Source organism: Rhinatrema bivittatum, chromosome 7 (genome assembly GCF_901001135.1).
Source record: "Rhinatrema bivittatum chromosome 7, aRhiBiv1.1, whole genome shotgun sequence".
NCBI lineage: Eukaryota > Metazoa > Chordata > Amphibia > Gymnophiona > Rhinatrematidae > Rhinatrema > Rhinatrema bivittatum.
In genome coordinates, this window is record NC_042621.1 from 258411778 (window position 1) to 258537714 (window position 125937).

Here is a 125937-nt window from a genome sequence, read left to right on the forward strand (position 1 = left end):
ACACACATACACATTCCTTCACAATCTCCTCACAAAGACTCCCTCTTTCTGGCACACACACACACACACACCCTAATTCATGCTCTCCCATACACATTCACACCCTCATTTATGCTATCCCATACACACACACACCAGCTTGCAGTCTTAAACACATACCTATGCACACAGTCTCTCAGTCTCTTACACAACCACTACACACAGACTCACCGGAGCCTGCTCTGCTCGTGGCATGCCGGGACTTGCACCTCCGTCTTCACCGCAACACAGCACACTGGGGCCTCCTTCCTCTTCGCCGCAACACAGCATACCGGGGCCTCCTTTTTCTTCGCCACGACTTCCGTGCTATTTGCACACCAGGGCCTTTTTGCTCTTCACCGCAATGTGGCATGCCAGGGCCTCCTTCCTCTTTGCTGCGAGTGGGTTGGGGTCTACTCACAGCACGGCGGTGTCTGCTTCTAATTCTGTGCAGAAACTGGAATTTCTGCGCAGAAGGGAATTCTGCGCTCTGCAGTAGTGCAGAATTCCCCCAGGTCTAAGAGTTTTCCTGAATGAAGGGTGAGGTAGCTGTGGCAGGAAGGTTTTAGAGGGCAATTTTCCCACCTCAAAATCTTGCCGCCTGAAGCAGCCACCTCACTGCCCCTGAGTGGCAGAATGACTGAAAGCACTTTGGGGATCTTGCTGTCCCACTACCTAGCTGCCACACCCCTGATGTACCACCATGGGGGCCTTGTTGCCACTCTACTTTGCTGTCATACACTGTATGCTACCCTTGGAGATCTTGCTGCTTCTCTGCCTTGCTTCCATACCCTTAATGTAGCTGCTTGGTGATCTTACTGTCACCCTGTCTTGCTGCTTTACCTCTTATCCTACATCTTGGGAGTCTTTCTACCACTCAGCATTGTTATCATACCCCAGACTTTATACCTTGAGAGTCTTGTTGCCGCTCTGCCGCGCTGCCTTATCTATACCCTGGCGTGTTCTTCCTGCTCTGGGTGGCTGCTTTGCACCTCTTATGGGTCTTTGGAGTATTCAGGCCACTATATTTGTGTACTTGCCCTTATGCTGCTCTTGGGGGTACATGCAGGGCTGGACTGATGGTGATCTGGACCCCCAAGCAATAAGGGTCATTGGCCTCTAACCACTCATCCGAGTCTAGGAGACAGTGCTGTGGGCACTTGGGAATGGTCAGTCTGCCCCAGGTAGATGCCACTGTTGTTGGTGCCCTCTTTTGAAATCTTGGGCTGTTCCTGCCATTCTCACAACTGCTTTGCTCCTCTCCCACTGTCTTGAAGAATTGCCACTGCTGTATCCTTTTTTCTATTTACAGTGCCTTAGGCTATTCATATCCCTTATGATGCCACTCTGCCACGTGGAGGCCCTTGGAGTTCTCTTCCCTCTTCTGATGATGACAACCCACGAGTTTCATTAGAACCTATTAGAAAACCCCAGGTTTAGAGCTCAAAATAGGCCGCATTGCTTCCCCCATTGATTTAAATGGAAAACAAGAAATAAAAGGAACAAATAAACATAAAACAAATTTTCATCTGAAGCCAAGCTAATGGAGGTGTCCTACAAAAAGAATAAATGAACCAAAATTGAAAATGTTGCCTCTGCAGTTGAAGGAAGAGGCTAGGTTCTCTTCTCTCTGCCGGCAGTGGGAGGCAGGCATTGCACTACAGAATGTTTGCTGTGGGTGCCTTGGAAACATCTTTTGTTTGGTTTCTTTCCTTTTTCTTTGTATTTTTTGAGGGTGAATTCCCCCTTTTTTTTTTTTTTAATTTTTTATTTCTTGAATTTTGCAATAACACAAAGATATCTTTGTTAATAATACAGCAAAAGGTTAACATATAAGCAAAATATTTCTACAATATATCCATTAAAGGGCAATATTCTTCCTTTTACATTTTCCAAAGAAATATTGGGAGAGAGAGAGGGAACAATTGAGGAGAAATTCAAAGAAACATAGCAAATATGTAGAAAAGCTCACTGTTATTTACCCTCTTTCAATCTTTACGCGACTGTATTGGATATAGGAGTGAGCCTCTTAGTGTTTATGAATTCCCTTAAATGAACAGGATTATAAAAAACAAACACATTTCCTGAGTATCTAATTACGCATCTAGCAGGATATCTCAGCAGAAACTATGCTCCCAGTGTACGAACCTCTGGGCGCATTTTTAAGAAATCTCTCCTGCGTAACTGGGTAACTCTGGACAAATCAGGGAATATACGGACAAGCTCTCCCAAATAGGTAATATTTAGAATTCCCCCTTTTTAAGGGCAAATAACTCATCTCTTCTTGAGTTAGCCTCCAGGGGGGAAAAACATATTCTCATATTTTTCTGGAGCTTGAGATTTTCCAGATGTATTCTAGGAATCTGCAGCATTCTGCTGCACCACCTTTTTTGTGGAAAAGGAATTCATGCCAACAGGTCCAGTTGGCATAAAGGTACCTTCCAGGTACTGAAATAAAAAAAGGAGTAAGAAGCAAGCATCCCTCTGGAGGAGGAGGAGTGGTGAGAAGAGGAAACCTAAGGAAAGTTCAACAAGTTTGCTCATTGGAACATCAGGTATTAGGGGAAAAATGAATCCTGGCCGCATATCACCCAGGATAAAAAGGTGCCCCCCTTAGCTTCAGTACCAAAGCTAATGATGATGGTAGTGAAAATGCAGACTCTGCATGTGAAGACAACCCCCTGGTAGAGCTGTAGTCCGTGGCGACCCTGTTCATGGATAGAAGCTAATGAAAAACCTAAGAGGATGAGATACAGTTACATGGATTCCCTGAAGATAGAAAGAGATAATGTACTGCTGTTTTTATGCCACAAACTCTATATTTAAATTAAGAGTTGCCAGAAGTTGTATCTCCTGTGGCATGGTCATTGTCTCTCCCCAAGAGGATTTGATAATAGACTGACCAGGAGAGTGGAGTTTGACACCTTTTTTTCCTAACATTAAGTGGAGGGAGAGAGAGAGAGAGAGCAAGAGAGAAAGAGAGAGAGAGAGAGAATGAACTTACCTATGAGGCCCTCCTAGTAGTCAAGTATTTATATCTCTATAGGAGGGCCATATAATAGCTTGAGGTGAGGTGGTGGTGGTTTAGGGGCCAGTTTTTCATGCAGAGTGAGTCGTACGAACAGCACAGTACACCTCAGTGAAGATTTGATGTTATTTGAGTGAGGAAAGTCTCACAAAGATGACATTTTGTACTATGTTCTCTCCGCCTATCTTGTTGGTACCCTGTTATAGAGTCCATCAAGCTAGGGTGAGAGAACATAGTAGAAATGTCATCTTTGTGAGACTTTCCTCACTCCAAATGACATCAAATCTTCACTGAGGTGTACTGTGCTGTTCTTACGTTTCACTCTGCATGAAAAACTGGCCCCTAAACCCTAAACCACCACCACCTCACCTCGAGCTATTATATGGCCCTCCTATAGAGATATAAATAGTTGAATATGTGACAGCCTCCCCAAAGGTTCTCTCTCTCTCTCATCCTTGTCTTAACGTCAAGAAAAAAAAAAGGTATAGTTATTTCTGGTGTTAAAACTGTGCAATACCATAACATGTGCTATTGTCCCTCTTTTCCATAAATCTCACCCAAACTCCTCCCTAATCCCACCCTTTCCCAAAATTTGCATTCATGCCATGCACTAGCAATATAATCACATGCGTTATGGTGTTAACACATGCATTAACACCATCACACATTTTGATGAATGACACTATTAGTTCTTTGCTACTTAAAAATGCTTGGTACCTTGTATATTGAATCTAGCTGTATAATGGATTATTTGTAATCTTATTTCTACAAATCTTATTTGCAGCCATGTAGGTAGTTTGATTAATGCCCTCTGTATGCATTTAGCATTTCTTTAACAAAAGTAAAGCTATTCTGGAATAAAAGTCATGTTTGTTGGAGTAGAAGCAGTAGTTCTTCATTTTGGGGGTTTTGTGTCAACAAACATCTACTGGATTGAATTCCTGCATGTTTGCTCTTGGGTCTTGTCCTTTGCCTTTGTATTTTGAGTGTTAATGAGTGTTAATGTACAGTTCATGTCTCCCTCTGTTACTACATCTTACTGCCTCATTTACAAAGTGTTACGGGTGATCTCTAGAAAATGTTCCTTTGGTCTATTTTAAATCTTTTTATACTTCTGCAAAAATAGGAAAGGAAGCTGCAACTATTCTATTTCTTTTAATCTTTATTTATTTATTTAAAAAGGGTTTTTTTATACCACTGCTCCATACATCAATAGCAGTTTACAAATATGCCATACATAATAAAAGTATACTTAGATATATATATATATATATATATATATATATACACACAAAATAAAATACAAAACAAAGAATAACAAAGCTTCTAGTCAACAGTACGGTATCATCTGCTGGAGGGCTATTCGTTTGCCATTCGTCATTGAAGAGCTGCCTTTTCTATCGCAAATTCCTCTGTATATAACCAGGTCTTTACACCTTTTTTGGATACCTTCGTATCACTTTGCATTCTAAACTGCTCTGGTAAGGTATTCCACAGAGCCAGACCAGCTACAGAAAAAGCTCTATCTCTTACTTCTCCAATATGGGCCTGCCGAAATGCTGGGGCTTCCAGGAGGCCTTTATTCTGTGATCTTAATATTCTTGAAGGGATATATATGCATAATGTGGTACCCGCCCAAGGAATATTCGTGGTATTAATCAATTTGTGAATTAAAATTAAGGTTTTATACTTAATTCTAGCTCTAACTGGGATCCAGTGGAGGGCAGCAAGTACTGGGGTGATGTGATCATCATTTTTTTTTCCTGAAAGTAATGGGGCTGTAGAATTTTGTAATAGTTGAAGGGAATGCAAAGTAGAGGCAGGAACTCCCAGTAATAGGGAATTGCAATAATCTGTCCCTGCAAAGATCAGTGAGTGTAATACTGCTCTGAAATCTTCTTAAATGTTCTAACATGCAAAGTTTCATATATCCAGAATGAATTACATTTTTTATATGAATTTTCTTGAAAGGTTAGATCAAGAATGACTCCCAGCTCACAAACCTTTTTCATTAAGATTGGTATATTACCCATATTCAAATTTTACATGCTCTGGTGTATTCATGGTCCGAGACAACATTATGATCTCTGTTTTTGAAATGTTTAGTGATAGTCATTTGTGAAGCATCCATTTGCCTATGGCACCTAGAAAAAATTTGACATAGTTCATTGTATTACCTATGGAGTCTTTTATTAGTAAAAAAAACCAAACAAACAAAGTCATCAGCATAAATGAAAAAGTTTAGTCCTAAATTGGCAAGCAATTTGCATAGTGGAATGAGGTAGAGGTTGAACAGTATTGCAGATAATGTTGATCCCTACGGGACGCCAGTCTTAATATCTTTCCAAGCAGAGGTATTTTCTTTTAACACAGATCTTTCATTCAGATATGAGTTAAGCCATTTGAGAACTGCTCCTGATATACCAAATTCTTTTAAACAACCAATCATGGTCTATGGCAGTGGTTCTCAACCTTTTTTTGGCCGGGACACACCTGACAGATGGTTCTCACATGCGTGACACACTGAACATGTGACCGTCACAGGGCTAAATGTAAACATGCACTCTGCATCCACAGGAATCCCCTCAACCCCCAGCAATGAGTGCAGAGCAGATCTAGGGCATTACCCTGTACAACTCGCCATACAAAAAAGATTTTCTGGTTCTGATGACATCCCAGTAAAAGCAAAACAAACCCCTTTTACTACCAGGCAAAATAGCCTTCCTTATGAAAAGACAGAAATTTACCACTAATGCATGTTCTATTGAGAAAATACAACAAATAAGATTGATACAAATGCCTACATGCTAGTAAAATACCTCACTTCGATCACACACCCTTCACCAAGTACAGAAAAACCACAAATTATAAATATGGAGACAGAAACTGGATTGGAAAACCAAAATGCCACTCTGCATGCAGTGCGAACCTGGAGAAATGGAAAGAGAAATATAGCACCTAAAATAATCCCAGGATCTGCAATAATGCACACAAATTAACCCGCACAAAGTTACACCTGTATTATGGAACACATTCAAACAGTAACAACCCTATCTAAGAAATACAACTATTAAACCAGGCCCTAAACCCTAATAAATTTCCTATTGGGAAAACAGAATAAGCCAAGCTGCTATAGAGCCCCACACAGAAATAATTGTAAAGCTATACTAAAAATGTTACAAAACAGCTGCTGAACAGAATAAAATCCAACAATTAAAAACTCATAAAAATTATTTAAACATGTCCAAATATCAATAAAATATTTCAAAACAGCAGACATCGCATAATACCCAATAATTAAAATGGCAATCAAGAAAAATAAATTTAAAAAGCCACCTTTACTTACCCTCTCCAGCAACTCTCCTACTCCTTTCCCTTCCAGGCCAATAGCACTCACCAGAAGCAGCAAGGCTGCTGAAGCTCTGTCCTCACAGTCCTCTTCCTTAGCACCCACAACCAGTCACACACACACACACACACACACACACACCCAATTAGACCCCACGACCGGTCTCGGTCTCTCTCATACCAGTCATCTTCCTGACCAGTCTCTCTCTCACATACACACACTAGTCATCTTCCTGACCAGTCTCTCTCTCTCACATATGCACAGTAGTTATCTTCCTGACCAGTCTCTCTCTCTCAATCACACTCATGCTCTCTTATATACAAGCTCTCAATCACACACAAATGCTCTTGCACCCATTCACACCAGCTCTCACCCACCGATTTACACCCACAAACACTCACCCAGGTTTCCATTCATACCCACACACACAAGCTCTCACCCGAGCACCCATTTACACCAGCTCTCACCCAGGCTTCCATCACACCCACACACTCAAGCTCTCATCCAAGCACCCATTCACACCAGCTCTCACCCTGGCACCCATTCACACCCACAGACACAAGCTCTCACTTAGGCACCTATTCACACACAGACACACAAGCTCTCACCCAGGCACCCATTCACACTCTTAGACACAAGCTCTCACCCAGGCACCCATTCACACCCGCAGACACAATCTCTCACCCAGGCACCCATTCACACACAGACACACAAGCTCTCACCCAGGCACACATTCACACTCTCAGACACAAGCTCTCACTCAGGCACCCATTCACACACAGACACACATGCTCTCACCCAGGCACCCATTCACACCCTCGGAGACAAGCTCTCACCCAGGCACCCATTCACACACAGACACAGAAGCTCTCACCCAGGCACCCATTCACACACAGACACACAAGCTCTCACCCAGGCACTCATTCACACACAGACACACAAGCTCTCACCCAGGCACTCATTCACACACAGACACACAAGCTCTCACCCAGGCACCCATTCACACCCACACATACAAATTCTCACCAAAAACCTCTTCTTCCTTCACTGCAGGGATGGGCTCCAGTTCTGCTGCGTCTTTACTCCGGTGGGCCTTCTTTTTTCACCACCATGGGGATGGGCTCCCGTGGTGGCCTTGCTTGGTCGGGGTCGGGTTTTCCTCACTGCCACAGGAATGGGCTCTCGTGGCGGCCTTGCTTCGTCAGGGTTCAACACCGCCATTCCTCCTACCCCACCCCTGGGCTATGCGATGCCTGCCTCACCGGCCAATCAAAGGCTTCCTCCTCCTTCCTTCTACTGGCTGGTAGAAGGAAGGAGGAGGCTTCCAATTGGCTTGCGCAGGGGCAGGCAGAATGAAGGAGGTTTCCCATTGGGCAGTGAGGGTAGGAAGGAAGGAAGCTTCCAATTGGCCCACGGGGGCTGGAAAAAGGGAGAAGGAAAGTACAACGGGGCAGTGGGACACCGGGAGACTCGGCACACTGGTTGAGAAGCGCTGATCTAGATAGTAGTTAGTTGGGAGAGAACAAAAGATTCAAAGAGTTTTGATAGAAAGTGTTGCAGTTGGGTGCTGCAGGCAGGATAGTGGACCCTTGGGCCGGTCTACCCAGGGTGACAGGGTAGGCCGGGAGGCAGAGCCACAGGCTGGCGGTGTTCACCCGGGAACCAGGAGCCCCCCAGGAGGAGCCCGTAGGGTCCTGGAACCTTGGGACTTGGGATATCAGCTCAGAGTCAAATAGCAGATAAAGCCTGGGCAGTGAGTGTAGTAAGAATAAGTCCAAAGAGTGAAAGATAGTCTTTAGACCGGCAGTGCGGTCGAGGGCCAGCTGATGACAGGACAGCGGGCGGCAGCAATACCTGTAGTAAGCCGGACCGTGAGGCAGGGTTTGTAGAATACTGGACCGGGAACCGGCTGAAGGCTGAGGTAGAATCGATAGCAGGCTGTGGACTGGAACAGGCTATAGACTGGAACAGAGTCTGTAGCTGGCAGTGAACTGGAGCAGGCAGTAGCCTGGAACGGAGTCTGTAGCTGGCTGTGAACTGGAGCAGGCTGTAGCCTGGAAGGGGGTCTGTAGCTGGCTGTGAACTGGAGCAGGCTGTAGACTGGAACAGAGTCTGTAGCTGGCTGCTGAACTGGAGCAGGCTGAGGACTGGAACGGAGTCTGTAGCTGGCTGTGAACTGAAGCAGGCTGAAGCGAAGTCAGGAACGGACCAAGGTCGGAGGCAGGCGGCAAGCTGAAGAGAAGTCAGGAACGGTCCAAGGTCGGAGGCAGGCGGCAGGCTGAAGCGAAGTCAAAGGCAATCCAAAGGTCAAGTCAGGAACGAGGAACAGAAGAAGCGCAACTCAGAACTACTAGGCAGTAGTGAACCTCGTTGCAAGGCCAAGAGAAGGCGTCCGGACGCCGGTTATATCAGGCTTAGGGCATGGCGTCATTAGCACAGGTGGGGCCAGACTTCTGGGACCTGTGCACACATAGTGTGTGTCCTCACGCGCGCGCGAGGCAGCGGGGAGACGGGCAAGCAATGGCGGCCGCCACGTGGAACCGGCAGAGCCGTAGGGGTCCCGGGCATGCGGAACGCGGCGTTTCCAGCAGCGGAGGTGAGCACTGTTCAGAGCTAAAGAAGGGGAAGCGGTGGAGACCGCAACAGAAAGGATAAATTTGAGATTGGATAATAGCTAGTTAGCATTTTAGGATCCAAATTCTGTTTTGTTTTTTTATATTGGTCTTGCATTAGCTTTTTTTGCTTCCTGTGGGAAGATTCCTTCTGACTGATAAATTCACCAAATGGGTAAGAAAAGGGGAGACATCTTTCCTAACTGATTTCAAAGAGCTAATGGAGATAGGATTAAGCTTATAGTAAGTTGGGTTGGACCTCACAAAACAGAAATATTAGCAAAATTTTCCCAACATGTTTCAACAGTATTCATGTTAAATAGAGAATCTGAAATGGGCGAAACTGTTTTGTGAGATTTTCTATTTTGTCAGTGAAGAAATTGGCAAAATCTTCACAATTAAATGGAGGCTAGGGATGTTTTCGTATAGAGGTCTTAGATGTAGTTAAATATGTTACAGTGGAGAATAGGAGTTTATTGTTGAATCCTGTAGCATTAATCTTTCTAGTATAATATTCTTGTTTAGCATCGTTAATCATTCTTCTTTATTTGGTTAGTAGGATTCTATATCTTTCTAAAACAATCTGTGAGTTATTTTAACTTCATGCTCTTTCTTTTCTCCATCATTTGATTTGTCGTTCCAAAAGTTGACTGCAGACACACAGTCATCAGGTTGAAAGCTGTTTAGCTTAATAAGGATTAATTCTTTCAATTTGTCCAAGTCAACCTGTCCGCGTCTCTCGATAACAGTGGTTTCTTCTACATCAGCAGGAGGACTAATAAGATTGTGGTCTGACCATAGAATTGCAGAAGTTATAATAGATGTGCTATCAATCTTTGTCTGTTCTTGATTACTAAAAATTAAATCTAAAATGTGACCCGCCTTATGTGTTGGGCCAATAATAAATTGATGAAATCCTAATACGGCCATAGGTTCAAGAAAAGTATCAGATACTACTGAAAGAGGAATTCTGTTTATTTGCAAATTAAAATTTCCAACTAAGGGGGTCATTTATCAAAATGTTATAAGGCGTTTTCACATGCGTTAAGGGCTTATTGCATACGAAAACACCTTTAAGAGAGAGAGAGCACCTAGCCATAATGCCCTCACCCTAAATAGGTATTTATATCTCTATGGGAGGCCCACCTAGTAACTCGAGGTTAAGTTTAGGTATTAGTGTAGGGGGTTAGGGGCCACTTTGACATTCAATGTGAGATGTACGAACAGAATAGTGCTCTCTTGTGAAGATTTGATGACCCTCGGAGTGAGGAAACTCACCCAAAGATGAGATTTGTGCAATGTTCTCTCAACCTAGCTTGATGGACTCTCTACCTGGGTTGAGAGAACATTGCATAAACCTCATCTTTGGGTGAGTTTCCTCACTCCGAGGGTCATCAAATGTCACCATGTGACATATTATGGGCTAACATATCTGGCGGACTATATACTATGCATAGGTTAAAGGCTATGGGGCGGATTTTAAAAGGTATATTACGCGCGTAACCATGAATACCCGCTCCTGACTGGGAAAAGAAAAAGAGACCACATTACAGAAACTCTAGCAGAATTAAACTGGTTACCCATTGAGCACAGAATACAATACAAAGCACTATGCACTATACATAAATTAATACATAACGAAAAAGCAGAATGGTTGAACACAGCACTATAGGTACATGTCCCACATAGAAACCTGAGAACAGCTAACAAAAGCACTACTAACCATCCCCTCTGTCAAAACAGGAAGACTAACACAAGTTAGAGAACTGGCATTATCATTGGCAGGACCTATACTATGGAACACCATGCCACTTGAGATCAGATTACAAAGAGCTCTCAAAACATTTAGAAAGAGTTTAAAAACCTGGCTTTTTAAACAAGCCTATCACAAAGAGAATGGAGAATAGAGAATAGAGAATAGAAAATAGAAAATAGAAGGGAGCAGGCGGTAGAACACCCGCGCACAACACTTAACTCGATATGTGCGCTTTTATTATTTTATCACACTGTTAAAATAAGAAATAGTCAACTTATAAACTAAACCTGTAATCTAGAATGAAACCTGTACAAAAGGACATGATTTATCACTTCCACAAATAATATTGATCACAAAATTATGTTACCGAATCTTTATGGCACCTATGTAGAATGTATGCTCCAATACATTAACCAACCTTAATTTATGCACCTTCCTGTAAACCATTGTGATGGTATTTAACTTAACGATGGTATAAAAAAGATTTTAAATAAATAAATAAATAAATTAATTTTGCGTAGGCCCAGTGACGCCACAAGCCGTGGGACGTGCGTATGTCCCAGGGTTTGAAAAAAGGGGCAGGGAGTGGGCGGGGGCGGGACTGAAGCCTTCGGCATAGCGGCCGTGCCGGGGGATCATGCGCTGGCACTCTATGCCTGCCCAGAGGCAGGCGCAACTTATTTAACAAAGGTCAGGGGGGTTTAGATAGGGCTGGGGGGCGGGTTAGGTAGGGGAAGGGAGGAGAAGGTGGGGGGGCAGAAGGAAAGTTCCCTCCAAGGCCGTTCCGATTTCGGAGCGGCCTCGGAGGGAATGGGGAAAGCCATCGGGACTCTCCTAGGGCCTGGCGCGCGCAGGGTGCACAAGTGTGCACCCCTTTGTGTGCGCCGACCCCGGATTTTATAACATGCACGTGGCTGCGCGTGCATGTTATAAAATTGGGCAGTACATTTGTGCGTGCCGGGTTGCGCGTACAAATGTTCACCCGCGCGTATATCTTAAAATCCTGCCCTATGGTTTTAATAGCAGTACTTCAAATGGGGGAGCTATATCAATTTTGCATGCAGTCAGATCTAAAGATCCCCCTCTGTTAACTTCACTGGGCTGAGGAATTATATTGTACTCTGAAGAAAAGGAGTGATTAATGAGTAACTGGTCATGGTTCTTCAGCCATGTTTCAGTTAAACAAATACAATAGGTCTATTATCAAGAATTAAATCATCAATAATAGGCATTTTTTTACAAAAGATTGTACATTAAATAGAATAAAAGACAGCAACAGGAAAAAAGGACATTCATGTTACTAGATGTCTTAATCATTTTCAATATTAATTGTCTAGGTTTATAATAACAGCGGTAATTGTTGGAAAGACCACCATATTACCTTGTTCCTGGATAATTGGTATAGGTAGACTCAGAGTCATCCTATATCAGAACTTACACAAGTCGCTAGGAAAGAAGTGAGGACCCTCTACTTTTTTCATTAGCCAATGTATGTGTTGTTCTGTAATATGTATGTTATTTGTTCACATTAAGTCAATGTACATGCCGATCATGTTGTAAACCATTGTGATCTTCATTTGGAACGACGGTATATAAAATGGCTAAATAAATAAAATAAATAAATAAAATAAATTTTTAGGTTCTCGGTTCAGGGGCAATTTACGGGCACTTTGCATGCACAAAGGGGTAGGCTCTTTTGTCATGCTCCTTCGAGCAAGCGACAGAGGCGTGTGCTCCTCCAGCACATGCTACCTGCGGCGTTAGAAGACTCCCAATATACTCATGCCCAGAGATGATGTCAGAAAGTGGGCAGAGCACATAGTTCGGGGAGTAGCTCGGAGGGAGAGTTCGGGGAGTAGCTCAGAGGGAGAGAACTGGCCATATTCATCAGCCAAACACCACTTAAAAGTAGAACAAAACTGAGAAACAAAGGTGTCTGGGTAATTTGCCCTATCAAAACCTGCCCAAAATCAAAGCAGCTTAAGAACAAGTGTAATCCTCACCTCAACTGGGGGACGGAGGGGTCACCTTCCCAAACCCAGAGAGCATTGAGGAAGAGAAAAGAATGTTTCTGTGGATCCCATGGAATATGATAAAAATAGGTTATTTCAAAATATGAATACTTAGACAATTAAAGCCACTTTTAGAGTCTGAGGACTTTTGAACAATATTCCAGACTTTGTTTTCAGGAATTGATTACTGTATTTCCTTTATATTAGGCATAGCAGGTAGCACCTTCAGATCATTACATATTCTTCAGAACTCTACAGCTCATATATTAACTAAAGCAAAGTGTTTGTGATCACCTCACACCAGTATTATCATCTGCTCACTGGTTACTGATCTCCTGGAGAATTAAATATAAAGGGCCTGATTTTCAAAGCATTTACACTCTTAAAACTGGATTTTACACATGTAAATGCACCTTACCCATGTAAGAAGGCTTTTGAAAATTGCTCTAATATATGCCATTAAATTGTCACTTAAGTAATACAGATACACCCCCTTGAACTCTTTTTGAAACTCCTTTGCCAGAACAATCTCTGTGTTAGCAGATAGAACACACGTCCATAGAACCTTTAAACATCTGTGAACCCTCCACTGCTGGAAGATGCTGCATTTTAAGATATAAACCACACTCTAGTGGCTAAACAGGGACCAAAAAAGCAAATATACAAAATATACAGAGTGCAAAGATACATACACACATCTATTTATTTATTTATTTATTTATTTATTTAGAATTATTTGTAGCCTGCACCCTCTGTAAGTTCTGGGTGAGTAACAAAATAACATACATAATAAAACATCAGCAAAACAAAACTAACACAATAAAATCGTATTCAGTCTGAATACATATCGCTGTGGTATGTTTAGCATTTAGCCAGGTAGTGATCTTTATAGTTGAGGGCTGCGCTGTGGGGGACTGTGATTGGGGATAATATTGTAGTAAATTCTAGATCCACAGTAGAACAAAAATACGCCAGTATATTAGAAAATACATGTTCTAGTTTGTACAAAGTTCAAGGTTTAAATATTAGGCAGCTGCCAAACCAGCATATGCCCTAATGTGAATATACATACCATCCAAAAAGTTATTAAACTGTCCTGGAACTAGAAAAGGCAACAAACATGATAAAGAAGGATGGAAAGGCTCCCTTATAAAGAGAGGTTAAATAGATTAAGGCTCTTCAGCTTGGAGAAAAAGCGACTCAAAGGAAATATGATAAAGGTTTATAAAATCACAAGTGAGGTGCAATAGATATAGGAGATAGTTATTTACCCTTTCAAATTGTACTAAGACTATGGGACACTCCATGAAACTAAAAGATAGCAGGCGTAAAAACAAACTGGAGAAAGTTTTTCTTCATTCAACACACAATCAGACTGGAATTTATTGCCATGGAGGACATGATCAAGGCATCCAGCACAGATGGGTATAAAATGTGTTTGGACAATTTCCTGGAGGAAACGTCCATAAACAATTATTAGACAGGTAGATTTGGGAAGCCAGCACTTATCCCTGGGAGTCAGCAACAAGGAATGGATCTACTCTTTCTGCCAGGTAGTTGTGACCAGATAAGGCCACTGTCAGAGACAGGATGCTGGGCTCATTGAACCTTTGATCTGACTCAGCACAGATTATCCTATGTTCTTATATCTCCAAATTGTAACAATTAGTTAAAGTTTCACATGCAAAAGTTGATTTCAAAGGGCGAGTATTGTTTTAGGGTTATGGCATTTGCCTTTTAAGAAACATCATGGCCTGCGATAATGAATAAAAACCCTGTATAACAGTTTCTGTCACATCAATATAAATATAAAATTGTTTTTCCAAACCTACTGTTAAAATTTCAAATTTCTTGTTCTCAGTTGTTTTTCATCCACTGCACTGGGCCACATTAATAGTTTTGAGCATATTTAAATGAGGCTGATCAGGGACTAAAGTTGCAGTGATTGTTGCATCCGTGGACCCTTGGGAAGCCCCCACAGGTCCCCACCATCAGGTGGCGAGGCTGAATGGGAAACAGAGGCCAGCTGGAGCTTTGAAACTACCAGCCCGCATTCCCCGCAGGTTGAGCCCTTGGGTACCGGGGGCGGCTGGTCTTAGGTGGGCTTCTGCGTGGATGGTGCCAGCGAGTAGGTGAGAGAGTATGTTGGCTGCCAGGAGAGAGAGAGGCCGGAGGCCTGAAGCCAAGGGCGGCACTGATCCAGTCCAGTAGACCAGGTTGGGCGGAGAGCGTGGCCGGGCCTGGCCCAGGAGAGCGGAAGGACGAGGCAAGGCCGCGTCCAGGGCAGAGGCCCGAGGCGAGCAGTAGAGAGCATGGTTAGGTCTGGTCCGGAGGTCAGAGGCAGGCAGTGGTAAGCAAGATCAGGTCCGTCCAAAGGTCAGAGGCAGGCAGCGGTAAGCGAAGTTTGGTCCGGTCCAAGGTCAGAAGCAGGTAGCAGGAACAGAAGAACTGGAACAGCAACTACAGGAATTCGAGCAAGCAAGAGTGAGGAGACCTGTTGCCAAAGCAAGCTCTGAGTGTCCGGGCTTGCCTTATATACCCAGGACATGCATTACTAGGGGCCGCGGGAAAGTTTCCCGCTGCGGCCCCTTTAAATCTGGATCAGTGGCGCATGCGCACCTAGGGGCAGGGACCGGACGAGGTGGCCGCGGAGGAGCTGAGGGGCAGGCCAGAGCCAAGCCGGGAAGAGGCAGGACCGCGACGGGATCCAGTGGGTGCCGCCGGGGCGCAAAAAGCTGCGGCCCGGGCCTGGCGCCAAGAGGTGAGGACGGGCCTATTGGCACGGGGAATTGTAACAGTGATTGTGTTCTTGCCCTCAGTTTGAGTTGACATCACAGCTGGAGCATGCTTACAAATGAATTTTCAAAGCAGTTACGCACGTAAATGTAATATACTATCATAGCAATTTTCATAAGCCATTTACCCTGCATGTAACGCTGGTAAAACCTATTTATAATTGTAGCAATTTTCAAAATCCCATTTATAAGAGCAAAGGGGGTAATTTTCAAAAGGAGTTACGTGCGTAAATATAGCTACTATTGTAGCAATTTTCAAAAGCCATTTACTCAAGTAAAGTGCACTTATGTGAGTAAATCCTATAGACAAGTCAATGGCATATATTGTAGCAATTTTCAAAAACCCACTTACTCAAGTAAAGTGAATTTACTCCAGTAAACCTGGTTTTTACTCGAGTAAATGCTTTTTAAAATCAGGCCCAAAGTGCATTTACACATGTAAATCCCAGTCGTAAGCTTTTGAAAATCAGACCCTTAGGGCCTCATTTTCTAAAGTATCGCAGGTCTGCGATACTTTAGGGAATGAGGGGCGGGGGGGGCCAAAACAGGGGGCGGGCCTGCGCTAGCCGGCAGCGATCGCACCGTTGCGGTGCGATCGCTGCCGGTTTCGCACCCAATAGCGCCACCATAGGAGGTGTAGCTATTGGGCGTGAACTCGGACGCGAAAAGGGCCTTACCTTTTCGTCGTCCACGGCGTCTTCGCGGAGTCGGCCCCGGTGACGCCCCGACTCCTCCTCTTCCGGGGCCGACTCCGCCCCCATTTTGGTATCACACGCGATAAGGGACGTTTCGCACGGATCGTTACGCGATCCGTTTAGAAAATAAGGCCCTTAGTGTGCTTTCTGCACCCATTTCAAGACACTGGTGATTTCAGAATAGTGGATTAGTCATTACAGGAATGGGCTGAGAGCAAGTGTTCAAATCCCAGTTCCCTCACCGACAGTTCTTATGACCTTGGGCAAATATCTTTATGTCTTGTTGCCTCAGGTATCCACTCGGGGGCCGATGCTGTACCATGCGCTAGCCACTGCACACAGCCTAACTCGCAATTGAATGCGCGTTTTGGACATTCGTCCATAACCCCAGATCCAATACGGGGATTAGCGCGTCCAAGACATGCATCCAAATCACCGCATAGCTAATAGCGTGAGGTTATGAGCTCATCCCCGCGATCCAATAAATGTTCCGCGTGGCCAATCCACCCTTGCAACGCGGCAAAGGGTTGCCAGCCCAGGGCTGGCGTAAAGGTATTCCACTCTCAAGGGCGCATTAAAAAGAAGAAAAATCCTCCTAATAGTATTGTAGTGATACTAAGTAGTAGGAACCAAATAAAGCAGAGTTTATTTAAAAAAACAAAATTCTTTGAAAAAAAATTTTGGACATCCAATTCACATACAAGATACACGGTCCAGGCCGTGTATCTTGTGCGTGTCTATGCCGATAGCAGGAGAAGACATACACTCATAGATTGAGCGTCCATTTTCCCAACCAGCTTGACACCACCTCTCCTGTGCGCCTGATTCGGAGGATGCAGGTGTCCCTAGCGCCTCCTTTTTAACGAGACCCCTCATTTTAATATTGGATTGCGAGCCCAGGCGAGGAGACTGGGTGTGCATTAGGAAAATGGGTGCCCAACACTGAGGCCCGGATTTTAAAGGATTTACGGGCGTAGGAGGGCTAACGCGCGCTGGGCCTATTTTAAAAGGGCCCGGCCACGCGCATATGTCCTGAGGCTTCGAGAAAGGGGCGGGATCAGAGGCTCCCAGTACAGCGGCCATTTGCTGCTATGCCAAGGGATCACGTGCCGGCAGGCACAAAAGGTAAGATAAACGTCGGGGGGGGGGGGGGGGTTAGGATAGGACTAGTGGGCGGGAAGGTTAGGGGAAGGGGTAGGAAGGTTAGATTAGGGGGTTGAGAATGGGGGAAGGCCGTGGGCGTCGGCACGCACAAGTTGCACTAATGTGCACCCCCTTGCGCGCGCCAACCCCCGATTGTATAACATGCATGCACCGGCGTGCACGTTATAAAATCGGGCATCCACGTGTGCACGCTGGGTAGCACGCTCACATGGACACCCGCGTGTACCTTTTAAAATCTACCCCCGAGTGTCTGTTTTCTGTGCATATTTATTGCATCGGCCCCTTGGTTTGTTAGCTTTGCGGGGAAGGGTCTTATTGTACCTAAAGACGATGCTGAAAATCACTTTCAGCACTACTTGGAAAGGTGGGCTAAAAAACAACTATATATTATATATTCTATATTCTATATTATAATCCGTGCACGTATGTGCGAGCGGCACGCACAAGGAGGGGGACTTTTGCAATTTATGCGCAACAACGCATTCGGGCATTCCCCAGTTTTCTACCCCCTACCTAAATTCCCTCCCTCTTCCCCCCACCCCCTAAACCCTACCTTTTTTTTTCTTTGTTTTAGAATTTACTTCAACTCCTGAGCTGAAGTAAGTTGTGTGCATCGGCCGCCTGCTGGCATGAGTCTTCGGAACAGCGATCAATGATGCTGTCCTGGCCCGCCCCCTGCCCAGAACACGCCCCCGGCCCACCCCTTCGCAGAGGACCGGCACTTTTGCACGTACCGAAGTTTACACGTGTGCCTGGGCCCCTTTGAAAATTCACCCGACGCGCGTAAACCCCAGGATTTACGAGTGCAGGCCTTTTAAAATCTACCCTATATTACACTCTGAATTAAAAAATGGTACCAGAATGATTTATTAATTAATTTTTCTAAATTTTACAAATTCCCCATCTAGCATATTAAGAATATAAGAAATGCCATGCTGGGTAGACAAAGGACCATCAAGCCCAGTAACCCGTCTCTGATGGTGGCCAGTCTGGGTCACAAGCACCCGGCAGATCCCATGAAGTAGGACCTATTTCCCGTTACTCGCTTCCTAGGATAGTAAATGCCTTTTTTTTTTTTTTTACTGTACCTGGCTAATAATCAGGCCGATACAGTAAGGAGCGGTAGGAAGAGCTACGTTAGTGCCGGGCGCACCCGTGGTTTGTCGCACGCACAGTCCGGCTCACCTACAGCTCGATACTGTATGTAAATAGCTTGCAAATGCAAGCTGCATCTAAGAAGCGTCCATAAAGCGTTAGGCCCGCGCAACCCATTTTACTGTATAGAGCGCTATACAGTATCCTGGGTGCGCTGGCCTAATGCTTCACGGACATGCTGGTATCTGTCATTTCAAATGTCATTTCATTTTTTGCCGCCTACCCTTACCCCTGCCTCTAATGCAGGGGTAAGGGTAGGCGGTAAGTTAGCAGGTTAATTGCACAGCAAAACGGCAGGTTATAAAAGCGATAGTCGGGGCGCGCGTTACTGTATGGGAGGGAATAGCTAATTCGATCGTTTACATCTAATATACATGCCACGGGCGGAAGGGGTTACCCAGTGATTTAAGGACGCGGTAAGAGTAGGTTAAAGGGGATAGTGTATCGCAGGAAGGGCTAACGAGGCCGAAAAGTGGGTAGAAAGCAGGTTAGGAGCAGGGTAACCGCGGCCGCACTTTACTGTATTGACCTGAATGTTTTATAGACTCTTCCTCCAGGAGCTTGCCCAAAACTATTTTAAATCCTGCTATACCAGATGCCTTGACCAAATCCTCTGCCAACAGATTTCACAGTTTGATAATGTGCTGAGCTAAAAAGTACTTTTCACGATTTGTTTTAAATCAGTTGGTTGTTAGTTTCATGAGTAACCCCTTGTTTTGAAGGGGTAAATAACGATCCTTTGTTTTCCTGTACCATCCCATTTATGATTTTATAAACTTCAGTAAAGACTAAGGCAAAGAATTATTTCGCTATTTCCTTGTGCTCCCTGAGCACCTTTTTTGCCCCTTGTCATCCAGCGGCCCAACTGACTCCCATACAGGCTGTTTTGCTTCAAATGCAGTTGGAAAAGGTTTCATTATTAGCTTTTGTTTCTCTGGCAAGCTGCTTCTTCTTCTGAAATTCTCTCTTGGCCTGTCTCACTACTGGTCAAATAAATAAATAAACAAATTCTCTGTTTATTTATATTATTTCTTAACAATAACTTGTATTCCACCTATTACCAAAATACGTTTTAGGCAGCTTCCAAAAAAAGAAAAAATACACAAAATACAATTGCACCATATAACAGTTCATCAGCAAAGCAACTGCTCCCTGCCAATAGTCTCTTCTATACATTTAGGGGCGGATTTTAAAAGGAGCGCGAATAGCCTACTTTTGTTTGTGCTCCAGGCGCAAACAAAAGTACGCTGGATTTTAGTAGATACGCGCGGAGCCGCGCGTATCTGCTAAAAACCTGGATCGGCGCGCGCAAGGCTATGGATTTTGTATAGCCGGCGCGCGCCGAGCCGCGCAGCCTACCCCCGTTCCCTCCAAGGCCGCTCCGAAATCGGAGCGGCCTTGGAGGGAACTTTCCTTTGCCCTCCCCTCACCTTCCCCTCCCTAACCCACCCGCGCAGCCCTGTCTAAACCCCCCCCTTACCTTTGTTGGGGGATTTACGCCTCCCAGAGGGAGGCGTAAATCCCCGCGCGTCAGCGGGCCTCCTGCGCGCCGTGACGCGACCTGTGGGCGGGTCTGGAGGGCGCGGCCACGCCCCTGGGCCCGCCCCCGGAACGCTCCTGACACGCCCCGAAAACGCCGCGCGGTTCGGGCCCGCCCCCCGACACGCCCCCTCCGAAAACCCCGGGACTTACGCGAGTCCCGGGGCTCTGCGCGCGCCGGTAGGCCTATGTAAAATAGGCTTACCGGCGCGCAGGGCCCTGCTCGCGTAAATCCGCCCGGTTTTGGGCGGATTTACGCGAGCAGGGCTCTGAAAATCCGCCCCTTAGAATAGGAATTGTTAATCTTTCTTATTCTTCAAAAGCCATGTTTGATCTCCCTGTTTTAATGTAACTTTTTCGCTTCCTATGTTTACTGGTTTCCCCTTGTTTTTTGTAAACCGGTACGATAAGACCTGTCTTGAGCATCGGTATATTAAAAGAACCTAAATAAATAATGAACAGACAAACAAACAACTAAAAAGCTTTAAAAATATTAAAATGCATCTATATGGTCTTCATTCACTCAACCTGAAAGCTTCCAGAAATAGACAGGATTTTTAAAGTTTTTTAAAATTTCTATAATCCTAAACCTGCTGTGTTGATAAAGGAAGGCTTAACCCCTAAACCTGGAACTCCTGAGAAAGCACATTTGCACGTTTCCTGCAAATGAACAGCTCTTGTATTAGGCACCACCAGCTGCTGAGAATTACCGGAACACAGCGCCCAGGGCGGACATTACCATTTAAGCAAACTTTTCAGATAAGTAGGGTGACCTTCATGCATAATCCGAAAAGTTAACACTAGAATCATAAATTGTTTTTGCTGCTCCACAAGGAGCCAATGCAGCGATTGCAATTCCGACGTAATATGGTCCCTTAAAGAGCATCTGGATACTAAGTTGCTGCAGTATTCAATAACATCTGTAAGGTTGTAAAATAACATTTAGATAAACCTACATACAAAGCATTTCGAGTAATCGAGTGTTGATGTAACAACTGCTTATAGATCTGAAATCATTCTGATCTACAATATATTTTAGGTGATGTAATTTCCACAATTAAAAAAAAAAAAAAGACATGTTATACATCCATTCTCAACTGGATCTGAAATGTAAAAGCAATATCAAATTGTATCCCTAAATTGCGTAACAAATCCAAAAGAGGAAGTGGAACCCCTTCTAACATTAAGTGGGGGGACAATACCAGATCCGGTGATGGTGAAATCGGGATAGCATTCATCCATTTTTTGACAATAGATAAAGCCTGATCAATCTGTGATAGTGTATCAGCCAATTCAGCTAGATACTGGAAACAAAAGATGAATATCATCATTATACACCTTTAAAAGTATCCTTAAATCTTGTAACTTAAAACACAAGGAGCACACATATATATTAAATAGTGTTGCTGGTAAACAAGACCACAAAAAGATTAGGAATCCAAGGAGAAGAGTTTTGTTCAGTACAGATGTGTTGAAACTGCTCTGCCCAAAAAAGAATGAAACCAGTCTGGGATAGCTCCCTCAATCCCAATTTCATTCAAGAGCTACAATAGTACCGAGTGCAACACCGAATCAAAAGCTGCCGAAACATCTAAAAAATCTATAATCACCGAATGCCTATGATCCATCTCGTTTAAAATAAAATCAGATACCAATATCAACAAAGTCTCAGTGCTATGGTCTACCTGGAAACCACACTGGTGGTCATTTAAGACATTATCAACATTGACAAGCTGAATCAAAACCATTTTTCAACTATTTTACCCATTGATGGAAGCTGGAGATAGGCCTGTAACTTGAAGACTCATCACCTGGAAATTAAGGATTCTTCAAAATTGGACAAATAGGCGTAGATTTTAAAAAGGAGCGCTGGGGCGTACATGTGCGTGCTCTACCCGGCACATGCACATGTACGCCCGATTTTATAACTTGCGTGCGTAAGCGTGCATAAGCGTGCACAAGTTATAAAATCAAGGGTCGGCGCGCTGCCTTCCCCCGTTCCCTTCCCCCTAGCCTGACCTTCCCACCCCTTCCCCTAACCTTTCCCCCCCTAGCCCTACTCTAACCCCCCTGACCCTTGTCTTTCCTTTTGCATGCGCTGGCAGCCTGCCGACACGCAATCCTCCGACACAGAGGCCATGGCAATGGCCGCTGTGTCAGAGGCCTCTGGCCCCGCCCATTCCCCGCCTCTTTAGTAAAGCCCCAGGACTTAGATGCATCCCGGGGCTTTACACACGTCGCTGGACCTTTCTAAAATACGCCCAGCGCGCGTAGGGCTTTTAAAATCCGCCCCATAATTGCTTTCTTAAAGTTATCTGGAAATACTCCCTTAGATAGAAACATATTAACTAATATCATCAAAACTTCTAAAAGAGAGTCCTTCGGCCCTTGTGGCAATCAGAAGGGACATACACCTAATAGACAGAAAAATGACCTTATTTTAGAAACTACTGCCTCAACATGGTAAGACCAGCACTGGTGTCTATATCAATACCATTCTGAATCCTCTCTAATTTGTCATTATAATACTGAGCACAAATGTCACTATCTACCCCTATGGGATTCTCATGAGTCCCCAGTAGTGTGGTCAGATGGGAAACTAATGGAAACAAATCATGAAGAAGATTTAAAGAAGTTTGCACATGCATTGTAAAATACAAGTTTCTCACATTTTCAAGTTCAGTTTTGTAGGATACTCGAGTACACGCATACCTCTCCTCAGTTAAAATGTTAGGTTCCTTCCTCCAACATCTTTCAGCAGACCTCATAACGCTTTCCTTCTCCATTAAAGCAGAGTTATACCATGGTACCCACAGTCACACCAAGGGGAAGGTCGAGAACTTCAGAGGGCTATCTTATCAATAGTCCTTGGTAAGGTATCACAAAGGGAGTCAGCAAGAGACAAGGCAGAATCAAATAACAAATTATTCTTTACAAGCTCTGCACTCTCTGGTGTACAAATCTACTTTTCTTTCAACTCTCAGCACTCCGAATGACACCCAATTTTCACAGGTGTTTACTGTGCTGTTCGTACTCATGATGGTATATCTTAAGCTGCTCCCCCAAGCCTTCCCCACCCCTGACACCTCACCCCGAATTTAAAGGTCCCCCTGAAACAGTGATATTATAAATAGAAAACTGACTCGTTTGCCACCTCTAAAGATGTTCCATTCTGCTCCAGAGGTTGATATACTAAGCCAAAGGCCCAGTTCTCCAACAGTCCAACCGCAGTTTCACTATCTGAATCAAATTTATGCTGTGTACACTGTATAGATAATGACTTTTAATAAATTTAAAATTACCCCACTACCCTTTCTGCCAAACTCTGAGTGGTGATCACAAACATAGCCCAGGAGATACAACTGATTCAAAAACACAATGTCTGCATCAGAGTGCCAAGACTCCGTTAACAAGAACATATCTGGTTTGAAGTCTACTAGGATAGTAAACAGTAAAGCATTAATATAGATAAATACATGTAAGTGGCTTAGTTGAAATATGCTCCCTCTCAACTATACAGGGTATAAGATTAGACAGTACAGTCCCAGCTAGCCTTCATGCCCTACTATTGCAATATATAAATTTACTATACCTTCCACGGCCCAATATAATTGCAATAGGACACATGGGGTACCCATTATATCAGCAAAATTCATATAAAAAAAACACCCAACGACAGTAAAGACAATTAGAAAAACCAGCTCAAATTTAAGCTCAGATTCAAGCAAAGGGGCAGGCCCTTTGCTGTGGCCCTTCACTAGTGACTCTTTGCCAGCTGGTGCGCCAGCAGCATGGCCTTTTTGGCAAACAGGCTGGCATAACTAGATAACATCATTGTGATGGAGATGGGGCTGGCAGGCACTGGGAAAATCAATGACCTCAGGCAGTCCAGTAGGTAAAGTTCCAAAATGCTTCTGAAGTACATAGTGCATAGGCAGACTCAGCAAGTAATCACCAGCTCTTCACAGCTTCTTGGCAACATGGAATTTTTGGCGAGCAGGTCGGCGCAGCTAGATGATGTTCTCGTCACAGGGATGGGGCTGGCAGGCCCCTGGAACACCAGTGACTTCAGAAAACCAACAAGTAAAGTGCACAGTGCATAAGCAGGTTCAACTTTTAATGCTGATAACGAATTATATGAGTCAGAGTGGAAGCCAATCTATAAACTAAAATATAAGGACTTATGTCTTTTTTTTTCAAGATACACATGACCTCTGAACTGTGTTTTTTTTAATTAGGGGATGTTATTGTTTTCATCCAACAAAATTGCAGAATATTTTTTGGGTATATATTTTTATAAATCCTGATTGTAGATGAATTAAGTCTGTAGTTAAAATATATCTTGAAGTCTAAAAAAGCATGCATTACAAACTCAGCACTGTTTTCATATACCAGGAAGTCCTATTTGCCTAAAGACAAATGTCAGACCTCTGTTCATTTAAGGTAGAGATGTGCAAAGTTTGCAAAAAAAAAGTTTTTAAACTAATTTCAAAGACGTAAACATTTTGCAGGTTTTCCAAATTAGCACAAGTAAATATGTTTTCCTAAACTTCAATGCAAATGTCTACAGATCAGCGAATCTGTATCAGAGTACAAGTGGATTCACAGAAATACACAGCAGGCAGATCCAATAGCTATTTCATAGGGATGTGCATTCGTTGGTCGATTCATTTCATTCGTTTCAATGGTGTGCGTGTATCTCATGAAACAAAGGTAGGCACACAAAACAATTTCAGTGAATTGGCAAATCCCAGTGAATCTAGTTAGATTTTCCCAAGATTCACTGGGGAAAAATGAGTGAATTTCACCAGAAAATCTGAGGAAAATACCAAAATTTCAATTCAGCCTTAAATTTTTCTCAAGTCTCAAGCTTTAATGTTAATTTTGTCCCTATTAAATGAATGAAACACTGAGGGTCCTTAGGAAAGGAGTCTCTGCAGGATCTATTACTGTGAATTAATTAAACAAGGCCGGTGCTAGCATTTTTGCTGCCTTGTGCGAACAATTACTGTTAGGGATGTGAATCGTTTTAGGACGATTAAAATTATCGTCCGATAATTTTAATATCGTCTTAAACCGTTATGGAACACAATACAATAGAGATTCTAACGATTTATCGTTATAAATCGTTAGAATCGTGAGCCGGCACACTAAAACCCCCTAAAACCCACCCCCGACCCTTTAAATTAAATCCCCCACCCTCCCGAACCCCCCCCAAATGAGTTAAATAACCTGCGGGTCCAGCGGCGGTCCGGAACGGCAGCGGTCCGGAACGGGCTCCTGCTCCTGAATCTTGTTGTCTTCAGCCGGCGCCATTTTCCAAAATGGCGCCGAAAAATGGCGGCGGCCATAGACGAACACGATTGGACGGCAGGAGGTCCTTCCGGACCCCCGCTGGACTTTTGGCAAGTCTCGTGGGGGTCAGGAGGCCCCCCACAAGCTGGCCAAAAGTTCCTGGAGGTCCAGCGGGGGTCAGGGAGCGATTTCCCGCCGCGAATCGTTTTCGTACGGAAAATGGCGCCGGCAGGAGATCGACTGCAGGAGGTCGTTCAGCGAGGGTTCCGGCGCCTCGCTGAACGACCTCCTGCAGTCGATCTCCTGCCGGCGCCATTTTCCGTACGAAAACGATTCGCGGCGGGAAATCGCTCCCTGACCCCCGCCGGACCTCCAGGAACTTTTGGCCAGCTTGTGGGGGGCCTCCTGACCCCCACGAGACTTGCCAAAAGTCCAGCGGGGGTCCGGAAGGACCTCCTGCCGTCCAATCGTGTTCGTCTATGGCCGCCGCCATTTTTCGGCGCCATTTTGGAAAATGGCGCCGGCTGAAGACAACAAGATTCAGGAGCAGGAGCCCGTTCCGGACCGCTGCCGTTCCGGACCGCCGCTGGACCCGCAGGTTATTTAACTCATTTGGGGGGGGTTCGGGAGGGTGGGGGATTTAATTTAAAGGGTCGGGGGTGGGTTTTAGGGGGTTTTAATGTGCCGGTTTTGCGATTTTTAGATTTTTAGATTTTTCACGATTTTTCACGATTTTTCACGATATTTTACCCCCCCAAACGGCAACAATACGATTCCCTCCCCCTCCCAGCCGAAATTGATCGTTAAGACGATCGAGGACACGATTCACATCCCTAATTACTGTACTGCCCCCTCCTCATTTTTTTTTAACACAGAATACCTGTTGCATTTGTGCCTGCTCTTGCCCTCGCTCCACCCTCTCTACCTCTAAGGCGACTCCCTTTGGGTCTGATGGACAGTTGCTGCCGCGGCTTCTCCTCAACATTTCTTCCCAGAGTCCCTGGACTGCCTCTTCGAACTTACCAGGGGTACCCACTCCTCGGGGACCCCGCTCTCTCCTCTTGTTTTCAGATTGCTAAGATGGGATCCGGTACTCGCTCCTCGAGGGCCTACGTCCCTGAACGCTCAAAAAACTCCCTATTGCCTGGAAGTAAGTGATCGCAGTCATGAACATTGTGAGTTTTTTATTACAGTTGTATATAGGAACCGGTACTCGCTCCTCGAGGGCCCATGTTTCTAGAACTCTGAAGATTCTCTTCTGTCTAAGACGCTATCGCTGGTACGGAGATCGTGAGTTATTACAAATTGCAGATAGGAACGGGTACTCGCTCCTCAAGGGCCAATGTTCCTAAAACCCTCCAAAGACTCTTCAATTTCAGAAGTTATTTCATTTACAGATATTGTGAGTTCTTATTTCAGTTTGCCTAGAAACCATTACAGAGATAGATAACTGTGAGTTACCATCGCTCTCTCAGAGCTGTCCCTGGAACCAGGTACTCGATCCTCGAGGGCCTAACTCTCTCCAGCTACTGAGCCTTCATATTAATCTATGCGAGTGTATCATCTACTTCTGGTTATGTATCCAGCATACCCTGTCTACTCACTATCTATGAGTCTCTCTCTACAGCTCAGCAAAACCCGGAAACAGCAGTTCCAGGATCTGAGGGACTTCAGCCCTGCCGGGCACATCAGCTCACTACTGCCATTTCTGGTGATTCTACTACCTGTCCAATAAAGAACTATCTGTGTCTGTCTCCATATTCCAGCCTAGTCGATGGTCCCTCTCATGATATCCTCCTGAGGGCGCTATCATCTGCCATCGACCCAAGGATTCACCATTCTACATTAGAGTGCTCATCTCTCACACTTCAAGAGCTGAGTACAACAAACTGCTACCTTGCAGTCTACCCTCAACTGTTGCTAATATCTCCTTCCTCTGGAACTGTATCATAACCAATTGCTACTTCTTAGCAGGAACCATACAGATGGCCAAAACCTCCCTTCAGGGGAACTCTTGTATATCAGGTTGCCACTCTGTGCGGAGATCCATAACAGATACTAACTCCTTCTCTCTAGAAGAACAGATCTTAGATGGTTGCTAACCTCTCTCCTCTGGGGAGCAACTCCATAGCAGCTCCTACAACAGATTGCTACTCAGCAGTCCTAACCTATAATAGATTGCTAACCCTAGCAGAGTCGCTACAGATTGCTAGCTCCTCTCCTCTGGAGGAGCAAGGCTCAGCAGGATTGCTAGCGCCTCCCCGTGGAAGGAGCAAATCCTAACAGACTGCAAACTCCTAGCAGAAACTCTAACAGATTGTTAACTCCACCCTCCTGGCGGGGTGATCGACAGCAGATTGCTAACTCCTCCCTTCTTGAGGAGTAGATCGATAACAGATTGCTAACTCCGCCCTCCTGGTGGGGTGATTGCTAACAATACCCCACCTCAATTATACATGCAGAACACAGACTCACTCTCACCAGATTCAGAATAAAAAGATTATAAACTATAAACAGAAACTGAATTGGAAACTGCAACAAGCCAGACTCTGTATGCAATGCAGCAACAGAGAAACAGAAACATCACCAGTCCTCATAAATCATTTATCAAACAATTAAATCAAGGAATATAAATCAATCCTATTAGTAAAACCATACTTGGAAATATTCTTTTTATAATGATCTAAGGAACAGAATAACATCCAATAATTAAGAGCTCATACAAAATTTTAAAAATTTCCCAAACAACAAAAAAATATTTCAAAATGGCAGACACAGACATCCAATAAGTAAAACTAATAAGGATGGAAAATTCACCGGTCTCCATACTTGAAAACTTTTTCTTTCCAGTCACCCTGAGTAAGACATGGATTACTGAGGCAGCACAAAGTTTCTTCACACACACACCCCCAGACAAGTTCCCATATACACACACACACCCCAACAGGCCTGGATATAAAAAAGGTATGTCTAAGGAGTTTTTCACAAAACAATGGATATTTTCAGAAAATTAATGTAAGATCAGAAACCATTTAAGTCCACAGGTTTGCAAATCAACAAAGAAATGTTTTCTCCAACTTTTTTCATGTTTTATTTGATTTATTCTATCTTTATTTCTCTGAGCATAATTTCCTTGACAATGGTCATGGTAACGCAATGAACACATGCACAAAAAAAACAAAGTTCTGCTCTAATAAAACAGCTCTCTGTGTATAACACAGTCAGTTCTCTTTTATTACTGTCAACCAGGCAGACGTGATATGTTCTTTCACTCGCTCTAGCCTGAAAATGGTATGCTGTGGAGATGAAAGGTCCTAAGACCAACACATTCAATTGAAAAAACTTGCTCCTTAATGGAGCGGACGGAGTTGTGTTGCTCTTTTTCCTGTCAGGATTAATTACCTTGTAGATCATGGCTCATAAACCAGGAACAAGTGCACCGCTGGTACAGGCACTCTGCTTCCCACTGGAAAGCTGAGGACAGGAGAGGGAGGGGGGAGGCAGTGAGTGACGGGCATCTCTCCAGGCTGCAGCATCCATACGCTTCTGATTAGCAGAGATTCAGTGCATCCTGTGGGTGAAACTCTTCTTCGTGAGAAACCTTCATCAGCCCTTTCCATTTCTCAGATGGTGCAAGTGCGTCCACCAGTTAGCAAAAAAAAAAAGAAAGAAAAGAAAAGACAATATGTTTGCCAAGATCCAAAAGGAAAGACTGCTCTGCCCTGGGCAAGGTTTGTGTTCTACGAGCTCCGTGGTGCTTTCTGGGCGGATATGCAAGCCAAATGTGCAGTTATATAATTCCATTTAGGTACTTTTCCGGATTAAGTGGAAAAATTGTTTTTTAGAATTTAGAGAAAAGAACACCACAAACATGATTTCTTATTGGGATAAAGGATTAATTGTCTCTTCTACAGAAGAGGCTACCCCTTGAACAATAATCAATCAGCAGAGAATTATTTCTGGAAACTTGGTGAAAGGAACACATTGCTATCACTTGCTGTACCAATAGTTTACCAACACTTTTAAGTAAACAATACAACTAGCTACAGTTATTAAGTTGATATGAAATTGCTCTAAGTCAGGGATAGGCAACTCCAGTCCTTGAGTGCAGCAAACAGGTCTGTTTTACAGGATATCCACAATGGATGTGCATGAGATAGATTTGCATATAACGGATGCAGTGCGTGCAAATATGTGCCATGCATATTCATAATACATAACCTGAAAACTGGACCTGTTTGTAACACTCAAGAACTGGAGTTTTCTGCCCCTGCTCTAGGCAGAAGTACAGCACTACATGGTAAAAGGTTTTTACAGGGATAAGGAAGAAATTATTTGAGGGCAGCTATGACAGGGAGCTTCAGAAAGACTTCTGCACTCTGCTTTGATGACATTGCCTCTCTAGGCTGAATCAAACAGGCCTTAAATGTTTTTTGTCACTATTTGGAGATGAGCCAAAATTGAAACTGAAGGCTTGACTGTGCGCCTGGTGTTCTCTAAAATATGCTTGCGCTGAAGGATAAATGCAAAAAATATCAACAGACTCCTTTTCATACTTCTTCAGGAATGAGGACTTATGTAGCTAGAAAAACTGATGAACACCAGTGATGTTCTTTAAATTGCCACACCAGTTATTTACATGTATATGGAGATATTAACTGCTAATCTCTTCTTCTAACACATCCATCAGTAAAGCAAGCCTCTCAGACTACAGTATGTAAAATACATCATCTCATGTTGAGACCCTGAGCTCCCACTCTCAGTGAAAGCCATCTTAATCTATATCACAGCTTGCTATCTCATTACAGAGGGTTTAGAAGTGATCCAGGTAATTCTTATCTCTGCTGTTAATCTTCTATTGTTTGGAATCCCAGTACAAACACACAGACATTTCAAGTTTCCAAAGATCACTAAGCATCAAACTCCTCATTCATGGAGTCAGGTGGGACATATTCCAGCTAGGTAACACTACCTAATCCATTTATCACCATCACACTGGTTGCTTGTTCCATCCCTGGAAAAGAAAGCAAGAACAAAGGAAACCACGGGGGTCACAGAACAGGGAATCAGCTATGTTGGATACTCTCATGTCTGTTTCTGCTCCTCTTTACCATTACCTGACATCCCAGCCATGGCCCATGGCCATGTTTCCACCACTATCCCTTTGTGGACCATTCTCAGCCAACATGAAGAATTATATGTAGATAACAACTGCCTTTTATAAAGCTCTCTTGTACCCACTATCTATTAAGCACACTCTATTTACAATCATCACAGGCCTTTCTGAAATGGTAGGGTGGTTAAAGATGATTTCATCATTAGAAAATCTTGGAATGCAACTCCTCCAATAATGAGATCAGATATGTTTATTGTTATATTAGAGTTCTGGCCAGCCTCATATTCTCTGCTCTGACATATGTTATAGAGATTGCATGGGATGAAGTCCTTCTGATCTACATCGCCCATGCAAGGCCAGATCCGCATGGTGAAATATCCATGCATATTTCATCTAGTTGTGTCATGAGGATTGCTGGGACTATGAGCCATTACTCCAAGAGGCTATCTCAAGCAACACAAACGCAATGTCAAAAGGCTTTAAATTACCTGGCCATGAAACGTGATCACCAGTTTCTTTCCTTAAAAGAGAACAGTTGCCCACTCCAGCAGTAAGTGTGCTCATTATGGAAGACGAACTGAACACAGTTATGTTAAGCTAAAAAAACTAATTTTTATTTTCAAAATTTCATACAACACTGTAGTTTACAGACCTGCTGACATGGAAAAAATATTTTTATTCAATAGTGATGTTACTTATAACATACTTTGTGCCTCACTATAGTATAAACTCCATTTATTTATATTTTGCTATTTTGTAAGTCCAATCTATTGCATATTTACAGTTCAAGGAAGAATGAAAAAAGGTAAACATTGCCATTTCAGGGATCTTACACTAAAGTGAGGCATAATGTATGCCATGGATAACCTCACTATTAAACAGACTCCTCATGATTCCAATTGAAGTTGAGGGCAGGTCTCCTTTAAGTAGACAGATGACCCAATACATTTCAGAGAGGTGTGTTGCTTTGGATAGTAATTCCTAAATTCCCTTCAACCTTTTCTTCCTGAGTGAAGCTACGCAGAAAGATTGAACTTGATATCTCCTCAGCCTACACTGTAAGGTCAGCTAAAGTGGATGTAATTCTCAAGGTGTATCCAACTTACTGTTCCCAAAGGGAAGTCTCAGTGTCAAAGGTCATTCTAGGCTGTTCCACCTAGACAAGGTATGATAAAGGAGGCACAGTGCTCATAGTCTGTCCATACAGCAGAGGTCAAGGTATGGGGGGTACAGTGTGGATAGCTGTCTGAGGTTTCAAATTTTCATTGCACCAGGGGGCACTGAAAGTAGATCCTGTTTTTTTTAGCTGTCTACATTCATTTCCAAACAGCATCCAGGACTTTTCTGTCTCTCGTATGATGCATTTTCTGACTCCCCTTGGGGATCTGTCAATCTGAACTTGCATGAAATCGGACCACATGGATTTTGTTAAAGTTGCGCTCTGCGTAGGATCAAAAAAAAAAAAAATCACGTGTTTGATTGAAAATGCATTTCACACAAGAGCGTCCTGCCAGGAATGGAGCTCTGTTAGTTTGTCAGTGATGAAAAACATCATTTAAACAAGTGACAGAGGGAATCGGAGATTCTAAAACGAGTCACAATGCAGTCTTTATATGTATGCAGTTGTTGGCCTCCCAGCAGTGAAGACTCGTATAGGAGTACTAGAACTGAGGCAGCTCATCACAGCTAATCCAGACCCTTGTTCTGCTGGTCTGAATCACCAAAGGAAATGGTGAAGGTCTGGGGATGCCACAGCTTATTCAGCGCTAGTCTAATCTCTTCATGGAATATTCCCAATAGCTATTCTTAATTATTTTATCTATAATATTTATAGCGCTCTAAATCAGGGTGCTGTTCAACAAGCTGCATACATATATCATGAGTTGCTGATCCAAACAGCCTACAATTTAAGTGGGTACCTGAGCCATTGGGAGATAGTGTCAGTGGCAGAAGCCATCTTTGAGCCCTGCTGTCCTGATTCTCAACCTATTAATCCACTGGTGACCAACTCCAGTCCTAAAAAACAAACAGGTCCGGTTTGCAGGATAACGTAATGAATATGCATGAGATAGATTTGCATACTGTGGCGGGGCATGCAAGTCTGTCTCATGCATATTCGTTGTGGATTTCCTGAAAACCAGGCCTGTTTATGGTTCTTGAAGACTAGAGTTGGCTACCCCTGCATTAATCTCTAACTACTAGTCCAGGGCGTCCCAAACCTGTCCTGTTGACCACACAGCAGGTTGGGATTTCAGAATATGCAAAATGAATATGCATGTTGAGATAGATGTGCATATGTTAGGACTCCAGTGCATGTGGATTTATCTCGTGCATATTCATTTTGGATATCCTGAAAACCTGCTTGGATGTGGGGGTTCCCAGGGCAAGTTTGGGAAGCTCTGTACTAGTCATTCCTCTCCATCGAGTTCCACCTTCTAATGTAGCAATAGAAACCGTCAAAAAGCTACAAGTGCTCAACTCTGGAGTTGCACAGGCTAAGCATTTCAACACTGTTGCTGTCTCACATCAAAGTAATAGCTCCCAATTCATTCGTTGTTAAATCTCTCTAGCAAATGTTGTGCTTGTGAAAGGTGTCATACCGCCAACCCCCAAAACCAACGTCCCTCATTTATCCAGCAGACAAGAGACAGTACGGGCAGTGGGAGCAGCTGAAGCTGGGAGGGGCTTGGCAATGCAAGGGCTGATTTTCAAACTGTCCTGACTGAGACAAAGTCTGCAGGGGTTTGCTTCACATTTTAAAGTGAAAGCGCGCCCATACTTTAGCATTGGAAATGACTGCATCACACGTGCACACACTTTCTTGTGCGGGTGATTTTCTTTGAAAAATGGCACCTGTAGATGTGACAATGCAGTCCACATGCATCAATTACCTTCCCCAAGCAAAACCCAGCCCCAGGATTGCCTCCACGCCATTGCACACTGAGAGAAGGCAGTATTTGGATGGTTTATTTACGGAAGTAAAGTGCATTTTATACACTTAAATGGGTTTGAAAATGGCTCTCATTCTGTACTTGGGTGACAGAGATGGGACAGGAAAGATTCGGTATTTTACTTAAAATGGACTGCCTGGCTTAGTACAAATGCTGTGGGTGCTTTTCACCTCTGGGGTTTGTACCAAAAATCAAGGCAAAATTACACTGCAGTTTTGCTTTTATTATTGCAGTGGGCACTCGCTGCGGTATTTGTATTCAACTTCTTGGGGTAGGGGAAAAAATATAAAGTGAGATAACCTGCATAGAACCGAAAATGCAGCCTACACGCGTTACTCTCCTCCCCCAATCTAAATACACCCACATATTGCCACGAGTTGATTTCTTTGCAAAATTCAATGCAATAGGCCAGAGACCCTCCTGGGCTGCAGCTGGGGAGTGCAGATGTTGCATTTTTCAGACGGCGTTCAGAGATGATGCACTGTAGCAGAGGTGTTACTGCCGCCTATGATAAAGCGCAGTCTGGGTTGGACATTGCCCAGACGACGCACAGCTGTCTTTGTCATATTCAGAGCTTTATTATTGCCGCACGATATTTTTCCCCAGCCCCATACAACAAAGCCACGCTCCGTTTCACATCCCCTAACTGCCACGCAGGGGCTAACCCCCTTCATCTGAGACCATTTGCCCACTTCTCGGTGTGCTTACCCTGGAGATCTATCTGCTCCTCTCCTCCCCTTTCTGTTTACCGTCACCGGGTTTTCTCCGTCCTCTCCCAGGCAAAACTGGAGACACCCTTGTTCCACCTCAGGACCTTTTCAGTCTATTTATTTTAAATAGGTCAAACTTTGTTCATACTACTTTGCCCCTGAGCTGGTCCTATGGTTCTTACATTGCTTGACTGTGCTTCTGTCCTCGCCCTTGAGCTGGTCTGGTGTATAAATACCCCATTACAGGGCCTGCTCCATAAAAAAAAAAAAGCAATCTAGATAGGAAAAATCACATTTTCCTTTTTTTTTAATATATTTCAAACTAAGTCACGGGGTCTTAAATTCTTTAGTTATGGCAGGGGTTTCTCTCCCCCTGTGTCTCATGCTTCAGCAGTTTAAAACGTGGCCCGAAGTCTTCCTGTGGCCCATTCCTTTTACATCTGTTAGCATATCTTTTTTTTTTTTCTTGCTGGCTGGACTGCAATTTATTTTTCTGCTTCTCACACAGACAGATGGGGAGGGCAGCAGGGGTTGCATTCCTTGCTTCTTGTGTACATTGAGCTGCTTTCTGGGTTCTGCACAGAGTGTTGGAGCAATGGCAATGCCAGGGTTGGAACTGTGCAACTTTAACAGCAAATCTTCGAGAGAACGAGAAGCCCTTTCATCCTGAAACAAAGTCCTGCCACCCCACCTGCTGGCTAGAAATGGAGGGAAAAAAAAAGAGAGAGCGTGCTGCTCCGTGTCACTGTAATGGGGCAGGGGGTTAATGAAACTCGCACACAGTGGGAATCTGCTGGATACGTCAGGTACAAGTCAGGTTGCAAACTATTGCTAGTGGAACCCACTTAAAGAAACCTTGCTAGAAGCAAACACACTACCCATTTTACACTGAAAATCCTCTCAAAACGTTGTTATTAGGATTTATCTCACTCCGTTTCATTGGTCGCTCATGGCAAGTTATATTCGGTGCAATGGATAATACCCTACCCCCAGCAGGCTTTCCATCTAAGCCTGCATGTATGGAATCAGCTGAAATCAGTCAACTTCTCCACTCCCAACCAACATGCGGCTGCAATCAGCAGGTAGAGTTCACCTTGCATAAAACCAAATCTCTTACTATTGTTATTTGTGCAGTTTTTCACATTGTTTCCCTACTAATCCCACACACCCTGGGAAAAACCACACTGACAAGAATACGCTAAGTGACATAATACAGAATGGAAACGTCTGACCTATCTTTTCAAATATAGCACAAATAACATTGTACATGCCCCAAAGACCTGTTCGATCTAATGGGTGCTGTGTGTGTTTTTCAGTGCCCCTGGTGGCGCACTGCTTAACAAGGAAGTCCTTAATCGTGCCTCTTCTGGTGATGGCCGCTTTCCCTTGCATTCCTGCTAGCCAGAGGCCTGCTGGTCTATGACATTAAGGGGGGTTTTCTTTACAAGTCTTGTATTACTTTCCAAGGAAGCCTCAAGGAGAACAAGCACATTAGCAATACTGCTTAGGGGAGGATTCCCTTACCTGCCAATCATAAATCAAATTATAGTCCACTGAAAGAGCAGCTAATCAAATTTAAGGAAATAAATAACATGCACAGTTCTGTTGGCTGGAGCCGGAGGGAGCTCCCACATATTGAAATAAATGTAAAGATGAAATTTTGTCTTGAAATAGTGCCCTGGTACAGGCCCTTTACTAGAAATCACATGGGATACAGATTGGTCAACGTGTACAATTCTGACGCCCTGCTGCAGTTGCACTAAGGTTGGCCCAATCATGTCCCGAACAAGAAACAGAAGATTCATTTAAGAGAATACCTAACAAAGGAATAAACTTGCTAAAGACATTATAATGCATGTGAAATCTAAACTGAAAATCTGCTATAGCCATCAGCTTTAATGTTTCACTCCTCTCCGGTTTCCATGCTCTTTACTACTCCTTCTGTAGGCCCCAAAAGTAAAATCAGCTCCACAAGAAACAGGAATAAACTTACCCTGAACCTGGAATGAGACCTCTGTGCTGAAACGCCGTCAGCAGCACAGCAGCAGGCAGGAAAAGCACCGGCTAAAGAAGCAACATCGAGTTGGCCAGTAAACGAAAAAAGGGACTTTGAGAGGGCAAGCGGCTCTGCAGGTGCAGGCCAGAAGATAAACGACCAAAGCAGACACCGCCATGACCTCGGGGCCTCATGCATGGGGCCAGGATGGACTACCGGTGCTCCTGCAGTGCGCAGGAAGCCACTGTCCGGACGCCGGAGCAGGCTTAACCGTTTAACTGCTGCACACCTGTCATGTAGCGTTAAGTAGCATCGCTCTGGCTCGTACATCCAATCCCCCTAAGGACGTCCAACCGGTTTTATTCTTCACTGCTTTAATTCTAAGCCTTTTGTTTGTTTCTTGTCTCTATGTCTTGTCTGTCTGACTTGACTAGACTGTAAGCGGTCTCTCTAAAGTGCTGCAGATGCCTGGTGGCCCTGTAAAAACAACAATAATAATGATGATAAAGATACTAGATACAGTTTGAAAAGAGTAGCTACAATTGAGCCAAAATAAGTACCTTGCAAACCATTGTTTATTTATTTATTTAGACTTATATTCTGCTTTTTGCACTTTTTTTTCAGCGCTTCAAAGTGGATTACATCCAGGTACCACAGGTATTTCCCTATCCCCAATCTAAGTTTGCACCTGAGGCAATGGAGGGTAAAAGTGACTTGCCCAAGGTCACAAGGAGTAGCAACCTTTTGGTTATGCTTAAGTTTGTTAAATTCATACCAGGTTTGTCACAAAAAAAGAGGTTAATATTCAAAGCCATTTAGCCGTATAACTCAAATTTTATCCAGCTAAATGGCAACTTTTTAAACACTGGGGCACTTATCTGGCTAAAAGTTAGTAAGTCCTATTTGATCCTGCTTCTTGCTTGCTCCTGTACGTACCTTCCTGTTCTTGTGTTCTCTTCGACTGATACTCTGGCTTGGACCCTAGTGTGGCACTCAGCTAAGTTACTGCCTACCAGATCTTTCTTACACAAGCATTGCCATGCTGGGTCAGACCAAGGTCCGTCAGGCCCGGCACCCTGTCTCTGACCGTGGCCAGTCCAGGTCGCAAGTCCTGGCAGACCCCACAAAGTAAATCTAAATTCCTGGTACTCACTCCCAGAGTTAGCAGTGGCTTTCCTTAGTCTACCTGGCTAATAACGTGTGATGGACTCTTCCTCTAGGAGCCTGTCCAAACCCCTTTTAAACACCGCTGTGCTAGCCGTCTTGACCACATCCCCTGGCAACATCCTTCTTTCATTGGGGGCTGGGCATTCCTTCAATTGCTGCTTTTTTTTTAATTTATCTGGGTGTACAGCACTGCAAGTTAGAAGGTTTTGCAGGTATTTTACGGAAGCCTGGCGAAAGTGGCTTTTTTTTTTTTTTTTTGCTGTTGCGTTTTAGATTTTGCTTTTGGTCTATTATTTGCAGCACCTCTGCAGTCTGGCCTCATGCTTCTCAACATCTTTGCCCCGGACAGGATGTTGTCTCTGCAGACTGCAGTCCCTGGCACATCATCCATTATTTGAAAAGCGCTATATAGAACAGCTCTGGTGCTGAACCTAAACCAGATGGAAGCAATTGCACCCAAAAGATATATTAAATGTACAGAGCAGTTCATTTGTCTCATCCAAAGGTACCTCCCAGAGGCCACTAGAGGCATCTGGAGTTGTAAAGACTTGGGCTCCGGCCATTTATCCTAGCATTTTAATTTGGGATGGCAAAAGGAAAATGCTCTCTTTTAATGTATTTATTCAGGTTCTTTGGGTCTAAGCAGATCTGCAGTCCCCACCCCACCTTTCGTTTGTACTATTTCACTACAGCTTACCCAATCTGCGAGTTCCTCCGTGTGTCATGTGCTCCCTCTGGATGCCATTCTTCCCAGTTCTTTGCATAGTTTACTCTTTATGGCTCCTGGAACATTCCATGTTGCACACCCCACGGGTTGGATGCCTTCAACAAGTTTTATGGTGGCTTCACTGACAAATTCCCAACACCTTAAAAAAAACAAAAAACATCTTTGCGGTCTGTGAGCATCTTTTGCAAGGTGTTTGCTGCGCTCCCACTCTCTTCCCCACGTAAACCAATTGTTGAACAGGGAGGATCTGGAATGACTCACGTCCACAGTGGAAACAGCTGTCCTCTGTACTGGATCGGTACACTATACTGTCCCAATGTTTGAATCAGTTATCCTCCATCTACTCTTAAGCTCATATCCCATTTCTTTCAAACATGGCTTGGCACTGAGCATATTATATGCAGATTCTGACAAAATGTCCACTTCAGCACATGTAGCAACTTGGTAGTGAAAACCTCTCTCATTGGTGGGCAGTGGGACGTGCCACTTGGTTTTGATAGTCTTGTTTGCAGTTACGCTACTCTCCAAAGTTTTCATCCCAGCCCCTGGCTGTAGTTTGCCTGCACCATGTGCACTTTTCTGTTTGACTGACAGTTTCTGGGAATGATTTGGTCCTCCATATTTTGTGAATTTTTGTCCATAAGCAGCACATTGTTTATAGTAGTCCTGTGGGAATTATGTGCTACTGCGGAGCGCAGAATTTGCACACAGTTTCCCTCCTGGGCAGCTGCACAGAAATTCTGCACAGAATTTGGCAGGCCCCGGTGAGGCAAGAGCAAAGACCATCACGCTCACGGCAAAGCAGCAGGCCCCGGCATGCCAAGAGTGGAGGCCATCCCACTTGCAGCGAAGATGGAGCAGACCCCACACTAAGAGTGTGTAAGATTGTGAGCCTGGGGGATGAGAGAGCATGTGTGAGGATTCATGGGAGTGGGTACCAGAGAGAGGGAGCCTATGTGAGGAGATTGTGAAGGAGTATGTAGGCATGTGAGACACTGGGAGCTGGTGTATGTGTGAAAAAGGGATTGTGTGTATGTGAGGGTGCTTGTTTGTTTGAGAGGGCGCCTGTGTGAGTATGTGTATGTATAAGAACGAGAGCCTGTGTGAAGGGATGTGTGTATGTGTGAAAAAGCCTGTGTGAAGGGATGTGTGTGTGAGAGAAAGGGAGCCTGAGTGGTGTGTGCAAGAGAGAGGGACCCTGTATGAGGGGGGGCATATGTGCAAGAGAGAGATAGGAGCCTGTATGAGAGGGTGTATATACACTACAGAGAAGGAGCCTGTGAGTGTTTGTGTGAGAGAGAAAGAGAGAGAGAGAGAGATCCTGTGTAAGAGGCAGTACTGAGAAAGAGGTCAAACTCTGGGAGTGGAGATAGAGTAGAAGGGATTGAGCCTAGAAGGGGAGGGGAGAGATAGTGGCAGGAGGAGGAGTTGGGGCCTGAGAGAGCAAAGTGAAAGGAGACTGGCCATGGGAGTAGGGAAAGAGGGTGGAAGAGTTACTCTTACAGTGAACTTCTAGGGAAATTCTGCTCAAAATATGTAAGACTCTGCATCTTTAAGTAGTAACTTTTTTCTGTATTACATTTTAAATGAATTACATAAAGGCTTATGTACATTATGTTATTTTAACCAATATAAATTATGCAGAATTTTAAGTTTTTGTGAGCAGAATTCCGGCAGTATTCTAGTCATGAGAGTGGCCATGTTTTCTTTTCATTCTGTGCAGCTTGACTCTCTGCTCCAGCCTTCTGAGGGCTGTCTTTGTGCTGTGGCCACAGCCATTTCAGAGTCACTACCTGCCTGGGAAACTTCATCTGAGCCTGTGTAACTGCAGAAGCCTTTCATGCTCTAATGTCAGGACTGCCTCACGCAGCGACTTCTCTTTCACCCTGGCATGGTTTGTGCCCATTACTAACTAATCTTTCGCCAGTCCATCAGTCAAAATTACAAGCCCAACTCCTGAGCTTCAGCTCTGTAACATACACTTCAACAGTTTCACATTCTCTCAGAATCTGGGAAGCAAGAACATGCTTCTCAGCTGGGACATTTTTGCTTGGAATACAGCAGCTCAAACTTTTTTTTATTTTTAGCATCGCCTCAAAATTATTTTCTCTGCTTCTGGCAAGGTGGAATGGGTCATACACATCTATGGCTTCTGGGCGAGCCGCTGTTAGAAGCAGGGCAATCTCTTGCACATCCGCCTCCTCTTTGATAAAGGAGGAGCTTTTGTTTAAACTCGTTCCACGTCTCTTTTAAATTACCTTGCAGTGTTAGTTCTGGTGGCTATTTCAGCAGCCCCATGCTTCTGGCTTACTCTTTTGGAGGCCGTGGTCAGTTTTCTTTTCTTTTTTTGTACCTTTCTCACTGACATCCATAACCAAGCAGTGCCATACTGAAGTTCCTAAATCAGTTTTCTGTGGTCATGGGTTTACAATCTGATTCCACATCCGCCAGAATGCAGATGCAGCACACAACTCTTTTTTATTCAGAAGATTCAAACAATCATACACGCTGATATGTTGTTGCCATTGGCTATTTGCAAATTATGTTTACTGCAATATATTTGCATTATGTTTTACCATCTAATGATTTTAGAACAGCTGTACAGGCTTTTATCTTAACTTTACTGGATTCTCATTGCATTAGCAAAGTATAGGATACGAGCCATATCATTACTGCCAAATGCCTCTGAATGTCAGTGTGGCAGGGTGGGCCCAGAGATCATGTATCTTTTATTTTGATTTATATTCCCCCTTTCAGACAATTCATAGCGTATTACATTCAGGTACTGTAGGTATTAGGACTCACAATCTAAGGCTTTTCTCCTAGCCTGTGTCAATGGGAAAAATGCTTAATAAATGAGGCCCTAAGTTTGTCCCCGAGCCAATGCTTGTAAAATTGTGACTCTCCAATGCTTGTAAAATTGCACTGCTTGACTACAGAACAGAGGATCAAGTTTAAAATCTTTATTCTAGTATTTAAGTCATTCAAAGGGGGTGGTCCATTTTATCTAACTGGCTAACTCTCATTATGTAAATCCTGTCGATCCCTGCATTCACAAGCTGAAATGTTATTAGACATGCCTGCCCCCTAAACACGCTCACCATGTAGAAACTTCTGGAAAATGATCTTCCAGAACTGGTCCAATGCTGTGGAATGCTCCACCCCAGTATTTGTGACTGATTCAGGATATAAAATCTTTCCGGAAACAACTGGAGGTTCATCTATTTTTGGAGACGTTTCTTAATGTTTAACTTAATGTTTAACTTGACCTATTTGGTCTTGATGTTTAACTGTGTTTATTATGTTTTTTTATGTAAATGATTTATATTAATATGGACACTGCTCAATTCAATTTATTTGTGATAAGCGGTCTATAAGCTTTTTAAATAAATTAAGTCTGTTCTTCTCCTGCTGAGGCTAGGGATTAGAGGCACTGACTTGGGGACTCTGGATGAGGGACACACAACAGTAAAATGCCTTCCAGGATCCTCAGCTGGCACAAATTCAAATCGGATTGTCCATACCATTAAGGAGGAAAGTAAGGAATATAAAACTGATGTACTCATCCATCTGGGGACAAATGGCCTTGCTAAAAACAGCGTTCAAGAAGCAGAGAGAGATTTCCAGAGTCTGGGGATGCAGCTCTGGCACAGGGCACAAACCGTTGCCTTTTCAGAAACGTTACCTGTGCATGGAAAGAGAAGAGAAAGATTACTTCATACAGGCAACGTCAATGCCTGGCTTAAAACCTGGTGTAAAGAAGGATTTGGATACATTAGGGGTTGGGGCAGGATATGGAAAAATAAGTCTCTGACAGGAAAAAGGATCCTAGCTGAGAAACTCAAAACACGTGTCATCTGTCACTTAAAGCAGTGGCTGGGGGTGGCAGAAGGACGTCAATGTCGCCATCGCCACACGCAAATGCAGGAAGTAGTTGGAGAAAATAAAAACCCAAAATGAGTCCACTTTTAGGCAAGAGCACGGAAAAAGTGTCTAGGAAGAGGAGTAAGCTGAGGGGGGAAACGCTGGCAAGCCCTGTGCACAAATGCTCACAGCCTCAGCCACTAAACTTCCAGATTCGTAGGCCCTAATGGTGGAGGCAGTCTTGGATATTGTAGCTATCATGGAGACTTGGATGAGCGAGTCTTATGAATGGGATGTGGTCATCCCAGGCTATAATCTCTTGAGGAAAGAGAGAAGCCAAAGGAGGAATAACTCATTATATCAAAATCAGTACCTTAGTAACTGAAATGTAGGGGAGCTGGCATTAGGGAGCACTGTAGGCTGTGTCTTTAAAAAAAAAAAAAAAAATATGATGGTGCCTCCATTTACACTGGCATGGTCTACAGGCCTCCAAGTCACCCAGAAGGACTGGACAGAGATTTGGCTGAAGACATCCAAAAGGTGGAAAAAAGGGAGAGGTGCTGCTCACTGGAGATTTTAATCTGCTGGATGTGGATTGGAGTATTCCTTGCCACTAAGATAGGGGGGAGCCCCCAGATAGCTTCTCCTGCCTGGAGCACCAGATGGCCTCCTTGGCCAGTAACAGAAGGCAGCTGACCAGGGCTATCATCTCACGCAGGGGGCCCATCCTAGTCACGCACCAATCGGTGTCTCTAGTAGGTGGGGGTGTGAAATGAAGCCAAACCCCAAAAATAAACCCTTTAAAAAGGATAGGAATGGGCTTAACCTGGAACATTTCAGCCCCAGGTGGGGAAGTTCCTCCTCCGGTCCACAAAAACCTGCCATGGCCACGGCTCCGTGCACCAGCCTCCCGCCATGGCCCCTGATGCACATGGGAATCAATCCAGAATAGAAAGACACCAGCGGGTACCCTCCTCAAGTCTCCCATGTCCCAACACTTCCCGGCAGGACGTGTCAGGACAGGAGGCAAGGGCGAGGCAATACACCGTGTGGCTCTTCTGAGTCACAGTTCAGAAAACCCCTAGGGGCATCTCCCGCAGCCTAGTAACTCTGGGGGCCTGGGAAGACCGAACCTGAGAGGGTCCTGTCCTCTGGCAACCCAGGCCCTATAAGCAGCGCGTGGAGGGCAGATGGACAGGGACTCTCAGCCCACAGAGCCCTCTCGAGCAGAGCTGTTGTCCTTTTTCTAAGAGCCCTGGGAGCCCAGTCAAGAGAGGTGCTTTACAGTGCCAATTGGTGTCTCTAGTAGGTCATGGACCTTGGTCACCCGGGCCAGAACCAGCTGGCGTCTTCTCAAACTGTCATTCCAACTCCTCTAAACCTAGAGCGACGTCACGCCCACCCATCCATGTGCTTTCATTGGCTTGAGCACCCAAATTGACGGGCGCTCAAGCCAATGAAAATACGCTTTGCTTCGCTCGCGCCGTGACTGGAGAGGGCACAGAACAGTGGGCTCTTACCTGACTTCACAATCTTCAGATGAGGGCTGAGCCAGGAGAACCGGGACCTGCGCGGGGGAGACCACTGCAAGCTGCTTTCGCCGCCGGAGGGGGAGGGAGAGTAGCTACTCCCCCATCACACACGACTCTTTTGGGAGGAGGGGTAGGAATAGAGACAGGGGCTGGTATCACTCACACTTCTGCTGGCTCTCCCCAGAGAGGCGAATTAATGTGCTTAATTTTCCTTTATTTTTTCTTCCCTGAGGAAGGAGGAGGGGGGTTTTGGTGATGGGCTTCACCCCTGTACCGAGAGTGAACACGGGTGGCTCGAGGTTTATCTTTCGCTGTTCTTCCGCCTTACTTGCTGGCACCCAGCGTAGCCGGGATTGGGCTGGAGCGACTGGAGTGCGGGATCTGATGACCGACTCCCCCCCCCCCCCCCCCCCACACTTTCTCACCCTCTTCCCTGCCAGCGGTTATGGGCCTGGGAGTTGCTGGTGTCCCTCCTGTGCTCCCAACTTCAACATTTGGGGGGGGGGGGGTGAAGTAAGAGGAGATGTTATCCTCCATTCCAGTTCCGGCTTGCCAGCTGTTTTATTTTATTTATTTAAAATTCTTACATCCAGCCTATATTGATAACTATCATGCTAAGTAGATTACAAACATCAAAATACAATACATCATACAAAAAAATACAAACAGTATACATCAATTAAAATAAAATGTAAAATACTTCAGAAAATAAAAATGTTTTAACAGCTTTCCTAAATAACTTAAAATCAGATAAACCCAGATCTCATTTGGCAAATTATTCCAAAGTATCATTCCCCAATAGAAAGAGACCTTTGACTAGTATCCTGGAGGTGAAAAACTTTTAATTAAGGCGGTTCCAAAAGTGTTTTATCGCAGGACTGAAGGGCTCTTTTAGGAACATAGGGTTGAAACAAATCAGATAAAAAAGAAGCAATTCTGTGTACAGCTTTAAATTCAAAAGGTTAGGAACTTAAATTTGACTCTGTTTCACCGAAAGCCAATGAAGTTGGTGGAGCAGAGGAGTCACATCACCACACCAGTCTAGTCACCGAGGTTTGAATGAGCTGTAGTGCTTGGACCCTAGAGATTTCGGGATCCCCAAATAAACCACATTTCCATAGTCCGATGCAGTTAAAACAAAGGCCTGCACAATGGTCCTAAAACCAGTTAAACGCAATCAGAGGTCTAAGATGCCTCAACTGCTTCAGTGTGCAATACCCAGCGGAGAGAACAGATTTAATCTGCTGCTTATAGGTCAGATTTGAATCAAAATAAAAACCCAAACTGCACACTTGATCCTGGAATTCAATACTAACCCCTTCAATTATAATCCCAGACAGTCCCTCGGGCCATGGTTTTCTTAAATATCAAAGAAGCTCCATTTTAGAAAGATTAAGCACCAGAGCATTATGAGAGCTAGCCATCCACTCACTGCTGAAAGGCAGAGAGACCTGCAGCAAAGTAGTCTGCACATCCCCAGATACCTCAAAATACAACTGAATATCATCTGCAAAACCTTTTTAAAAAAGATGTCAAATGAGTCCAACAAACAGAATAAAGGTAGTAACAAAACATTAAAAATGGAGGGGGACAAAACTGACCCTTGATGCTTGCCAACTGTAGTCAAAGTCCAATCGGACTCTTGGGACCCAATTCTAACCTGTTTACGCTAGGACAAAAAGAAGGAACAGTGATGTTAGGAATTATTAGAAAGAGAATGATGAATAAAACAGAAAATGTCATAATGCCTCTGTATCACTCCATGCTGAGACCGCACCTTGAATACTGTGTACAATTCAGGTCGAGCATCTAAAAAAAGATGTAGTTGTGATAGAGAAAGTACAGAGAAGAGCAACCAAAATGATAAGGGGATGGAACAGCTCCCATATAAGGAAAGACTAAAGAGGTTAGGACTGTTCAGCTTGGAGAAGAGATGGCTGAGGGGGGATATGATAGAGGTGTTTAAAATCATAAGAGGTCTAGAACGGGTAAATGTGAACCGGTTATTTACTCTTTCGGATAATAGAAGGAATAGGGGGCACTCCATGAAGTTAGCAAGTAACACATTTAAGACTAATCGGAGAAAGTTCTTTTTCACTCAATGCACAATTAAGCTCTGGAATTTGTTACCAGGGGATGTGGTTAGTACAGATAGTGTAGCTGGTTTTAAAAAAGGTTTGGATAAGTTCTTGGAAGAGAAGTCCATTAACTGCTATTAATCAAGTTGACTTAGAAAATAGCCACTGCTATTACTAGCATCAGTAGCATGGAATAGACTTAGTTTTTGGGTACTTGCCAGGTTCTTATGGCCTGGAATGGCCACTGTTGGAAACAGGATGCTGGGCTTGATGGACCCTTGGTCTGACCCAGTATGGCATGTTCTTATGTGATATTTCTGTTTTTCCACTGTCGCACTGTGTACAGTCTGGTTTTTTTGAGGATTCCAGGTCAATCCCTGTCCACACATTCCCACTTAGACTTTATGGTCTTTTTATTCTGTATTTCCTGAGGCTCCGCACATGTGACCAAGGTGAGGCGTTCACCAGCGTGTAGCCTCCATGCAGCGATCTACAGCAGCCCGGCCCGCCCTACTCCCCTAAAGGGAGGTGCCCTGGTGTTCCAGAACCCACCACAACACTTGCAGTGTGGCCCCTAATAGGTAGTATTGCCACAGACTGTTTTAACCGGAGGTGCTATGGCAGCCATGGCTTTTTTAGGGAAAAAGAGACTACAATGGGGTTTAGGAAGTTGGGCTACAACCAAAGAGGGGGTAGGCACTTTGGTTTAAACGGGGCAAAAGAAGAAGCAAATTCCTTCTCTTTCCCTCGCTACGACTTCCATGGAGAGGGGGATCCTCTTCAGAGGACTGGTTAAGGTGTGGGGGGGGGCTCTGCTTTCAGAGTGTAACGCCCCCTTGACCACTTACCTCACGGAGCATTCCTGAGTCAGGAACCGACCTGGCAGGAGCCCCCCCACCCCTCCCCCCCAGGGCAGACTCCGTCAGTCCTCACATTCTTGGCACCTGGTGCCTCCACCTGGGGAAGAAGGTGTTAGTGGGTGGGATTTCCCTCCCTTCATCCCAGGAAAACAAATGGGACTGTGAACAAGGCTGGCAGTATGTACAAATATATATAGCCTAATAAACCTGTATAAGTATATACATTTCTACATGACTATGTACAAGGCTAACAGGATATCAAACAGCACACTCATCTACTCGTGGTTAATAGTCTCAGGACACACAACTCTATACATTTCTACAAGTTAACAAGAACATGTAATATTTGTCAGTTTGGGGTTGTTTGCGCCCACAGTATACCACCACATAGAATAGCAGGGACCTCTTGGAGTTCCCACGTAATCAAGTGTTATTATCCTCCCCCCTTTTTCCCAAGTGTCATCCATGTGAAAAGATGCAATTGGGCTGGTGGGCAGTGTTGACCTGGGGGTGGTCCTTTGTATCTAAACTGCTAGCATTTCTTTGGTGCTGCTTCCGCTGAAAGTTCCATGCCAACACTGGGGTCCATGCCCTCCTGGGAGCCTGACTCCACCTCCCATTCTGTCACTGGGGTTCCATTCCTCCTGGGGGGGGGGGGGGCTACTCCAACTCCAGATCTGCTGCTGTCCTTCCTCTATTCTTCCAGAGCCCTCCACAACACTTGCAGTGTGGCCCCTAATAGGAGCCAAGGGGCCCAAACCTATGTAGGAGGGTGTTTCCTGGTTTGGGCACACCACTTGCTTAGCAATCAGTAATTCAAGCCCTCTCAGCTTTCATTGGACCAGGACCAAGACCTGACCATGAGAAGAAAAGTACACCTGCTTCCATCCTGCCCAGGTGGGTTACCTTCTCTCAGCCAAAAGACCAAGACCCAAGTGGGTCCATGGGAAAAGAATGTGCACACACCCTTCTTTCAGCCAAACCCAGGCTGGACTATTGGAAGAAAATGTGCACACGTCCTTCTATCCTACCTGGATGGATCACCTTCTCTTCATCCAAAAAGCAAAGTCCCAGGTGGGACCAAAGGAAGAGCATGGACACCCTTCTCTCAGTCAAAAGGCTAAGACCCAGGTGGGATCATGGTAAGAGAACTGATTACCCAAGGGTCTGACTCCACTTATTAATCAGGGTGAGAATCTATGTTTGCGTCCTAAGACTGTTTTTTTCAGTACATTTCTCTCATAAATCCCTCACTCCTTCAGAATTTTCCAATGTAGAACTTTTCTAGTCAAAATTCTGTATGATTTAAAGTGATATTTCATTTCAAGGTACCAACAGTAGTCCAGGAGACTGTGACATGCAAATTCCCTACCTGAGTCTCTGATTCATCTAGTCATGTAGATGAAGCTATTAGCTAATCCCCACGATGCAAAATATTTCCCTAGTGGCTATTGAGCCCATTGCAACATGGCACATTTTACGCCACACTCAAAGGCGCACTGCAAAAAAAAAAAAAAAAAAGATTGCTGTGATTACTAATAGTATCGAAGAGATACTAAGCAGGAAGAACCAAATAAAGCGGATTCAGTTGGGGAAAAAAAAATTCTGGACAACCAATATACTCACAAGATACATGCTCCAGGCCGTGTATATGCCAGTAGCGGGAGAAAATGACACACGTAGATTGAGCATCCACTTTCCCAACATGCTTGATAGCCACCTCTCCTGTGCGCCTGATGTCATGGAGGCCCGGGCGCACAAGTTTTCTCTAGTGCCTCCTTATTTAAATATTGCATCGTGCGCCTAGGAGAGGTGGCTGGGCGCGTGTTAGAAAAACAGGCGCTCAACACTGAGCGTCTGTTTTCTGTGCACGAATGTTGCATCGGCCCCTCTGACCTTAGAGTGCGAGGTGACTGAAAACCAAGAAGGGAGGACTGAAACAGGCCAAATGCCAGGATGGGGGAGGGGTGGCTTTTAAACCTTGCTACTAATGTTGTTCTCCCAACGAGATTTTTCAGGAAGACCCAATAACCCAAAACGGGGGGGGGGGGGGGTTCTAGGGGTGGTAGTAGCCTGCTTTAACCTGCCCTGCTAGAAGCTTGGGTGTTTTGCTCCCCAGACAGCACAGCCAGCAGCCAAATGTTGCAGGAAGAGCCGCCCTTCTGCCTGACGGGAAAGCCGAAAGTAATCTCCCTGGCAACGGGACCTTGGCAATTAGTGGATCTGTTCTGCAGCTGGGAGTGTCTGTAGGTAGGGCAGGGTGAATCGGACTGGCAGTGAATGAAAATTTTGAAGCATGCAAAAAAAAAAAACCAACCCCAAACAGATAATCAGCACAACCTTACAAAGGGCAGTGAAGGGCCACTGAAAACCATAACATAATGAACTGAGGAGTGCAGGTGAGTAGGGGGGTGAGAGGTCTAGTTGGATTCAGCCTTTTCACCCCTCCCTAGATTACCTTGGTGTTGGCAAGGCATCCCCCCTTTACTGTGCCTTTTAGACCCGGCAAGGATTGCTGTGAAGAGAGAACAAGCAATGAGGAGAGGAGGGGACGGGAGGAGAATGGAGGCTTTAATCAAGAAGTGTGTGTAAAAAAAAAAAAGCGTGTGAACTGCTGCAGCGAGTGGAGTTGGAGGAGCCCAGGCTTGGAGATGACAGAGCCCGGGTGTGCCTTCTCCCCGGGAAGAGCTTGAGTGTTCGCCTCTTGTTACAGAGAGAGAGGAGAGCTGAGAATCAGAACTACAAAGGAGGGGGAGACAAGACTCTTCTTCCCCCCTCTGATGCCATAGTTTCGCTTTCCACACTGTATAATTTCTCACTTAACTTAGAAGAAAGTTTGGCTTATCTATAACACATAAATAGGAACAAAGTAATGCATTCATTTGAGCAAAAATGTCTCACTTTCTTCACTATTCTGCCTGATTTGCCCCCCGACTATGCAACCAGATCACATCAAACAATTAAGCCTAGTTACAGCCAAGCTTGCCCCGCCTTCTGGGGGGATGTCCCTCTTCTCCTCTCCTCCCGCAGCTGGCGCTACAAGTCACAAGAACCCAGCATCACATGCTGCTATGCAGGAAGCAGAGAAGCGCCTGCAGCTGGACTGGGCGTGGTCTGCAGCTTCCGGGTCTTTCTCGTAGCCGAATTTGCATCCGCCTGGCCTGCCAAGTAAGTTACTGGCCTTCCTCTGGAGTCGGGACAAATAACTTACACAAGACATCGGAGTCAAATGAAAGCGCATCCTACAGGCGATTCCCAGCGTGCAAATTTCACATGGAAGTAAAGCAGGTGACCAGAGAATTAGAACAGCATCACGACAGTAGGCTTAGTGCAAGATTCAAAGTCTGTGGGGCAGGGCAAGCTGAAAGGTGAACTTTCTCTATCATCGGCAACCGCTTCGGGGGCGCGTTAGCAAGGCCTTGAGGGGGTGGGACTGACAGCCCGTGGCCCCGCGCTGCCATGATAGTCCCCGCCCCTGATGTCGCGTCACTCAGGAGCAAGGGCAAGCGAGTTGCTGTCACATGAATTTGCGTTAGGTTCTAAGTGTCTTGAGCATCATTTACACAGGAGGACTAAAATGTGGGAAATAATTGCACCTTTTTTCCTGGCGTTAAGCTGTGCAAAATGCTCAAAATGGCATAACATTGAGCTAAAGATCGCAAACTGCACTTCGGGCATACAGAATGGGGAGTAGAGTGGAATAGAGAGAGAGAGTGCCTCCGAGGAGGCCTTCACAGTATTCAACTATTAATATCCCTATAGGAGGGCCAGCTGTTAACTCGAGGTGAGATTTTGGTGGTGGTTTAGGGGCCAGTTTTACATCAGAGTGAGACCTAGGAACAGCACAGTACACCTCAGTGAAGATTTGACGTCATGTGGAGGGCGAGAGAACATTGTAGCAATATCATCTTTGTGAGACTTTCTTCACTCCAAATACTCATCTTGACTTATTAGCTGGGGGTTTATGAGATATTACCAAATGTATTATTTTTGTTGTCTCCTAACTCCATATATAGTAACACTGATGGGATTTTAGTAGTTCAGGTTTCAAATGTTTGACATGGTAATTTCACTGGAAAACTGCATGTGTAGCCCAGTTTCCCCCTGTGCTGAGGAAACCCAGACCCCTCTACTGGAATCTTATTTTGGAGGTAATCGGGTGTTGGGGTCACCATTGGAACCCCTAACAAGGCTTTCTTGGTCTTTGGGAGGGGGAGGGTAAGGGATACCCTATACACAGATTATTTTTTTTATCATTTGGGGGACTGGATTTTATTGAAAAAGGAGGTAGGGGATACACATTTCTTAAATGTTGACAGAGTTGGAGAGGGGATCATCACACAAACGGCTAATTTCTATTTTTTACTTTGGCATGGCAGCCCCAGGGTGAGGGGTGGTTGAACTTTGACTCCTGCATACCTTTTTACTATTTTGCCACATTTTTAAATGTTTTCTAGCCCCTTTAAATCTAACACATGAGCATTGGCACCCTTGTTAGGGCATCAATACTCCCACGTTTTCTCAAGAGGTGTAGTTAAATTAATGTAGCTGACAACTTTCTAAATTGGCCACATTAATTTATATAGCATTACCTATGCATGTGCTGCTGTGCATGAATTTGTAATATTCATGCATGCAAATCCCATGCAGGTGTTCAGTGGTGCACAGACACCACCAACTGTCTGGCCTAAGAAGTGAGGCCCTGTTATAGGGCCACAGCATGCACATCCAAGGGAGAGGTAACAGAGAAGAGGAGCAGGCCTGGGAGGTACCGGGCGATCTGACCCTGATGGCGGCCAAGAAGAGGAGCAGGCCAGGGAGGCCACCAGTGGACCCAATTCCACCAGTGGCTGAGAAGAGGAGCAGGCATGAGAGGACACTGGTGGCTGAGAAGAGGAAGAAGCCCGTTCTTCTACTCCTCCAAGTGTGCCGGCCCTGTGGAATGCAAAACATGTGCTCTATGCTAATCTTGTGCATTGAGAGATCAGCATAGAGGAAGTCCTAACTCCATGAGTTTGAATAACACAGGGCTGGCTCATGAGGAGCAGCAGTATCAGCAGACCGGGCTCCCTCTTCTGTTCCTGATGGGGAGCCTGCCTGTGTTTTGTCTTTATGTGTATATAATTGGTAGCCTGCCTGGGTGCGCGTGTGTGTGAGTGTGAATGGTAGCCTGCCTGGGTGCGCGCGTGTGTGTGAATGGTAGTCTGCCTGGGTACATGTATGTATGAATAGTTGCCTGTGTGTGTGAGAGAGAGAGAATAGCTTAGTTTGTGTGTGTGTGAGAGAATAGCTTAGTTTGTGTGTGTGAGAGAGAGAGAGAATAGCTTAGTTTGTGTGTGTGTGTGTGTGTGAGAGAGAGAGAATAGCTTAGTTTGTGTGTGTGTGTGTGTGTGTGAGAGAGAGAGAATAGCTTAGTTTGTGTGTGTGTGTGTGAGAGAGAATAGTTGCCTGCCTGTGTGTATCCAATCCATATGGTAGCCTGCCTGTCCCTAGAATCCACCGCTGTCCTTTTTACTCCCTGCTTGCCAGAATTGGAGGGACTCCTGGTGCAATGAGGCCCATCTGTCTCTGCCCTTCACACACTGTCCTACTGCTTGGGGATCTTCCCTGATGGCCTTAACCCCAGCCTGACCAAGTTCTATCCCTTTTTGCAGCAACCCCAGAAGACTCTCATGGGCCATTTATTTATCGATTTTTATATACTGTGTTTGTTTTCACCATCACAATGGTTTAAAAAGTTACAATGTTTAACAGTGTTTCAAAAAATGGTTCATATGGTTGCTAACATAGAAGATATCATTTATGAACTAGGTTTGTAGATTAATCATAACATATTACAGAACTGAGTAATAATCATAAGTTTCTTGGGTCCATCTGTTTTCCTAGGGTTATAGGATGGGAGCTGATTTTTTGAGTCAGTGGGTGAGTTGGTAGGCTTTGGTAAACATCCATGTTTTTAGCTCTTTTTTGAAAGTTTTAAGTTTTCTTGTATTCTTAGTTCTATTGGGGATTCCAAGTGAGATTGCTCTCTTTTGAGTTGAGGTGAGTTGTTTGGCTCGAGAAGGAGGAATCTTTAATAGTCCTTTATTTCCCTCATGTTATTTCCCTCATGTTATTTGTAAACCATGTTATTCATGTTATTCCCTCATGTTATTAATAACATGAAATTCATAATAACATGAAATAACATAATAACATATTATTATTAAATTCATAATAACATGAAATAACATGAAATTCATGTTATTTCCCTCATGTTATTTCCCTCATGTTATTTCCCTCATGTTATTTGTAAACCGATCTGATATGAATTTCTTTCATGAAGGTCGGTATATAAAAATGTTAAATAAATAAATAAAATAAATTTGCTCTGAAGTTTCTGTTTGGAGCATGCAATTTTATGTATGAACTAAGCCAGTTTTGTTTGTTTTTCATAGATTATTTTATGTAGTATGGATAGAATTTTATATTCGATCCTAAATTTTATAGGGAGCCAGTGTAGAGATGTGTGGGAGTGATATGATCATGTTTTTTAGACCCAGTGAGTATTTTTGCAGTTGCGTTTTGTAGGATCTGTAGTGGGCGGATTGTAATAAGAGATAAGTTGAATAATAGGGAATTACAGTAGTCCAGGTTGGAGAATATGAGAAGTTGAAGGACTGATCTGAAGTCACTGGGGGAGAGGAAAGGTTTTAATTGACGTAATGTTAGGAGTTTGTGATAACCGTCTTTGATTTTAGCTGTGATGTGATTTTTGAAGGAGAGTTCTTTGTCAATTATGACTCCAAGGTTGCGTGCATGATTGACTGGAGTGATAGCCACTTTTTGGTTTATTAAGCTGAGTGGAGGTGGTTGAGGAAAGTTATTCTTTCTATCCAGTATGATTATTTCGGTCTTATCAAAGTTTAGTATTAGTTTCAAGTTAGATAGTAGTTGCTTTATTTTGTTTAGGTAGGTGGCTGTTTTTTTGTAGGTTTCTTCCAATGAGTTGATTATTGGGATTAGTATTTGAATGTCATCCACGTATATGAAGTGGGTCAAGTTAAGGTTTGATAGGAGGTGGCAGATCGGCAGGAGATAAATGTTGAAGAGAGTTGCTGATAGCGCGGAACTTTGGGGGACTCCAGTGTCGAGATTTATTTTTTTTAAAAGGGTGTCATTGATCCATACTTGGTATGTTCTTTGTGATAGATATGATGTGAACAATTGTAGGGTTTTTTCTTTTGCACCAATTTCAGATAGTTGTTCAATCATAATAGAGTGGTTTACCGTGTCAAAGGCTGCTGATAGATCGAGTAGTACCAGATGGTAGCTGTGGCCGTTTTCAAAACCTTTGAGTACAGTGTCATTTAAAGATAGTAATAGTGTTTCCATGTTCAGTTGTTTTCTGAAGCCAAATTGTGTGGAAGGTAGGGTGTTGTTTTCTTCAAGGTGGTCGTTGAGATGGGAGTGTATGATTTTCTCAATAATTTTGGCAATGAAGGGTAGGTTTGATATGGGACGGTAGTTCAGTGGATTTTCTGGATCAAGGTTGTTCTTTTTTAGAATGGGTTTAATAATTGCCGATTTTAGGCATTCCCGGTAGTTTCCTTCAGTGAGGGATAGGTTTACGATGTCAGTTAAAATTTTAGTTATTTGAAGGTTCAATATTTTTTTATCATCGTTATGGGAATGGAGTCAATAGGGTGTTTAGCTGGGTTCATTTTTTTGATGATTGTTTGGATTTCGAGTGATGATGCAGTTTCAAAGTTGGGCCAACTTAATGTTTGAAAGTTTTGTATTTTCTGGTCTTGTGAGTTGATGTTGAGGTTGTTATTTATGAGGTTTTTGATTTTTTTTCATTAAAGAATTCAGCGAATTCGTTACTTGTGTTCTTGGATGTTGAAGATAATTGGTCATCATTGAATGATTTGGTTAGGTTTTTTACGATAGTGAAAAACATCTTTGGGTTATGTTGGTATTTGTTTATTTTATTTGAATAGAAGTCTTTTTTTTTTTTTGGTTTTGTGGATGAGTTTTTTTGTATTCTGCTAGTTGTGCTCTGTATGCATTAAGTAGAGTGGATGATTTATTGTTGTTCCTCCAGGTTTTCTTTTTTTTTTCTGAGTTCACGTTTGGCTGATCTGATGTTTTCATTGTACCATTGGTTCTGATGTTTTGGGTTTTTTATTGTATTCTTTATCATGGGGTTTATCTTATCTGCTACTGTTTTAGTGATGGGTGCTTGCCAGGTTCTTATGGCCTGGATTGGCCACTGTTGGAAACAGGATGCTGGGCTTGATGGACCCTTGGTCTGACCCAGTATGGCATTTTCTTATGTTCTTGAAGTTGCGTTTTCTGCATTTAATAGGTCTATGTTTGTTAGTTCTGTTTGTAAGTATTCTTGAAGTGTTTCTATGTGAAAAGGTGGTCTGTATGTGAAGGATTTAGGTGGGTTTATTATTGTAGTAAATTTATGGTTTGAGTATAAATTTGTGTGGATTATAGAGTGGTCCGACCAGGGTATCTTGGTGATCTTTGGTGGTTATTCCATATGTTAGTATTTATGAAGACGAGGTCAAGTGTGTGACCAGTTTTATGCGTTGGGCCATTGATGATTTGGCTAAGGCCTATTGATGAGAGCGTGTCAATGATTGAGGAACACGTGTGGGTGTGGGGGATGGTATCTATGTATATGTTGAAGTCACCTAAGATAATTGTGGGTTTGTTGATGGATATTTTTGTCAAGAAGAATTCAATAAGTGGTGAGTAGTTTCGATCCAGAGTATTTGGGGGGGGGGGCAGTATATCAGACAGATGTAGTTTTGGTGCGTCAAATAGTGCAATTTCCAGTGGGCTGTAGTTGTTAATTGGGAGTAATTTCATTTGTAGGTTGTTTTTTTTTTTTTTGTTTTTTTTTTATGAGTAACATTAGTCCTCCGACTTTCCTTTTTGGTCTGGGGATTGAGAAAGTTCTGTAGAAAGGGTTGTTGATTTGGTTGATTAGTACTGTGCCTGGGTGTTTTTTATCCATGTTTCCGTGATTGCTATGAATTCAGGCTTGTCATCTTGAAGTAGGTCGTTGATGATGGGTATTTTCTTTATTATGGATGGTGCATTAAATAGTATGAATGATAGTGCTATGTAGCTGGTGTATGTTTTTGTGTTGTTGTGAGTTAAGGTAGAGTGTTGGTATTTGTGGTTTTTCTTTGTTTTCTTGTTTGTGTCGTTTTGTTTATTTTATTTATTTATTTGAAGAGTTTTATATACCGTTATTTGGAAAGCCATCATAACGGTTTACAAAGAGAATAAATTTTAACAAAGAGGTTTTTAGATATAAAAAAAAAAAACAAAAAAAACCATGTTGTAATTACAATAATGATAAACATAACCAAGTAAGTCTCTGCAGATATAAGGTTGAATGTGGAGGGAGGTTAGTAATGTTGAGAATTAAGGTTATGAATTCATTTGAGAGTTGGTCTGTGTAGATGATTGTGGATCCAAGAAGAATTTACGAAACAGTAAAGTTTTTAGGTCTTTTTTGAAGGTTTTTAAATTGTGTTGAGATCTTAGGTCTTCAGATAGATTGTTCCAAAGATTAGGGGAGGCGATGGAGAAGGCTCTCTCTCTTGTTGTTGTTAGGTGAGCATCTTTGACGGTGGGGATTGATAAGAGGTTTGAATTGCTGGAACGTAGGTTTCTTGAGGAGTTCTGTAGAGTTTATGTTAAGGGTTTTAAGTCCTTGATGATCATTGTTAATGACTTTATGGATGATAGACATGGATTTGTAGGCGATTCGTGCAGTGATAGGGAGCCAGTGTAGAGATGACAAGATGGGCGTAATATGGTCATTTCTTTTTGTTCCAGTTAGGATTCTAGCGGCAGAGTTTTGAAGTATTTGTAGTGGTTTGAGGGATGAGAAGGGTATACCTATTAGCAGGGAGTTACAATAGTCGAAGGTGGAGAAGATAGGTTTTTATTAATTAAGTTCAGGTTCAGGTCTTTTCTGTGGGTTTTTTTTTTTAAGTCAGGGTGTTGAGGGTTTGTCATTTTTGTAGTTTGGAATAGTTTGGAAGGAAGGTTTGTAGAGTTTTTTGTGGTAGTACTAAGGTTTGCACAAAGGGGAGTGCCCCTTTGTCGCGCGACACCTAGGAATCACGTTTCTTTATGAATCGAAAGATTCACTGGTGAGTCGCGGGCAGTGTTGATGATGTCAGAGGGGCGGGCCTTCCGGTCGGATCTGTTGCTGGGGCTCCTGCCCTGCTTTTTCTTTTCCCCCTTTTTTTTTTTTTTTAAAGTTTAAAGGATGCTGGATGTCTTCTGCTGGTCCCTTGCAGTGGTGGGTTCGCCGTTGGTTGGGGCCTCCTGCTGGTCAGGTCGGCGGCTGTGCTGAGGACGTCGGGGGGGTGGGGGGGGCAGGCCTCCCTTACTTACATACGGCCCTTCCTTGGTTTGGATTCCATCACCAAGCCTGAGTTCCAATAAGAGGCTTTTGGATGAGTCTTTGACCCCACAGAGGCCACTAGGTTGTGCCTGCAGTGATGCTACCAGTTAGGTGTTTACTGGACTGCTAGCTAACTTCTTCCTGGTTTCCGGTGCTCGGGCTGTATTGCAAATGTTGCCTGCCGCATTCACCCTTAGCCCTGAGGATCCTTGTCTCCAATCATCCCTGGGCTATTCCGGCACCCGCTAAGGCCTGGCCTACCTTTTTCTGCCATTCTGAATTTGTGCCATGGGCTGAAGCCTGGGGTCTGTGAGGGCTTGGGGACAAGTCTTGGAAACTCTGGCAGACTGCACCAGGCTCTGGCAGTTTTTTCTGGTGGTTCTCATTCCCTCTCTCCCAGCCCCCCAATAGCACCTCTCCTGGGACCCCCCCCCCCCCCCCCCCGTCTCACCCCCTTCGCTTCATTATCCAGCCTTCAGCACTTTTGGCACATAATGTAAAGTGTGCATGCATTTTGTCTGTATCCCACATCCTTGTGTACGTATTTGTGTCTATGTCTGTACAGAGCTCATTCTAGGCCACAAGATGGTGACAGCCAGACCCCAAGTCCAATAATTTGGTAGGTGTCATCCTGCAGTTACTCCTCTCCATTATGGCGTATCACATGCTTATAGCCCCTCAGGTCACCGCGGAGGAAAATGTCACTGGTGACATGGGCCCCTCCGGCCTCCCCCCCCCCCCCCCCCCCCCCCCCCGAGCCTGGTTTCTTTGGCAGTGGAAGAAAGCAGGGGGTGGGGGGAGGGAATAATTTAGTGTTGCATTTAGCATCCCCAATCATTTTGAAAACTTAGCTCCAAAGTCTTTTAAGACTGAATATTAGAGTGGGTTGAACTGGTTCAAACTGAATTCAAGCACCATTGAAACTAAAGGGAGATGGTCCAGGATAAGCAGAGTGGAACTGGGACAGCTTGCCTGGCAGATCAGATAAATCTGAGTCATTCATGGCTTCACCCAGACTATTTGCAGCTGAGCTTCAGCTTCCACGTTTGCTTGCCCAGTTCGGGTCTTTTGACCCAGTCTGGATTTGTGTCTTTGAGAATTAGCCTATGCATTTCCAGCATTTGAACTGTTTTCAATAAATTTTGAATTTGAACATTTGCTGAACTCATCCAGGTAGATTTCTTTTTCTAAAGTAAACTGTGCTTGGATTCAAAGACTTCAAGTACATAGGAGCAGGATATTCCTAATACTGGCCGTAGCTGTGACCCTGACTAGAGGAGATCGCTGCATCCCTAACGTGACCCTTTTTAAGACTATTGAGTTTACCTCTCTGTCCCAGCTGTATTAAGTCACAGTGTCAGTCCCTGGGTGACCCTTGACAGATCAGCGCGCTCTCTCTCTTTGCTTGATAGCAGCTCGGTGCTTTGGTTCCTGAAGGATTCCCCTCCCCCCTCATTCTATATAATAAGACGGTGTCTTTTGAAAATTAGGAATTTTTTTTTTTTTTCATGTGCCTGCAGAGCTCGGGAAGATGCCTGAGGTTGGGCGAGTAACCCTCATAAACTGAGGCGCTATCCGGAGCTGTGGGACAATCGGGCAGAAGAAATGTACGAAGGCGCCTCTTCACGCTGACTGCTAAACCTGGGTAAAAGGGGTGAGATTTTCCCCCCGACACGCATGAAAGGTGAGCAGTAACCTTTAAATATGAAGCATCCCAGCTTGTGCAGGAAGTGCGTTTGTTATATCAGAGCCAGATAAATGGAAATGAAAATTCAATGGAGCAATTCTTAACATTGGAGAATGCAAGTTAAAAAAAAAAAAAAAACACACCTTCCTGAGTGTGTAAAACTATTGCAGGTTTTTGTATCCATTGCAAAAAGACAAACCTTTCCCGATTAGTCCTTCCACAAAATTGCTTCCAAAAAATGTTGAAATGAACCGGTCCAAGGACCTGTCTCTGTGGTACACCACTAGTAACGTTGCTTTCCTTGGAGTGAAGTTCATTTACCACTACCCTTTGTCGCCTTCCCATTCAACCAGTTTCTCACCCAGCCGGGCATTTTAGGGACTTTACCAAGGGCACTCGGTTTATTTATAAGTCGCCCTTGCAGCGCTGTGTCAAAGGCTCTACTGAAATTGGAGTACATTACGGCTAACAGACTGCTGATCCAACTCTCTGGTCACCTAGTCAAAGAAACTGATCAGATTCACCCGACAAGATTTCCTTTGGTAAGGCCAAACTGCCTCAAATCGTGTAGTCGATTGGGTTCTAGAAGCTGCACTCTCCTCTGTTTTAGTAGGGGTTCCACTGAGGTCAGACTAACCAGCCTCCTCCTTACTTCCACTTTTGTGGATAGGAACCACATCCGCCTGTCTCCAGTCCTGCAGAACCACTCCTAATTCTAAAGAAGCATTGCCAAGGTCAGCCAGAAGAGCTCCCCTAATAGCCTTCGATATATCCCATCCGGTCCCATCACTTTATCTACTTTTAATTCAGTCAGATCCTCACAAACACAGTCTTCTGAAAATTGTTTGAGGTTTACCTTGCTTCCTATCCTTGTCAGTTTTTTGTGGTCCTGCTCCTGGCCTGTGCACAGGGAACACTGAATAGAAATATTTATTAAGCCATTCTGCTTTTTTTTCCTCCTCGCACTCTACATGTTATTTGAATCACACAAATGCAAAAATGTCACTTTTGCATTTCTTTCTATCATTAACCTATTTAAAAAAAAAAACAAAAAAAACCCTCTCATCTCCCATTTTACCATATAAGCTACTTTTTTCTTCTATTTGCTTCTTAAGGGCAAAGTGGACAGATTTTTTTCATCCCCATGGATCTTGCACCATATTTTCAAAGGAAACGTATGCACAAACTTTCCCTTTGCGAATTCCCCATGGATATAAAGGACCTGCGGACTTTGCAGGTGCTTTCTCAGTGGGCAGACTTTTTTTTGCTGAAAAATGGCATGTGTAGGTTTTGAAAATCCCAACCTGTGTGTATTGTCTTATCCCTCCCTAATCGCACCTCTGGGAGCATGACCCCCTCAATTCGGCTAGCAGTGCACATGCTATGGACCCCCCCCCCCCCCGGTACTTATTACCCATGTGAATGGTTTTGGATTCCGTCTTCTCTGTGAATGAACATTTCCCCAGCCTTGGATTTCTGTTATTCGGCTATGTCTGATCTTAGCAAGATTGCGATTGTGAGTTAAAATCTCAGAAGTATTCTTTTTTTACAAATCCAATACTTGTCGAGCAGATAACTAGTTTGATTTATATATCCGTGTAACCAAGGATAATTACCCTTTATCAGGGCTAGAATTTTGCATTCCGTTTTAAATGTGCCACATGCTAACTTCATGGAGTGCCCCCTAGTCCTCCTATTATCCAAAAGAGTAAATTACCAATTCGCATTTTCCTGTTCTAGACCTCGTATCATATCCCCCCTCAGCCATCTCTTCTCCAAGCTGAACAGCCCTAATCTCTTTAGCTTTGTAATGATACTGGCAGTTGGGCGGCCCTACTGCCAGCAGGGACCCTCACGGGGCCACACTCAGACCTGCTCTAGCCTCCACCTTAAAGGCAGCAAGGCCAGCCCTATAAAATCCTCCCTTGTTCTCAGCTCAGGGTCTCATCATTGAGTTGCCCTGGCTCCTTGCCGTGGCTCTCCTTGTGGTTACCTTGCCTCGCCTTTATGTATACTTTGCCTTGTTCTTATGTTCCTTGCCTTTTCTTTTCCTGTCTAGGGCTCCCGATAGCCAGTCCTGCCTGTGTGTTGCCTGTCCTGCCTCTGATCTGGCTAGGCCTCCTGGTGGCCCAGCTTGTCGATTTTGTCTTTCTTGGTATGATCCCTCCTTTGCCCTGCAGTCTGGTTCTATTTGTTCTGCCCTTGTTTTACCTTGTTCCTGCCTGTGTGTTCCAACCTTATTTCTTGCTTTACCTAGGTTCCCTGGTGGCCTTTCTTGTCTTTGTGTCCTAGCCTTAGTCCTTGCTCGGTTTAGGTTTTCCAGTGACCTTTCTTGTTTGGGTGTGCTTTCCCTTGTGTTGCACCTTGTTCCTGCCTTGCGCTGTGTTGAGCTCCCCTGTTCCAGTATTATTTTCTGCCCAGACCTTAGTCTACCTTGTTCCTGCCTGAATCCTTGCTCCAAGAGCCCTGCCGGTGAAGTCCTGCCAGCACCAGAACCTGCGGGCTGAACCCAAGGGAGAGGCAGCTGGCCAGTCAGAAGAACCTGCACTGCTCTACCTTTGAGTTCTGTACTGCTCCTGCTGGAGGGAATACTTTGCACTGACCTGCCAGACATTCTTAACCCTTTCCTGGAGGCATACATAACCATTCTGCATCTCAAAATGTCCATAATGATGACATATAAGACAGATTTGCATATATGGGTTCTACAATGTATGTAAAGCAAGTTTACTTAACTGTAAACAGGATTCTCCATAGAAAGCAGGATGAATTTAGCCATAACTTGTAGTGATATAACACTGATATGCACCCAGCTCTCAGAGTTGCGTAAACATTTTACTGAGCATGCGTAGGAGTTCCTTGGTCTCTTCCAGAGTTTAAGCTTTAGAAAGTAATCAACTTTTCAGCGAGGTGGTCAGGTATTAAGTATGGATAATTTATCCTGCTGTCTATGAAGAACCCTGTTTACTGGTAAACTAACTTGCTTTCTCTTTTGACAAACAAGCATGAATTGGCCATAATGTGTGAGGAGTACTAAGTTGAAGGTTGCATACTGGAGCAATTTCTTAATACAATCTGACTCCACCAAATGGCAGTTGGATTACTAGGTGAACAGACTGCATAGAACTGCTTGTCCAAAGTTAATGTCTCCTTGGGCATATTGTCCAGACACTAGTGAGTCGTGAAGGTGTGAACAGATAACCAAGTAGCAGTTTTGCAATCATTGTCAATTGAAGTGGACCTGAGAATGGCCATTGAAGTTGTCACTATTCTCATGTGATGAGCCTTGACAGACTCTGTAATCTGTACACTAGCCAGCGCGTAACAGTGCGCCATACAGTTCACTATCCAAGTGGACAGAGTTCATTTGGCAGCTGCCTTTTCCAATTTGTTGGGATCAAAGGATATGAATAGTTGAGAAACTTGATGGTGAGATTGCATCCTTTTTTTTTTTTAGGTAATACACCAGTGCTGTCTTTCAGTCTAAGCCGGGAGTGAATAGCCCATTCTCATTTGTGTGCATGTGGTATTGGAAAGAATATAGGTAGCACAATACCTTGATTAATGTGAAATGCAGTTACCACTTTCAGAAGGAACTTGGGCTGAGTTAGAACTATCCTAGTATGAAAAAAACAATGTATGGTGAATATGGAACCAGAGTCTGTAGTTAACATTCTTTATGCCAAAGTGACAGCCACAAAAACACTTACCAAGTGAGAAACTTCAAGTCCACTGACTCAAGAGGCTGGAAAAGAGGTTTCATGAGTTTAGGACTACATTGAGGTCTCAAGGCATTGGAAGTTTACTGACCAGAGGTTTGGAATGCCACAGTCTTCTCATGAATTTTGATACCAATGGGTGGAGAGTGATTGGAGCCCCCTTCCATCTGCTAGTGATACACTGCAATGGCACCGAGATGAACTTTGTCTGAAGAGGTGCCAAGGCCTGAGGATTAGAGGCAGAATAGATACTGAGGCAAGTCCCTCGGCTAACAGGAAAAGAGATCCAGCTAGGTGGTCCTACGCCATCAAGAATCTCTTCTATTTGAAACCATAGGATCTTCCAGTTGAAAATTTCCTGGTGGAAATCAATACATCAACCTCTTTTGGAAGGCGGAGACTACTGCACGTTCAACATCCATGCTGTGAAGGCCAGTGATGGCAGAGCCTTCCTTCCTCCTATGTGATGAGAGTCTGAAATGTTCCCAATGGAACTCAACACTGAACTGAAAGATGGATGAAATATGGAAACCACACTTGCCATAGCCAAGCTGACTCCATAAGAATTATTTTTGCATTGTCCCAAAGGACCTTCTGATAGTCATGGTGATCAGAGAAATTGGTGGGAATGCATAGAGTAGACCAACAAGCTAGTTCAGCTGATCTGTAGCTGCTTAGATGCATGAGGCAGAACGTTTTGACATTCTTGTTGACGTCTGAGGTGAACAGTTTGATCACTGGTTTTCCTTAGCGACTGAACAAGTCATCTGCTTCATCTTGGTTCAAGGATCACTCATGCGGTTGCAACATTCTGTTGAAGCAGCCTGCCAACATATTTTGGACCTGGTCATTGTGATGACGAGTGAGTGCCCCTATCTCTTGGTGGAGGTGTTGGTTGACAGTCACTTGATGCATAAGATGTATAGTGAGAGGCCTGTCTTTAGAACTTATTTTATTTATTAATAATTATATTCCGCCTTTCAGCCACTTCAAAGCGGATTACTTTCAGGTATTTTGGTACTTCCAGATTCATCCATCAATGAAGGGGGTTGCTCTGATCCCAGAAGTCATAGAGATTTATTTGTACATTCTTATATTCCGTAACTTCCATATATTCTTGTGCGGATTGCTTTTTAAAATCAGGCCCATAATGTGGACTTGACACAATCTTGTAATTTGGATTTTCCTCTATATAGTTTTTCTTTTCTAATATTATTTACTATCGTGAAGATTTGTGTTTTGTTATGGTTTACTTGTAAATTTTATAAATGAGTAAATTAAAAAACAAAACAAAGAATACAAACTCGCACCAATGACACAGATGGTGCCTTAGTCTGCTTTGGTCTGGGTAAAATAAATAGCTCAGTGCCATGCTGATCTTCTGTGCCATGAAAGACAATGGGTCCTACGCCAATGAGGCTATGTCCCACCTTGTCATTGAGGAGCAGCCTGTTCCAGTGGAGCCCTGCATTGATTCCACAGATCTTATCTTTGGCTCTGAAAGGGCAGCCTCAAAGCTGCTTGGGTGCTTTTCATGGAGCCTCGTCCAGGGCTCAGGCTTCTGTACCACACCCACTCCCTGACCTTAGTCAGATCCGGAGGCCAGCATCACAGGGTGGCGAGCTTTCCCATGCATAAGGGACTGTGAGGAGGATGCTTTCTATCTCAAGCTTCTTGTGCCAAGAGTCTGATGATGCTTTGCTTTTTGATGAGGAGTGGCTCTGCTGCTTGGCCTCGCATCATGACTTTGGGTTCTCACCTGCCAGTGCCTGCACCTGGCAGGTACTTTGGGTACTCACCTGCCAGTACTGCATCTGGAAGATGGAGGCCAGTAGGGCCTCCATCTTCCAGGTGCAGTACTGCTGTGCTCTGGGGGACATCCGACCGCAGCTGTAGCAGTTGGTCTGGGCTCAAGTGAATACAGATGGGAGCGTGTATTTGTAATGGACATCTGGTGCCAACAAATGCAGGCCTTGAACCTGCTTATCCACAGGCTCTTGGCCTTGGGCTTCTCCATACTCTTCGACATCATCTCGTGATTTTGTATTTTGGGGTTTTTTTTTTTTAGAATTTTAAAGTTCTGTTTGAGGGGCTACCAAGACAGCAACAGAAAAATTAGAAAGTAGAACTATGCCCCCAAAAAAATAGAAAAAGTTTGAGAGAGAGCCTGGGACACATCTGTGCTTCTCTCTGATAAAGAGAGACTGAGGGCAAGGCCGCGCCCACGTGCAGGCTTAGTAAAGTCTTTACTGAGCTCCGAGAGCTGGGTCCATGTTGATGCCATCAGATGATGTTCCCATGCATTTTGGCTAATTCACGCCTGCTTGTTGACAGAAATCTCTCTCATGCTATACTCATTATGGCTGTCCTGGAAGCCAGCCTGGTTAGGTGGGTCTCCAGGACAGTGCGGAGAATCATTGCTCGAATAGAACACACATATGTCTGAGATCGTACTTATGTGGGTGCACTTTCCATAGTGGATGAGCTCCTCTGGAGTATGGATCAATGAAGAAAATGCTATAATTCTCTCTCATGCAGATGAAATGTGTATTGATCAGCAGCGAGGGGGCCGAGGTCCTGTTCTACTGGACCGATGAACAGTTTGAAAGAAACCTGTGCAACAGATTTGGGCTTTCTGAGCAGGATAGGCAACAGGTAAGGATTAGTCTAACTTTATTGGATAAAGCTGGAGCAAATTTCCTTCTTTTTTCACTCAACAAGATGAGCACTTGCAAAGAGGTTGTGATTTTAAGGATGGGGCAAAAAAAATGTTACATTTGCAGATATTTTGCATGTGCAGTAAACTTAGCATTTGTACCGAATTTAGATATGTGAAAAAATTGCACAGGTTTCCACCACTATGCAAAGAAATCCTACTTGAAAATCATTTTCTTGTACAATATTGAAATTTGCACAAGTTGGGGCCAATACACAAGTTTGTTGTGAGGCAAAAATGTAAGCACAAATTAAAACTGACCCCAATGAAAGACACACGGAGCGTCTTGCAGAATTTTTATCTGCTGTTTGTCTGGGTCTCTATCAGTTTCACTATCAATATGAACAAAGGTTTCTCCAGCTAGAATGAGCCCCAGAATGAAGCACTCAAGCTCGCAGCACCCTCAAGACCAGTCCTGATAGCTGTAAGTTCGGTCAATTGGTCATTTCTTGCGTGTGCCTCTTGTCTATGAATTAGCTTATTTGTTTGACTAACTTGAAGGACATCCGATATTGAAATGCTGTTTGCTGTCTTAGGCTTCGGTGGAACTTGCAAAATCTCCTAGCTAGGGATAGAAGAGACAGTTGAGTTTGGCGGGTTGCTTCACTCTTGCTTCTTTATCCTAGGTGTCTGCCCTTGGCGACAGCATTAACACCCTCTTTGCACCTTTGATCATTTCCTGTACTACTCTGCTGGAGAAGCTCAGTGATACCTACACCTGTTTCACTGCTGAGAATGGACATCTCTGCGTTCTTCACCTGGTATGTGCCCTGAAGATCAAAATAGTCATGTGCAAGGCCTTTCATTGATGCCATAGTTGGTAAAATAACAGCAACGTTGCTTCCATACACCTTAGAATGAATAAGTAGCACTAGATGTGCCAGAATTTGTCTTGACATCAGAAATAGCTGTAAAGATGCTATAATTCATTTGAAGAGAATCAGAAAGTAACTGTTAACATGTTAGGATCAAATCTATAAAGCATTGAGATGCTGGTAATGAAAAGTAAATTTACTGGGATATGCAGTTTCTCGAGATCAGTGTAATCCAGAAGGAAAGCTAAATATACTAGTGAGACTACAATAAATGTGGACCATTCATTCAGGCCGATGCAGTATCCGCACGGGAAAAACATGCGCTCATAATGGAGTGCCCGTTTTTTTTCTAACGCGCGCCCATCCACCTCTGCCAGGTGCGTGATGCAGTAGGCAAATGAGCCGCTGCATTAAAAAGGTGGTGCTAGGGCAAATTGGGCATCCTTGGCACCTCCTCGGCATTAGGCGCCCAGGAGAAGTTGCTGTATGCATGTTAGGAAAACAGTTTTACAAGCATTTGTTTTCCTAACTCGTACACAGCCATGGGTTAGGAAAACAGACGCTCGTAAACTGAGTATCCGTTTTCCTAACCCGACTGCTGTCAAGACATTTTGTGTTATTTTTTTTTCACATTGCTGCTTTTTGTAGTTCATCCGACTTAATATCCCCACAATATTAAGTCTGAGAAACCACACAAAAGCAGTATTTTCTGCTTTTCAGTTCAACTTAATACCAGCTCTGGGGCTGGCGTTAATTTTTGAGTGTTAAAATGTGTGCGCCTAGCCCATGGTTATTTTTTTACATCTGAGGGTAATAGCTAATAGCCTCATCATGACATTTAGATGTGGTGAGTGCTATTAGCTATGCCCTGATTTCGACATGCTGATCCCCTTATTGCGTCCATAGCTCCCAATGCAGTAAGGGGATCAGCGTGTGTCCAACCGTGGGTTAACGTGTGCGCTAGCCTGAGCGCACGGTATTGCACCGGCCTGATTAAGTATTAGCTTACTGCTTCAGATCAGCTGGTAAAAACCAGTCAAAGTGTTGTAACACACCTTAGAGCAGAAGGTTTTGATCAGCTGCTCCTACTGTTGTATAATGCCCTACTTAAGAACTGAAAGAAGCCAGCTTTAGTTTGACACTGCAGGTGATTTAAGGCCATTTTTCCTTTGGTGTGATCAACCCCTGTGCCTATTCACAGTTTGGAGACTGCCTGTTCATTGCAGTGAATGGCGATGGGACAGAGAACGAAGACGACTTGCGCAGAAAACTTTATGTTCTGAAACGGCTCACTGAGGCCCACTTTGGACTGGTTACCTTGGAAGGCCACCTCTTTAAAAAGGAGTACGTATGCACAGTCTGAAATGACACTTCTGCTGTAGATGGGCCTTTGCAGACAGTTTTGTTCTTTGACCTTAAGGTGGGAGATACTAAAGGAAACTCTGAAATTGCTGTAATCCTCCACAAACAAATACCTTGAATGATCTGGCTGCTGCTTGAACTCAATTTTCAGTGTATAGGGAGATAAGTTGTATGGAGGCTACTTGCAGGCAGCATCTGGCACAGAATTTTTCAATTAGGCAAGATCTGTCACCTAAGTTCTTTTACAATGCAGCTTGTGGTGTCTACCTTGATGATTTGGATTCTGCTCAAAACCCAGACATTTTTGCCTGCCTTTGGATTGCCAAGCAGAGGTAGCAATTAGGCAACTGGAAGAATGATGAACGGAATGTACCTCCTGATCTTTTTACAACTTAGCAAAAAACTTGGACAGTGTCCACAGAAAATCTGATATACATAAAAAAAAATAACAATTTTAATTATAAAGTAATGCAATAATTTTCAAGCAAACTTTTGATCAAATAAACAACATGAAAAAATACAAAATCAATGCATAAAACATACTTATAAGCAACATTTTATGTAAGTCAAAAAGATATATCAATATTAATCCATACATCAAACACCCCCCACCCACAGCACAAAACCCAACACACAACTGCATACATGCAAAACCCACCCAATAAAATATACAATATTATATTACAACCCGCTACTGCAATCACATGTATGTACCAGCTACAACCCCTTGCACAGTAACTTTCTCTTAAACAAAGAATTTTGTCTATTGCTTGAATTAACACCCATGATGCTGCTACTCGGATGTGAAAACACCTTTGATTATGACTACTTCAATCTTCTCCTAAAGCTATATCTTCCAAATGACCACCAAATGAATAAAGGATCTTTAAATCAACGCTGTTGTGTGGCACCAACACCATCTATAGCAATCTTTCAAAAATCGACTCTCACTATCTAGTGTTATGTAATGGCAAACTAGAACATCTATTAATACTGCCCCAACTTTTCCAACTTAACCAACTATGCAACTGTGGTCCCTTCACAGTTGAGGTTGATCAAGTTTAGCAAAGACTGAGGAAACTATGGATACATTTTGTATGCCAATATTGTGGTAACGTGAGGAAGGCGTAAGCTGGACATTAACACATTCAGCTATTCTCATAGAAACATAGAAATGATGGCAGAAAAGGACCAAATGATTCACCCAACCTGCCCAACAAGATTATGTCAGTATCTGCTGCACTGTTCAGGTTACCCTCGTGCTTATTAGTTTCCCAGACCATAAAAGGTAGTGCTCCCGGATGCTGTTTGAATCCAGTTTCCATTATCCCTTGCCATGGAAGCAGAGAGCAAAGATGGAGGTGCATCAAAATTATCAGGCTTGTTGTTTAAAGATAGGAAAAGCCACATCAGCAAGTTGCTCCATGCTTATTTTTCCCCAAAACTGTAAAAGTTGGGGCCCTCGGTTGCTGTCCGAATCCAATTTCCCTTTTCTCACTGCCTTTGAAGCAGAGAGCAATGATGGAGATGCATTAACAGTATCAAGGCTTATTTGTTAAGGGTAGCAACTGCCACACCAGCAAATTACCTCCATGCACCCTTTTCTTCATTTCCATCCTCTAGCCTTTAGGGATCCCCGGTGTTTATGCCTTGCTCCTTTTTAATTCCTTCACTGTTTTCGTCTTCACCTCCTCCGGAAGGGCATTCCTGGCATTCACCACCCTCTCCATGAAGAAATATTTCCCGACATTGGTTCTGAGTCATCCTCCCTGGAGTTTCATTTCATGAACCCTAGTTCTATAGATTTTTTTTTTCCCAATGGAAAAGGTTTGACAATTGCGCATCTTTAAAACCTTTCAGATATCTGAAGGTCTGCATCCTATCTCCACCTCCTCTCTTCCAGGATCTACATATTCAGATCTTTCATCCTCTCCTCATAAGTCTTCCGATGCTGACCCCATACCATTTTAGTTGCTCTTCTTTGGACCGCCTCTATCCTGTCTTTATCCTTTTTGAGATAAGAGTACCAGTACTGAACATAATACTCCAGGCGAGACCTTACTGGATATTCCTCTCTCTATACAGCCCAGCATTCTTCTGACTTTAGCTATCACCTTGTCACATTGCTTTGCTGCCTTCAGATCACCAGGCACTGTCAAACGAAGATCCCTCTCCCAGTCCGTGCACATTAGTCTTTCACCGCCAATCACATACAGCTCTTTTGAATTGCCGCATCCCAGATGCATGACTCCATCCTTCTTGCATTGAATCCTAGCTGCCAAATCTTTGACCACTCTTCAAGCTTTCTTAAATCACTTTTTATTTTCTCTTCTCCTTCAAGCATATCCATTCTGTTGCAGATCTTATTCACAAACAGACAAACTTTAACTTCTATTCCTTACACAATGTTGTTCACAAACATTTTGAACAGAACTGATCCCTGTGGCACTCCACTTAACACCATTCTTTCTTCAGAGTAAGTTCCATTTACCATTACACACTGTCTCCTTTCAGTCAAAGGTTTGCAATCCACGCTACTACCTTGGCACCACTTCCAAGCTTCTCATTTTGTTTATGAATATCCTATGTGGGACCATATCAAAAGCTTTACTAAAATCCAAGTAAATCACATCAAGCTCTCTTCCCTGATCCAATTCTCTAGTCACCCAATCAAATAAAAAAAAATACAATCAGATTTCTCTGACAGGACCTTCCCCTGGTGAATCCATGTTGCCTTAGGTTGAGCAACCCACTGGATTGTAGATAGTTCGCTATCCCTTCCTTCAGCAGAGTCTTCATTAATTTTCCCATCAGCAAAATGAGGCTATCCAGCCTGTAGTTTCCAGTCTCCTCTCTTCTCCCACTGTTGTGAAGCGGGATCACCACCGCTCTCCTCCAGTCTTACGGCACCACTCCTGTTTCCAGGGATCTATTGAACAGATCTTTTAGCTGATCTGACAGCACATCTCTGAGCTCCCTTAGTATCCTGGGATGTACCTTATCCAGCCCCATGGCCTTGTCCACTTTCAATTTTCCTAGCTCTTCCATTACATTTCTTCTATAAACGGAGTTTCGTCTTCTCCACCCCCATCCTTAGTCTTGTCAACTAGCGATGGTCCTTCTCCAGGGTCTTCTTTAATGAACACCGAACTGAAGTATTTGTTCAATATTTTGGCCATTTCTTCATCTCTCTCTATACATTGATCTTTGTCACCTTTCAGTTTCACTATACTACTTCGGACTTTTCTTCTTTTACTGATACATTTGAAAAATGTTTTGTCACCTTGCCTTACCTCTTTGACAACCCTTTCTTCTGCCTGACTTTTTGCTTTCTCGATTTCTTTCTTTGTCTCCCCAGTTTCACCAAATATTCTTCCCCGTGTTCCTCTTTTTGAGATCTTTTATATTTCTTGAACACTGTTCTTTTTGCCTTTATTTTTTTCAGCCACCTCCTTTGAGAACCAGATCGGTTTCTTATTTCTCTTACTTTTGTTTACTTTTCTAACATATAGATTTGTTGCCTTTGTAATTGCTCCTTTTAGTTTGGCCCACTGTTGTTCCACCTCTCTCATTTTCTCCCAGTCTTCTAGTTCTACTTTGACAAAGTCCGTTTTTTTGAAATTCAAAACTTGGGTTTTTGTGTGACCTCTTTATTTATTTATTTATTTTATTTATTTATTTCTTTTATATACCGACGTTCGATCGAGATATCACATCGGTTTCCAGATAACTCAAAGAATAGGGTAGTAACAGCCCTATTTTACATTATAACATTGTAATAAATATAATAAATTGTAACATTGTAATAAATATAACAAATTATACAAATTATAACAGGAATAACATATCCTATTTGTGATATCAAACCATACCGTTTGATCAGTGGTGCTCAAGTGGGCACCCACCCGGAGAGTAGAGACATTATCTCCGTTGGTGAGTCCAAGTCGAGTATAACTCCCTCCCTCGTGGGTTCCATTACCATTTGCTCGAACAGAGCCCCTTGTAGGGCATCCACTATCTCTCTACTTCTGGTAGATTCCACAGAATGGATTCTCCAGTCTACATCCAGAAGATTAAAATGTCCAACAATCAACACTTCCCCCTTCTTTCCCACTTTATAATGTCTTTGATCAGATCTCTATCTAGTTCTTCCATTTGAGTCAGAGGCTTGTAAACACCATCATCTTTTTTTTAAGACTGCCCATGATGCTTCTTCTCTACCCCTCGTTCCTTGCAGTACAGTTGCTTTGATATTGTTTTTGACAAAAAGCACTATTCTTCTCCTTTTTCTGTCCTTCTGTGGAATTTGAGTAAAAATATCTTTTTTGGGGTTCTTAAAGGTCTCTATATTTGATGGATTGACTATTTGGAGAGCACAGTGGATATTCATAAAAGTAAAATATTTTTTAGATTTTGTAGAGCTTAGTAAGCATGTTGTGTTCTGAGTTGCTATTATCTTAAGTAGTGAATGTCCAAACAAAATCTAATAGTACATCTTGTAGTCAAAATATGTAGCGGGTTACGTGCTGACTAGAAGGATGGATTGTGCAATGTTGCAGCAGACTTTGCAACTGACACCTAGCATGATATAATTGATGACACCTAGTATGTATGAAAAATGGGTGTTTCAGTATTTGGACTTGGTTACAATGGGACAATAAATGATTGGCAGCAGACCCTAAATTAGGTTTGTGGATTGGACCAATTATGTGTCAATAACAATAATGATGTGATGTAAGAATGCTTGTCATCAGGGAATGAAGCATTGATTGGCTATATGCCCTATTAATAAAAGATATTAGAGATGACCTCCGGAAGCTAAGGGCAGATTGGATATAGAGCAACTGTGCCGTAGCCATGTAGAATTTTATCCCTAATAAATATAATGAAAAATGAAGTGTTGCATATCATTTCTTTCTCCTCTAAAGAAAAGGGAAACTAAAAGTTGCTTGATGGAGATATATAATAGCTAGGCCCTCCCACTGCTGTAAATAGGCTGGGAAGTTGTTTTTTTGTTTGGATCGTAAATTTTTTATATGACACTTCCTTAACAAGTTATAGCCCAGTATGGCCATATCCCAATCATGAGAATCTGTGACCCATGTCTCCGTAACAGCAATAATGTCCAAGTCCGCCTCCACCATTAAGAGGAGGCAGACTTGGACATTGTTGAATTGCAGGTCTGTGATTTTTATTGCCAAAACTACGAGCATTTGTAATCATAGCTTTCCCATTTTCTTCCCTTGATTTGTTGCACTTCCTAGTCACCAAAACCACTTTCTGTACACCAGGTTTTGAGCCAGGAATTGAAATTAACTGTATGGCATAGCTTCTCATTTCCCTTTCCAAAAAGGCAGTAGTCTTTGCTGTGTGTTTTATCTTCTTTCCTAGATTTTGGAAATCTTTTTGTACTTCATGGATTCCATTTCTTTTGAGGTTATTGGTTCCCAGATGGATGATAACATTGATATAAAAGTTCCTACTTTCTTCTTCAATGACTTTGACTATCTGGTTTGCATTTCTACTCGCTGAGGATCCTGGAAGGAATTTAACTGTTGTGTTAAATCAAAATGTGCTCCCAAATTGGTTCCTCTGATGATCGAGTCTCCCAGCAGAAGCAGCTTTCTTTTATGACATTTGATCCCATTGAAGGGTTTCTGGATGCATTGTGTGACTTGTCTTTCAAACATCACTTCAAATTCTCTTTCTGAGGTTTCTTCGTTCCCCAATGCAGAAAAGGCATTATTGAGGGGTAACAGTGGGGGAGAATGGGTGTCTCTTTATCATAGGCCTTATTCTGCCAGAGCCCACTGTTATCCAGTTGTTCCTGGGTTTATCAATCCTGGATATCTGACATCTCTGTGGGAGTGGGGGTTGATGCACAGAATGCTGCAAAGTTGGGGAAAGTGGGTGTCTGTCACATGTCTTGTTCTGCCAGAGCCCACTGTAAACCATTTTTCCTGAGTTTCTGAAACCTCTGTGGGAGATGGGTGAGAGATACTGGATGGTTCAAGGAAGGGAAGGTTAATTGAAACCTATACAATTTCTCCCTTGGATGAATCGGCTCCATTTTCATTGCAGACAGCTGAAGGCAAAAGGTACAACCTTTGATTCCCCTAATGATAGGCCTTGGGACATAAGCACCACAGTTGATGCATTGAATGAAAGACATTTTGTTACATTATCAATAATCCCTTAGGTATGATAACATTTAGGTTCTAACGAAAGATGTGTAATAGGTATTTGAAGTAACAACTAACAGTATTATTGTTAGCCAGTAAAAATTAATAGGTAGAATATGAAAATCAAATTTTACAAGCAAAATGATGGTTTAAGTTACTATTATCTGAACTGTAAGGAACTACAATGTAATGAGAAATGAAGTTATTGAAGATAATGAACTATGAGTACAGGGAAGACTTTATAAGAAACGTAAACTCAGGGTTAGGTGGGTAGAGGGGGAGGGTGGAAGGGAACTAAACAATTGAGATTACTTGCAGGAAAAAAACAATTTCACTTAAGCTTGTAGCTGCCTCTCACAGGAAGATCTGCAGACAATGGCTAATTTCTGCTATCAAATACAAATTAATTCTACAAAGAGCCCCTCCCATTAGACACACTGATGATAAATCATATGGGACTTTTTTTTCTTTTCTTCTTTTTCAGCCCCAATACACACGTCTGAACTTTTGTTCACAAGTAAAAGAACCCCTCCCTCAAAGGCACAAATTATATTTTTTGAGAGTGTCTGTATTGACACATGGGAGTCAGGTAAAATCATCAGGTAATGCGCATTACCGGAGGATCTTCCCGCCATGTTGAACCCCAGTTTAACGTGGTGTGTATTGAGCTAATGCTATGTAGACTATGCCATGCTACGAGGTCCGTGCTGAAGTGAGTATGGCCATTGTAGCACAGCATATTTCTAGTAGGCACAACCTCTGTGCTCTAAGCCACCCAAACTTAAAGGGCCGCTAAGCACAGGGGGAAAATGGGGCTCCCCTTCTCCCCGAAATGAGAAAGTGACAGGAGGATGAAAGCAACCGATTTCCATCCTGCCGCTTCACTATGCGGCTTTGCTGTCTTGCATTTTGAACCACACGTGCAAAGTGTAAAGGCAGCAAAACCGCCACTGGGCAATGGGACCAGAGGAGTGGCATAATGGAGAGAAGTTACTCTTCTCCTGCTTCCAGTTCCCTGGTTCTGAGGGTGAGGGAGGGAAGACTCAGGATGCTGCCTCTCCTCCTCACCCACCCATCCTTCTCCCATGTATTTACCTGGCAGTACACGGACCTATTTGGCAGGCTAGAAGTGAACTATACATGTGTAGGTATAGTAGAATTTACTTAGCAATGTGGCCCAAGGTAAATTTAACCGCAGTATTGCTATATTTAAAGTACATGATGACATTCAAAATGTATTTGATCACATTATTTTTTTGATGCAGTTGCATTTGTAACTTAGTAACGGCGGCAGAAAAAGACCAAATGATCCATCCAGTCTGCCCAGCAAGTTTCTTATGGTAGTAACTGCCGCTCCGTGCACCTCATCCTCATATTTCTGCAAAAGGTAGTAACTGCCACTTTGTGCTGGTTACCCCCAAGTCTTATGTTAAGGGCAGTAATATTTACAATTAAAAACCAAGCAACTGTCAACCCCATAACAAAATTACTGCTAGCAACATTTTTACGGGGTGAGCAACCTTCTTGATAATTCAGACAATATACTGCTTTGAACGTGCCTTGCTTTTGGACTTGGCCATAGGAAGTTGTCCTGTGCTTTTTCCTTAATGTCTGTATATCAGTATCCAAGTCAGTAAAAGTCTGGGCCCAGCATTGGCTGTCATCTGAATCCAGTTCCCCTTTTTCACCCATTTTTGGGGATACTAACATCACATTAACAATGTTGCACATCTGCATTAAACAAATGCAGGTGTTAAACATGTAAGTTGTAACCCATCTTAGTGCATAGATCCTACAGTAAAGTGACCTGTGAATACTGAGTTGACATTTTAAATGGATTCCGCTCTTTTCTTAAATTCTTTTAGAATACGCCCCTCTGATTCACAGCAGCGAATTCGTGTATGGAAGATGTTCCAGAGTCTTCTCTTGACGTACAGCCGACTTAGGGAGGAAGACCAGAGCTTTGCAGTTGAGGTAAGCCTTTTGTCAATCACTAATTAGATTTCCAGAGTACACCTGATTGGTGGTGAAGAGTAGTAAATTCATGCAGACACATTTTGAAAACTCATAGGTCACAGTTTGAAGCATCGATATATTTGGGATAGTTTTATGACCAAAAAGTGTGTGTAGAATTTTTTTCTCTAAGCCTATCATTGTTTAGGTACTTCCAAATTTAAAAAGAGCTCAAAAATCAATGTTATCTAATGGATCTAATTTTCCGATGTTCACCTCGGAGAAAGGAGACCATTAATTATTTTATCATGAAAATAGAGACAGTTTCCCTAGAGTCTTGTTCTTCAGTCACTTTAGCATAAGCTGACATTGGAATCCTTTTATGTGCAAAGCATATGATAACTCTCTCTTTATATTTATATATACTCCATTCTGGATCAGTCTTCAGCTCCAGTATAAAATCTGGAGTATGCAATAGAGAGCAACTCGTCATCTTCTAAATGTGGTATGTATTTGAAGTATGGCATTGTCCTTTTCTCCACCTTCTTCCCAAACGAAGATAGTAACACAGTAAGTGACGGCAGAGAGAGATCAAATTGGCCCATCCAGTCTGTCTAGCTGAGATTCTTCATCTTTTGGTAGATGAGCACATACATTTCCATATACAGCCTAGTACCATCTCTTTCCCCCCCCCCCCCCCATCCCTCCATCAATTTGTCATCTTGATCCTCACTTCTGCCCTCCATATCTGCCAGAACCCTGCTCAAAATCAGTTTAAAAGTGCTGGCCTCCACCACCTTCCACCGGTAGACTATTTCAGATCTTGTCATCAACTTTGAGTCTTACAAGAATAATACTTAATCCAACTCCCAGGCCTCCTTCCATGTCTTATTTCCAAGTTTTATAATTGCCACAGCTACCAAAATTAGCGAGAATGTCTGGGACAAAGTATACCCCAATCCAGCCTTGCCAAGATCACTGAGATTTTGGTTTTAACCATCGTATATCCTTGCAGGTCACCCCAGCTTCTTGGAAGCCTGATATAGTTGTACCACTACTGTTTAGTGTTGTAACTGCTGCTGTGTGCAAAGAGATCATAGATTACTGTTCTTTAAGATCTGATACAGATGGACATATTTAATACCCTGTTTTAAATGGTAATAAAAATTAAATCTGTAATTTTTCATTAATTTTTAACAATTTTTTTAAAATACAGTTTATATATTACTTCATAAATTGTGTGTTCATTACATTAAGGTAGGATAGATATATGGTTTCATATAAACACTCAAACTAGTCAATTTTAAAACAAGCAAGAGTACGCCCATATATGTGCATATTTGCACATGAGTGAAGATACGCTAGAATTTTCAATGGTGCATACACTTACGTGCATATGCTTTAAAATCATGAACCACGCATAAGTCTGCTCCTAATTTTAAGAGGTTACACAAGCACAGCTATTGTGCATGTGTCTTCAATAGGACCATGTTGGCTTTGAAGTGCATATGTCAGCGAATTTTAAAACATGCTCACATGAGGCACATTCTCGGTTGTCTAATTAGTCTACCAGTTTGTCCAGTTAATAGCGAGGTCTTTCAGACCCTTCTGGTTCTTCATCCTGCAGGCTGCCCAGTTGACCCGGACCCCTCACCCTGTCCTATGTGCCCTAATACTTGAGATCTACAGATTTCCTCCTCATCAGGAGCAGCAGTAAAGTTACCCAGATATCTAGTGTATGCACATTGTGGGTTTCGTTTTTAAAATTTGGAGTTGCACGCGTAAGTCTTGGCCCCACTCTGGTACTACCATGCCCTGCCCCTTTTCTGCCCCCCTCGTGCTTCACGCACACACAGGTACATACGCGCATATTTTGTGGCTTTTTAAAATCTGTATTGCTCGTGCATGGCCCATGTACACGTATATGTGGGCAATTTTGTGCAAGCAATGCTTTTAAAATTGACCTGATAGGTATTAAGGTAATTGTTGTGAAATAATTTGATGTTGCTAGGATAATTGCATAAAGTCACTTACCCCATGAAATGTATTTAATATAGTTTAGCTGAATTTTCATAAATGTTTTTTAAATACAGTACCCCAAGAGACTGATTATCGAAATACCCAAAGGCAGTATAGGTAGACATCAGGTTTGAGTAGATAAGGGGATCAGCCAAAGTGAAGATAGCAATAGATTATTAGTGGGATATAATTATAGTTGGAAGAAAGTTACAAGTCTGGTCTCCCAGAAGTGCTTGGACTTCCGTTATTTAATACTTTATCCTGTCCATGATCTGGAGGAAGGAAACAAATAGCTATTACCTAAAGATGTTAACAAAGGCCTGCATGCTTCAGCCCACATACAGCAGACTCTTTCAGTAAAATCAAACCCCCATTACGGTGCTCTGTGTCACTAAAAGATTCTTCTGGTGTTACAGTAAAAAGGACACTGAGAGGTCCATATTCAAAAGCCATTTAGACGGATAATGTAATAGTTAGCCGTCTAAATGGCTTACCTAGCTATATTTAGCCCTTAGGATAAATTCTAGCTGGGTAAACAGAATTTAGCTGGTTACAAAAGGGGGCATTTCAGGGTTGTTCCAGGGAGGGATTCAGTTATCTGGCTAACCTAGTTGAATATCTGGTATATCCAGCTAGGTTAGCCGGATAACTTTAGAGCTGCTCAGAAACATGCTGCTCCCACCCTGCTTCCGGCATCACCACACTGTGGAAGCATAAACTTATGTTAAGATTAAGTTTCCAGCGCTACCTCTAGTCGGGGAGCTAGATGTAGCCAGATAACTTTAAGCAAGTATGTTCAGTGGGATGTTTACCCAGATAACTTGTCCACTAAACAGCCTACTGAATATTGGCCTCTGAGTACCTAAAATGCAAAAAAATCATAGCAATTGCCAGGCTGAATTCTCCCTGTTGGTATGAGCTTGCTGTAAGTCTGGTAAAAGAAAGCGTTCTGAAGGAGGTGAATTCATAAAACATAGAAATGACGGCAGAAAAAGACCAAACGGCCCATCCAGTCTGCCCAGCAAGCTCCCACACTTATTTTCCTATACTTATCTGTTTCACTGACCACCAAGTTCAGGGCCCTTGTTGGTAACTGTTTTGATTCAAATTTCCTGCCATCCCCTGCCGTTGATGCAGAAAGTGTAATCTTGGAGTTGCATCAAAGGTGAATCATAAGGCTTAATGGTTAAGGGTAGTAACCGCCACATCAAGCAAGTTACCCCAATGCTTGTTTACTCAGACTGCACAGATCAATGCCTTGTTGAATGTTATCTTGAATGTAAATCCTCTTTTCCACATTTCTCCCTGCCGTTGAAGCCGAGAGCAACACTGTATATGCATTCAAAGTGAAGTATCAGGCTTAATTGGTTTAGGGTAGTAACCACCACAATAAGCAAACTAACCCCACGCTTATTTGTTTACCCAGACTGTGTAGTTCAGTCCTTGTTGGTTGTTGTCTGAATGCAAATCCTCTTTTCCACATTTCCCCTTGCCGTTGAAGCAGAGAGCAATGTTGGAGTTGCATTAACCGTGTGAAGGCTTATTGAGTAAGGGTAGTAATCACCAGGTAGTAGCCATTACCATTCCATCAATTCATGAATTTAATAAGAAGTACAGCTCAACTAGGAAGCCAGTGTTTCTATATAGACATGGAATGACGGTATATAAAATGTCTAAATAGATTTAAAGATTTCACCAAAATCCTTTACAAGATACAGTACCTGACAGATTTTGAAAGATTGGTCTTAAGCCCTTTCATAAATAGGGGTCAGATCTCTATCAACTTTTCATGGAGGAAAAATTGAGGACCGCTTGAAGGTAGTAAAGTTCCCGTGGGCAAGGGATGCCATGTGGAGGGTCCCCTGTTCAGTTCCCGGATTGCGCCTTCGGTATTGTGGGTCAGCCGGGGATGTGGAAGCGATGTTCACAGCCCCTGGGGTAGGGAGTCCTGCTCATCGATAAGGGTGACTCCTGCTGGCCAGATTTAGAGCCCGTGATACAGGCTTCCAGAAGGAGCATGGTGCATGGCTCCAGGCCTCAGGACCGTTGCTGCAGTGACCAGGCTGTGAATAACAGGAGGGAGGGAGGGAGAGGCTATTAAAATAGGGGAGAGATCCCTGGGTAGTAGTGAATGAAGGCTTAAGGCTCCAGATCTCACTCAGCTCTGAGTGAGCTGGAAGAAAAAGAAAGAAGGAACTACTGAGCCCCCACCCTATAAAAAAAATAAAACCAAAGGGGTCACTGCAGCATTTGTAAAGCAGAGCAAAGAGCAGCTGCTTCTCTTGAGCATGTGCTGCCACTCACACTGAGAGAGGGCAGGGGAGGAGCACCAACAGTGATGCAGGCGTGAGGGTGGGGAGGAGCACCACCAGTAATGCAGGCGTGAGGGTGGGGAGGAGCACCACCACCAGTAATGCAGGCGTGAGAGAGGCCTCTTCCTCTCTGGCAGTGATTTTCAAGACCTGCCAGGTGATTTTTTTTTTTTTTTTTTCCCCCTGGGACCTCTCCTGGTGACTCGCAAATACCAGGTAGCCACACAAGCTATGTGAGAGACAAGTACAACTGCCACTGCACTCCAGTATGCAAAGTCTCAAAGAAAAAGGCAGTACATGAGCTTTTAGAGAACATAAGAACATAAGAAAATGCCATACTGGGTCAGACCAAGGGTCCATCAACTCCAGCATCCTGTTTCCAACAGTGGACAATCCAGGCCATAAGAACCTGGCAAGAACCCAAAAACTAAGTCTATTCCATGTAACCATTGCTAATGGCAGTGGCTATTCTCTAAGGGGCAGATTTTATAAATCTGCGCACACGCCGAAATCGGAGCGGCCTCGGAGGGAACTTTCCTTCTGCCCCCCCTAAACCCCCCTACCTTTGCGCGCGCTGGGCCGGCTGCCGCACTCCATGTTCCGGTCTGGGGGCTGGTCCGGAGGCCACGGCCACGCCCGCGGCGCCGCCCCCGAAACGCCGCATCACTCCGAAAGAGTAAATAACCGATTCACATCTACCCGTTCTAGACCTCTCATGATTTTAAACACCTCTATCATATCCCCCCTCAGTCATCTCTTCTCCAGGCTGAACAGCCCTAACCTCTTTAGTCTTTCCTCGTAGGGAAGTTGTTCCATTCCCCTTATCATTTTGGTCGCCCTTCTCTGTACCTTCTCCATCGCAATTATATCTTTTTTGAGATGCGGCGACCAGAATTGTACACAGTATTCAAGGTGCGGTCTCACCATGGAGCGATACAGAGGCATTATGACATTTTCTGTTTTATTCACCATTCCCTTTCTAATAATTCCCAACATTCTGTTTGCTTTTTTGACTGCCGCAGCACACTGCACCGACGATTTCAATGTGTTATCCACTATGATACCTAGATCTCTTTCTTGGGTTGTAGCACCTAATATGGAACCTAACATTGTGTGACTATAGCATGGGTTATTTTTCCCTATATGCATCACCTTGCACTTATCCACATTAAATTTCATCTGCCATTTGGATGCCCAATTTTCCAGCCTTACCAGGTCTTCCTGCAATTTATCACAATCTGCTTGTGATTTAACTACTCTGAACAAATAAAGCGATTTTTTTACTCCAGCTGCTCATGTGCGCTGGAATGCTCTGTGGTGAAATGCAGGGCTGCCTTTGGTGACTTTGTACCCAGCTCACGTGTGCAGCTGGAGTAAAGAGTTGTATTTCTCTAAAGGCTAGTGTGCTTTTTTTGGGTCTTTTTTTTTTTTTCCTAGAGCTCTGGTTGAAATCCCAGAGTTTCCAAGCTGAATGCAGAGATAGAGCTGCCAAGTTACCCAGTTCCAGGAGAGAGATTGTGTGCCAGTCATAGATTTCTGACCTGCCCTCCCTTGATGCATTCTGGTACCTACAGCACTGATTTCAGTGAGTGGACTCGAGGAATACAAATATCAGCAGGCACTGGAGATGTATCTTCCAAACAACTCCCCTCCTGGAAGTGGGTGACAGTCGGCTCTACATTAGTTGGTTGCAGAACTCTTCATATTTACTGAAGGCATTCCTCTGTTTCTCTCTCTTAACCTCGGACAGCATTTGGAGATGGCAGAGCATTCTCTTCTGGCAAGGACAATCCACCAGCAGAGCCTTGGGTGCTTATGATGCATGGATACTTAAAGCCATTTTTTTCTCCCCTCTTCTTCTTCTTCTCCTTTTCTACCTTGTCAAAGGCAGTGGAACGACTCATTCAGCCCCAGCTGTCAGAGCAGTGCATCGAGTTTCTGGACCGCCAGGTTATCCAGCAGATCAATGGCAGTTCCGGGCGAGGCGGTGAAGAAGTTGTGCACGCCTTCATCCTTGTTCACACCAAGCTGCTGGCATTTTTTTCCAGGTGAGATGTTCACCCTTCACATTCCTTTGGCAGGTGCTTCTCTCTTCTTCTTTCTGGATATAAACAAGCCTACAGGAAATGAGAAGGCCTGCCTGGAAAACAGGAGTGCCTGGAGAATGCTCCCTAGAGGTACAACACCAGGAGAGTGAAAGCTGCATGAAGCACTGTGGGCCAGTATATCTGGCCACCTTCCCCGGGTGCGCCATCTACTCTTATTGCACTGATGTGCTCTAGCTGATAACTTGGAATATACTCCTGGGGGAATTCTACACAACTGTGCAATGTAGAATTTGCACAGAATTTGTCTCCCGCGCAGAATTCTGCATTTGTTGTCCAGAGTGCAGTGCGGGGATCAGGAGTCAGCAGGTGCCTGCGCAGGCTGGAAGAGAAGCTGGAACAGTGTCGGCCTGTGCTGGCTGCAAGAGATGAGGGAGCAGCAGCAGGTCGGCCTAGGTGGGCCGGAAGAGAATCTGCGTCAATCCGTGAAAGCCGGAAGAGAGGAGGCTGCATCATCAGCCTCTGTTTGTATTGCCCAAATTGAAGAGGAAGCAGTCGCGGGAGGCTGGTGGAGCCTGAAAGAGATGGGTGGACAGTGCACTGGGGGGGGAAGGGCAAAGCAGATGAAAGTTTGGGATCAAGGCTTGTTGGGGGAGTAGAGAGAGGAAGCTGGGATTCTTCCTAGAGTGTGAAGAAAGAACTGGAGGAGGAGGAGCAGAGAGAGAGTTGGGGAGGGAAGCAGAGAGAGCTGGTGCACAGTAGAGAGAAATGAGGAGAGGGATCAGGGTAATGGAAGCAGAGAGAGAAAGATGGGAGGTCTTGCTGGGGATGAGGAGAGAGAAAACTGTGAGGAAGGAAGTTAGAGCGATGGAGAGGGCAGACAGAACAAGCTGAGGGTCTTTCTTAGATTAGAAGGGGAAGAGAGGTGGTGAGAACTGGAGAGGTTGAGTATGATGGGACAAAGAAAGAAAGCTGGTGGGGGAAGAGAGAGATTTGGCCCCTGGGGGGAGGGGGAGGTAGCAAGTAAGCTTGGAAAGTGACCTGAAAGTGAAGTGGAGGAGAAATCAGTCCTGGGGAAGAGGTTCAAACCAAAGATGGGGAGAGAGCTGGTGAGGGGAGAGAAGCCTGGTGGAGGGTGAGAGCAATCTAGTGAGGAGGGGGTGGGGACAGAGCTCCTACATTTTTCTGTAGAGTCCCCACTAAGCTCTTTGATAAGGTGTACGTAATGGGTCTCTTGTGGATTTGCCAGTCTCCTAATTATGTGGTCTGTCATCAACCAGTTGTATTTTACATGAATAGAAACATTTCTTTGCTTCCCTGGTGGCATGATTTTTATTTTACAGCTTGTCATATGTTTTCTCTTTACACTATAATCACTGAAAGTACTGCAGTTGACATTCTAGAAGCCCCAACCCTTTTTGGAAACCGAGGAATGTCTCCTGGTAGATACCCAATTGGTTTTCAATGGTGCTATCTGTTCCAGTGTTAGATTCCAGGTTTTATTCCATTCTGTGATCCGTTCCCCTAAAGAGAGGGTCTTGGAATCATCACAAAAGGGCGGAGTGGTGGGGTCTGGTAACTTGTGAACATATAGGCTCTTCACTGACATTTGGCAAATACCATTTCCCCCGTTCCTGAGAGCAAGAGAGCCCTACAGTAATTAAGGAAGAACTCGCTTAAATAATGGTCAGACCAAAGCAAGATTCAATGAGCAAGGAATCAGATTCGGTCAACATTTTTTTAGACCTAAAATGAGAGGTCGATGAGTTGTTGAAGTCCAAAATCCCTAGTACTTCCATGCTCTGTGGCTTCAGCATGCATATTAAAATTGGCCATAATTAAGCCACTACTACCCAAGACTACTGGGCCAGATATTTACACACAGTAATTCATCATATCAATTCCTATCGGACACTAACGAACAACAAATAAATAATAATCTAGACTATGGATTATCCAGTGAACATGTAACTAAATCTGAAAACACAATCAACCCCCCACCTCTAATATAAATGATCTTGATTTCTGATAGAATTCATACCCTGGAGGGCACAACTGAGAAGCACACACCTTGTCCCCTACCTCTGTCCATGACGCTATATATCTTATGTTTTGCAGTTTGTGTTCCAAAGCTAAATCATATACTAAATGCTTTTTGGCTTTTTCTGATCATACGTGAATGCTACCTTTAGATTCCCATGATTACCTACCTGATTTTCTGCCTTCCTCCCCAGTGGAGGCTGACTAAAAGTGGAAAGTGGCCATCTTTGTTATCCCACCTTCTTCCTCTCTTCCCTCTTTCTCTTCCAAAATACTTCTGTAAGGCATTGTACAGTCTCTTGTTAGCAAACCATAATAATATACCAGCTACTTCAGAACCTCCTTCCATTCACCTGTCACTGACATTTGCGTCTATGGAGTCAAGGTTCCACTTCAGACCTACGCACAGGGCTCCGCAGAGGGGTTCACAATGTGGCAACACCTCCTTCAGTGAGCCGATGGCAGGATCTGCAGTTTGCCTGGTCATCTGATGATGTCACTGGGTGGAATCGCTCATCCCACGGGTTAGGTCAGGCCCTAGCAGAAGCAGCTTCATTCATGGAGCAGAGCACCATCAGTCAGTTCAGAAGATCCTCCAGGGTAAAGTCAGTGTGCTGAAACGGGCAAACAGCAATGAGCTAAACGCTTCCCTTCTTCAAAGCATTTTTCAGAGCTGTGATCAGCTATGTCCAGCTCCTAAAAATGATATCCTCTAATTATTAAAAACAATCATAAACAGATAAAATATTATAAGTATCACTAAGCAAGCACATGGAATATCAGCCAATTGTAATTTGGTATTGATGACAACCAAGAAAAACCAAAATACAATGATTGTGTTACTCAGCACTCTATAATAATTTTCCATTGACCAATTCTAATTCTAAAAAAAGAAAATTTCAACTGCAAATCTATCTGTATTACTCCTATTGTGTATAGATCCTGGATCTTATGTGACCATTCTGCATGCATAGTATGCAGTTATAGGATAGAATGAATATGGCAGGATCCTTTATTAGTTGAGTTGTGTCATGAATGCTTTTTTCCTGTTATGTTCTTTAGGGAGTAATAGTAGTATAAGAAAGTTAACACCAAGTAGGAAGGAATACACTAATAATTATTTGTATAGCACTACCAGATATATATTTACAGTGCTGTATAGATCCATGGAAGTGACCGTGCCTTCTCCAGGCAGTTTACAACTGTTCAAGGCACATAGACAAGACAAATTAGAGACTTTAAGTTAAAATTAGCAAGGCCATGATCGGGAGAATCAGAGCCACGGTTTAAGGTTTCAGAGTAGGGTTTTTAGGAAGGATTTAATTGAGGAGAGGAACAACTTTAACTGAGTATAACTGCAAGAAACAAGGCCTCTGCTTTTCCAAACAGTCTCTATAAGAAAAGCAAAGAGTAAGTGTAGGGCGGAGAAGATGGGCCTGCCCAGAGTACTATGCAAATTCACAGGAACTGCACACAGCCCACCCGTTAAACAAAAACTTAGAAAAAAATGTTAAAGCCAGCAATCAAAAACCAATGAAGAGGTCAATATTCAGAGAGCCGGGAAAGGACACATTTAAACAAGGTAAGGTTAGATGTATAATCAGCATGGCTTACCCTGATAAGACTGGCGCTGAATGTATGTGGATAGAATCACACGTGTAACTTTACCCTGATAAAGCCGGGACAGCTGTGCTCTGACTAGACGCCTGCGAGCAACTTTAGCCAGATATCACTCTATACGTGCCCTCGCTGGCTAAAGTTTACCTCTGTCCCCAGTGCACTTTCCCTGACCTACCCTCCTTTTGTCCGGATACATTTTGTGCACAAAGAATTTCTGGGGAGGGGAGGAATATTTGGGCATCTGATTTTGTACGAGAAACTCACTCACCCGCACAAAGCCTTTCAATATCGACCTCCGCGTAACCTCTCGGAGAATTACAAATTAGCACGTCAAAGAAAAAAAATCCTAATAAGAAATCAGGACTGCACCTAAGCATACGAAGGCAGGTGCATAAGAAACTGTTTCCTTTCCCCTGCGTTGTCTGGGGTAGAGAACTATTTGGTTTCACTTATAAATTGCAGGAGAGCGAGGGGGAGGACTGGAGACATTCCTCTGCAAGAAGGTTTGATTTTCTACTCTGTAAGTACCGCAATAGGCAGAATTAATTGTACAGTCTTGATAAGCAGAACAAAACAGAGTGGTGGTTTTTTGTTCATTTTGTATGTTTACTTTTTTTTTTTTTTTTTTTATGTACACTGTTCCTAGGTTGCCCCCACCCCTGGGGTCTGTTTGACCTCTCCCACAGCACTGTTGGACAGGAATCCCCTTAACTCTGGTGGTGGCAACTGCAATGATGTAGAAAACAGCAATGAGTCTTGCTGCATTTTCTCACTGAGTGCATATTCTCTGCACTGGATTAAGTCTATGAACTAAGGGGCATTTTCCCCACTGATGCACAGCAGCAGAGAGCCCTTTTGTATGTAGGCCCCTAACTCTTTTTGCCCGGCTCCCTTGCTTCCTCATTTTTGTCTTTCAGTCGGAATGCGAGCGCCGTGAGACCAGCAGATCTCCTCACCCTGATCCTCATTGTTCAGGACCTGTATCCTAGCCTCGGTGAGGCACAAGACCTAAACCCTGAGGTACCACCAGTTCTCTATGGCTCTGCATGTGTAGCACACGTATCGGGGCCTGTTCTCACACTTCTGCGTATCCTTTGGCAATATATGGCAGACAGTTCTGTCGACCTTCAGCCAATCTCCGTAAGGCCTTACCCTTGTTCAGATCTCATTTGGAAAGTGTCCTGAACCAATTTGGAAGTGAGTTGTACTTGGGATTTGAGAGTAAATACAGTGTTCAGTTTGTCAGTTGCTCACTCCCAGCTGAGAGAGCAAGTAAGTTGCTGGCAGTTAATTCAAATCCTGACCTCCACATTCCTTCATGGTATTAAGCTATCTGATGGTCCTCATCTCCATCGCTGTGAATGTGATACTCCTGCAGAAGAAGGGGAAGTGAACCTCCTGCACTGTAGTCACATTACTGGGCCAATTTTCAAGGAAAGCTGAGAGCCTAAGCTTTTTGGTTGAATATTTTCTTAACTTTGGGTGCCTAAAGCTGAGACACCTGCTATTCGCCTACATTTATGTGCCCAAGTGAAATGCCTAGTGCTGAAAATCAGCATTAGCTGCCTACTTTACTCCCCTGGCCCCTCCCACTTTTGTAGTTACCTAAAATTAGATGCTCAGGGAAGAGGGGGTTTTATGCAGGCAGATCTGGGTGCCTACTTCTTAAGTTATGCTCCTAGATCTTTTGAATCTCAGTCCCTACATCTTTGCTGTTTCTGCGAGGTTCAGCCTCCTGATCTCTCTAGCCTTGTAGCTTGTTATCTTTGTGTTGCTTTCCTTTAATTTATTGATGGATGTGACAGGCTGTACAACCAACTGGAAGTTTGCAAAACATGTGTATGCTGTGAGTGATTAAAAATGACCCTAACTTGTCAATGTCTGGGGTTAACCTAACCTGCAGCCTGAAGAGACCCTGAGAAGACCGAAGGACAGCGAAACGATCCCCGTTCCAGAGCACGGAGGAAACTCCTCTATGCATTGTACAATAGGGACAGATAGGAGAGAACAGGTATGTCTGGGTGTAGGGAATTATGGTTTCATTACCTTCCCCCACAGCCTCCTTTTACCTGCAGTTCCACACTATTAGAGAATTATAGTAGTCTGTCTATCTGGAAGAATAAATCTTTATACAGGAGAGATTACTGTAATAACTCTAGTAATTTGGCAAACACTTCTCATGAGCAAAACACATTGTTACAGAAACATGCTTGGCATCAGTTTATAAGAGCAATAGAATTACATCATCTTAGCTTAAACCTGCATTAGAGTGCTAATAAGTCATAGCTAATGAGCCCCTTGTTTCTCACCGTCGTTAAGAGTTCTCGTGACTGCCAGGGTGAAGTCTGTTTCTGGAGCTCGCTGTGACGTTTCCGCTTCCCTCAGACCTTGAGGCATGAAGCTTCAGGGGGCCCTTCTGTCACTGGGAAGCAACAAGAGGGGGGTGCGCAGCCTGGCTGCTCACGATTGCAGGGAAGCGAGGATCGGGCCTCTGCTAGTCTTCATCTTCAGCCCACAGGAGCAGCTGTCAGCACTCGGAGGGCTCTTGTGCTTCTTGGGATGGTTGCCAACCCGGTGCTGTCTCCCTCTCCTTTTAAGAGCTTACTTATCCGTCATTCATTAAGTTCTTGTATATTAATGGGAAGGTACAATTAAAAGTCTGATTTGCTCATCTTTTCGTGGTCTTCCAGAGCTCTTTTGTTCTCCTTCTCCCAGGTCAACCTCAGACCAGGGTGAGATGTCCCAGCTGTTCACAGATGACCGCTACTGATAGCCCTTCTGCACTTTATGACCTCAGGGGCCATAACTTAGGACACACAATGTTTGTGCTTCACACTTATAAGGCACTAAATTGTTTTATATGTTTTTCTTTGCACCTTTATGCAAGGCAGGCATCACTAAATTGTCCTTATGTTTTCCCTCTGTGCGCCTTCATGGCTGGCAGGGTGCTGTAAATCTGTCCAGTTGGTGACATACATGGCTGACATGGAAAAGTTTCTCGCATCTTTGCATTTGTCTGCAGGGAGCAACAGAGGCTCTTGTCATTTCACTGATGTCAGGGACTCTGTCTTAGTGAATCAGAGTTTTCTCCCACATCGAGAAGAGAAGGAGTCGTGAGATTGTGATCTTTCCCAATGGAGAGAAACCCAAGTGTTGAATCCCAAAAATGAGACATGGTCAACATTGAAAGACTGGGCCTGCTCGTGTGTCCCTCACTCACATGCTGGAGACTGAAAGTGTAAAACCTTTCTACAGTAAGATAGTAAATATTAAAATGAACAGTTACATTTGGATTAACGTATAACTGGATTCCCTGTACGTACCTGGATCAGTCCAGACTCCTGGGCTTTGTCTCCCCTCTAGCAGATGGAGACAGGGAAAGTTTTGATAGACTCTGCCTTATATACCAAGGTACCACCCACAGTCTACCAGTATTACTCTGTCTCCAGCAGATGGTGGAGGTGCAAAACTCACAGTCTGTACTGGTTACTTGGTAAAAAAGAAAAAACCAAAAAATCAGAATAGTGTTAGTCAGCTAGGACTTGGTTTAAATATAGTTTGGAACAAAAAAAAAAGAAAAGCATCAATAGATTGGGTGGAGTGTCCTGGGGCCTCCCAGGGGGTTGTCAGGTCCTGAGGGGACCATCCCCCCTGGTGTTTGAGGCGGCTGTGGCCAGGGTCGAGGCCCTTTGGTGCCAAGGTGCAGCAGTGCTTGGGGTGATACCGGGGAGCCCGGATCACTCATCCCAGCAGGACCACACCAGAACAGGACAGGATCTGCAGATCAGGTTGTAAAAAAAAAAAAAAAATTTTTTTTTCAAACTTAAGGGCGGCTCTTCATTACTTTGTGTTCGCGGCCACGGCCGGTGGGGGAACTGATTTTGGTACTGAATTGCGTCGCTTGCTCGCATTGTTAGTAAAAAAATAAAAAAAAATTCTTTTAATTTCAGTCTCCCTCATGCTGCGCCGGGCATCGTGCCGCGCGCGCGCCTCTCCCGCAATGGGTTGTGTACGTCCTGCCTTCCCGGGGGCAAGGGAACCTCCGCAGCCGGGGGGGGGGGGGTGGGGGTGATTCTCTGTGGGAGGTCGGTTGTGATGGCTTTCGGCAGTCGGCCGGCGTCTTCAGGCAGTCAGTTCCCGCTGAGTGCAGGAACGGGCGCCATTTTGGGAGCCTTCTCTTTGGCGGCTCAGCTCACGGTGGGGGAGGGAAATCTCTCGCCTCAGCTGTTGCCACAGCAACCAGCACCGAGGCCTAAATCCCCCACACTGCTTGCTTCAAACGTGCAGGGAGATGAGAGAAACGGATTCCACGGATTCTTCCTCCTCCTTTTCCTCAGAATTCATTTTAAGGCTCCATAAGGCCTTTAAAGCCAGAAAAGCAGGTAAGAATCAGTCTTCTAGTAAGACAGTCTCTTCTTCTCCTCCTTCTAAATCTAGGAAGCGGCCCTGGCCTGAGGGGCCAGGAGGGCCTGCAAAAGCAAAGCACCCCTTATGTTCTGTGGCTCCACAGACAGACTCGGACACATCCTCTGACACTGATGATCCAGATAGTCCGGATCTTGGGTAGAGAGCGAGGGGGACCAGCAGCAGAGTGCTGCCCGAGGGTCCCATGTCGTTGAGGGGGACGACCCTAAAGTGGTGCGCCTTTTCAGGAAGGAGGAACTGGGACTACTCATTCGCGCCATTTTAGGAGAACTGGGAATTGACGCTCCTCCGAAGGAGTCTTGCCTGGGATCTATGGACCCTGTGTTATTGGGCCTGAGAGGTCCTCCCACGTCCTTCCCTTTTCATTTTTCAGCTACGGACCTACTATTCAGGGAATGGGACACCCCAGATTTGGGGTTGAAGGTCTCAAAGGCGATGGACAAACTTTATCCTTTGCCGGAGGAAGCTTTGGAAATCCTGCGAGTTCTGAAAGTGGATGCAGCGGTGTCAGCAGTCACAAAAAAGACCACTATCCCAGTCACAGGATTGACATCCCTCAAGAACCTGCAGGATCGAAAGCTGCAGATGCAGCTTAAGAAAATATTTGAGGTCTTGGCACTGGGAGTCCAAGCGGCGATGTGTAGCAATTTTGCCTTAAGAGCAGGACTCCGCTGGGTCCAACAGCTCCAGGCCAATGATTCACTATCTGAAGAAGAAGCTCTTCAGACAGGGTGCCTCGAGGCGGCGGAGGCTTATAGTGCGGATGCCTTTTATGACCTGCTACGGATGTCTGCCCGGTCCATGGTCTCCGCCGTTTCAGCACGTAGATTATAGTGGCTACGAAACTGGTCTGCGGACTTTTCGTCAAAGTCACAGCTGGGGTCCTTGCCCTTTAAGGGCAAACTGCTGTTTGAACAGGAATTGGAAGATATGATTAAGTCCTTGGGTGAGAATAAGGTTCATCAGTTACTAGAGGATAGACCAAGGTCAAGAGGATCTTTTTCTTCTAGGGCTCGCTTTCGTGGAAGTCGTCGCCCTCGAGCCCCCAGAACAACCACTTCTTCCTTTCAGCAGAATGTGGGTAGACAGCAGTCATGGTCCCAGTCCTTTTGTGGATGACGTTTCGGTAGGCCTGGAAACTTCCAGCCTACTCCAGGTGGTAAATCTTCACAATGATGGGCAGCCGGTCCATTCCTCTGGTCCAGTGATAGAGGGCAGACTGTCTCTGTTTTACGAGGAATGGACCAAAATCACATCAGACCAGTGGACTCTTTCTGTGATAAAACACGGCTACGTTTTAGATTTTGCACGCCGTCTACGCCCTCGCTTTCTAGTCTCTCCATGCAGGTATGCCACAAAGCGTCGAGTGGTAAAGCAGACATTGCATCGTCTCCTCGATCTAGGCGCAATTGTTCCAGTTCCTCTGGCAGTACAATGAAAGGGTCGTTATTCCATTTACTTCGTCATACCAAAAAAGAGGGGTCCTTCCAGCCCATTCTCGATTTAAAGCGGGTCAACAGATGTCTTAGGATACCCTGCTTGCGCATAGAGACGTTACGATCTGTAATTGCATCAGTTTGACCGGGGGAGTTCCTGGCGGCTCTGACGGAGGCATATTTGCACGTCTGGATCCGGGAGGATCATCAGAGATTTAGATTTTCCATCCAGGGGCGGCACTACCAGTTTCAAGCTCTGGCCTTTGACCTTGCTACAGCCCCCAGGACATTCACCAAGATCATGGTGGTGGTGGTGGCAGCGCAACTGCCCAAAGAGGGGTTGCTGGTGCACCCATACTTGGACGATTGGCTGATTCGGGCGAAATCGGAAGCACTTTGCAAGCCAGCAATCCGGCGTTTACTGCAGTTCTTGAATGCACTCAGCTGGGTAGTCAACAGGGCCAAAAGTCATCTAATTCCCTCCTAATCGTTGGAATTTTGGGGGGCTTTGTTCGACACCAAACAGGGGAGAGTTTTCCTAACGTCCGACCGCATTGTCAAATTGCAGGGACAGGTAAGAGGTTTTCTGGCCAAGCATCCTCCGAAGGTCTGGGATTACTTACAGGTTCTAGGTTCCATGACTTCCACGCTAGAACTGGTTCCCTGGGCCTTCGCGCATATGCAGCCTTTACAATCAGCATTACTTTCCCTTTGGAATCCGGTTTTCGAACATTTCCATCGAAGCCTGCCGCTGAGTCAGCTCGGTCCAGCCTGGATTGGTGGCTATTCTCGGAAAATTTGACTCGTAGCGTTCCCTTGGTAGTCCCGGAATGGACGGTGGTGACCACGGATACCAGCCTCTCCGGCTGGGGAGCGGTTTGTCTGTCCATGCAAGGGCAGTGGTCCTCTGAGGAGTCTCAATGGTCAATCAATTGGCTAGAGACCAGAGCAGTCTGGCTGGTGTTGCAGGCCTTCCTCCCTCTCATCCAGGGGAAGTCGGTCAGAGTGTTATCTGACAATGCGACTACGGTGGCTTACATCAGTCTCCAGGGAGGAACCAAGAGTCAGCCAGTGGCTTTGGAGGCTCACCTGTTAATCAGCTGGGCGGAGTGGAACCTGGTCAGCATAGCAGTGTTTCACATCGCCGGGTTCGACAACGTTCACGCAAATTTCCTAAGTCAACATCATCTCGAGCCAGGAGAGTGGGAGTTGGCAGACAGAGCCTTTCAACTCCTTTGCGACAGATGGGGCACTCCTCACATGGATCTGATGGCAAAGTTCAGGAATTCCAAGGCTCCGCGCTTCTTTCCTCACCACAGAGTCACGGGAGCAGAAGGAGTAGATGCTCTAGTGCTTCCTTGGCCGACGGAGGTCCTGCTTTATGTCTTTCCTCCTTGGCCTCTAATCGGCAAAATCCTCAGGCGCATAGAGAATCACCCGTCAGACATGATCTTAGTGGCTCCAGAGTGGCCACATCGACCGTGGTTTGAGGATCTGGTCAATCTAGCGGTGGAGGGTCCCCTGTGGTTTCCGCCTCTTCCAAACCTTCTTCATCAGGGGCCCATCTGTTTTGATCAGGCCGATCACTTTTGTCTAGTGGCATAGCGTTTGAGAGGCACCGTCTAAAGGTCAAAGGTTACACCGATGCGGTGGTGACCACTTTGTTGAGTTTGCGTAAACCGTCGACTTCCCTTTCATATGCCCGCATCTGGAAGGTCTTTGATTCTTGGTGCGTGGACTGGGGGTTATGCCCACCCAGGCAACCATATCGGATATCTTGTGTTTCCTTCAGGTGGGGTTAGCGAAGGGTTTATCGTGTAATTCCTTGAAGGTGCACATGGCGGCTCTTGGATGTTTATGTGGTACCATCCATGGCGTAGCATTGGCCACGCATCCTGATGTCTCCTGCTTCCTTAGGGGAGCGAAGCATTTGCGCCCTCCGGTGAATCAGCCATGCCCTTCTTGGAATCTGAAGGCCTTTGAGCCTTTAAAGAGGGCTAATTTGAAAGATCTCAAGTTGAAAGTGGTATTTCTAGTGGCAATTTCCTCTGCTCGCAGAGTTTCCGAGCTTCAGGCGTTGTCATGCAGAGAGCCTTTCTTGAGGATATCCGATTTGGGTGTCTCCTTACAAATGGTTCCTTCATATCTTCCAAAGGTAGTTTCCTCCTTTCATTTAAATCAATCAGTGGAGCTCCTGTCCTTCTCCAATCTGGACAGGTTGGATCCTCTCTCTAAGGACTTAAAGAAGTTGGATGTGTGCAGGGCTCTGCTGCGGTATCTGGAGGTTACCAACAGTTTTCGAGTCTCAGATCACCTCTTTGTCCTCTGGAGCAGTCCGAAACGAGGGAATCTGGCATCTAAGACCACAATAGCCCGGTGGCTAAAGGAAGCAATAAATTCTGCGTATTTGCTACGGGGTAGGCCTTTGCCAGTAGGGCTTCGGGCACATTCTATCCGGCCTCAGGCGGCTTCATGGGTGGAATGTCAACAGATTTCACCGCAGGAGATTTGCAGAGCATCTACATGGAAGTCCTTGCATACCTTTGCGAGGCATTACAGGCTGGATGTCCAGGTGCCAGGACCAGGAAATTTTGGAGAGGATGTGCTGAGAGCGGGCCTCTCCGGAACCCATCTCAGGTAAGGTCAGCTCTGGTGCATCCCAGGAGTCTGGACTGATCCAGGTATGTACAGGGAAAAGAAAATTGGTTCTTACCTGATCATTTTTGTTCCTATAGTACCACAGATCAGTCCAGAGTCCCGCCCATTGCATGCATGCAGGTAAGGGAGAGTTCGCTCATTCAGTATTGGTTTACTTTCTGTAAGCAGATCGATTTTGTTTAACCTGTTTTCTTGGTTTGGGTCACAGTTGGGGTTAGTGATCCCATTCGAGTTTACGGTTCCTGTATATAGTTAGTTTGGTTTTGAACCATTCTGCTTTGACATTAAGTAATACTGGCAGACTGTGGGTGGTACCTTGGTATATAAGGCAGAGTCTGTCAAAACTTTCTCTGTCTCCATCTGCTGGAGGGGAGGCAAAACCCAGGAGTCTGGACTGATCCATGGTACTACAGGAACGAATATTATCAGGTAATATTCTTTTTTGATCTTTTATTGCTCCAGCATGACAGTTACCCACAATATTCTCTTTTGCCATGTAACCAAATTTGTTCAATGTACTTTCCTCTACCAGTATTATACGTTCTATGTAAACCAATATGATGTGCAAACGGTTATCGGTATATAAAAACACTTAAATAAAATTGTTGTATATGTGCGCTTCAGTCCAGACAGGTCCCATTTTTTTCAGATATGCTTATTTATTAATGCAAAGAATGGTAATATGAAGCTTATTGCTACTTGTGGAAATTTTGGCGAAGAGACGTGATTGCAACTGTCGTTAGGGGTAGTCCCTCCTGCTGTAGCTCTTTTGCAAACCTAAGTCGGGGGATTGCTTTTGAGTGCTTTTCGTACTTTGAAGACTTAACTCATGAAATAGCCAACTGTTTGTGACAGAAACCTGAGGATTTCCAATCTGTTTACAAAGCTCGATGGTATCAGGAACCGATCTGAGCATTTTCAGGACACACACTGTTTATATATATATATATATATATATATATATATATATATATATATATATATATATATATATATATATATATATATATATATATATACAAGCCGTTAAGCCCGTTAAAACGGGCTACATCCCTCTGTCTCTCACCTCCCCCTCATTCTCTCTCCCCTCACTCTTCACCACCCCCTACCTCCCTCCCTCACACTCACCCACTCCTCCCCACCCTCCCTCTCCTCTCACTCAGTCCCTCCCTCCCACTCAGTCTCACTCACTCCCTCTCACTCACACTCAGCCCCACTCACTCTCACTCAGTCCCACTCCCTCCCTCCTCTCCCTCCTCTCCCTCAGTCCCACTCCCTCCCTCCCTCTCACTCAGTCCCACTCACTCCCCCCTCACTCAGTCCCACTCCCTGTCCCACTCCCTCCCTCTCAGTCAGTCCCTCCCTCTCTCTCTCCTCCCTCACTGCTGCCGCCCGTCTTCGCCGCCGCCACTGCGGCCCCTGTCTCTCACCTCTCCCTCATTCTCCCTCTCCCCCTTCCACTTACTCACATCCCTGACTCTCACCTCTCCCTCATTCTCACTCTCCCCTCACTCTTCCCCACCCCCTACCTCTCTCCCACACACTCACCCACTCCTCCCTCCCACTCACTCAATCCCTCCCTCCCACTCAATCCCTCCCTCCCACTCTCTCTCTCCGTCCCTCTCAGTCCGTCCCTCCCTCTCACTCAGTCACTCCCTCCCTCGCTACTGGCCGCCGCTGCCGGTACCGCCGCCGCCATGTTTTTTGTTTTTTTTTTACGCTGCCTAAGACCGACGTGCTCGCCCGCACATGCGCAGTAGAGCTGCTCTCTACTGCGCATTTGCGGCACGTCGGTCAAGCGTCGTTTATCTAGTTAGATTATATATATATATATATATATGAGAGAGAGAGAGAGAGAGAGAATTTTCTCCAATTTGTTTTAAAAGTGCTACTTGCTAACTTCGAGTGCCCCCTGGTCCCTCTATTATCTGAGAGAGTAACTTGCACGGGATTTGTAAAGTCATTCAATAACATTTTCACTGTTTTGTGATTGCTGTATTCTTTTTGTCATGCAGTATTTTGTGATCCAAAACTTTTGACAGGAATGTATTGTCAGATCACAGGCAAAAAAAAAAAAAACCAGAACGAAAGCAGTGAATTTCTGTGTTAATCAGATTGAAACATAGAAGCAGAAAGCTGTTTATGGTGACAGTATTTAGTATAAGAGCTGGTACTGCAGCGTGATTCTTGGAGCAGAGACTCATGGGCCTGGACATACCTCTCACTGGGCGAATTTGCCCAGGCCGCCTAACCGCACTGTTCAAAACACATTTTTGCTACAGGTAAAAGAATTTGAGTAAACAATTGGAAACAATTTGTAAAAAGCAAGAGAAGAACACCCTCCCCCTTCCCCACACACCTTTTACACAAAAAAACCCAGCACTGCCACCCCTCCCAAAAATAAGTCATTTATTTTATGTTACACAGTCTTGTAAAAGAAAGGGGCTGGCATGAGAGCCACTTCTAGAAATACAATAGGAGCTTCCAGCATGTGGCGAATTTCTCTCCAGATTGGAAGATATATATGGTAACATAGTAATGACGGCAGAAAAAGACCAAAATGGTCCATCTAGTCCGCCCAGCAAGCTTCCCAAGATAGTAACTGCCGCTCTGTGCAGGTTACCTCCATGTTTCTCTTAAGGGTAGTAACTGCCGCTCCGTGCCAGTTAAGCTTTGTTTATTCCCATCCTCTAGCCTTTAGGGGATCCACAGTGTTTATCCCATGCCCCTTTGAAATCCTTCAGCTTTAATCTTCACCACTTTCTCCAGAAGGGCATTCCAGGCATCCACCACCCTCTCAGTGAAGAAATATTTCCTGACATTGCTTCTGAGTCTTCCTCACTGGAGTTTCAAATCATGACTAAATTGTTTCCAATGGAAAAGGTTTGTTGTCAACCATAGATCATTAAGGGTGGGCTAGGAGGTAACCTGGCTGTCACCTCTCCTCGGTGAAGGTAATAGGTCAAAGGGCATTTTGGCCACCTTTCCTGTGGGTACTTGTACTTCTTGCCTTCAATGAGTACAGGCGTTCGTGAATGCAACAATGGTTGTTTTTTGTTTTGGTTTTTTTCCCCTGGAGCAATTTTCAAAGGGAAAGTACGCGTGTGCTTTACTTTTAAGAACTGGTGCAAAGTCCAGAGGGAAAGGAACCCACAGTCTTTAAAGCTACCCGCACAGCATTTGAAATTTGCCCCAAATATGTGTGGGGAGAAGGGGTTAATTTCCAAACTTGTTTTATAAACATTCAAAGATTAGAAGGTGGAAGTTAACAGACTTAAAAAAAAAATTAAAATTCAAAAAAAAGCAAACTATAGTGATGGGGGGGTACTTTGATTTCCTAACACAAGAAAATGTGGTCCGACTGTAGATATATGGAATATTTGATGTCCAAAATTGAAACCTGTAGCTTGAGGCAAACGAGTTCACACAGGGGCCAGGTTTCAGCGTTGAACCCGTGTAATTCCGCTGACGAAGCTTGCCTGTCCTTGGCGTGGGATACGGTAGCACGTTGTCTGACAACACGTGTGCTTTCAGCTGTATTATCAGGAGCCATTCCCAGGTGCCTGTTTAGGTCAGGGGGAGGAACGGTACACGCGTAAACTGCATCATGAAATCTGCATGCGTTATTTTCATGAAGGTGCAGGTGTGTCCACGGGGACTTTCTACACGCTGTGAGTTGTACCATAGAAGCGTGCGTGCCCTTCCCTTTGAAAATTGGCGGCAAGCGTGCTCTGTCTTTTCCCCAGTATGGATGGTTTGAAGATCGCCCCCATAAGGGGGTCAGCTGCTTTTGTAATCGCCTTTTTAAAAGTGGGTGAATACCTGATAACATTAGTTTGCATCAGGCAGTCCTCGTGTTCATTCAATCTGCAGAACCTAAGAAAATTCGTTCAATGAAACAATTGCACCATCTGGTGGTGATAAGAGAGGTCGCGCCAGGTCTTCAGCACCCACTTCCTGGTGTAGTAGTAGTTAGACTGCACCTGTCACTTGCGGCCTTCTGTTCCCTAGAAGCTGGAAATATGTGATGATCTTTTTGAAATGATCAGTCAAAGCATGAGCGGCGCATGCCACACCGTGTGCACAGTAGGCATTCCCAGCTGTTCTCGCAATTTCTAACACCCGTTTAGTGCAATAGACTCCACGTTCATAGCCTGCTAGTCAGGAGATTGTTGCCTCGTAGTTCTGTAGTGCAGGATTGCTGACGGACAGAAAATAATGACTCTTGGCCCATGATCTGCTGTCACTAATCTTCTGTATTCGGTGGGTCCATAATCCAGAAATACTTTTTGATATGCACTTTCTTTTTTTCTTTTTTTTTTGAATAGGAAGCTGAAGGCTCTGCATTACCAGAGCAGTATTACACTCCCGATGCCTCCCCCAGCAGAGCAAACACAGGTAAGACCTAAAAGAAGCAAATAATCCTATAGGGATAGATTTGCAAACTGCACATGCTGTGTGTGAGGTGCACATGCATGCACATTTAACGTTAATTTTCAAAGAGGGAGGTATAAAAATTTGCATACAGAACATGCAGTAAAACGTGGGCAGATACTTGCATCTGCTGTTTTTGCAGACTAATTTTGGCTGGGAAATAGTGCACGTGTTTTTGCTAATGTCAAAAGTACACGTACCATTTTGCTCTCTTGACCCATTCAGGCCCTTAGGCACACCTCTTCTTAACCTGGCTAAAAGGCCCTGCGTCGCAGAAGCCCTCTTGTGCAGAGCAATTTCCAAGTAACCCCTTTACTTGGGTACATCGGTATTTTATCTGGATGAAAGGCTTTTGAAGTTCGCCACGGTAAGGTGGAAGGGCAGCTGAAGCTAGTTCTTGGGACATGCTGTGTGCTTCCAAGTACAAGGGGGATTATGTGGGCTGTAAACATACAGTGTAAGAGGTCAGAGGCTGCCTTAGTTCAGTGCCTTGTGTGGTAAGATTTTTTTATAGTCCTCTGCTGGCCAGGGTGGTGCAAAGCTCTCTGATGAAGCAATCTATGCAGTTAATCCACAAAACTCAAAAGGGGTAGATTTTAAAAGGAGCACACATGTGTCCATGTACACGGGGTCCCCGGCGCGCGCATATGGATGCGATGACTTTATAACGCGCGCGCGCTGGCATGCACGTTATAAAATACGTTGGCCGCGCACACATGCCCACTGGATTTTATAATCCGCGTGCGCATGTGCGGGCGGCACGCACAGGGAGGGTGAATTTTAGTAAATTACGCACGGTGACACAATTGGGCCTTCCCCAGTTCCCTCCCAGCCCGCTCTAATTAAGGAGCGGGCTGGGATGAAACTTTCCTATCGCTAACCCTACTCTTCCTAGCTTTTCCCCTCTCCACTCCGACTCCTAACCTAACCCTAACTATTCCCATTTTTTTTGTTTTTTTATTCACTGCTCCATCTGAGCAGAAGCAACTTCCGCACACCGGCCGGCTTCCATCCCTCCACGCCCCTCCCAGCCCGCACCTTTTTCAGGGCCTGGCACTTGTGCATGTATCAGGACATAACGCGCGTGGCTGGGCCCTTTTGAAAATATGCGTGGCATGCGCAGGCCCCGGCCGCATGCGAAGTCCCGATTTTTATGCACTCGGCCCTTTAAAAATTCGCCCTTAAGTTTGCACTTTCCATAAGGTAACAAAAGGCTAAGCAAGAACATTAAAATATCCCAGAGCTTGTAAGCCTGGGGAATAAGGCCCAGCCCGTATTTCACCATCACATTGTCGCAGGGAGGCAATGTTAACTTCCACTAATTCTGTCCTTTATGCCTGGATACAAATTGAGGTCCATGTTCAAGTTCATAATCCGTTTTCAAATCGAAGGAGGGCTAATAGGAGAATGAAGTCAAGACATTATCCTTATATCAGTTAAATGATTTGATGTTCCTTGATTGTTTTCACTGACCTAGCTGTATAGTCTTCCTTAGTTACTGACTGGAGAGATGTACAGCAGGGCTTCTCTCACGTGGTTGGTGAGCTCTTTTGCAGCTCTTGCAAAGAGTGGTCTGTACGTTTTAGATCTTTTGGGCGTATTCTGTACAGCTCTTTAAGGTATATCTTTCGGACATACCCAGCCAGTTGGGTTTCAAGATATCTACAATGAATATGCATGAGAGATATTTGCATGTACTGCCTCCACTGTATGCGTATTCATTGTGCATATCCTGAAAACCCGACTGGCTCGGTGTGTCCCAAGGATTGGGTTGAGAAGCACTGCATCAGACGATGGGAAACAATATTGCCTCAAATGCAGTTTTAACCGGCCACAATATCTTCTATATTACATGAGCTGTATCAATAGCTGTGAAGGTTCCTGTTTGATTTCGCTCATGGAAACGGGCTGATGCACAGATATCATTGCGTTTGCACAAAAATATAATTGAAGAAATTTTAAGAAATGGAGACAATCAATGTAAAGTTTACACTTTTTGAATTCTAGGAGCTGTGGATTGGTCCGAGGACAGGGTTCCTATTTTTATGTTTGCTGATGCTGAAGTGCAGGTGAGTTTATTGAGAGAGAATCACTGTGGATGGGTGAAATTCTTAGGTTCCTGACACTGGCTTTTCTGAGGTTAATGTCCAGATGAGATCATTGAACAGAGAATAAATGCAGATGGTCAACAATACTAAGTTTCTAGCCTCTGCTTTCATGATTGCAGACATAGATGTGACCTATCAAACCATGAATGGCTATGGATGTATCTAAGAAGCAATCATTTGGCCTGAATCTGTAGTGTAGGTGAGAGTGATAAGGGTGGGTCAGAGAGCAAGACTCCTGGCACGTGTGTCCAGATGAGTTTGTTGAAGGAGACTCACTGAGGGTGTATCAGTGAGCAGGGCTTCAGGTCCAGTTTGATGTCCAAGTGAATTTCCTTGAAGGAGATTTTCTGTGCTTTAGCTTGAGAGAGCAGGACACATCATCTGAGAGTTGCTGATACTAAGACAGCAGATTGATTTTGTTATGGGCAAGCTTCAAGTCAATATCTTCCTGCCTTGTATGTATTTCTACATGATATGATTAGTATTGCTTCTTTGAACAGAACTGCAATAGCCTCCTCCAAGTCCTAAACAAATTGGAATGGGTCCTTTATGGTATTTGTGTGGTTTTTTTTACAAGAATACTTTATTGTGACTTAATGTAAATACAATAAGCCAGTAAACTTAAAACAGAGCAATCTCAAGTAAGTGTGACATGATATCAATCAATATCAGCCTAGTGAGAGATGTGTGGCACTATCAGGACAAATCAAACACGGAACTTAAAGAGAGATTGCTTTTTAATAGGAACGATGATTAGCTCAAATGTTGTTGCTTTTCACCTACAGTATATACTTAATTTTTTGAAGGTAGCAGAAGACACTCTGAAGACTCTAGTGGTCTCCTCACCTGAACGCTCCAACCCCAGAAGGATTTTCTTAGATTCAAACTTACGTGAGGGTTACTGCCCCATGATGCCACACTCCATGTATTGTTTGCCCCTCTGGCCTGGAATCTCCATGGTCCTTCTCACCAAGGTGAGCAGCCTTTCTTGAGAATTACTGGTAAAATATGAAAGTATAATTCCACATTCTTAAAGAAGATTTAGTGAAGTAACTGGGAAATGCCTGCAAAGTTAATAAAAGTCATTGTTATTTTATCATACAATATTCTCTGTAAGATTTTTTGTAGATTGTGATGTCTTTTATGGTACTGACAGAAAAATTATTCAAAGATGATGTTCAGGCCAAAAAAAATGTTTTGATTTGTTTTTGTTTTTTTTTTTCAGTTTTGGAGGTAGTTCGTTTGAACTGAAAGAAAAAAAAATGGGGCCTCCCCTGGACTCTCTAACCTCAACCTGCACCCTCAAAAATAAACCTGTGGGGCCCTGCCCTGTCTGGCTGGGTTAAGCCAAGCCCAGCTAGGGCTTCCTCTGGCCCCTCCAAAGCCAGGGACTTTCCTGGCCTCCACTTACGCCTTCCTAGTGGGTCCAGGCTTCAGAAAAGGATGGACCCAGAAAACGACAAGGAAGACTATCTATCAAAGCTGTGAGGAAAGCAAAAAAAATGGGTCGATCACAAGTCCTTAAGATTCTTTATTATTGTAAAAGCTAGTTGCCCAATGCTTGCCTGACTCTGGCCGAGTTTTGCCACATAAAAGGGGCTGCTTCAGGGGCTGTGTGAGTAATATGTTACCTTCCAGGATCTGGTTATTAACAGTCATCTATTTCAAACCACCGCCGCCACCAATGTGTCTCATGCTGTGAGTCACAAAAGTGAATTCGCGACCGGATCCGGAAACTTACGGTAAATACTAGTCATGGCGCCAAAACCGGTGTCAGTCATTCACTGTCGGGCTGACACAGTAAAATTCGTGGGAGAGCCGGCGCTCCGAGGCGAGCACCTGCTCTCCCAACGCGCGCCCAGGCCACTCTCCTGGGCGCGTGATCCAGTATGCAAATGAGGGCCCGCAGTAAAAGGAGCGGCGGCTGTCAGCGGGTTTGACAGCAGACGCTCAATTTTACCGACATCGGTTCTCAAACCCGCTGAAAGCCACGGGTTCGGAAAACGGATGCCGGCATAATTGAGCGTCCGTCTTCCGACCCGCGGGCCACGGGCACATTTAAAACATTTTTTTTAAAAAAAATTTTAAAATTTTGGGGCCTGCTATGATATTAAGTCAGAGGGTGTACAGAAAAGCAGTTTTTTCTGCTTTTCTGTACACTTTCCCAGTGCCGACAGAAATTAACGCCAGCTTTTGGGCAGGCGTTAATGTCTGAAAGCAAAATGTGCAGCTTGGCTGCACATTTTACTTTCTGTATGGCACGGGAATAACTAATAGGGCCATCAACATGCATTTGCATGTTGCGGGCGCTATTAGTTTCAGGGGGGGTTGACCGAACGTTTTCGACGCACTATTACCCCTTACTGTATAAGGGGTAAAAATAGCACGTCAAAAACGCGTGGCCAAATGCAGGCTAATAGTGCGCTCTGCCGGAGCGCACTGTACTGTATCTGCCTGTGTGTGAGCAATGTTACCTTCTCACAGCATGAGAAAAATTGGCGATTTGAAAGCCACACAGCGATCCTAGATCGACGTTTATGACAAGAGCCTTCTTACAACAGAGATTTGTGACCAATGAGAACGGGAAACCAATAGATGACTGTTAATAACCAGATCCTGGAAGGTAACATATTGCTCACACAGCCCCTGAAGCAGCCCCTTTTACGTGGCGACGTTCGGCCAGAGTCGGGCAAGCATTGGGCAACTAGATTTTACAATAATAAAGAATCTTAAGGACTTGTGATCTACCCATTTTATTGCTTTCCTCAGGCTTCAGAAAGGGGCAGGAGTAATGCCCATTTGCTCCTGCCCCGCCACAATTCTTTTAAAAATGGCAACAGCCGGCACTGAGACTGGTGCTGTGTGACGGCATAATGTAAGGGCCAGCCTGTGCCATGTTTAAAAGGATTTGTGGCAGGGCAGGAGCGAGTGAGCATCGCTTCTGCCTCTTTCTGAAGCCTGGATCTCTGACCCCCTCACCGGGGCATGGAAGGTACCCAGCATATTTCTTTGGCGGGGGGGGAAGGTGTGTGTGAGGAGCCAGGGAAAGCCCTGACTGGGCTCGGCTCAGCCCAGCTGGGTAGGCCTAATGGTTCTAGAGGATTGGGAAGACTCTGGGTAGTGTCTTAAGCCTCTTTATTTTGTAGAGTTTTTATTGCAGACTTTATCATTTTAGTTGCCTCTCTCTAAAAGTTTATTTTGCTTTAAGTTTGAAACTCCTGGATTGTGTGTGTGACTACTAGTCCGGATTGTATAAGTGGCTGGATAGCATGCCTGGAACTGTGCAGGATATTTGCTAAAGAAATGCTTTTATTTGATGTCACATGGTAAAATTCAATAAATGCTCTGATTTTTATAGTGAGCTGGTGAAATAGCTTCCAGGATGGTAAGAGATGGTGGGCCTGCTTTTCAAAGCTGGCCAGATATGTAACTTGGCCGGATATGACTTATCCGGCTAAGTTACAAGGGATATTCGGTGGCACATAGAAACAGCAACTTAGCTGGATAAGTTATATCATTGGCAGATATTACTTACCCGCATAATTTATCCGCATAACTTAAATATTTCTGCTTAGCTGGATAGGTTATTTATTCTGTGTTCTTTTTTGCAATATTAGGTCCCCAGCAGCCATGTTGCACTCTCCCTCTATCAGCTATTGGATGGGTTCTCTTTATTGGAGAAGAAGTTAAAAGAGGGACAGGAAGTCAGCCAGATCCTTCGCTCACACCCCATGATGTCCGAACTCCGCCAAAGAACAGACAAGTTTGTCAAGAGCCTAGGTGGACGAGAAACTCGGGTGAGAGAACTGCTTAGTGTGTACTCCTGGATCTGTATTGTGACCGGCAATCTGTGGTACAGACGCACTGCCCCATCTCAAACACAAAAATGTACCGTGTACTCCAGAAACTGACTAATTCTCCTGCAAATAAACATATATCCAGAGTAAAGGTACATACACACTGGGTTTCATAAGTTATATAAATTATCATAGGATGTTGCAGCTTCGTTCATTGGGGTAGATTTTAAAAAGAGCGCGATCGCTTACTTTTGTTCGCGCAGCAGGCGCAAACAAAAGTGCGCTGGATTTTATAAGATACGCGCATAGCCGCGCGTATCTTATAAAAATCCTGGATCGGCGCGCGCAAAGCTCCGATTTTGGCAGCCTGCGCGCGCCGAGCCGCACAGGCGGCCTCCGTTTCCCTCCGAGGCCGCTCCGAAATCGGAGCGGCCTCGGAGGGAACTTTCTTTCGCCCACACCCCCCCCCCGGCCCTATCTAAACCCACGCCTTGTCCCTCGATTTACGCCTGCTAGAAGCAGATGTAAATCTACGCGCGCCAGCGGACTGCTGGTGCGCCGTCATCCGACCCTGGGGCTGGTCCGGAGGCCTCAACCACGCCCCCGGGCCGGCACCACACATCCGGTCCCGCCCCCGAAACGCTGCTTCATTCGGCCACGCCCCCTTAAAAAAACCCCGGACTTGGGCGCGCCGGCGCCTATGCAAAATGGCGCTCCGGGGCGCGAGGGCCCTGCTCGCGTAAATCTGGGTGGGATTTACGCGAGCAGGGCATTTAAAATCCGCCCGATTATGTTTATTTACTTTATAAAACTGTGTGTCTTGGATTTAACATACAGAAGACAGCAATGGATTTTCATGATCTTTCTTTCTCTGTATCATCACCAAAATGTATCGCTTCCCTTTCTGAAGATACTACCAAACCCTTATCTATTCTCTCATCCTCTCCCACCTATACTATTGCAAACCGGTCCTCACAGATTTCCCACTGAACTTTCTCCATTACAGTCTTCAAAATTTAGCTGCACACCTTCTCTGCCTTCCGTGATTCCTCTTCTGAATTCACTAGTTTGAGTCCCTGCCCAGTTCAGGCGTCTCCTACTCACCTACAAGTGCCTTCATTCTGCAGCTCCTCGTTACCTCTCCTCTCCTCTCCTTCACACTACTCCTTGTGATCTCTGTTCATCGGGTGAGCTGCTCCTGTCTGCGACCTTCATCTCCTGCTCCCAAGACACGTTCCGCTTTGCTGCGCCATTTTGCCTCGAACAGTCTCTCTAAGTTGCTGCATCGGTCCCTCCCCCCCACTGTGGCCATATTCCTGCTGCCTAAAACCCCACCCTTTTAAAGGCTGCTTTTAAATCTTAAACCCTAGCTGTTCCTGATCACAGCCTTGTCGAGTTTAATCCTGTTCACAACCTCTTACTTGTCTGTACATCTTGACTAGATAGTTCCTGCTCCATGGAGCTTACGGTCTCTGACGTGCATCTGTGTGCCGCCGTAGAAATGATAAATAGCAGCAGCAACAGTGCCACATCAGGTCAACGGTATCAACATTCTCTTATGCTAGGTAGCTGTGCTATATATAAAGCATTTTTCAACTGTTTGGTGTGATGTATTCCTCTGATACACCGCTCTTTGGTTTTACTGTTCAACCTGGGCATGATTTTAAACTAAAAGACTAACCCGATAACGCTGTTGCACGACTGAGGGACAGAAGCCACGTGACAGTTCAGCATGGAATTCGCCCGGTCTCTGTTTTCTCCTCCCCCTTTTTTTTCTACATTTTCGAGGGCAAACATCAGAGGGAATTTGGTCTTGATTTGCTTAACTTTTTTTTCCCCAATAGGATTCAGAAAAGGAAAATAGCCCCTGGTAAAATTAAGCTCTCAGTGTGGTATCTACAGGGTTGCCCTGCTAGATTTTCCTGACCGAAAATTGCCCCTCTCCAGAATGGCTTAAGAGTATGTGGAGGCTTTTACTGTGCCTGCACCTTTTAGCTGGATTTAACAGCTGGATGGTGTTTAGGTCAGGGGATTAAACACCGTACACACATACATAGCCCCCATCCGATCCACTCCCCACAGAAATAGCAGGTAAAAAAGTAGAGCGACACTTTGTACCTTCTTATCTTGCTCCCAGGTGGGCTTCTCAAAACTGACCCCACCTTTCCCCCTGCACCCCAGTGCCCAGTTCAGCACCTTTGCCCTAGTGTAATGTCACTTAGGTTGCTTTAGCATTGCGACAGGGTGCATTTTATAGTACTTTGATAGTACTCTACCCTACATTCCTTTAGCCTAAAGGTTAGACCTGATTAATCAGAGAAATTGGGGATCTGTATTGGGCAGCGGCACATGCTCACCAACCGCTGTCAGATATTGACAGTTCCCTTAAATTTTTTCTGGTACCTGTTGAGGTTCAGATTTTGTGTAAAAACCAATAACACTTTTGGGGACTGCAGCTGAGCATGTGGAGGAGTTTTATAACTTTAGTTTGTCGCAAACCCAGATTTTTATGTCTTATCTTCCCGTCTAGTTGCAGAAAGCAGTTTGGCTTGAGTTTAAGACCAAGGCGTTCTCCAGACACGAGGCTGGGATCTCCGAGGAGTAAGATGGCATGGTGAGGGCAAGGAAGTTCAACCAGGCTGAGGGCTAAGAAGGAAACAAAGACAAATAGCAAAGCCTGCGGTGCTAACATGAATAAAGCAGGCCTCCCCTAGCTTTTAAGCAATTAAGAGGTCGATATTCAGCCGCTGTCCAGATGGAACTTACCTGGCTAGCTTGGCTGAGATAGTCAATGGCGTGGCTGTGCCACTGAATACATTCAGGTACGTTTATCCAGCTAACTTTAGACTTATCCGGCTAACTTACCCAGATAAAGCTGAATATCTGCTAAGCAGCTCTGACCTGGAATGCCCTCCCTTATCCAGATAACTTTTTATCTAGCTAGAAAGTTATCCAGATAAGTTATTACTGCTGACTGTGGCCTAAAATTAAAACAGCACCACTTAGCTAGTTAAGTTCAAACTAAGTGGCACTGAATATCGACCTCTATGTTCCCAAATGAATAATTTCACTAAACAAGAATAACTTTAAGATGAAAAATGCGTTCTTAAGTTCATCACTATACTATACGATTGTCTGAAATGGAATGATGATGAGCACTGTTTATAGCTGCATCATTTATAAGGTTGATTTTTCAAGCATACACTGATCAGACTGTGGAGAAATGATGCTCTGCATATTTGCATTATAAGATTTTTAAGCCTAATTTCCTATTCCCCCATCCCTTAAATTTCTGTTTTTTTGGTGATGACCTCCTATGGTTTATTTATTTATTTATTTAACATTTCTTTTATACCGATATCCGTTCGCACATCGTATCAGTTCACAGTGAACAAAAAACCATTGGGCAGTGCCCGTACATATAACATATAACAGATAATATAATATGATGAACTAGGCAACATATAAATAAATTTTTGGGAGGAGCCCTTACATATAACAGGCATCAATGGGTAGATGCTATGGAATATAACTATAACTATATACATGAAAGTGCAAAGTACAAAATCATCAGACATAAAGGCGTTCATACCAAGATATCAGTATAACATTCATAGGGGGTGTGATAAATTTAAACTTAAGCTGCTCTGCGCTCATTTTCTGAGAGCATTCAACCTTGGCATCTGTAATACGACTTAATAAATGTACATACATGTAATGTGGAAGGATTACACAGGTCTAACCACAACTGTTATAAAAGGAGAATGGAGTCTACGTGCGCACTGAATGTCCAGCGTTTCCTGTATAATCCTAATTAATGGATCTGAAGATATTAGTAGCTGAGAGGGTGTGGTCTACCATTTTATGTCTTTGACCTAAAAGATAAAACTTTCATGGCATGCAAAACGCTGGGGAAAACTATAGGCACTGCATTCTCATTGTCCTAATCTGCCCCACCAACTAGGAGCAGAGTCTTTTATTTTAATGACTGAATGTGTTCTGTGTTAGACTTCTTCAGGCTTGTGGTAGCGTGAAACGTCAGCTCTGCTCTATATATAGTCAGTTTTTCTTAGCGACTCCAGTCGGGGGAATGCTGAGTTTGTCCCAGAGCCTACAGGATCGAGCCATGAAACTTGTTCGGTAAGTATTCTATAGAAAAACCAAGATGGAGAAAGCAGATGTAAGATGGCAAATACTTCCTGAGGGAAAGGGGAAGTTATAAAGTAAAAGGATCCCACTAGATGAGTGAATGAAGTATTATAGAGCCATAGTTGATGACATTTCTGTGGTTCTCACACCTTCAGACCAGCTAATAGGCCTTTCCCGATTCAATTATGTCATATGTGACCAGCTTAGGAATCAAACACACCAGCCCTGTAGAAAGGACTATCGGGAAAACAAGAGCCAGAGTCAAACTATTAGGTTCAATATTCTAATCATTGCACCCACAGTCAGCGAGTCTGAGTTGTGAAAAATGTTTTGCGGCACGGGTGATAAAATGGCCTCCACTACTAATTTTGATAACATTGCAAAGGCCCGCTTCCCAGCTTTTATAAACCCTCTCCCATCTGCATAAGGGGCAATAGTTGTATCGGGCAATATCACCCAGTCCAATGTTCGTATACTGACGGCATCCATTCTGCGTCCTGGGCTGCTCAAATCATTACGACTTGTAGCATAGGGGAAACAACTTGAGGAGCCAGAGTGCAGTATGAACCCTAGAAAAGGTACAAAAAAAAAGAGTAAGGTGACCCACTAAAATGTGCACTCTGTATAAACAAATTAAATCCACTATTTAAATTTACTATCATAAAACAAAAGATAACAAACTAAAATGAAAAAATAGTGAGTTCATATGCACGCTACAATCATAGGACTGAAAACAGGATGCATAACACTTATAATCATTACCCACCATAAAAAAAAACCCCAAAAAACCTCTTGAAAAATGTAACGAGTGCTTGTGAAAAAGAGCAAATAGGTAAATTGGTCTTGAATAAACAGCTCAATAAACTTCAATGAAAAAACCTCTTATAATGACACAGCCATCAAATGGAGCAAAAAGAGGCTAGAAACCAGAAAATAAGTCCACAACACAAGCCCACAATAATAAAGAATCCTCTTTAAAAGGAATGAATGATACAAACCGTCCAAGGGGTAATAGCTGTAACAAATATTGCATATTTCCAAAGACTTATCTGATAAGCTGTAGCTCCCTTTAAATGGTGTCCTTTTATGCGTGTAGATGAAAGATTAACGTGGCATAAATTAAAGTGTATTACAAACGTGAAACAACTCCTTGCACAGCTGCCAACGTAAGAGAAAAAAATAATTTTTGTTAGTCTAATCAAAAATGCTTATGTAATCAAATGAGGCCTATAATTAAAAAAAAAAAAAAAAAAAGCTCGGCTCCCAAGTTTGTGTCTAAATTAGGCATCTATTTTCAGCTGAACTAGGGAGGGACCCAAGTTTCCAGCTGAAAATGTACATATGTTTAGAACCGTAAAACTTAGGATCCAAAATTTAGGCCTGCTATAGGTACATAGTTCTGAAAATCAGTGCTAAGCTCCTAACTTTGTTTCCCTAAACCCTCTGAAAATTGACCCCAATATATTTTCTAACCGCCCAAGTGACATGCATAATGCACCTGTCTTGTTCCTTGGAAGCTGGAACCTGCTCAATCGCCTGAACAGCCAGCCAAGAAGAGGCAGGAAAAGGGTCACATGACTCCTCCCACCCAAAGGCGCACACAGTCCTGCAGCTGCTCTGTCCAGTGAAAACCATGGGTGTAAATGCTATCCTCTGGGTGACTCCTTTCCCAGGAAAGGCTCCCTTTTGCATGCATAAAAGTCCATGTTTGCTGGCACCATGTGCCTACTTTTAGGCACAGAGATAGTAGACTGTTTTCAAAGATCTCATTTTCCGTGCATAAACATTGTTTTACCCATGGAAGTGCCTTTGAAAAATTACCCTCCCTATATTTTTGCAATCGTTTGGATTTTTAGTTTGCCTCTAAGTAGATATATATAATATATATTTCTCCAATTTTGCCGGAGTGGATTGTGATTATGTTTGGGTTGTGATGTTTTTGGTTATCTCCAACCTGCTTCCCAAACCTGCCCTGGAGGTCCCCCAGCGATTGTGTCTTATGCATATTCACTGTGGATATCCTGAAAACCTAACTGGAGGAAGTCCAGGACAGATTTGGGAGCCTCTGTTCTAGGTCTTTCTGTCCATTTGCTATGCCTATACCCTTTAGTTAGTTATACTTTCTGGAGTAAGCTGTCCCTTTATTGCGTAGATAAAATGCTGGGTGTTATTGTTTTCTAGTAATTGAAGTGTATGCCTTATTTTCAATGGCAGAGAAAAACTGGTGGATTGGAAGAACTTCTTACTGGTGAAGAGTAAGAGGAATATCACCATGGTTTCATATCCTATGCGGCTGGAAGTGTTCAGAGTGGGTTGCTAAGTCACATGAGTCTTGCATACCAATCTCCATAATCCTTATTAAAAAAAATGCTGGTTATCCCAGTAGAAAACAATCACAGATATACAAATTTGTATCTCTGAGTCTGATGGTATCAGCCCAGAGCTTCTGGGTTTAGTATGAGTAAAGGTAGCGAATGAAAACAATATGTAAGTCCAGATCCAGAGTATCATATTTTGATTGGTAAGAAGGACTAGTTGTTTAGAGGAACTAACTTGAGTCTAGTATAGACTAGTATAGGAGGGGCTAAGATGCTTATTGCTCTAAATGTACAGGAACTTACCCTCTATTGTCATACCTGGGATCTTTTGACTTCCAGTCACCCTGAGATTACCATGGATTAACGGGGGGAGGGCAACTGCACAGTAGGACCGGATGCTCACAAATTTGCTCTCATAAACACTCTTACATGTTCACACTTACGTTCACTGCTCATTCTCTCACATTCTCACATGTCCATTTACACCTTTACTTCTGCCATTCTCCCATCACACACACACACACACACACACACTCACGTCTCTCCCTCTTCCATACACACATGCCCACTCACTTTCACACCCATGCTCACTTGCACTCAGCTTTCTCCTACTCACCTACACACTCTCAGATCTTCTTCCTACACAAATACACACTCACTCGCTCTCACAGACATGCTCATTCATTCTCTCTCCCCCCTTTCAAAACATACTAGCAACAGCAGACTCTAACTTGGGCTCCTGGAGCAGCAGCAGCCTCTTCCTTCTCCTGCGCTGCGGAAGTGGACGCTGCCTGTTTCTTACTCCTCGTTTGATGCACGGGCAGGAAATCGCAATGTCGATTGGCCAAGGCAAACAGGGGGGGGGCAAGTGGCTGGATACAGGAAACAGGCTGTGCAGGAGCAAGTGGTGTCATGAGGAAGCGAAGTTAAGAGTTAAAAAGGTCCAGAGATGGTAGAAATCACTGTCGAGTTCCTCCTGTTTCAGCCGCCAAAGATCAATGACGTTCCTTTCTTTTTTCCAGGTCCAGGCAGATTAGTGTTGTTGCAGCACCCAGAGACCCGGTAATTCTTTTAGAATTCCGGAGTCTCCGGGCCAAATCCGGAGAGTTCCCAGTTCTGTCTATTGTACTCCGGAGTTCCGATAGGACACAATTGATGCAGTCATCCTACTGAAAGCTGAACTTCTTACTTTTATTATTTCTTAAATTCCTTAATCAGCCTGTTTAATTCCCTACTTGTCAAAAAATGTGTTAAATGGAGTCAGTCAGGTCACAATGGTTATGTGAACTCATCTTTAAAACCATTGCCAAGAGGAGAACAGGGAGCCCTCTGACAGAATTTAAAATGGAGCATTAAAATATAGTTAATTTATAAAAGCAGATTTATCAGTCTTTTCCTTGAACTGGCTGCTAGCCAATTCATGAAGAACTCTTGCAAATAACCTTGAAAGCCTTTAAAGCTGTTCAGTCTGTTAGCTTGTCTTATGCCATTGGCTAGAATAAAATACATATATTACTGCACTTTGGTTCTTTTCCTTGACCTCTACTCTTACATACCTGAAGGATTTTCCAGGCCTGGTACATTTTATTTATGTGGATCGCACTGCAGGACAGATGATCTCTCCATCCCTCAACGTCAATGAGAATTCAGCCTCAGAGCTAGGAAACGGCCCTTTGGCAGACTTTATAAAAATGAAGGTAATTACTGTGTCATCGCCTGGTTCTCGTTAGACAAAATCCTATGTCATGTGATTATTGCTTAGCCTGCAGGAACTGAGATTATTACATAGTGCTCATCTAAATCTCATCTTACCCCCTAAGAAAAGTTAAAATGTTCTCTAATAGAAATGAGAGAATCTGATTAAAAATGTGTGGGCAAAAAAAAAAAAACAGAAATGTGAGGGACCGAAGGGACAGGGAGACTTTATTTATAATCGGCTGTGAACTGCAGAGAGGAGTTAGGGGCTCAGTTCTTCCAACTCCTCATTCAAACTGGAATTTGGAACGGTGGGGGAAGAAAAAGTTTGCGGATATGTATTACATGTACAATAAACACCAAAAAAAAAAAAAATTGTTGAATTTAGTGCAGGTTTTAAACTTTTGAATAGTGACGCCGGTCATCAAAGCTTCAACCTTCTTCCATAAACACTGAAATGCAGGAGCTTTTGAACAAAGTGACTGAACTATGAGTTTTCAAAGAGTTTAGGATCCTAACGTTTGGAGCCTGGCTTCTAAATTGACCCTTTTGAAAATGTTCTAGGGCTGAGTGACTGGATTTAGGCTTCTTTAGGGTCCTAGTTTCTTTAGGACCCTAAAAAGTGGGAGGCTATAGGGCGAAGCTAGGGTGGGGAAACAAAGTCAGAAGCTTACAGGTCGATTTTTTAAAAGCATTGCTCGCTCAAAAATGCCCACGTACGCGCCTATGGGCCGTGCATGACCAACATGGATTTTAAAAAGCCGCAAAACACGCATGTATGTACCCGCGCACACGGAGGAATAAGGGAGTGGGAAAGGGGCAGGGCCAAAGCTTAGCGCGTAACTCCGAATTTTAAAACCGAAAACCGCAGCGCGCATACGCTAGATATCCGCGTAACTTTACTGCTGCTCCTGATGAGGAGGAAATCTGTAGATCTCGAGTTTTAGGGCTTATAGGACAGGGTGAGGGGTCCAGGTCAACTGGGCGGCATGCAGGATGGAGAACCAGAGGGGTCTGAAAGACCACAATATTAACTGGACAAACTGGTGGACTAATTGGGGAAAACTGGGAATGTGCCTCGCATGAGCGTGTGCTAAAATGCGCAGACACACGCGTAGAGTCCTGTGGAAGACACACATGCACTAGCTGTGCACGAATAACTTACACACGGTTGGTGTATTTTAAAGCATGCGCGAAGTGCATGCATGATTACAAATTCCAGCGTATCCTTGCGTATCAATGTGTATGGGCGTACACGCACTCATTTTAAATTACCATCTTAGCACTGATTTTCAGAACTAGGAACCTAGCTTACAATCCCAGATCTAGGCAGATGACTAGCAAGCCAACATTTAGAAGCCTAACTTTTTAGGATACTGTGTTTATGTGAATTTTCAGCTGAAAATAGGTGCCTAACTTAGGGACCTAATTAAAGTGCCTAAACGTAGGGGGCTCAATGTTTTGTTTTGTTTTTTATATCGACCCCTGAATGTTTATGAAAGATGTGTTAACAACCCAAACCCGCTGACAGCCGCCACTCCTGTCAAAAAGGAGACGCTAGGGACGTGCTAGTATCCCTAGCGCCTCCTTTTACCACGGGCCCTAATTTGCATATTTTTATTTACTGGATCGCGCGCACGGGACACTGGCCTGTGCGCACGCCGGGAGAGCGGGCGGGCTCTCCCTCGTTTCTTTCTGTATCGGCCTGTATGATAGCAGCTTGCCTCCATGTTTCAGGGCCCCACCCCAGCACATTCTTAGACTCTGTGCCACACAGAATGCTGCTTTTATTTTTCCATAGGCTCTGCTCTGCCAACCTGTTCCAAGGAAGGGGTGGGGGGGGGGGGGGGACCAGAAGTGATCCATGCTGCCAGCTCCCTCCAGGGCTTAAGAAAAGAAAATTAAATCCTGGCCTAGAGTGAGACTGGGAAGGGAAGAGCACAGCTCCAGCTGGAATCCTGCTTTCCCACATGGAGCCAGTGCAGCCAGAGCTAGACTAGTGCAAGGGTATTGGGCATCCTAGCAAACCTTACAGTCTTGCACACACATCCCCCCAGACCCAACCTCTCCACACACAGTTATTCTTTTATATTAGCGTTTTACATGAAAATGGACAAAACTATCACAACATGTATATTATATTTACATGCACTGCTGTGGTAACAACGAGAAAACCCTGCAAAAAAGTAAACAAGACAATTGGAACTCATGTGATATTAGGCCTGTTGTAATACGTGTTGGGTGTAGGTTTGGCCCTCAGAAAGCTATGAGTTAACTACATCACAAAATAGTAAAACTCCCATACCAAAACATCACTAACTGACAGTAACAACCCTACCTATAAAAGCAACACTGCAAAACCCCAAACCTCAATACACCTCCTGTTAGGAAAACAGAACTAGAAACATAGAAATGATGGCAGAAGAAGACCAAACAGCCCATCCAGTCTGCCCAGCAAGCTATGCACTTTTTTTTTTTCCCTCTTACTTGTTACGCTTGGCTCTTAGTACCTTTTAGTTTTATTTCCCTTCCATCCCACCATTAATGTAGAGAGCAGTGTTGGAACTGCATCGAATTGAATACGTAGCTTAGTTGGGGGTAGTAACCACCTCAATAAGCAAGCTACACCCATGCTTTTGTTTACTCGACTATGTAATTTAGTCCTTGTTGGTTGTTGTCTATATTATAGATACTCTTTTCTACATTGCCCCTGCCGTTGAAGCAGAGAGCTGTGCATTGAAAGTGAAGTAACAGACTTTCTCCCCTGCCGTTGAAGCAGAGAGCTATGCTGGCTGCTTCAACGGCAGGGGAGAACAAGCCAGGCTTCTAAAGATCCCTACAAAGAAACTACATGCTAACAAAATACCTCACTTCAATCACACATGCAGACTCATCACATGCAAAATAAAGAGACCATAAGGAATAAAAAGAAATGTGCAGACAAAAACTAAACTTGAAAATGCAACAAGCCGGATTCTGTATGCAGTGTAACAATAGAAAAACAAACATTACTATTGCACATAAAATATTGAACAATAAAACTAAGATATATAAAACATAATAGTAAAACCAAATCAATAAATACTATTATAAAGAACAAATTTAACAAAATTTTTAAAAAATTTCCCAAACACCAATAAAATATTTCAAAAGAGAAGATACATCAAATAACAGGCAATATATATTTTTTTTATCAGAAAAAAATCTTGCTTTCCATACCTGGGAACTTATTATTTCCAGTCATCTTGAGATTGTCATGGATTAGCAAGGGAAGAATGGTGCAAATACACACACAAGCTGCTTTCCTACACACACTGCAGTGTCTCTGCATTCTTCAGCCGATGGCGGCCCGCTGTCACTCCACTCCGGCTGCCGCTGGCCCATAGCATCACTCCATTCTTTGGCTGCCACTGGTCTGGTCTCCTATCAGCGGTCCGCAGCATCACTCCACTCTTCAGCCACCACTGGCCTGGTTTCTGGCGGCAGCCCACAGCATCACTCCATTCTTTGGCCACCGCCAGTCAGGCCTCCAGCGGTGGCCCGCAAAATCTTTCCACTCTTCGGTTGGTATCCTGCAGCATCACTCCACACTTAGGCCGGTGGCCCACAACATCTCTCCAGCTGCCGCCAGCCTGGCCTCCAGTGGCAGCTCACAGCCTCTCTCCAGCCACCAACGACCAGGTCTCTGGTGGTGGTGGCTCGCAGAATCTCTCCACTCTTCAGATGCCGCCGGCCTGGGCTCCAGCAGTGGCCCGCAGTACCTTTTCCTTCTGCTCCTTTCTTTTTTGGGCCCTTCTCTCTGCACACCAGAGTGCGGGGAAATTATATACCAGGGGACATGCTGGCGCCAAATATCACTTAACCAATTGCATCGGCCCACTGTGGGATGCCAATTCCCCGATAGGCCAATCCGCCCCTGTTCACAATGGATCTGCCATTGAGCGCTCTTTTGATAAGATAAATGGGAATTAAATATAATTGCAAATATAAAAAATTGATAAAAAATGAGGACACTTTGGGGTAAATGATTAAGTTTTGCAATCTTTCTAGTCTGTATGGTAGTTTCCACAGCAGTAGTGGTATAGCTGTGTTTTGACTGCATATGCATGGCATAATATCTGAAACCCATTGAAATATGAATACATAGCAGACATTTTTTGATCCACTGTCTCTATTTTTTTTTGCCTCCATTTGTATTCATATAGAGGATGTCCGACTGGTTGGTAGCTAAGGCTCACTGGTGTCACTGCTCAAAAATTTAAAACCTGTGCTAATCCAGCTAGTTTTCCGAGCTGCATAAAGCAACCATAGCAAAAATAAGCCTTGAAAGTATACACATGACAGCAGCAGCCAGAGCACAACCCAATGCCCTTTTGATTGGAGTTTCTTCCTATTCAGATCTGGTCACTGATCGGGCTGGCACGACGGTACCTCCAGAAGGGTTACACAACATTGACACTCCGGGATGGGGACTATTACTGCTGCTACTTCCTCTGGTTTGAGAATGAAATGGTAACTCTGGCAGTCTATGACATGCAACTGTTGTTGTTGGTCTTTTTTTGTTAATAGTAAACTGCAGGATAATCCTGTCTTCTGAGAATTCTTTAGTTTGGGCATTGTAAACGTAAAAGGGCAAAAAAAAAAAAAAATGTCCTAAGAACTTTTTGGAGAGAATGCAATACTGTACTGTGTACTATGATAGTGTCTCCTCTGAAGACACCAGAAACTCCCCACTTTATGCTTCTTGTAGTGCCCTTCCAAGCTAAAAGGCAGTGGAGTGGACTACAAATGTGGGAAGATTTTCTGTCTGCTTGAGATTATTACATCAGTCTATATAGCAGGGGTGGCCAATTCTGGTCCCTGGGAGTCGCAGACCAGTCTGGTTTTCCGGATGTCCTATCTCATGCATGTGTATTAGAATTTGTATACAGCTTGTGCCTGCAAATTTATCTCATGTATCTTCATTTGAGTTATCCTGGAAAGCTGACTGGTAGCACCCTAAAGAGAGGCTGACTGTACGCCAAGATAAAGTAAACTGACAGCTGGTAGTGTTCTTCTTTCTAACTCCCTACCCATGGCAGTGCGATCTGCTGCTGTGTTTGACAGAAGCACTGGTAGTTCACCATGATATGACATTACAGAACACGTGTGTCATAGTGATGCTAGCCCTCAGTGTATTTGTTGGTTTTAGTGCTATGTGTAATAACATGCTCTATTTGACCATATGGCACATCTTTTCATACTTGGGAAGTGCCTTCTTTCAGGCACTGTTTTATCCAGCTGGTTCCTCTATCACCTCAATAGCACATGAGCTGACTCGCAGTTGACCTTGGATGTTGCAGAGTTTACAATTCTGAGGAGAAACCTTCAGTTGCAGGACATTTTCCTCTAAAACCACAATTTTTTAATCTAAAATTCAAGATATTATTTTTAACTTCTGAAAATGTGAGAATATGTTCAGAATTTATTTGACCTCCAAAGATGAAATGCAAATGAGTGCCTTGCTGTTGAACATCTGTTTCAGCCTCACCGTATCCCACCGGATGATTGACGTTTTTTGCCGAAAATGTTCTGTCTCTGTTTTCTCTTTTCTCCCCTCCAGGGTTATAAACTAGAGGTGATTGAAGTACCAGTCTTGTCAGATGATTCTGCTCCCATTGGCATGCTGGCAGGGGATTATTACAGGTAATTAGCATTATCAGCACCATTTATTTATGACACACTTTTCCAACAAATAGTTCAAAGCGAACTATATCAAATTATCAATAATAGGTCATTAAATCAATAATCAAGATCAATTACAGTGATAGTGCATGAGATGTCAAGAAGCTTTGTACAGGCACAGATTTGTGTTTCAGCTTCTCAGGGCTGATAGGAATGGGGCGGGGGGAAGAGTTGAAGTAGGGTTGTTTCAAGGGGTTGGCTTGTGGAGGTGGATGTAGTATCCTTGGGGGGGGAGATTTCCAGAGGGTGCAGTCTGGTGTGACTTGACGGAGGACTCTGAGAGGGCGCAATGGTCAGTTAAGGATACCAGTCAGGAAACAGATACCTTGATTACTGTTGGCTGGTAATAATTGACTAAAATAATCTGAAATCATCCATGGACTGACAAAGGGCATTTTACATGTTTTTTCCCTTCTTATCTTCAGGAAACTGCTGCGCTATTACAGTAAGAATCACCCATCAGAGACGGTGAAGTGCTATGAACTGCTGACAATTCACCTGGGAATCATTCCTACAGAGTTTGTGATCCAACAGTGCTGTGATCTTGCACGGAGACTCTGGGAGCCATCTCGAATCCCACTGTTGTGAAAATTCATCAGGAGAGACCAGAAATGACCTCGTGTTCTCTGAGCTGGACATTGCTCTGACAGCTGTTTTCTCACTTTGAGACGAATCCCAGCTGTTTCAAAAAGGACTAACAGTACTGATTTTTTTTTTTGCCCTGCGTACATGCACGAAGGTTACTCAGTCCTCCATTCACCCCACTGGAGGGGAGCAGGCTGGATATACCAGCTAAACTGATTTGTCAGTTTTAGAATGTTGTTATTAAGAATGTAAAGTAACATTTTTTTAAATCCAGACATTGTCAGTAATTGAAATATGAAAAATAAAATTTACAGCCACTGCATTAACTTTTTTTATTTTCTCAGTGCACTGAAGATCTACCTCTCCGGTAACCAGAGGCAAGGAGCTTTACTTTTCCTGTTCCCGTAGGTCATGAAGAGCTATAGCAGTAGTGATCTAGTGATGGTGAAGCTGGTGGCATAGGAGGAGGGATGAATTAGCGCAAGAGTGGAAGCGGTGTGCGCACTTATTCCTACCGGGTGGCACAGGGAAATTAGCAGCTGCAACTTGCGGTGTCTGAAAATTGTGCTGTCCTCTTTCCAATCCACAGTCCAATGTCCTCCTCCTGTGTGCTTTCAAGAACTAGTAGGGCCCTGTGTTGGGGCAGGCAGGCGAAACCAACATTTAAAACCTGCCTAACTCCTCGTCACATGTTTTTGCCTGGCATGAATGTACATTATCAGATCCATGATCAAGATCCCTCTTCTGCAAAGAACACAAATCTCAGTCATACTAGGGGCAGTCACTTACCTGTGATGCTGTAGATCCATCAGCTTAATTGGTGTTTCGTTAGAAAGGAATTTTGCACACTGGTACACTTTTGAAATAATTATTGTTTCCCCTTCAAAAAAATCTCTTTTGCTGTCAGAATGTGCAACTATTCATCGGGCCAGTGGAACTACTAGGGTGGCGGCAGCAGGCCTGGGCTGGTCTTGCTCACTCCTGCGGCCCAAGCAGTTATGGATAGATGGATGCCTGCAATCTGAGGAGGCTGGCCACCTGTCCCCTCTCCCTTCCCCTCACTGCCCCAATGTCATACTTGTGCCTTGTGTTCATCTTTGAATGTGCAAATGCAGCAGAGAACCACCTGTCACATATGCGCTCAGCAGGACAGGAGATTAGGGCAGCGCGGGGACGAGGGCCAGACTGGAGGACGTTTTACACTGCAGCTTGCTTCTTCATTGTCCGACCCCCCCCCCCCCCCCCCCATCCTGGGCCATCCGTTGGAGGCTTGAGCACTACAGTGTGGAGCGCAGCCTCCTCTCGCCAGCCTCCACCTTCCTTGCTTGCCTTTTCACTTTGTGCCTGGGGCTGTTGGGGAGGAAGAGAGGGGGGGCTGGGAAAGGCAGGCTGCTGGGTAGTTGGGAAAGAAGGGTGGGCTTAGGGTGGGAAGAGGATTTCCTGGAGAGGAGAGAGAAAGGGGCTGCTGGGGTTGGGAGACTGCAAAAGATGGGGTTTGCTAGGGATAGGGTGGGGGGAGAGAGAGAGAGAAAGAGTCTCTGGGTTTCAGGGTTGGAGAGGGAGCTCCTGTGTCGGAGCTGCTCCTGGTATGTAGATGCGTAAGTGGGTGTGGGGGGGGTTGCTGAGCAAGAATGAAGGTTCACCTAGGCTGCCTAATACCCTAGGCCAAGCCTTTACGAGAATGTTTGGTCAGCTGAGCAAGCATTTCCTCCACTGTAGTGGTTTTTGTGCGGTTTTGCCTCTTGTGTGCACCACAGCACCTTAAATTGTTGCTTCTTTCTCTAGTTAACAGATGAACTTTATGAGCAGGGGATTACTGCTCACCCTCCATTGTGATAATCTCATTATTTTGAGCCTCAGCGCAAATGTATTCGATTCCAGTGACGCATTTGTGGCTTGAAAATTAATAGCCTGCTTTTTAGAATATGTCTGGGCAGTATGTATGTACAAGAGTACTGGACCATTATGGATACATTTGTTTCATGAGGACCAGTGTGAATTTTTGGGGCCAGCAGTGAACTTCTATTTCTCAGTCAACAGTTGGAGGGTATTCATTCATCCAATCCTTCAGTGGCACACAAGAAGATCTCACTGCTACCATCCTGTGGCTTGTGTCGGGCACAAGCTTTCATCTCTTCCTCTACTGTTCTTTGCCGTTTCTTCTGGGCAAGGCCCCTTTTTAATGCTTCCCATCTGGTGTCCAGCATATAAGAACAATCCTGGGCAGTGCTTCAGGTGATATTTGGCACACGTGTCCAAGCCATCTCCATTGTTTCCTTTTCACTCTTTCCTCCACCACTCAATCAGCTGATCTGATTGGCAGGGGAGGGAGAGTTGGTGGTGGCAGCACGAGGATAATAGATTTTGCATTTTTCCTCTGATGCAGCTCTTGGTTGAGATTCCACGTGTCACCTGGCATATGGAGCCGAATGTTGTGACAGATTGCATAGCAGTTCCTGGAAGGATCTTGATTGGCGTCTCAGAAGATTTTGACGCTCCTGAGTGCAGGTTTTATTGGCATTTCATGGACGGAAGAAAAAGTGTGTTTGCACTCAAGCAAATGCCTATTTTTGTCTAAGTAGTGAATAAAATATTTCAGTTGTCATAAATATATCCACTACTAAAGAGCCCTGGTATGCAATAACATTCAGTTGTATGTTATGGATAACATAATCAGTTTTGTCATAATCAGATTGTACGTGGGATATTATGGTGGATTCGGTTTCCTCTGATATCATGTTGACAGTTTCTAGAGGTATAATTTAAGTATGAATTAACCACAGAATAACTGAGTTACATCTGTCTTCTAGGAAGTCAGTAGGGGCAGATTTATTCCAGCTGCATTAGAATTGGGCTGGGGCTGGAGAGACTGCCTCGTGCAGCTTGGTTTATCCAAGCCACTAATGTGTCTGTCCTGGATGGAACTGAACTGGCTTTCCAAACTCTTGAGTAAACTGGGCCTCTTTTCTGACGCACATGTTTGATCCTGGACAAGGGTGATATGGGAGCTATATTCTCACACTACATCTGGTGGTAGAGCTGCAACGATCAGAAAGGCAAATCTTAGCAAACCTGCATCAGAATTCAGGTGGGCGAATGCAAGCCCATGAATAACTCAGTGGCAATGCTACTTGCTGTTGTCGAGAAGGCCTGTTTCTTTCCCGCGCCTGGCTTCTGCACCTAAGGCTAACCAGGGTTGGGGCGACTGAAGACGCAGCATTCGTATACTAGCCGTGTTAGTCTGCTGTAGCAAAAATGAGGAGATGGGAATGGCACCTTATAGACTAACCAAATTATTGAGGCATGATTTTTCGAGGACAGTCCCATTTGTCAGGTGCAGATAGTAGATGACAGCAAAAAAAGACCAAGCTGGTTGAGGCAGTCTGCCCAGTTATTCCTGTCCACCCTGCAAAGATACGCCCCAGCTGTCAGCCATAGAGTGTGACTGCTTATAAGATACCTCCTTAGCCAGGACAGTTTTTCTCGCCTTCCTCATTTGCACTCCACCATCTTAGGCAGATGAGTATATAAGATGTGCTGTCCTTCCTAGAGCTATCCACAAAGCTTCATAATAACTTAAATAGCTTCTCCTACTAGCATGGCTGTTGTTTTGAACGTCCTAAATCCCTTTGTAGCCCTCAAGACAGACCAGGCTCGATAAGTGCTTGCATTTCCACTGACTTCAAGTTGTTATTGAACTTGCAGCCTGCCAGATTGACCTAGCTGCTAGTTTAACTCTTATCATTGCAGCTCAACCTAAATTGCTATGAATACTATCAGGGGCCTTTGTGAGAATATCTGGCCACTTAGGTTCCCTGCATAACCTTGGCTACTTAAGTGCCTGCATTTTCTTTAGGAATTCTAGTTAAGTCAGATTGCTAGCCAAAGGATACTTGAATGCAGCTGCTCGTAAGTTCAATGCAGAGTTCATTCAAATATAGCAGGGTTAACATAAAGGGTTCTCTTCAGCTTGCTAACTAAACATAACCCAAAGGCTGTCTTAAGGGATGGAGCACTGATACTTCTTGGCAAGCAAATCCAATAACGACAAAACAGGTCAGATAAATCACAGTCCTGGTAAGCTGTACAGTCCAGGTCAGAGACATCCAAGGGTCAGAATGCACGGGTTTGGTAGGGCTGTGAGGTTCACACTAGGCAGGGCAAATTTCTGGGTTGACATTTTGTAAGTCTCTGGGTTCTCGTGGTACAGCCCACAGCCCACAAATTGCTGAGAGCAAACTGTTATTCCCAGCAATCCCCTTTCCCTGAGGACCAATCCAGGTCTGATTTTCAGGCAGTGTGCAAACCACTTTTGGTTGCTCTGCTTCCATTATCTCTACGCTACTCGGTGACTCCAGATTCCTTCCCCTGCACTCTGCAGGTTCAAGGTCAACTTAAATACTTTTGCCCTAACAAATTATGACTGTATCTGCAGCCTGCCAAACCGGCCTGCTCATGTGGTTGCTTGCATTTCCAACAGAATGGCTAAGGTTTCATATCTCCCAGTTGACATTCATTTTAACACAGCTCTAGGGCGAGGGAAGACACAATCAATCACTGCACAATGATGCTACCTAACCATTAAAGTAGAGGTGCATATGCACTGACTTCCGCATGCAGTTGTGGTCTGTGACCCTTGGCAGAAAGGGTGTTAATTCACTAGCTGCTAGAAACCCTGCTAGAACCCTTTATGTTAACCCTGCTATATTAGTAAAAATTTGTAACTTATCATTAAAATCATCCATTGTACCTGAAGACTGGAGGATAGCAAATGTAACCCCAATATTTAAAAAGGGCTCCAGGGGCAATCCGGGAAACTACAGACCGGTTAGCCTGACTTCAGTGCCAGGAAAAATAGTGGAAAGTGTTCTAAACATCAAAATCACAGAACATATAGAAAGACATGGTTTAATGGAACAAAGTCAGCATGGCTTTACCCAGGGCAAGTCTTGCCTCACAAATCTGCTTCACTTTTTTGAAGGAGTTAATAAACATGTGGATAAAGGTGAACCAGTAGATATAGTGTACTTGGATTTTCAGGAGGTGTTTGACAAAATTCCTCATGAGAGGCTTCTAGGAAAAGTAAAAAGTCATGGGATAGGTGGCGATGTCCTTTCGTGGATTGCAAACTGGCTAAAAGACAGGAAACAGAGAGTAGGATTAAATGGGCAATTTTCTCAGTGGAAGGGAGTGGACAGTGGAGTGCCTCAGGGATCTGTATTGGGACCCTTACTGTTCAATATATTTATAAATGATCTGGAAAGAAATACGACGAGTGAGATAATCAAATTTGCAGATGACACAAAATTGTTCAGAGTAGTTAAATCACAAGCAGATTGTGATAAATTGCAGGAAGACCTTGTGAGACTGGAAAATTGGGCATCCAAATGGCAGATGAAATTTAATGTGGATAAGTGCAAGGTGATGCATATAGGGAAAAATAACCCATGCTATAATTACCCAATGTTGGGTTCCATATTAGGTGCTACAACCCAAGAAAGAGATCTAGGTGTCATAGTGGATAACACATTGAAATCGTCGGTGCAGTGTGCTGCGGCAGTCAAAAAAGCAAACAGAATGTTGGGAATTATTAGAAAAGGAATGATGAATAAAACGGAAAATGTCATAATGCCTCTGTATCGCTCCATGGTGAGACCGCACCTTGAATACTGTGTACAATTCTGGTCGCCGCATCTCAAAAAAGATATAATTGCGATGCAGAAGGTACAGAGAAGGGCTACCAAAATGATAAAGGGAATGGAACAACTCCCCTATGAGGAAAGACTAAAGAGGTTAGGACTTTTCAGCTTGGAGAAGAGACGACTGAGGGGGGATATGATAGAGGTGTTTAAAATCATGAGAGGTCTAGAACGGGTAGATGTGAATCGGTTATTTACTCTTTCGGATAGTAGAAAGACTAGGGGGCACTCCATGAAGTTAGCATGGGGCACATTTAAAACTAATCTGAGAAAGTTCTTTATTACTCAACGCACAATTAAACCCTGGAATTTGTTGCCAGAGAATGTGGTTCGTGCAGTTAGTATAGCTGTGTTTAAAAAAGGATTGGATAAGTTCTTGGAGGAGAAGTCCATTACCTGCTATTAAGTTCACTTAGAGAATAGCCACTGCCATTAGCAATGGTTACATGGAATAGACTTAGGTTTTGGGTACTTGCCAGGTTCTTATGGCCTGGATTGGCCACTGTTGGAAACAAGATGCTGGGCTTGATGGACCCTTGGTCTGACCCAGTATGGCATTTTCTTATGTTCTTATGTTCTTAAATAGAGGGTCCAAAACCTTGGGTAGTTCTGAATGAAGGCTAATGGCAGGGACAGTGCAAGAGAACATGGCGCCCTAGGTGAACCTTCTCTTCGGCCATGCACCCCTGCCCCCCTCCAACTTATCTCTTTTGGCAGCAGCTCCAGCAAAGCACTCCCTTCTTTTGCAGTATTGGCTCTCCCCCTCTGGGCCTCTTGCTGGTAGAATTTTGTCATTTCCAAAATGTTGGCGCTCTAGGCAACCACCTAGTTTGCCTGATGGAAGAACCTGCCCTGCCCTATCGGGCCAATTCTGATTAAGCTGGAAGCCCAGAGAAGAGAGAAATTGCAGAACCAAAAACTTTTTTTTAAAAGTTACAAGCCGGCTTAGTTACTGTAGGAAACTAGATAAAATCTGAGTCAAGTGCCACCAGTTCGTCCATCCCTAAAAGATTCATTCCTTAATTGTATCATTTACCTTCATAGACTTCGATATCGCCCTTGTAAATATCAAAACTGCCGCATAATTAGTGAAAGTCTCAGCATTTCATTGATGACTCAGCAAGCAGGGAGCAATATAAACATGATGATACCTGAACTAAGCTGTAAAAATACAAAAGGTAAGTGATTTAATTTTTATAAAATAAGTGTTGTACGATAGTCTCGTAAGACCACGCAGTGCCGTCCCTGGGGGCACGCCTGGGCGACTGTCCCAGGCATCACGCTTTCGGAAAACCCTTGTTACTGTATTAGCCCTGCCCTCCAGGGTCACCCCCCTGTCCACACGGCCCGAGGTGGCGGCGGCTGCCGCTCGTGAATCCCATGCACATCTTGCTGGGGCCCAGGAGGTAAGAGACATGGGGCTGGTCAGTCTAGCACTTTGAAACCGCTCTTGCTGCCTCTACTTCCTCTAGTCAGCTAATCTGATTGGCAGGGGAGGGAGAGGTGCCAGTGGCAGCAGAAGTGGATCAGAAGCATTGGACCCTCAGCTTTGTTTTCCTGCAGCCTATGCTATGGGGGGGGGGGGGGGCACTGGGAA

General features: G+C 44.2%; 1 protein-coding gene and 1 long non-coding RNA gene across 4 annotated transcripts; one reads left to right on the forward strand and one right to left on the reverse strand.

Annotated features, from left to right (window-relative positions):
• Positions 1–28566: 28566 nt before the first annotated feature.
• LOC115096280 lies at positions 28567–48138 on the reverse strand. Of its 3 annotated transcripts, none has more exons than XR_003858019.1 (4): positions 48046–48138; positions 38056–38224; positions 36189–36668; positions 28567–29040 (listed from the first exon to the last, which is right to left on the reverse strand). It is a non-coding gene; the product is annotated as an uncharacterized LOC115096280 (long non-coding RNA). The 3 variants fall into 3 exon arrangements; XR_003858017.1 differs by lacking the exon at positions 48046–48138 and adding an exon at positions 47792–47900; XR_003858018.1 differs by lacking the exon at positions 48046–48138 and adding an exon at positions 47451–47538.
• Positions 48139–49569: 1431 nt separating this feature from the next.
• Positions 49570–118942, forward strand: LOC115095851 (Hermansky-Pudlak syndrome 1 protein homolog). Its single transcript, XM_029610104.1, has 19 exons — positions 49570–49707; positions 58363–58526; positions 64787–64903; positions 65591–65725; positions 66981–67123; positions 75189–75297; positions 81495–81655; positions 86230–86332; positions 98160–98229; positions 100273–100334; positions 101180–101347; positions 103991–104170; positions 106707–106771; positions 108179–108310; positions 110534–110599; positions 112190–112334; positions 116731–116844; positions 117935–118017; positions 118482–118942. Exons 3-19 carry the CDS (start codon positions 64787–64789, stop codon positions 118642–118644), a joined length of 2016 nt encoding a protein of 671 aa, XP_029465964.1. The 5' UTR covers positions 49570–49707; positions 58363–58526; the 3' UTR covers positions 118645–118942.
• Positions 118943–125937: the final 6995 nt, after the last annotated feature.

Bases quoted from the DNA above. Each gene is read 5' to 3' on its own strand.
- LOC115095851 (XM_029610104.1), top strand. From the start codon at position 64,787: ATGAAATGTGTATTGATCAGCAGCGAGGGGGCCGAGGTCCTGTTCTAC. The intron at 81,656-86,229 runs GTGAGATGTTCA...TTTGTCTTTCAG, and splicing joins CTGCTGGCATTTTTTTCCAG to TCGGAATGCGAGCGCCGTGA. The intron at 118,018-118,481 runs GTAATTAGCATT...TCTTATCTTCAG, and splicing joins CTGGCAGGGGATTATTACAG to GAAACTGCTGCGCTATTACA.